Below are 108,645 nucleotides of genomic sequence, written 5' to 3'. Positions count from 1 at the left end.
CTCCTTCATAAATCTAGTTGCTGAAGAAGAAGAAGAAGAAGAAGAAGAAGAAGAAGAAGAAGAAGAAGAAGAGGAGTTTGGATTTGATATCCCGCCTTTCACTCCCCTTCAGGAGTCTCAAAGCGGCTAACATTCTCCTTTCCCTTCCTCCCCCACAACAAACACTCTGTGAGGTGAGTAGGGCTGAGAGACTTCACAGAAGTGTGACTGGCCCAAGGTCACCCAGCAGCTGCATGTGGAGGAGCGGAGACACGAACCCGGTTTCCCAGATTACGTGACTACCGCTCTTAACCACTACACCACACTGGCTCCCAGTGCTTTAAAGAATTCTTGGAATTATATACAGACAACTCTCAACGCTGGGGTTACTAATGCATAAGGCCAAACTTATGTATAGCCAAACATACTAGGATCAATGGTGGGTGGGATTGGTTGGCATCCATCTGTCTTGGGAGACAATGGAAGTATGCGCCTTCAGGAGGAAGTAAAAAAATTGGAGAGTTACAGTGCCTGCTGTGGCTGTAGAGAAAGATATAGGAGAGACATGTTTTCTTGCATCTGGGGCAGATGAAGGCATCCAGTTGTGCTACTGCGGGTGTACCATGGTGTTTCTTCTTACTACTCTCCTTCCAGCGGTCATTCCCAGAGGGCGGGATTACCAAAGTCGTCTTTCCCAGATGTCCACCCCCTTTTCACCACCTTAAAAAAAAATTAATGTTTGTTGCCAAGTGTATAAAGCTGAATGCGCACAAGTTAAATGAGCACAGGTTCTGAGTTACCTGTACACTTATCCGTCTTTCGGAGGCAAAATGTTGTTTTCAAAGGGCATATTTTAAAAATGCAATGCAGAGATACTGTTGTATGTCACTGGTATTCAACAGGGGTTCCAGGAGCTCATTGAAGATGTACTACAGCCATGGCACTTTCTCTTCAAAATAGAGAAGGTAAAATAATAATAATAATAATAATAAATTTTATTTATATCCCGCCCTCCCCAGCCGAAGCCGGGCTCAGGGCGGCTAACAACACTAAAATAGTGCCACATTATAAAAACATCATAAGAATTAATTAAAATCAAAATTGATGGCAACCATAAACTATAGTATTGTAAAGATTGCCAAAGGAGGGAGTCAGGCTGTGCCCTAACCAAAGGCCTGGTGGAACAGCTCTGTCTTGCAGGCCCTGCGGAAGGATGTCAAGTCCTGCAGGGCCCTAGTCTCTTGTGACAGAGCGTTCCACCAGGTTGGAGCCGCAGCCGAAAAAGCCCTGGCTCTAGTTGAGGCCAGCCTAACCTCTCTGTGGCCTGGGACCTTCAAGATGTTTTTATTTGAGGACCGTAAGTTCCTCTGTGGGGCATACCAGGAGAGGCGGTCCCGTAGATACGAGGGTCCTAAGCCGTGTAGGGCTTTGAAGGTTAAAACCAGCACCTTAAACCTGATCCTGTACTCCACCGGGAGCCAGTGCAGCTGGTATAGCACCGGATGAATGTGATCCCGCAGCGAAGACCCCGTAAGGAGTCTCGCTGCGGCATTCTGCACCCGCTGGAGTTTCTGGGTCAGTCTCAAGGGCAGCCCCACGTAGAGCGAGTTACAATAATCCAGTCTGGAGGTGACCGTCGCATGGATCACAGTGGCTAGGTCAGGGCGAGAGAGGTAAGGAGCCAACTGCTTAGCTTGGCGGAGATGAAAAAATGCCGCCTTTGTTATAGCTGCAATCTGCGCCTCCATGGAGAGGGAGGTATCGAAGATTACACCCAAACTCTTAACGGACGGTGCTGGCACTAATTGCACCCCCGCAAGAGATGGGAGTTGCCCCCTCAATCCCATATCGTCCCGTCCCAGCCAGAGGACCTCTGTCTTCGAAGGATTTAACTTCAACCGGCTCCCACGTAACCATCCAGCCACAGCTTCCACGTGTTGAAAAGACTTCAACACGTACAGTAAATTGGGACTCTCTTTTGGGCTTGGTTTGGGGAGGCACATTTAGAAATCTAAAATGGTTGTGGGTACCACAAAATATCCATTGCACGTATGAAGAAGTTGTTGGTGCTCGTGGCCTCCGCAAAAGACAAAGCACCACCCAAATGCACAGAACCAGACAAAACACTCCCTAAAACAACAGCAACAATAAAGTTTAAGCATTTTTTAAAAATAGTGAGTGGACAGGTAACCTCAGCAGATGCAAGGAGGGTAGCCAAAAACCCTTCCTCTTTAGAGGCATTTCATGCTGCGCCATGGATTTAAGGCTGCAGTTGCACTTAGTTGATGGCACCTGTTAAGTCATTTCTCTTCTGCTGCACAGCATCCAATAATAGCAAGATGACTTACATCTGCCTCCCTTTCCCTGATGTCAGTCATGGCTTTTCACTGTACACTGTACGGTTCTTCATACATTACTCCTTGCTCTGTTCATGACACTTTTGTGGAGGAAAATGTACGGAAATTGTAGAATCTTAAAGTTGGAAGGGACCCAAGAAAACTCAGCTAAAGCAGCTAAAAACATCTTCCAAATGAGTAGCTAGAATTTTCACAACATTACCTGTTGCACATCTTGGGGGGGAAATCACTTGATGGTGACATGAACACAGTAGTGCAGATTCCACCTTATTCTACCGCCTGAGGTTTTCCCTACTGTGAACAAGCTATGCCATCCGATTACAGGGTGAGTAGGTTCCTCATGTACAGTTGAATGTATTCACTGGGGTCCTAAAGGACTGGGAGACTTGAGAAACTTTCTACCTTGCCATCTCACTTTCTTTTTCAGTGTTAGCTCTGTGAGTAACCAGAACAAAGTTTGGCCACGGCTAGGACTCATGCTGCCACATAGAGGATGTAGCACAACCTACTTAACCAAAGTGATGGGAGAGAGAGAGTGAGCAAGCCAGTCAATCCAGACCAGCAACGTTGGAACAGGATTTCCAAGGTGGTTTAGGCCTCTACACAGCAACAAGCATTAAAACAAGGGTGGCTCTCCAAATGTTTCTGGGTTACAACTCTTATTATCCCTGGCTATTGGGCATGCTGAGGAGAGTCTGTTCTTTTGCGGGGATATTCTGCCTTTCTGATTCCAAAATATCAAGAAATAGGAAAATCGGATAATCCAGCAGCAATGTATCTTAGTAGGCAGAGGGCCTTCTCGGTAGTAGTGCCCACCCTGTGGAACGCCCTCCCATCAGATGTCAAAGAAATAAACAACAGTCTGACGTTTAGAAGACATCTGAAGGCAGCCCTGTTTAGGGAAGTTTTAATGACTGATGTTTTAATGTATTTTTAATCCTTTGTTGGAAGCTGCCCAGAGTGGCTGGGGAAACCCAACCAGATGGGCGGGGTATAAATAAATACTAATAATAATTATTATTATTATTCATAAGCCAGGGGAAATGAATAGGTCTAACATGATGCCTAAGAACAGACAGTGTGGGGATCAGCTGAATCTTTAAGGACAGGGACTTACAGATCCAATGTGCCACAAAAGAGAAGCCCTGTTGTGCCTTGTTGCACCATGAGTTGCAGGTGTTGATAGAGCTGTGACCAGAGCCTCTCCTGCAGATCTTAAGGTGTGCAGGGTGGCAGGTAATGGGAGAGGGGAACGTTCAGATACTTGAGACCTAGGCCAGGTAGAACTAGGAGAGCCAAAACTAGGAGACCCTGTATTAAGAGCAGGCCATTAAACTCTGCCGCTGCAGCCATTACGCCTCTTCTCGACCTTCACTTTGCCCTTGTGTGCCAGCTGGTGGCACTTGGGTCAGATGTGGCTTCTAAGTTGTCGTTCCATTTTAGACAATGACCTGAAAAGCAGGAGCAGAGCGATTTCTGCATTCCCACTTGCTGAATGCTTCCTGTCAGCCTTCACACTCTCCGTGTAGCTGTTTGAGAGCCTACAAATGGTTGCATGAACGCACAGAGTGGATTATTGTGAAGCACCTCATTTCTCAATGCTTGAAATTGTCAAAAGCCATCTGCAGCAGGGATGCCAGCAGAATGAGCTTTGCCTGGCAAGGACTGGATTGCTGCCACTGATGTATAACTCTTAGTTGTGTGGTTCTTGGATTCAAGGCTGCTGAGGTGCAAGTGGACATTTTCACTTTGAAGCCATTTACAAAGTGCCCCCCGTGAGTGGGCTGTGACTCGGCAGCATTGCCATAATTCAGCAGGCAGGCTCCCAATTCAGGACGGAGGGGCCTCTTCCCTATTATGCTGAATAACAATAGACCCCTGCGTGTGCACAGCTTGTATTTCTAAGTGGCCCAACCAGTGAAACAACTGGAACTCCTTCCTGCTCCCAGCATGCAATGTGGCCTAGCATTTGGTATTCACCTCATGCTTCCTTGCAGATGGACTCAGCTGTTTGACTCAGGAACCTGAACTCTAAATAAATAAAAGAAAACTAAAGCCAGAAAACCCCTTACCATGTAATGCAGAGAGTTTGTTTCCCACACACACACACACATCCCTTCAGGTTCATGAGTTTAAAAGTTGTGACGTGCAGAGACTGCAGCCATATAGTTATCAAAGTGGCTGCGATGTTTGACTCTGGGGTCCTCCCCAACTTACTTTGTAGTGCAGGGTCCCAAGTTTGATTCCCAGGTAGGGCTGGGAATATTCCGTGACTGAAAGCCTGGAGAGAGGCTGCCAGTCAGGGTTGACAACTGTAGGAATGATCGCTGGGTGAAGAGCACACTCCCCCTCGCAGATAAAGCCACAGCTGTCTGAACATCTTGCCCTCTGTCTGACCTTTTGCGGTCTCAGTAGTCTGCGGTGTCCTGTCTGTAACCTTTGTCTCTGAGACCTTTGTCTCCTTCGTCATAGAAGAGTTTGGATTTGATATCCTGTTTTATCACTACCCGAAGGAGTCTCAAAGCGGCTAGCCATCTCCTTTCCCTTCCTCCCCCACAACAAACATTCTGTGAGGTGAGTGGGGCTGAGAGACGTCAGAGAAGTGTGACTCGCCCGAGGTTACCCAGCAGCTGCATGTGGAGGAGCGGAGACGCGTTCATTAGATTACGAGTCTACCGCTCTTAACCACTACACCACGCTGGGTCTCAATACACTGTGCAAGGGGGAAATGACACGGTAGAAACAGGTGCCAAAATAGCTTTGCACCACCCTACAATCTCAGGACTGGAAGATGTGTAAAGGTCACAGCCCAAAATGTATCTGCCTGGGTTTGCATATTGTGTCAATAAAAAGAGCATCCACAGAGCTGGCCAGCAGCTTGCTTGCAGCTCACCTGTGCACAGCTCACCTGCATTATCAACTCCTGCCTCATGTCCTTCACTTCAGACAATACTGAGTTGGATTAGGCATCTTCCTGTGTTCATAAACAAAAGTCATTGAGAACCTGAGACCTCCGCTCTAACCAAGGGGACTGTCCCTGCCCCTTTACAACCCTCTGTTGGCTTGTAAAGACCCTTATTGTCTCTTCTTCCTAATTGCCATCCTAGTCTTCCTTCTGTGTTGCCCCTTTGACCTGATGGTGGGCTTTAGGCAAATTCATGGAGAATAAGGCTCTCAGTGGCTACATACTGATGGCTATGCACACCCACCCACACCCACACCTACACCCACACACACACAGTGTTGGAGGCAGTAGGCCTCTAAATGCTAATTGCTGGGAATCAGAAGTGGGGAACGCTGTCCCACTCCAGTCCTACTTGTGGCATTTGGTTGACCTCTGTGAGATGCTCGATGAGACAGGCGTCTGGTCTGAACCATCAGCCAGTCTCTTCTTATGTCCTTATGGCTACAACAGGGTCATGTACAGTGACACTTCTCCTATCCATTAGAAAGCTAACTGCTGTCTATTAGAAAGCTAACACCTAAGGGAGAAAAGGCCTTGTCCCATCTGCTCACAAGTGATACAGATCCCAACAAAGTCACTTCATGTGGGGTTGTTAACCCTGTGTGTTTTGCTTCACTCTTGACCTGCAGTGGGTATAGGAAAAACACATTGGCTCTTAATATGCAGTAGGCTCCTGATATAATAATAATAATAATAATAATAATTTATTATTTGTACCCCGCCCATCTGGCTGGGTTTCCCCAGCCACTCTGGGCGGCTTCCACAGAAACCAAAAAACACTAAAATATCATACATTAAAAGCTTCCCTGAATAGGGCCGCCTTAAGATGTTTTCTGAATGTCAGGTAGTTGTCCATCACCTTGACATCCGATGGGAGGGCATTCCACAGGGCGGGCGTCACCACCGAAAAGGCCCTCTGCCTGGTTCCCTGTAGCTTCGCTTCTCGCAATGAGGGAACCGCCAGAAGGCCCTCGGCGCTGGACCTCAGTGTCCGGGCAGAACGATGGGGGTGGAGACGCTCCTTCAGGTATACTGGGCCGAAGCCGTTTAGGGCTTTAAAGGTCAACACCAACACTTTGAATTGTGCTCGGAAACGTACTGGGAGCCAATGTAGGTCTTTCAAGACCGGTGTTATGTGGTCTCGGCGGCCGCCCCCAGTCACCAGTCTAGCTGCCGCATTCTGGATTAGTTGTAGTTTCCGAGTCACCTTCAAAGGTAGCCCCACGTAGAGCGCATTGCAGTAGTCCAAGCGGGAGATAACTAGAGCATGCACCACTCTGGCCAGACAGTCAGCGGGCAGGTAGGGTCTCAGCCTGCGTACCAGGTGGAGTTGGTAGACAGCTGCCCTGGATACAGAATTGACCTGCGCCTCCATGGACAGCTGTGAGTCCAAAATGACTCCCAGGCTACGCACCTGGTCCTTCAGGGGCACAGTTACCCCATTCAGGACCAGGGAGTTCTCCACACCAGCCCGCCCCCTGTCCCCCAAAAACAGTACTTCTGTCTTGTCAGGATTCAACTTCAATCCATTAGCCGCCATCCATCCTCCAACCGCCTCCAGGCACTCACACAGGACCTTCACCGCCTTCACTGGTTCTGATTTGAAAGAAAGGTAGAGCTGGGTATCATCTGCATATTGATGGACACCCAGTCCAAACCCCCTGATGATCTCTCCCAGCGGCTTCATATAGATGTTAAAAAGCATGGGGGAGAGGACGGAACCCTGAGGCACCCCACAAGTGAGAGCCCAAGGGTCTGAACACTCATCCCCCACCACCACTTTCTGAACACGGCCCAGCACCGGCCCTACCATTACATGGAGTGAGGCATCTGCTCCAGGCAGGAGATGCTGAGGGGCAGGGAACACTTGGCCTGCCCTGTGCCCAGACTAGCCTTGTACTCTTACGTGCAGTGGAGGAACTGTCCTGTTGAAGTAAGATTCAACTGCCAACCCGGGCATCTTCTGTATATGGAAGGAGTGGAGGAACCACCTTGCCCTTGACACAGCAAAATATCCTGCGCTTGCCTGGGATACAAACTCTCCTGTTCTTCTTGCATTTGTATTGAATCCACAGATTGCTTGAGCAACGGGGAAAATTTCCAATGTGCCAAGTTAAGCCCTGGGATAACATGGTGTGAAATTGTGTGTGCACCTATTCAGCCTAAGTTTTACTCAAGATTAGACCCAGTGAAATTAAAGAACGTGGCTAAGTTACATTGACTCTGCGTGAAACTGAGTTGAATACCACCCATACACACAGAGAGATTACACACACACACACACACACACACACACACACACAATATTGCACGCTCTCCAACACTCCTGCACACCACTTCTTGCTTAAAGAGGTGCTAGATAGATTCTCTCAGCCTGGTGAAGCAGTTGTCATAGCAACAGGAAGAGCGCTGCAAACACTTTTGCTGGCTGACGGAGGAGATGCAGACACATCTTTGCTTTTGCTTCTCGTTTATCACTTGCTGATAAAAATGAAAGAATCTAATCTAAATGTTTACTTTGAAACATTCCCTGCCTCCCTCCCTCCCTCTCCCTGTCCTTCTCCCCCCACCTCCCTTAGTGTCATTCCCATTTTTTACATATAGCTGCTGTTTTATTTTTAAGTGCCAAAAAGGAATATATAATGTTTATGTTTTGAGTGGCTGTTTTCCACAAACCAGAACGGATGTTTCCCGAGCATTGAAACAGCAATATTTAAGCAACCAGCAGGTGGCAGCAACTTGGTTTACTCTCAATGCACCATTTTCAGATGTAAATGTGTTTTTTTGGTGGGGAGGGATTGTTTTCACCCAGTAATCAACAGCACTCGCCTTCCTGTGTTCACACACCACTGGATTCCATATTTTCCTTTTGAGCGGTTCATTTTTCTTTTAACGTCTACTATGATTACGCAATCTGAATGTAGAAAACACTATTACTCAGCCCTTGGTTTTGTCTTGGTCTAATGTGCTAAGATGCACATTATTACAGCAGAGGCTTTTCAACCGTGTTCCAGCGAACACTCCTCTTATTTGGATGATTCACAGCAATCCTAAGAACATCAGGAAGGGTCCTGCTGGATGAGACCCAAGGCCCATCGAGTCTAGCATCTTGTTCTCACAGTGGCCGGCCAGATAGCTGTAGGGAGCCCCTAAGCAGAGCCTGAAGACAGCACTCTCCCAATTTGTAATTCCCTGAAGCTGCAGAAAAGGCCAATAAGAATGGCAGAATAGCTACCTCAAAAGAGAGCTTGCCTACCCCCACTGATCTTAAAGTCCTACAGGACCGCCTCTCCTGGTATGCCCCACGGAGGACCTTAAGGTCCACAAATGACAACACTTTGGAGGTCCCAAGTCGCAAGGTGGTTAGATTGGTCTCAACTAGGGCCAGGGCCTTTTCAGTACTGGCCCCGACATGGTGGAACGCTCTGTCACAAGAGACCATGGCCCTGCGGGACTTGACATCTTTCCACAGGGCCTGCAAGACAGAGCTGTTCCGCCTGGCCTTTGGTTTGGGCTCAGTCTGAACTTTATGTTTCCCTCCCCTTATGCTTTTGATCTATGGGCTACTATTAAAATGAGGCTGCATTTTAAATTGTATTTTTAACCTGTATTTTAAATTGGGTCCCCCCATTATGTTTTTATTGTAATTTTACTGGTGTTAGCAGCCCTGACCCCGGCTCTGGCCGGGGAGAGCAGGGTATAAATAAAAAATTATTATTTTTACTTATTATTATTATTATTATTATTATTATTATTATTATTATTATCATTATCATTATCATCATCATCATCATCATCATCATCATCATACACTGCAATGTGTGGAGAGCTTGCCAGAGAGTGCTGGGTGCGCTCAAAGTCATGTTCTCTCAGTTCAGCCAGCCTGTGTCTTGCATGTCATGAAGATCATAACAATATCTTCCAGAATCATTTGCATGTGCTGGGACCATGGTGCAAGAAGTTAGCACAACAGCTGAGATTTATTTAGCATGGTTGCAAGAAGTTCTTTTTTTTCTGGTATAACAACTTCATGGTGAGTACCAGCACTTTCTCTTATTTATTTTTTTAAAAAGCAGTGCTTGCAAGATTATCCTTTTTTAAATTTTAAGTTGCATTTGTTTGGAAGAACTACATCCTGGCTTCCTGTTTCTAAAGGAACACTTGCAGATACTTTTCAAACTTTGTGTACATGGAGGGACAAGTTCCACACCAGCTCCTCTTCTCGGATGAAAAGGCCCAAGTGTCTCTAGAGATTGCCAGGAAAGCATGCCTTCCTCTCAATTGCTTTATTATGCAGCAAAGGAGCTCAAGTTATTTATAGCTGGATCCTTAAAAAGGTGACATTATTGGGGGGGGGTCAATGCTTTAGCCTTGGAATTCGAGTGCAGCTATATAGAACAAAGTTCATGACTTGGTGGGAGGTGGGAGAGAGGAGAGTCTGCTTGTCTTAAAATACATTTAACTCTCAAAGCCCTAAAAGAAAAATGCCAAGTTTGGACCAAATAGTCTACCTGGGTCGATTTTCAGGCCCAATTTAAAGTATTGGTTAAAACTTTTAAAGCTCTATATATATGACTTAACAACGGTTACCTGAAAGACTCTTCTGATCATATTTGCGTACAGTGGTGCCCCGCAAGACGAATGCCTCACAAGACGGAAAACTCGCTAGACAAAAGAGTTTTCCGTTTTGGAGGTGCTTTGCAAAACGAATTTCCTATGGGCTTGCTTCGCAAGACGACAATGTCTTGCGAGTTCCTGCTGGTTTTTTTTCCTTCCCCCCCTTTTTTCTAAGCCGCTAAGCCGCTTATCAGCTGATCCGATCAGCAGATAAGCCGCTAAAAGCCGCTAATAGCGCTAATCCGCTAATCCGTCAATGGGCTTGCTTTGCAAGACGAAAAAACCGCTAGACGAAGAGAATCACAGAACAGATTCTTTTCATCTTGCGAGGCACCACTGTATTTGGATACAACAAACCAAAGAGTTGCATCAGGAAGGACAAGGAAATACTTCAGTAGAAGATTTTTTTTTAATTGCACTAGCAAAGTTCTTGATTCTTTCTCTGATAAATCAACGAGAACTTGCAGTGGAAAGGATGAGAGGCATAACAAGAAGAAAGGGATCTAACAAAACCCACAATTAATGAATATGAGAAACAGGCAGTGTGTCTCCGTGGGGCTAACTGTCCTCCCATCTCCAGCGACAAGGGGAAGATTCACCCCTGGCTGCTTTCCTGGAGCTCAGTTTCCTTCTCAAGGAGGAGAATTTGTCTCCAAGGACCTTCCGCAGCCCCGCAGTGTCACTGGCAAAAGGCAGGTCCCTCCGGACGCTGGGCAGCTCCCCCGTGAACATTTCCCAGCGGGCCAGGGCGTCCACCGCCTTGTCTACTTGCAAGAGATCCTCCTCGGAGACGTCCTTCTCGAGAGCGGCGATGCACATCTTCAGCCACAGCGTGTACTCCTTAATTATGTCCGAGGGCTTGGGAGCACCGCCCAGTCGCTCCTGGCTGGGAGCATCGGCCAGAGAACAGGACGGCTCGTCGAGGTCAAGATCCTGCAACGTGGAAACCGCCTGGCTGCAAGTATCTGGGGTCAGGGGCTCCGAGAGGGACGTCACCGCTTCGGAATCATTCTCTCCACCCATCCCAGAGTCAGCGCTGTATGGCAAAACATCTTCCGACACGGACAAGTCTGCCGGGTCTTGGCTGGGCCAGGTAGACAAAAGAGTTTGCATCCAGGCATAGAGTTTCTGCACCAGAGAACATAAAACGGGGTGACTGCTTCTGCTGCCGTTTCAGATCAGGGCACTGATAATCAGGAAGCACAGAAACAGAGGGCGCTGCCGTGTTCCAAGTGAGACCCATTGGTCTACCTAGCTCGGGGTTGTCTACATGGACTGCCAGCAGCTCCCCAGGCAGAAGTCCCTACCTGGACTTTCTCTGAACCTTCTCTGACACTCCTGATTTGGGCAGGTTGGAGGATGGATGGCGGCTGAGAGATTGAGGTTGAATCCTGACAAGACAGAAGTACTGTCTTTGGAGGACAGGGGGCGGGCAGATGTGGGGGACTCCCTGGTCCTGAATGGGGTAACTGTGCCCCTGAAGGACCAGGTGCGCAGCCTGGGAGTCATTTTGGACTCACAGCTGTCCATGGAGGCACAGGTCAATTCTGTGTCTGTCTACCAGCTCCATCTGGTACACAGGCTGAGACCCTACCTGCCCACAGACTGTCTCGCCAGAATGGTGCATGCTCTGGTTATCTCCCGCTTGGACTACTGCAATGCGCTCTGCTTGGGGCTACCTTTGAAGGTGACTCAGAAACTGCAATAATCCACAACGCAGCAGCTAGACTGGTGACTGGGAGCGGCCGCTGGGACCATATAACACCAGTCCTGAGAGACCTGCATTGGCTCCCAGTACATTTCCGAGCACAATTCAAGGCGTTGGCGCTGGCTTTTAAAGCCCTAAATGGCCTCAGTCCTGTATACCTGAAGGAGCATCTCCACCCCCATTGTCTAGTGCTGAGGGCCTTCTGGTGGTTCCCTCACTGTGAGAAGTGAGATTACAGGGAACCAGGCAGAGGGCCTTCTCGGTGGTGGCACCCGCCCTGTGGAATGCCCTCCCACCAGATGTCAAAGAAAAAAACAACTACCAGACTTCTAGAAGACATCTGAAGGCAGCCCTGTTTAGGGATACTTTTAATGTTTAATAGACTATTGTATTTTAATATTCTGTTGGAAGCTGCCCAGAGTGGCTGAGGAAACCCATATATTTAATAAATTATTGTTATAGCTCTAATTTGCTATTGAAGCATTTGCTTCAGCTCAGATTAAAGCAGCCTTTGTGAACTAGATCTTTTGGATTACAACTCCTATCGGCCCCAAAAAGCTCAAGCTGAGGCTGATGGGTCCAGCAGTCCAAAGTATATGGAGAGCTGAACTAAAGCATCAAGCATTTCCCTTGAGTGTGGTCACAGATCCTGCAGAGCCCCTGCACAGCATCTGGAACCAGCACCTGCTCCATGGCCAGTCCTCTCTCAGCCTTATCCTGTGCCTTAGGGGTGCATAAGCTGGCCAGAATGAGGACCTGTATAAGGAGAACTACACAGGGACACAGACAGGCTAATCCCTTGCCTTTCCTACATGGCAAATGGCTTGAGACTCTCTTGAGCCGCCTGTAGGTTTCTGCTCTCCAGACAACTTCTCTGCTTCCGTCTCCCTCTGATGGGGATTGTAAGATGAGCAGCCTGGAGCTAGTGACCAGACGAACCCCCGCCTTGCAGAAAGGAGGGGAAAGAGCCACCTTGCTCTCTGATTCTCTTACCTTGTAGCGCTCGATGAGTTTGAAACCCACCACATACTGCAGCTTCCGGAGGCATATTGGGCAGGGCTCCAGCGGCCGCAGCAGAACTTCATCCAAACTCAGAGCCCCCTGCATGATGCACTGGAGCCAACGGCAATTCCCCAAGCCAATCAGGTGGCAGATCTCATGGCATGTGACCTTTCAATGGGGGGGAAAACCAAGAGCAGATTAATAATAATAATAATAATAATAATAATAATAATAATAATAATAATAATAATTTATTATTTATACCCCGCCCATCTGGCTGGGTTTCCCCAGCCACTCTGGGCGGCTTCCAAAAGAATATTAAAATACAATGATACATCAAACATTAAAAGCTTCCCTAAACAGGGCTGCCTTCAGATGTCTTCTAAAAGTCTGGTAGTTGTTGTTCTCTTTGACATCTGGTGGGAGGGCGTTCCACAGGGAGGGCGCCACTACTGAGAAGGCCCTCTGCCTGGTTCCCTGTAACTTGGCTTCTCGCAGGGAGGTAACTGCCAGAAGGCCCTCTGTGCTGGACCTCAGTGTCGGGGCAGAACGAGGGGGGTGGAGACGCTCCTTCAGGTATACTGGACCGAGGCCGTTTAGGGCTTTAAAGGTCAGCACCAACACTTTGAATTGTGCTCGGAAACGTACTGGGAGCCAATGTAGGTCTTTCAAGACCGGTGTTATATGGTCTCGGCGGATTAAGCTGAACTTTCACTGTTGAGCTTGCCTTTCCTGCCTTGAACTGGTTCTCCTTTCCTCCACCATCACCAGGGCCGGATTGAGGTTTGATGCGGCCCTCAGCTACTGAAGGTAATGGGGCCCTTTCTATGTCCAGCTGTCCTTTGTCAACAACAAATTGTCACTGTTTTTTGTGTTGAATATATGCTATATGGTAATTTATGGACCTAATAGGTATCTAAAGCCATTTGCACATAACAGATAGGAGCCTACACAACACAAAACACTGTTGCTGTATGTAGATTTTATTTTATTTTATTTTTATCTTATATTTTGGAAATGTACACCCAGTTTTTCTTTTCCTTTTTTGGGGGGTTCCCAAGAGAGTGGGCCATAAGCTATAGCTTGTTTAGCTTGTTTAGTCAACAACAAATTGTCACTGTTTTTTGTGTTGAATATATGCTCATACCCTTAGTCTACGCTGCCTGATCATCATTCTACAAGCACTCTTTAATATTAGATAACAGGTACAATAGATGGACCTACATTCAACTGTGCTGCACTGCAGTCTGCAGCTGCATGCTACATGTTGCCCTGCAACCAGTCCATGCAGAATGTAGGCACCCTATATATAGAAATGAGCAAATCAGTGATATTTTAGGGAACAGGCTAACAGGCAGGACCCATTACTAGGAACCTACCCAACACAAAACACTGTTGCTGTATGTAACTTTTATTTGTTTTTTATCTTATATTTTGGAAATGTACATCCAGGTGTTTTTTTCCCTTTAATTTTTTGGGGGGCCCCAAGAGAGTGGGGCCCTAAGCTATAGCTTCTTTAGCTTATATGTAAATCCAGGTCCTTTTGTGTGTGTGTTTAATTGCTGGGCACTTAACCTGGGTCCTTCTGCATGCAACGCAGGTGCTCTACTGTTGGGGAAATATTGCACGCCTCACCTTGCAACACTGGAGCATCTCCAGCATGTTGAAGAGCAACGCCTGATGTCTGGCGTGCTCCATAACTTCGTCATGAACCTCTTGTCTCCATGGCGCTGGGTTTAATGTGGTGCAACCCATCTGGGGGAAGTCGCCCGTGAACCTGGCAAAGCTGCAGACCCCCACCTCTGCGGAGGCAGGAAACAAGAGGGGAGAGAGAGGTCAGCCTCATTTCCTCAAACACCAAGGCATCCCACCCAGATAGGAAAACCACCCTTACACATCTGGGTACAGAGATATCTGTTATATAATGAAGTCTGTTGAAATATATAGAGAAGATGGACAGATGTCAGTCTGATCCCAGCATTGTTTTATCGTCTAAAAATTAAGCATTAAGCAAGAGAGAGATAGAGCTGAGGATGACTGCGGCTTAGTTTCATTATGCACACAGCAAACCAGTGTTATGCCTCTATAGAATAGTGAGGGGTTAAGTACCAATTAATAGGAGGTTTTGTTGCTGGAGAGTGTGTGGTAAACGTGTACTTGAGGAGCCTTGCTGCCTCAGAATGCATTAAGCAAATTGTGCAGAACTTTCCATGCAGAATAATGCTCAGTAGTATATCTTATTGACTTCTTTTTTAAAAAAAAAGTTCATTAAATTTATAAAAGACTGACAAGCAGAAAATAAAACTTCATAATTACTCAATTTTTAATACGCTACTGTACGCAACTTTAATATTCAGATAAATCCATTATAGCAGGAGTTGGGCGTCTCTGGCCTCTGGGCCAATCTTGGCCTGCCAGGGGATCCAGTTTTGCCCGCAAGGCCATTTCTCCAAAACCAGGCCCAGCTATCAATCAGCTGACATAAGCTGATGGGTGCGGGAACAGGGTCCAATTCTGCACTGGCTGTGCCCACCAGTTCCCCATAGGGAACTTGCACATTCAGCCAAAGTAGTAGCATTTAACCGATGAACAGAGAATTCAGCCCTGCTAGTGATGTATGGAAGTGAGAGCTGGACCATAAAGAAGGCTGATCGCCAAAGAATAGATGCTTTTGAATTATGCTGTTGGAGGAGACTATTGAGAGTCCCATGGACTGCAAGAAGATCCAACCTCTCCATTCTTAAGGAAATCAGCCTTGAGGGCTCACTGGAAGGACAGATCCTGAAGCTGAGGCTCCAATACTTTGGCCACCTCATGAGAAGAGAAGACTCCCTGATGTTGGGGAAGATTGAGGGTACAAGGAGAAGGGGACGACAGAGGACGAGATGGTTGGACAGTGTTCTTGAGGCTACCAGCATGAGTTTGACCAAACTGCGGGAGGCAGTGGAAGACAGGAGTGCTTGGCGTTCTCTGGTCCATGGGGTCACGAAGAGTCGGACACGACTAAACGACTAAACAACAACAAGATGCTGCTTTGCCACTGTGTTCCCTATGGGGCATAAGAGCCAACTCCAGGGGGCTGTGGGTGCTTGTGGGCACCCACAAAGTCAATGAGAAAAGCCGCCGGTAGGCTATGATGCTGCCTCTGAGAGAGAAACAGTTCAGCTCCGCCCTCCACAGCCAACCAGCGACGCACCCTTTTCGGGGGTAGAGCTTGGACACAGCGCCCCTCCATCGTGGAAAAGGGTGCGTCGCTGGCTGAGGAGGAAGAGGAGCTGCCAGCCACCGCAACTTCCATGTTGCGGCGGCGGGCTTCCACAATCCAGAGGGCGAGATGGAACCCCTGCTATGGGGAACATGCTGGTGGAACAACCCCTCCCTGATCTCCGTGGGTCAACCTTGATGTCATTATAACACCAGATGATTGACAAGTGGATGGACTCACCTACCTGCCCACAGAGGGACCGAAAGATCTGGCCTACTGAGCCGCAGAGTTTGTACAGCACCACCCAGGCCCCTGGGACTTGACTACACAAGTCTAGAAGATGCTCTGCCACAGGTAGCTTTATCTAGTGTACCCTCACAGGCATTTCGTTAGTATTTATTTTATTATTTCAGATCAATTCCCAGGCAGCTTAAAATATAGAATTCCAGATTACTAAACTGCAAGAAAACCCGGTTTTAAAAGCATAAAACAAGCAGTTGGAAAAGCAGCAGGATTGATAACTGTGCTGCAAAAAAAAAGCGCTGGTAGAGCTAAATGAATTAAATTACAATTAATCTGGTAGGATCCTTTGTTTGTTTTATTTTTGAAGAAAACTGCCTAATGTCCATCTGGTTGGTTTACCAGGGTTCCTCTATATCAGAAAGCGGGGTGGAGGCTGTCCAACTAATTAACCACCCAATGAACCTCATTGATATCCCTGCCACATTAAACGCTTGGCAACTATTAATGAAACCGGAACAAGAAGTTATAGAAAACTGCAGAATAGCGGAAGAACTGGCAGGATTTCAGGAGGAGAGGACCACAATCGATCATTGTACCACTCTTAAATTAATCCAGTCAAAAATATACAGGGAGGGGCAAACGCATTAAGAACTTAAGAAGAACCTGCTGCACCAGACCAGTGACTCTGCTGGTCCAGCGTCCTCCTCTCCCAGCTGCCTGTGAGGAACCACCAAGCAGGATCAGAGCACAAGAGCGGTTTCTAGCAACCAGGATTCAGAAGCACAGAAGAGAGCCAGTGTGGTGCAGTGGTTAAGAGCGGTGGACTCGTAATCTGGTGAACCGGGTTCACTTCCCCGCTCCTCCACCTGCAGCTGCTGGGTGACCTTGGGCCAGTCACACTTCTCTGAAGTCTCTCAGCCCCACTCACCTCACAGAGTGTTTGTTGTGGGGGAGGAGGGGAAAGGAGAATGTTAGCCGCTTTGAGACTCCTTGAGGGGAGTGAATTGGCCACCTCATGAGAAGAGAAGACTCCCTGGAAAAGACCCTGATGTTGGGGAAGATGGAGGGCACAAGGAGAAGGGGATGACAGAGGACGAGATGGTGGGACAGTGTTCTTGAAGCTACCAGCATGAGTTTGACCAAACTGCGGGAGGCAGTGGAAGACAGGAGTGCCTGGCGTGCTCTGGTCCATGGGGTCACGAAGAGTCGGACATGACTAAATGACTAAACAACAACAAAAAGGGGAGTGAAAGGCGGGATATCAAGTCCAAACTCTTCTTCTGCTGCTGCTGCCTCCCAACTCTAGAGGCAGAGCAGAGCCATTGTGCCTAGTAGCCACTTATAGCCATGAATTCCCCCACCTGTATGCATCTGGCTTCAGCATCACACCCCACACTCCAAGGAGCTCACAGTCCCAAATGGCAGTGGTCAACCTGTGACTGCAACTCCTGCCATCCCTGGGATAGCAAACGGAGGTGAGAGCCAAGGGCAACAGCTGACAGATGTGAGCAGATGCAGCCAGAGGTGCTCATTCTGGGAATGAAGACTGGAGTGTGGATGTTAAGGAAGTGCTTTGTGGAAAAGGTGGGCTTGGGTGTGGCAAGTTGAAAGAAGAGCACAGGAACATAGGCAACGAAGTCAGACCACTGGTTGGTCCATCTAAATCAGTACTGTCAACGCTGATTGGCAGCTCTGCAGGGTTTTAGACAGGTGTCTCTCTCAGCCCTGTCAGGAGATGTTGGGGGTGGAACCTGGGACCTTTAGCTTGCAAGTCAGATGCTGTGCCCACTGAACTATGGTCCTTTCCTGTAGAGAGGGAGATGATACTACATTTATGCTGTTAGACTGGTGGGTTCCAGAGACAGAGCCTTTTTACTGGTGGCTCCACATCTTTGGAGCTCCCTCCCCAGAGGGCATACGGTAGGGTTACCAGACATCCCCTGTTCCCGGGGACAGTCCCTGGATTTGCAAATCTGTCCCCAGTCAAATTCCGTCCCTGGAATGTCCCCAGATTTGCAAATCTGTCCCCGGGAAACGTGGCGGTGGCAGCCTCAGCAGCCCGGAGCCAGCCTGGTAGCGCAGTTGGCTCTGGCTGGCTTCAGGAGCTGCTCGCTGCTGCCTCCACTGCTGAAGGGGAACCAGGAATGTCCGGTGGTACAGATCTCCTGCCCCCTTCCCCCTTTGTTTTGACAGATCTGGGGAGGCTCAGGAGTCACGGGCGGGCGGGCATTGCCCAGGAGGGGTGCAAGGCAGGTGGTTTCTCTGCTAGGCAAGGTGCAAAGCCCTTCTTTTGCACCCTGTGAAACATAAATGTGCAGAGTTTTTTTAAAAAACTGGGCAACAGCCGCCCGCCTGTGACTCCCAAGCCTGCCCCAATCAGTCAAAACAAAGGAGGAAGGGGACAGGAGATTGGGGAAGGCTCGGGAGTCACGGGCGTGTGGCGTGCTGTTGCCCAGTTTTTTAAAAAACTGTGCATTTATGTTTCACAGGGTGCAAAAGAAGGGCTTTGCACCTTTATACAATATGCATGTGTTCTTTTGCCCCACCATCCCCGCTACTGACTCCCTGTTGCTACTCAGCTTCAAAAAAAAAAAAAAAGTGTCCCCGGATTCATTGAAAAAAATCTGGTGACCATAGCATACGGCCTCGTCACTACTAGTTTTTAAGAGAACTATGGAGGTGTTTTCCTCCCTATCCCTGGACAAACCTTGGCCAGGCAAGAACTTGCTGAAGGTGAAGCTCCATGTTTCACAGGGATAGAGGTCGGCAAGGGTGAGACCCAAGACGCAGAGGGCATCCATGGGCTTGTTGTTCTTCAGAAAGGTCAGGATCCCATCTACAGGGGGGAAGGAAGATGCCAAAACAAAAGACACAGTCCAGTGAAACTTGTCAATCTTTCAATTCCCTTGGTGGAGAATTTAGAAACCTATTCCCTGCCCTTCAGCAGCAAGTACAGCCTACCCTGTTTCAGGCTTTTGCTTGCCTGTTTGTGTACTGTTATTTACAGTGGCGTAGCGTGGGGGGGTGCAGGGGGGGGCCGGCCGCACCGGGCGCAACATCTGGGGGTTAGGGTTAGGGGGCGCAAATCCACGGGTTAGGGGGCGCAAATTACTTGCCTTGCCCCGGGTGCTGACAACCCACGCTACGCCACTGTGTATTTATTTCCTGCCTTTCTCCCAAGATGGGATTCAAGGCAGCTGACAGCATTTAAAAACACTATTGGAAAATACAAAGCAATAAAACTAGCCAATGGAAAAACACAGTTAAAATACATGAGAAACACACTTGGAACCAGCATTAAAGTATACTGCCCTTCACCCGAAGATCTCAGGGAGGTTCACAAGATAAAGTAAAGGGAGCCAGTCTGACCTCTCTAGGGAAGGAATCCCACAGTATGGGAGCGGCCACAGAAAAGGCCCTGTCTCTCCCATGTCATCCCCAACTGTGCCTCTTATATTGATGGGGCCAGGAGAAGATGCTCATTCGAGGACCTGGATGGGTTTGTATAGGGAGATAGGAGCTTTCAGGTAGCTTAGACCAAAGCCATTATATTCTGTAATGACTTGTTATTCCAATGAGATTTTTAGCATTTATTTTCAAGCCTTAGTTTAAATATATTGCAACCTTTCCTGGGTAGCTTGGGTGGAACAGGATGAACAGAACACATCCGCAGGGTATCAGTCTAATCCGGAATCCATTATGAACACACCCAATTTGGGTTAGCACCTTTTTCCATGAAAACAAAGGGATGGAAATATGTTTTTTGTGGTGCAGGGGGGGGGGGGGTGTTCCAAAAGGAAAATGTGGTTCCAGTCCTCCATCTGGTTGGTTACTGTTGCAGCTGCTAGTCATGGAATGATTTTCCATGGAAATATTATTCTCCCACCCCCTGCCTCACACCTTTCCTCCTCTACTGTGCAGGCAAAAGGCAAACATCGCCTAAATCATGGTGGGAAAGCTGTGCAGCCTTCCAGAGGTTGCTGGACTTCAATTCCCATCAGCTCCACCAGCACGGCCAGTGGCCAAGGATGATGGGAACTGGAGTCCAACAACCTCTGGAGGGCCACATTGCTTCTCTATCCCTGGCCTAAGAGGGTTGAGGGGGCCCAAGGACGTATTCAAGGAAGAAGGGAAGAGGGCAAGGATGACCTCAAGTTCCCGGTAACTGTCAAAGGCACTTCCCAGCCAAAAGAATGCACATGGGAGGTAGCTAGCTCTTAACTGTCAAAGATCACACTTAAAGCCACCTCTACAGCTCTGAATACCCACACACAGCAGCCTAGCATCTACTATGCTCTTCCCAGGTCCACCCTCTATGGAGCAGTTGCAGAAACAGGGGACCACTTCCCCTCCACCAGTTTATGTACTCTCTCCCGTTGGGATTTGGGCACGCAGCCGGAGACTGTGCCTACGTGGAAACTTCCTCTGCTCCTCCCTTTTCACTCCCCTTCTGGTTCTGGGAGACAGTGGTGCAGGGGAGGGTGGGGAAGCACCTGGCCCTTCATTTGCCTGCCCTGCCTCCTCCTCCTCCTCCTCTTCCAACCCATTCTGTGTTCCACCCTCCAGCCGTGAAGCATCCCCTGCCTCCAACTCTTGCCTCTGGGCTGGCAATGTTCCCTACTTACCCCCTTCTCCCGAGTCAGACTTGAGCCCCATTTCCTAGTAACACGCCTCGCTGCCCCCAACTTGCTCTCCTGTCGGCTTACCTGTATGAAGCTGCACTCTGTCCGAATCCTGGCTGTGACGGTAACAGCAGTGGATGGAAGAGACTGGGACGGAAGGAAGGCACTTGACTCGGAGACCCCAAAAGAAAGACTCGACGCAGCCACAGAGGGAGTCCAGCAGCGAGATCCCAGCAGGGCCGTCGCTTAGATCTAAGAGCAGAAGCATCAAGTCAATTCCTCTGGGGCTCTTTCTGGGGGGGGGGGACTATGCCCTACCTACAGCAATGCAAGAAAGGAGAAAAATCCCAAGGAAGGAGAAGAATCCCAAGAGCACAAACCTCCAGTGTTATTATTTGTATATTATTTATGTTTTGTAAGAGCCTGGCACTTGCACTTTTTGAGCAGTCATTGCCTTCCTCAGAGAAGAACATCACTAATAAGGGAGAGGGCGCTCTGTATCTGAAGATTTACTGCAAGCGAAAACGATTTGCTTGTCTACCAAGGAAAATCCAGCATCTTCAGAATGTGTTGAAGACACATCCAGGGTCTTCAGTTACATCCAAAGCAACATGTGTGACTGCCTCTAGGGGATTTTGGACAGGGTCCATTGTAAAACTAAAGGTGGGCACTGGCTCTGGTGAAGTCCCTATGGGGACTTGAAGCAGGACTTCAAAGACAAGAGTGGCCTCTCAGTCTGTTTCCTAAGGGATTTCAGGTGAAGATTCGGTCACCACCAAGCCCTGGTCAAAGAAAGGAACTACAGGGAAATCAGTCAGACTATCAAGTACTGTTGTAGTCAGAGCCACTACAGTTGCTGCTGCTGTAATAATAATAATAATAATAATAATAATAATAATAATAATAATAATAATAATAATAATAATAATTTATTTGTACCCTGCCCATCTGGCTGGGTTTCTCCAGCCACTCTGGGCGGCTTCCAACAAAGATTATAAATACTTTAAAATGTCACACATAAAACTCCCCTGAACAGGGTTGCCTTCAGATGTCTTCTAAATGTCAGGTAGTTGTTTATCTCTTTGACATCTGATGGGAGGGCTGGCACCCTTCTAAAGAACATAGGAAGCTGCCTTATACAGAGTTCAGACCATTGGTCCATCTAACTCAGCATCGCTTACACTGACTGGCAGCAGCTGACCAGGGTTTCAGGCAGGGGTCTCCCCCAGCCCTACCGTGAGACCTTCTGCATGCAAAGCAGGTGCCCTGACCCCAAGGAAAGGCACTAAAGCCACAGATCCCTCTTTCCCTGTCTCCCATCACAACCTCAATTCAACACATGGCATCCTTGTCTCCTTTGTTAGTTGGTGCCAAAGACCCAGCAGGTGCATTACCTATAGGCTGCAGGTATATGTGCTTGCGGTAGACTCTCTGCTTCCTCCTCAGCAGGGAGTAGTAGAAGGTTTCAAAGTCCTCAGGGGCATCAGGGTGGCTAAGGAGCCAGTCGAAAGCCGTCCGGATGAACAGGCTGCAGAAAAGTGTCCTGTGCGGGTTGTACGCTTCGGAGAGGAAGAGCTTTTCGGCGCTGGAGAAGGCCTTGGCGTAGAGCTCCTGCAGCGCAGGGTTCGTGGAGATCAGAGCGTCCTTCAGCGCTCGGGGCCCAAAGCTGAACTCTTGGGCATGTCTGCACTGCAACATCGCTGACGGCAGACCCCGCTTCAGTGGTGCCGCCCTCTGCCAGGAGAAGAAACCATGGTCAGCATCTAACTAGACTCTGCTCTCTTTTTTTTTAATATATATATAAATTTTTATTGGTTTTACAAAAAATTTTAAAACAATACAAACATATAAAAAGACATACAAACACGTATAGTTTCATGACCTTTTTTTCATAAACCTTGTTTCTCGGACTCCCCCATACCTCCCCTTTCTGCATCCCAATGTCCAAAATTTTCCAGCAACTTCTAAGTAGTTCTGTCAAGCATATGTCTTCTTAATCTTTCCCTCAGTCTAATCTTATATCGCTGTAACCCTTTCATTCTCCAAACCTCGACATTCTAACATTCATCAAGTTTATAATAGTCCTTAAGATAGATTTTAAATTTCTTCCATTCTTCTTCCGCCGTCTCCTTCCCCTGGTCGCGGATTCTGCCAGTCATCTCAGCCAATGTCATATAGTCCATCACTTTCATCTGCCATTCTTCCAGGGTGGGTAGATCTTGTGTCTTCCAATACTTTGCGATAAGTATTCTTGCTGCTGTCGTGGCGTACATAAAAAAGGTTCTATCTTTATTTGACACCAATTGACCGACAATGCCCAAGAGAAAGGCCTCTGGTTTCTTAGGGAAAGTACATTTAAGTACCTTTTTCATTTCGTTATATATCATTTCCCAGAAAGCCTTAATCTTCGGGCACGTCCACCAAAGGTGATAGAAAGTACCTTCAGTTTCTTTACACTTCCAACACTTATTATCAGGCAAATGATAAATTTTTGCTAGCTTGACTGGGGTCATGTACCACCTATAGATCATTTTCATGATATTTTCCTTTAAGGCATTACATGCCGTAAATTTTATACCAGTGTTCCACAACCATTCCCAGTCAGCAAACATAATGTTATGACCAATGTCCTGTGCCCACTTAATCATAGCCGATTTAGCTGTTTCATCTTGTGTATTCCATTTCAGCAGCAAATTATACATTCTTGACAAATTCTTGGTATTGGGTTCTAACAATTCAGTTTCTAATTTTGATTTCTCCACCTGGAAGCCAATTTTTCTATCTTGTTTGTAAACCTCCATTATTTGATAATAATGGAGCCAATCTCGTACTTTAGGTTTCAATTTCTCATGACTTTGTAATTTCAGTTTATCTCCATCTTGTTCCAAGATTTCCCAATACTTTGGCCATTCGGCCTCCATATTGAGTTTCTTCAATGCCTTAGCCTCCAAGGGTGACAACCATCTAGGGGTTTTGTTTTCCAACAAGTCTTTATACTAACTAGACTCTGCTCTCTCTCAGGGGAGCTTGCCAGGGGAGCCAGCAAGCCCTGAGGATCACCTGAAACATCTCAAGGTGTTGTAGGATGGCGGTTTAGAAGAGATCAAAGCTGTGAGCCCAGAACCCAGGGGGCACCATTTCACATTTGTTTTGTTGCCCGTTAAATAATCAGATCCCAGAAAGATGTAAGTATTTAATCATCACCCCCGCAATCCTTGGCAAAATGGGTCAGTGCATCCGGCTGTTAATCAGAAGGTTGGTGGTTCGAGCCCAACCAGGGACAAGTGTCGGCAGGATTCCTGCATTGCAAAGGGTTGGACTTGCCAGCCATTTCCCCCTGCTCTCCTGCCTACATTTTCTCCATCTTATTTATTTATTTGCTTATTTATTTGGCAGTGATCCACGTAAGTCTGCAATCGCATAAGTGAAATTGGTGTAAGACGCTATCTACCTGCCTGTTTTAAAAAATAGTCATTATTTCTCCATCCCCTGGGAAAACTCAATCCCAATCTGCGGTTGCAGAATGGTTTGGTTTAGCGTTTCCATCCAAAATGATGCTCCATGGAACTTCCTTCCTGTAATACAATGCATTGCTTACTGCTGCCATCATGCCAGGAACCCCTAAATTACACCACGTGCAATTTTCAATGATCTCTTCATAAATGATTCCCTTTGTAAGTCAGCTACTACCAAGCAACTCCCCGACAAGCACCCATGAATTATTCTCTTTGAAGGTTCAGCTCCATCCTTCTCATTCTGAGCTTTGCTCTGCCACCCCCCTCCTCGGATAAGACGTATTCTGGAGCAATGGCAGTCAACAAGAGCAGCATAATAAATAGGGCACAACTGTGTGGCAGAACGAGAGTTTAACCGTGGGACGTCAAAAGGTTTTGCACCCTACTGCTTTAAACCAGAAGTGCCTACAAGGAAGACTGGGGTCTACTGGTGAATTTCCAGGTGATTTGCAAAGCTGTCTGGCGTCCAATGATTTAACAGTAGTACAAGTCCCTGTACAACTCAGGATCAGGTTTCCTGCGAGATCCCCCTTATCTCTTATATACTCAGTAGCCCCGTGTGGTCTGTGGGAAAGTTTATCCTGCAAGTTCCAAAGATCTCAGAAGCCTCCTCCGGAGTAACTCGGAACAGGGCTTTTAATGTGGCTATCCCTGTTCTGTGGAATAGCATCCCTGCAGGAGCCCACATTCTGGAAGCAACTGAAGGCATTTTTGTTCTGACTGCTTCCCAGCGGGATAAATGGCTCTTCACCACAAATGTCTGCTTTGTATGGCTTAAGGTTCATTTTAAAAGTTTTTGCTTTTTTGTCTTTTTAATTATCTCTAGCATATACAGTGGTGCCTCGCAAGACGAAATTAATTTGTTCCGCAAGTTTTGCCGTCTAGCGAATTTTTTGTCTTGCGAAGCACGGTTTAAATGGCTTAACAAAGTCGCAAGACGTTTTCGTCTTGCGAAGCAAGCCCGTAGGGAAATTCGTCTTGCGAGGCAAATCGCGGACGAAAAAACCTTTCGTCTAGCGAGTTTTTTGTCTTGCGAGGCATTCGTCTTGCGAGGTACCACTGTATCAGCTTGAGACGATTGCTTAGAAAGCAATTAAGAAATACAGTGGTACCTCGGGTTAAGTACTTAATTCGTTCGGAGGTCCATACTTAACCTGAAACTGTTCTTAACCTGAAGCACCACTTTAGCTAATGGGGCCTCCAGCTGCTGACGCCGGAGCATGATTTCTGTGCTCATCCTGAAGCAAAGTTCTTAACCCGAGGTAATATTTCTGGGATAGCGGAGTCTGTAACCTGAAGCGCCTGTAACCTGAAGCATATGTAACCCGAGGTACCACTGTAAATGATAATAAAATATCCCGTTTCTTTTATTGTTGTAGTATTGCATTTATATCCTACCTTTCACCCAAAGAGCTCAAGGGCATTCTCCCCTTCCCCTTTTTATCCTCACAGCTAACCTGTGAGGTAGGCTATGCTGAGAGACTCTCACCCAGTGAGCTTCATGGCTGAGGAGGTGGTTTAAATCCAGGTCTCCTAAGCCCCAGTCCAACACTCTGGGCTGCTACACTAGGAGCAGGGGGAGTTGGCAACCTGTTCCATAGGCAAAGGCAGCGGCAAGTGAATGGCTCAAGGGAGTGAGAAAGAGGCTGTGGATTCTGGGACATCTTGCCAGTGTCCCTTCTAGTCCAGCATCCTGTTCTCACAGTGGCTTAATGAATAAGAATAAGAATAAGAATATGTATAGCCCACCCATCTGGCTGGGTTTCCCCAGCCACTCTGGGCATCTCCCAACAGAATATCATAAAAAATCTAACATTAAAAACTTCCCTAAAGAGGGTTGCCTTCAGTTGTCTTCTAAAAGTCAGACAGGGCGGGTGCCACTACCAAGAAGGCCCTCTGCCTGGTTCCCTGTATCACCACTTCTTGCAGGGAGGCAACCACCAGAAGGCCCTCAGAGCTAGACCTCAGTGTCCGGGCAGAACGATGGAGGTGGAGATGCTCCTTCAGGTATACTGGGCCAAGGCCCTTGCCCAGATAGGAAACCCGCAAGCAGGATTTGGGCATATGAGCAGCACTCCCCCCTCCCACAGTTTGCATCAAGTGGGATTCAGAATCATGGCTGCCTCCAACTGTGGAAGGCAGAGTATGGCCCTTGTGGCTAGGACCCGCTGAGAGCCCTCTTCTCCGTCATGAATGCGTCTCATCCTCTTTTCAAGCCATCCTTGTTAGTAGCCATCACTACCTCCTGGGGGAGCAAGTTCCATCATTTGACCCCGTGCTGCGTGAAGAAGGACTTTCTCTTATCTGTCCCAAGTCTTCCAACTTGGTGATTCTATCTGGATCTAAGCTGTGTTATAATATAATAATAATAATAATAATAATTTATTATTTATACCCTGACCACCTGGCTGAGTTTCCCCAGCCACTCTGGGCAGCTCCCAATTGAGTGTTAAAAACAATACAGCATTAAATATTAAAAACTTCCCTAAACAGGGCTGCCTTCAGATGTCTTTTAAAGATAAGATAGCTGCTTATTTCCTTCACATCTGAAGAGCAGGCATTCCACATGGCGGGCACCACCACCATGAAGGCCCTCTGCCTGGTTCCCTGTAACCTCACTTCTCACAGTGAGGGAACCGCCAGAAGGCCCTCGGTGCTGGACCTCAGTGTCCTGACAGAACGATGGGGGTGGAGACGCTTCTTCAGGTATACTGGACCAAGGCCGTTTAGGGCTTTTAAGGTCAGCACCAGCACTTTGAATTGTGCTCGGAAGCATACTGGGAGCCAACGCAGATCTCTCAGGACCGGTGTTATGTGGTCCCGGCGGCCACTCCCAGTCACCAGTCTAGCTGCCGCATTCAGCCGTGTTCTGGCTGAACCCTTTGAAAACGAGGAGCACTAAATGCAGTTTAGCATCGCTTGTCGCTAAAGGCATTGGGCAAAGCCACCCGTTCAGTCCTCATTTTCCATTTGTAAATCAGAGAGTGCAATGAGTGGGACATTATGAACTGAAGTTCATAATGATGCTCTGCTGAAGCAAGCCGTATTTGGCTCACAGGTTCACATGGCTTTTGCAACTCTGCCAAGGGCTCCCTCCCCCCCCCCCCCGCTCTGTCGCTCTGTTTCAAAGCTGCATATTCCACTTGGCCGTTCATTTTAGTGATCTCTCCGTTCTGTTTGCCCCCCCCCCCCAGCCCTGGCAGACATTCAGGAGCCTCCTTCTCCTGCCATTTCCCATGTGCCCAGAACAGAGGACAAGGAAATGCACACAGACCGTCACCATGCAGAGCTTCTCAGAATAAAAACCATGTCATGAAGGCGCCCACGGGCGAACGGCAGCTTTTCCACACTGCTCAGGGGCACCTTGTTCACACTTCTCTGGAGAGACCGGATACTTTGCATAAATGGGCCTTGTTTTTAAGGCAAGACCGGTTTTAAAAAAGCAAAACAGGGGCCACCAGAGGCCCGAGCTCACACGACAGGCAACTAAAAAGAGGTGTAGGAAAATTGGAGCTCTGTGACATAGCTGAACTTGGATCTACCCTAAGGTTTTACTAGATTTTTTCCATGAATCTGGGGACACTTTTCAACTTCAATGGATTTTGTATGGGTAAAGGTGAAGGTAAAGGGACCCCTGACCATTAGGTCCAGTCGTGACCAACTCTGGGGTTGCGGCGCTCATCTCGCTTTATTGGCCGAGGGAGCCGGCGTACTGCTTCCGGGTCATGTGGCCAGCATGACTAAGCCGCTTCTGGTGAACCAGAGCAGTGCACGGAAACGCCGTTTACCTTCCCGCTGGAGCAGTACCTATTTATCTACTTGCACTTTGACATGCTTTCGAACTGCTAGGTTGACAGGAGCTGGGACCGAGTGACGGGAGCTCACCCCGTCATGGGGATTCAAACCGCCGACCTTCTGATCGGCAAGCCCTAGGCTCTGTGGTTTAACCCACAGCGCCACCTGCATTTATATGGGTACTGATTTGTAAATCCGGGGACTGTCCCTGGGAAACGGAGATGACTGGTAACGTTAATCTTCCTCACCGTTGGATGTGTGTGGCTCCTAGGAATTGTGCTGTGATGAGGAGCAGTAAGAGTCTACCTACACAGTTTGCACAGGCTCCTTCCTGTTTCCTGGGGAAGCAACCCAAACTGTCTCTTCTCCCAACGCCAGCATCACAGGAGAAGAGCTGGAGAAGAGTGCCAGCAAGGCAGCTACGGCCACAGCTTGCCTCTCCAAAAGGCTTTGGGGAAAGATGATGCTAAAATCCAATACCAAGACGAAGGTCTACCAGGCTTGCCTGTTGAGCATGCTGCTTTACGGAAGTGAGTCATGGGCAATTACAGCCACCAGGAGTGATGCCTCAACACTTTCCATATGCGCTGCATCAGGAAGATTTGGGGTTTCACATGGCAGGGCAGAGTCTCAAACCAAGATGTGTTCTCAAGCCCACATTCCCAGTCTGTTCACACTCCTATCCTGGCTCGGCCATGTCCACAGAATGGAAAATGGCAGGATCCCCAGGGGCATGCTCTACGGCAGGGGTCAGCAAACGTTTTCAGCAGGGGGCCGGTCCACTGTCCCTCAGACCTTGTGGGGGGCTGGACTATATTTTGAAGAAGAAAAAATATGAACAAATTCCTATGCCCCACAAATAACCCAGAGATGCATTTAAAATAAAAGCACACATTCTACTCATGTAAAAACATGCTGATTCCCAGACTGTCCGCAGGCCAGATTTAGAAGGCGGTTGGGCCGGATCCAGCCCCCGGGCTTTAGTTTGCCTACCCATGCTCTACGGGGAGCTGGCTTCGGGCACCAAGCCCATCGGCAGACCAACTCTGTGTTACAAAGATGTCTGCAAACGTGACATGAAGTCTGGCAACGTTAACACTGCCGTATGGGAATGCTTTGGAGACAATCACAGTGCCTGGATGGTCAGTCTGGCCGTCCATCCATAGCAGTGACCAGAGAAGGAATAACTTCTGGGAGTGTGCTGCAGCAACAAAAAAGTACAAATGCTATTCTAGGCTGCATCAACAGAAGCATCATGCCCCGATCAAGGGAAGTCATAGTATTGCTCTAGTCTGCCTTGGTCAGACCACAGCTGGAGTACTGTGTCCAGTTCTTGGTGTCGCAGTTTAAGAAGGATGTTGACAAGCTGGAACGGGTGCAGAGGAGGGCAACCAAGATGATCAAGGGTCCGGAAACCAAGCCTGATGAGGAACGGTTGAAGGAGTTTGGTAGGTTTAGCCTGGAAAAGAGGAGGATTTGATGGCTTTCCTAAAGGGCTGCCACATGGAAGATGGAGCAAGCTTGTTTTTTCCTGCTCTGGAGAGTAGGACCCAAACTAATGGATTCAAGTTAGAAGAAAGCAGCTTCAGATTAAACATCTGGAAGAGCTAGAACTGTTCGGCCGTAGAACAGACTCCCTCAGAAGATGGCAAACTTCATTTCCTTGGAGGTTTTTAAGCAGACCTCGGATGCTTTAGTTGTGATTTCTGCATTGCAGGAGGCTGGACACTAGATTACCTGTGGGGTCGCTTCCACCGCTACAATCCTGATTCTATATCACTTTTTGGGTGAGACAGTATTTTTGTTTAATGATGCCCTAGGGAAGGGCTGTAGATTACCGCTAAAGAACCTGCTTTGCATGCAACAGGTCCCAGCATTTCCGTCTAGGGCTGGCAATGCCTCCTCTGAACCCCTGGAGTGCCGCTGCCGGCCAGTGCTGGCAGCACTGAACTAGATCGGCAACGCAGCTTCCTATGCTCCTAAACCACGCTGCCTGCTTCAGAAGCGCTCGCTCCATCTATTAAAAAGGCGGGGCGGGATTTACACGAATGTAAAGGTTAACGGAAGGGCCTCCAGAGGTGCAGGGCGGGCGGCGGTATTATTTTGCAGAACACCAGCCACTCTTGGCGCATCCTGCGAGTTTAGAGATAAACCTGGCGCCGATCGCACCCCCTCCCCTTGGGACCCCTTTCCCCTTTCGGCCCGGCACTGTGGACGCGGGTGCCCGCCCGTCACGCTCTCCCGACCCGCGTGCGCGCCGGACCCCGGAACGCGACTCCCGGGCTCATTCTCACGTTCACTCACACCCCGCTGCAGCACCTCCCGATCCGCAACGCCTCTGCCCCCGAGCCTGCCGCAAGTTGCTCGACGCTTGTCCTTCTTCCCGTCCGATGACGGGCGAAGGGCAACGGGAGCCCCAGGCAACTGAATTCTCCCGGTCGAGCGGCGGCAGCGAAGCCGGGAAACGGATCTCCCGCGTCAACGCGGATATGAGCGAAGTCCCTTCCTAAGACGGCACTTGGCGGAGCCTGAGCAACGACGTGGCTCGCCAGCATTTCTTGCAGTTGTGCGCGACGCACCTGCCCTTTTCTCCCCAGGGAGTGGGGAGTCCCCAAACTCCTCCCGCCACCTCCCCGGATCTGGAGAAGCCACTTTGCAAAGGCGCGTTTCCTCCTCCTCCTCGATTTGCAGCGGGGTTCTTCCTCGCTCGCTCGCCTCTCTTGCAAATCTGCAGCGCTTGGCGGCGGCGAAGCGGCCGTCACTTACCTCGCTCTCCCTCCAAACGCAGCTGGGATTGCGCGGGGATCTCCCTTCTTGCAGACGGAGAGGGAGGGAGGGAGGGAGGCCGGCTGGGGCGAGCGGGAGACGGAGCGGGGGCAGCTGGCGAAGCAGTGACGCGCCGGGCGGATGGGGTTTGCGCGCCGCCGGCTGGAGAGGCGGGGTGCGGACTGGGGAGAGAGCAGGCGAGGCAGGAGGAGGGGGGGGCTCCGATGAGGTGGGGGGGCAGTGTTGGGGGAAGTGGGGGCGTGATAGGAAAACAAACCGCAGGAAAAACAAACCACCCCGGTTATCATTTGACTGGCCCTTCCTCAGAACATATTGGCAAGTCTTGCGCGTTCCAGCCTTTGCATCCCTGGCATCCGGAAAATGCTTTTAACAAGCCTTTTCCTCCCAAGAGCGTTCAAGGTTAGGAGCCAAGTATGTTATCCCTGCTGCCGGGAAGGACGTTAGGAGAGCCCTGGGGCCGGATCAGGCCAGCCCCCCCCCCCAGTCCAGCATCCTCACAGTGGCCAAGGAGATGGAGAAAAGCCCGTGAGCAAGACCAGACAGTGGCGTAGCGTGGGGGGTGCAGGGGGTGCCGGCGGCACCGGGCGCAACATCTGGGGGTTAGGGTTAGGGGGCGCAAATCCACGGGTTAGGGGGTGCAAATTACTTGCCTTGCCCCGGGTGCTGACAACCCACGCTACGCCACTGAGACCAGAACACCCTCCCCTCCGGGGTTTCCAGCAACTGGTACCCAAATGCACTGAAAACGTACGAGGATCCTGGCTGCTGGATCAGGCCCACGGCTCATCTAGTCCAGCAGCCTGTTCTCACAGCTGCCAACCAGATACCTGTAGGGCAGTGGTTCTTGTACTCTGGACACTTAAATTTAATTCATTGTTTATCTATTACGATACCGGTAAACCACCCTTCCATCAAAGTTATTGGAGTGAACAATAAATAGAAGCAAACAGGGTCATGCAGCCACGAAGTTCACCCATTAAAAGACAGTGAGGATGGAGTAAGAGAAAGTGACCAGCTGAAAATGCCCAGAGTAGGGTTACCAGACGTCCCTGGTTCCCGGGGACAGTCCCCAGATTTGCACATCTGTCCCGGGACAAATTCCGTCCCTGGAATGTCCCCAGATTTGCAAATCTGTCCCTGGGAAATGTGGCGGCAGCAGCCTCAACAACCTGGAGCCAGCCTGGCAGCACAGTTGGCTCTGGCTGGCTCCCGCTGCCGCCACCACTGCCGAAGATGAACCGGGGACTTCTGGTGGTACAGATTCCCCCTTTGTTTTGACAGATTGGGGCAGGCTCAGGAGTTGCTGGTGGGCGCCCGTTGCCCAGGAGGGGTGCAAGGCACACGGTTTCTCTGCCAGGCAAGGTGCAAAGCCCTTCTTTTGCACCCTGCAAAACATAAATGAACAGAATTTTTTTTTTAAAAAAAAAAACTGGACAACGGCCGGCCACCTGCGACTCCCAAGCCTCCCCCAATCTGTCAAAACAAAGGGAGAAGGGAGCAGGAGATCAGGGAAGGCTTGGGAGTCATGGGCAGGCGGCACGCCATTGTCCAGTTTTTAAAAAACTGCACATTTATGTTTCACAGGGTGTGAAAGAAGGGCTTTGCACCTTTATACAATATGCATGTGTGCCAGGGTCTTTTGCCTCACCATCCCCACTACTGACTCCCTGTTGCTACTCAGCTTAAAAAAAAAAAGTGTCCCCGGATTCATTGAAAAAAATCTGGTAACCATAGCCCAGAGTAAACAGGAATGTTTTGACCTGGGGCCAAAAGCTAGTCTCACCTCTATGCCAAGGAGTCTCCCACAGCCAGGGTGCCAGAACCAGAAAGGTTTGTTCCCTGGTCTTTGGATCTTGGACCCTATACAAATTGCATCTTCCTCTTGTGCTAGAACTTCCATTGTCAGAGGCAGTCTATCTCTGAAAACCAGATGCTCAAGGAAAGCTACAGTGGGGGACAGGGCAGGATTGCGGTCATCATGCTTTGCTTCTGAGCTTCCTAAAGGCACCTACTGTATGTGGGGAGTACAGCTCTAATCTGGCCCATTGGGTCAAAAAGGTTTCCCATCTCTGCTTTAGGTAGAGGTCTGCCTGCAGATTAATTTTGATTTAGCCCCATCGGTGTTGAGAGTCCCACATACTCATAAGCCAGTGGCTCTGAAAGGATGGCACTTGAAGATAGCAAGTATGGCAGAAGTATTCAAGAAACACTTAAACATTTCAGTGTTGTATAATGTAGTCTAGCTTACTGTCAAAATAATATTTTAATTTGCAGAATATGGAAAAATATCAGTCAATGTTAGGTGTTGTTTCTTTTTGCTTTCCAGTGTTTTTCTTATCAATAAAAAAATGGGGTGTGGTGCAAGCAAATTTTTATTCTGAAAGTGTGGTGCAGAGAAAAAGACAGTTGAGGACCACTGTCATAAACTATATTTCTGTACTTTGGGAACTGTGAGGCAGCCAGTGAAAATGAAGCTCTTGTTCCTGCAAGATTAGAAAGAAAATATCCCACTGTCACAGCTAACACAGCGGTTTGACTTCACCCCTGGAGGCGCTTCAGACAGAAGGATGCTAAAAAAATATTGTTGGTTTTAGCTTATATTTTGTATTAATTAATTTGTAACTGACTGCTATTAGAAACAGAATATTGGACTTAGATGGACCTTTGGTCTGGTCAGCAGGACTCTAGTGTTAGGTTTGGGTGTTAGCTGTTGTGGGGGCTTGGCATCTGTCCCTTAAGGAGTGCGCTTCCTCCCTTCCAGCCTTTGAAAGTAGGCAGTTAAGTGGCTATGTCTCTCTGCTTTGAATCATCTCCTCCTGCCCAGTTAATAATCTCTGCCTGAATGAAAGCCTGTGGAGATCCAAGTCTTCCTCTTCTCCTGGTCAGAAAATGATTCATTAATTAATTAAACACTGCTTATTAAGAGTCTGAGGGAAGGGTTGCCTACTGGATGGAGAAGAGAAAGGAGTTTGTTGATCTACGCGTTGCTGCCTCGGAAAAGGAAGCTCAGTTCTGGAAACCAGTCTAGAGTTGCCAGGTCAGGAACATCCCAGACCCTGAGATTTCAGAACCCAAACCTGAGAGCTGGGGGCATACCACTGGCGCTGTCACAGGGCAGGCACTGGAGATGGAGGTTAATTGGGAGGAAGGTAGCTCTAGTGTCTATGCTATAATTTGACCCAGCTCCTGCCAGGCTGACATTTCCAAGCTGCATGCACAGTCTTCTCTCTCTCTCTCTCTCTCTCTCTCTCTCTCTCTCTCTCTCTCTCTCTCTCTCTCACACACACACACACACACACAGAGAGAGAGAGAGAGAGAGAGAGAGAGAGAGAGAGAGAGAGACCACAGGACTCTTACTACCCTCTTAAGAGCAACCTGAAACTGCCTTTACCTGGCGGAATCTCAGAAAACATTGTACACATGTGATCAGTAGGATAACCTGTGATCGGGGTGTGTGGCTTGTTGCTCCCTGTTAGCAAAAGCTAAATAAAGATAGAAGATAAGCAAACATGAACATTTGCTTAGCGGGCTTACTGTACAGACTGCAGAATCCAGCTCTTCTTATTAGATATATACGTAGATAGAATCTGGAAGGGGCATGCAGTTAATTTTTCTCCACAGTACCCATTTTTGAAAACCGAGTATTTTGGAGCCTATTCTTTGACTAAACCCAAGCCTTTCTTTGTAAGAAATGCTTTTGTTGAGATGTGAATTCGATTGATGCCTTCTGCAGTCTTGGATGGCTGCTTTCGTAAGGTCCCATACGATGGCAGGTTTTTTTTTGTTTTTTTTAAATGATATTTATTAAGAATTTTAAAATTACAGAAAAAACAAAAAGACAAAGAAGAAAAAAATCAAGGGAAAAACAAACAGCAATCAAACAATACAAATCGATAAAAATCAAAAGCAAAACCAAAACACATAACACATCAAAATCAAAAAACAAAAGTAAACCACCAAAATTTAAAAACAGATCCAATATTCTCAAATCCTTAACTGTCATTACCTTATTTCATCAACCTCCTCACACCTCCCTTTTTTGTATTCTAGTTATTAATTATCACAGCAAATCCTTCCCATTTTTCATAATATTCTGTCATTAAATTACCTTAATCTATTTTAACCTTATCTTACTATAAAAAACCCTAAGACTTAAAACTTAAATCTTATTTATACCAATTTCTCATAACCATAACATATTCTTGCATAGTTCTTTTTAACATTTCTGCTAAAGCCAAATAATTTCGTTCCAACATTTTTCTAATACTCATTAATTTTACAAAACAATCCTAAATAATTTTTTTTAAACTTTCTTCCAATCTTCATTCAACGTCTCTTCCTCCTGGTCCCGGGTTTTGTCAGTCCTTTCTATCCCATCCATCTAGTTCATTAACCTGGTAATCTTATGTCCGAGGCCCTTAAGTCTCTTCCATGTCCCTTCCGCAGATCTTCTTCATATTTATACCTGTACTTTACTTTGTCTCCTGGTCCTTTCACTCGTGGAAACTCCAACTTGACACGATGGCAGGTTTTGTATTCGTGGTCAGCTACAGGCGGAATACATTGTGCCTTATTTGGTTAATTTGCCCCTTATACAGGGATCCAAGAGATCAATTTCTGGAATCTCTGCTTGTACATGGCAGTAGGTACAATTCAGTGCAAATGGTTCAGTTTCTCTTGAGTGTCACTAATAGCTCAGTGACACATGAAGGCCTTCTGTAGGCACTGCCCACAAAAAAAGATTTGTAACAGAAGGTTGGATAACATTGATGCAAGTTGTTCTGGGGACTTGGAGCTGTGATCTGAAGCTGAGCTAGCTTTGAGCTAGCTGACGGTTTTTCTGACCTCTCTTCTTATCACTGGTGTTTGTTTTATAATATTTGTGTATGTTTTTACTATGGTTGCAGTTTGGTAATTATGAAATTGCCATGGCCTTTGGCTAGCACAATGAACTTATGGATGGTTATGATAGTATATAAATGGACTCAGAGTAGAGAGACCCAATTTCAAGCTCAGCCATGAAGCTCACTGGAAATCCGTGACCAGTCAGTGTCTCCTAACCTACCTCAAAGGGTTGTTGTGAGGGATAAAACAGGGTTGGGGTGGGATAGCCACATATGATAGCCTTGAATGAAGGGTAGGATAGAAATGCTACAAATAAATAGTCATAGCACTATTATTATTATTATTATTATTATTATTATTATTATTATTATCATTATCACTATTCTCCTGCCTCTGCTTCCTGCGGTTTAAGAGATGCAGTCGTTCTCAGTCTCTGGAACTGCTTGTTATTGGCTTAGCTTTTGCCCTTTCAGAATTAAACTGCACGATGCAGCAGGGTTCATCTCTCTGGGTATTAATTCATGCCTCGTGGCTGTTCCCGTGCCTGGGGAATCCTGGCAGCGTGAGCAGACACTGTTATCATTTTGCGCTTCAGGATTTCTTAATGTGATTTTACCTAGAATTTGCATTGGTAACGAGGAGCCAAGCCCAGCTCTTGTTGAAGTGGGCTGCAAAAGCCCCGCAGACTCGAGCGGGGGCAGGATCCGGCCTCTAAGGGCGGTGCGAGCCCAAATCCCCCGCTGGCTTTTTTCTCTGCTGGCGTCTTATTAAATGCACCAGCAAAGTGTGCAGACTGGAGGTTGAGGGGATTCTTTGCCGACAGTTAAAATGCTTGATCTTTTCTGCTCGGCTGCGATTTTGAGGAGGCGCGTTTTCAAAATGTAGGTCTTGTTAGGAAATGATCTAATCCAGCCCACTCCCTTTCCAAAACAACCACCTGCATCACGGAAAGAGGCTGCTTACTGCAAGAGCATCTGTCTTGCATGCAGATGTGCCCATATTCCGTCACCATGAACTCTAGCGAGGGCTGGGAATGTCCAGTCGCAAACCCTGGAGAAGCTTACTCATTTAAAATGGAACACTCAGGATGAAACAGTTAAATCAGCAATGATAAAATGGGCACAAGATATTGGTTATAATATTATATTTGCTGACTGGGAACAGTTATGGACCACTGGTGTGAATTTTACGGCATGTAATGCCTTGAAAGAAAATATTATGAAAATGATATACAGGTGGTACATGACCCCAGTCAAGCTTGCAAAAATATATCATATGCCTGACAATAAGTGTTGGAAATGTAAAGAAACTGAGGGAACATTCTTTCACCTTTGGTGGACGTGCCCCAAGATCAAGGCTTTCTGGGAAATGATCTATAATGAACTGAAAAAGGTATTTAAATATACCTTTCTTAAGAAACCAGAGGCCTTCCACTTTCTTTATGTATGCAGTAACAGCAGCAAGGATATCGCAAAATACTGGAAGACACAAGATTTGCCCACCCTGGAAGAATGGCAGATGCAACTGATAGACTACATGGAACTGGCAGAAATGACTGGCAGAATCCGAGACCTGGGAGAGGAGACAGTGGAAGAGGATTGGAAGAAGTTTAAGGACTATTTGCAAAAGTATTGTAAATTGTATGAATGCTAGAATGATGCAGGATATAAAGATAACATGGCATTAGTAACTTAGCGGAAAGGAACACGAAAATAACTGAACTATAAGAACAAAGGTGAAATTTGAATAATATTATGTCAAATTTAAATATTTAAATATCTGATAACAAAGGGTAAAATTGGAGACATAATAGTTGAAACGTACAACTTAAAACAAGTTTTGAGAGAAGGTGAAGTATTGCTGAACATGATTTTCTAAATGGGAACACAGAAAAGGGAGATGTGAGGGAGTCAGAAAAGAAGGTTATGGACATTTGGTTTATGAGGTTAACTATGTTTTATATTTTTCATATATATTTTTTGTCGGTTGTCCGTTCTTTTTTCTTTGTTTGTATTTTGGTGATGGTGTTTTTTATTGTTTCTTGGGTTGTGTATGTCTATGGTGTTATATTGTTTAAAACCTTTAATAAATATTTTATAAAAAAAAGAAGCAGCAGCTTACTCATTTTGTGAGCGAGTTTATTTGGGTGCCTGACCTAGGCTGTAGTCTAACTGGGGAGGGCTGTAGCCCAGTGAAGAGAGCATCGTTCTTGCAAGCAGAAGGCCCCAGAGTTAATTCCACAGTCAACACTAGAACCTTTAGAAGAGGATTGGACCAATTTGTGGTGGAGAGGGCTATCGTGGTGGCTACTATCCACAATGACTGTGCTGGAAGGCAGCAAAGCTTCTGAATGACAGGTGCTGGAAGCCACAGGAGACTGTTGCTCTAGTGCTCAGGTCATGCTTGCGGGTTTCCAAGCACAATTCAAAGTGTTGGTGCTGACCTTTAAAGCCCTAAACGGCCTCAGTCCAGTATATCTGAAGGAGCGTCTCCACCCCCATCGTTCAGCCCAGACACTGAGATCCAGCACAGAGGGCCTTCTGGCAGTTACCTCCCTGCGAGAAGCCAAGTTACAGGGAACCAGGCAGAGGGCCTTCTCAGTGGTGGCGCCCTCCCTGTGGAACGCCCTCCCACCAGATGTCAAAGAGAACAACAACTACCAGTCTTTTAGAAGTCATCTGAAGGCAGCCCTGTTTAGGGAAGCTTTTAATGTTTGATGCATTACGGTATTTTAATATTTTGTTGGAAGCCACCCAGAGTGGCTGGGGAAGCCCAGCGAGATGGGAAGGTTAAACTAATAAATTATTATTATTATTATCTGGTTGGCCACTGTGAGAACAGGATGCTAGACTAGACGGGCCATTGGCCTGATCCAGCTGCAGGCGCCTCTTATGCTCTTAAAGGATTGAAGAGGGGAAACCCTTTCGGACAGCTGTTGCTGGTTGCAATGCTGGGCTGCATGGATGCTGTAAGGTAACATTCCTCCATCCTAGTGTCCTCTAGATGCTTTGAACTCCCACCACCCCAACATATTTCCCAGGTTGGAGAAGCTGGCATAAGGGATATTCACGTGTTTGCAAGCTAATTGAGATATGACAGACCCGGCTGGAGGCATTTCCCTAGGCGCCCCTCACCGAAATCCAGCGGAGCTTTGGAAAAGCATTGCCACCGTCCCCACGTTTGATTCTGCAAAAGAAACTAGCTGGCGACTCGTGCTCCTTGGAGGATCAAGATGTGGCTTCTGCTCTTCCAGTGCAAGCATAAACAGGTTTACTCAGGAGCAAGCCCCACTGAGTGCAATGGGGCCTGCTCCCTAGCGAGTGTGTTGAAGGTTTCAGGCTTAGCATCATTCAAACCCCCAAAACTCTTGGTAAGCTGGCCTCCAAACCATGGGCATAGGCCAGGAATTTTGGGGGGGTGGGGGGCAGGCTTCATGTTAGGTGGCAAGAACCTGCTAATTTAAGTATTTTTATTGATTTACTTGATTTATGTGGGGCAGCTGCCCCCCTGCCCCCCCCCCCCCGGTTACGCCCATGGTCCAGACTCAAAATGCATCCACATCTTAGCAATTTAAGAAGCTTATAGCAAGGGGGACCATTATCGATCCAGCCCACTGCTGTCTACACTGAATGACAGATGCTATCCGAGGTTGTCAGAAGGGTCTCTCCAAGCCCTACCTGGAAATGCCAAAGATTGACACCTGCAGGCCTTCTGCATTCAAAGCTGGCCCTCCCCAAAAACTCTCCTTGAAAGAACTTACTATCTTAGCCGCAGAAAGCAAGGTTTGGAACACGCACAGACAAGCCATCCAGTCTGAGCTTGACAAAAACTTTTGTTTTTTTTAAAAAACAAACTTTAATTGGTAATAAAACAAATCCTTCCTCGCCAACCTGTTCCCTTGCTCTGCAAAGCCAACAGCCAGCAAGTAACGAGTCTAAAACTCAATTGGACCAACCTGGCTGCGATGCTTTCAAAAGGGAGGACTGAGTTATAAAGGTACAAAGCTGCTCGGCCAAAGAGAACACTTGGAAGCCCGTGTGCAATTGTGCCTTAAGTCTGAAAGGGACACGCAGTGCCTCTAGACTTGAACTTGGAAGTCAAACGCTGCTTACGCACAACTGTGTGCATCGAAAGGAGACGTCAGGAACTCTCACTGCGCACAAGTACAAAATCCAGTCATGTCGTTTGCAGATCCACCCTGAAACTTCTCAGTATCTGCGCTGAACAGTTTGTTCATTAGAAATTGCAAGCTTTCGGCAGTGTGGGCTCCCAAAGACTTTATTAATTGTGTGGTGCTGGTTTTAAATGCGACGCAGTTTCCTTATTTCAAGGCGGATCCACCTTTTTACATAGAGTTTGACTGAGTTTTGCATTTAAAACCAGGGGTGAGGAGTGAGTCCCCCCCAAAAGCTGGACCCCCGACTCCCATAAGATGCATGGGATGATGGAGTTGCAGTCCAGCAACATCTGAAGGGCCACAACTTCCTCACTTGACTTTGGTGATGTTCTACAAATCATCAATGATGCGCTTGTCATAATCTCGTCAGTCACTCCTGGATTGGGCATCTCTTGATTTTCATGTGTGAGTTTTAGCTCCGTTTTGATTCCCGCCCCCCCCTTCTCAGATTTGCATTAGAGCTGTCTTCCTCCAGATGGGTTTCATAGTAATCCCTACATGACGTTGCCCGTTGAGCAGGAAGACGTGTGTTTTTTGCAAAGTGGCCTTTTAAGTTCCTGGGGTCAGGGGAGGGTCGGCAGGGTCTAGCCCTCCCCAAGGATCAATTCCATTTTGGAAAGCTGTCAGTAGCAATCTGCTTCATTATCTTCCGTATTCCCTGCAGCGGAGAGGATATCCTGCAAGAGCGACTGGGGGCTCTTTTCCAGGTGATCGCTGCTCCTGTCTAAAGATCTCTGCAAACCCTCCAGGTCCGTCGTCTCTAAGAAAAGGATCAGGCACTCTGGATCCTGGGAAATCCTTTTAGCCGACTCTCCAACAGGAAGGATCAATTCTTCCCTCTGTTTCTCCTCCCGCTGCTGAGATGTGCTGCCCAGTTCCAAGCTGCTCTCCTCCAGGCGACTGTCTTTGCAAATCTTGGATTTCACGGCTAAAAGGATCTCGCAGGCTTTCAGCGCCACTGGCCTGTCGCAGTCATACAGGGCTCCAAAGAGGAACTCAAAGAGCTTCACTCGGCAAAACGCCTCCAGCAATTTGAGGTGACGGGCAGCCTGGCTGGCAGGTGATGAGTCAGCGACGTATGGGCAGTCGGAGAGCCCAAGCCGGCCAGACATTTGGGCAGCAAAAACCTTGGCCAGTTCCAAGCCGCTGACCTTGACTTCCCAGTCCCAGTCTCCGTCCACGGCTTGGATCGCTCTGGAAACAAACTGCTCAGGGTCAGCCAGGACTTCCGGGTGGCCGTCCCGTAGCCAGTCAATGAAGACACGGATCACAGCTCTGCGGGGGAAGCCTTCGGAGTCAGTGGACAGGATTTCCTGCAAGCGAGCCCCAACGCTGGCCTTGAAGGACAAGGAGAAGAGATAGGGGGGATCTGAACACTGTTTGCAAGCTATGCTAGGTGGGGGGAGAAACCCACATCGTGTTAACTCCTGCGGCACCAGGGAAACATGATGCGCATTCTTCCCCTACCAAAGCAAACCCATTCTCCTTATACAAGTTAGAAGTTAGATTAGCCTCAACCAGAGCCAGGGCCTTTTCAACACTGGCTCATGAGACCAGGGCCCTGCAGGATCAGATTTCTTTCTGCAGGGCCTGTAAGACAGAGTTGTTCCGCCTGGCCTTTGGCTTGGAATCAGTTTGATTTCCTTCCCCTCTTTCTTTTTCCCTTTCTCCTCCTGTGATGGAACTCCTATTTGGGGACTTCCCTGGCTTTTTTCTGGTCCATGTAGGACCAGTCTGGATAGTTAGCCTTGGTGAAGATTTGACGTTTTCATCCCCAAAAAAGTTTTTGATTTGAGTTTCCATTGAAATGAGGCTGCATTTTAATGTTTTAATATTTTATTTTAATCTTGTTTTTTAAGTTGTATTTCAATCAATTTGTTTTTATATCGGTTGTTAGCCGCCCTGAGCCCGGTCTTGGCTGGGGAGGGCGGGGTATAAATAAAAATTATTATTATTATTACAGCCAAATCCATTCTCCTTATACAGCCAAAATCACCACGCCACAAGGTCTGCAGAAATACAAAGAAGTATTTGCAGGGTACGTTGAACCCTAAAGTTGTGGGGTGGGGTCCAAACAGCCCAGTGAGGACTGAGTGTGATGAGTGGCCATTTCATGTTGGCTGATTTGGGGGGGGGGGAAAGGGGGTGAAGAGAAAACCAGAGGGACGAGAGAATGGAGTGTTCTGGCGAAGGCCATGGAACGCTGAACTGGAGTACTGCACCCTGCAAGGTTTCATACACGTGGCAGGGATATTTTAAGTTGACATTCCTGCACTGCAGGGGGGTTGGTCTAGATGACCCTCGGGAGTCCCTTCCAGCTCTAAGATTCTGTGATTCTAAAAGCACTTTGAACTGAGCCCAGAAACTCAAGAACTAACCATTGCAGTTGGTGTAAGATTGGTGCGATGAGCTCTGATCGCTGCACACCTACCGACCTCCTAGCAGCCGCGTTTTGTTTCAATATCCTATCTATTGCTTCATAGTACAGTCATACCTTGGAAGTTGAACAGCCTAGTTCTCCAACGTTTTGGCTCCCGAACGATCAAAACCTGGAAGTGACTGTTCCGGTTTTTGAACCTTCTTTCAGAAGCTGAATGTCCGGCGGGGCTTCCGATTGGCTGCAGGAGCTTCCTGCAGCCAATCGGAAGCTGCACTTTGGTTTTCAAACGTTCTGGAAGTCAGATGGCCTTCCTGGACAGATTCCGTTCGACTTCTAAGATATGACTGTATTTCTAGGCTGCCCTTTCAGGGGAAACCCACCCAAAGCGTAAACAGAGCTGTAGTCTTCCGGTCTGAATGCCGCCCCCCGCCTTGCCGCGTGAAAAGGCAGGGACAAAAACGTGCTCAGCAAAGAGGACTGTACCTCTTTGTTGCTGCCATTGTTCTCTGAGCCGGGCTTCTTCGAGTCAGCGCTAGCAAGCAAGGAAAACTGCCCCAAGGCTTCCACCGCACTGGCTCGCACGTAGCTCTCTGGGTCGGCCAGGAGGCCCTCTGCCAGCGGCAGCACTTCCGAAGAGAGAAGCTCTTGCCAGAACCACTCCTGTCCTGTGCAGAGATGAAAACAAAAAGGGGGGAAATAAACAGTGCCTGATCCCATCAGCCCTCTGTCCCTACCATTAAAGCAAATGCCTGGCCCCGGACAGATCTTGCCAAGAGCACACAGGCTTCCTAGGAAGGCTCACGGTCTCCAGACCGGCCCCTGCAGCACACAGAGGTCATAATTTGCTGCATCAGTTGTACTGCTGCCTGGAATCCTGAACAGGGAAGCACTTCACGCTGCAACATTTTGTCGCAGTTGCTTCTGGCTTGCATTTAAAGTCACCAACCTGAATGGCTTTAAAACAGAGCGGCAAAATCACGGGGGACTAAAGCTGTAGATGGTTTGTACGCCTCTGATTGCCAGATGCTGAGAATCACAAACAGGGAGAGGGTTCTTTTACTCACGCCTACCTTACGAGCTGACCGACTGCGAGAACCCGATACTGGACTCAATGGGCCTTTTGCCTGGTCCAGCAGCCAGACTCCCCTTATGTTGTCATTGCAAAGCTCAAAGGCAGGGGTGGAGGCAGGTATGCAGCTAGGGATTCTTTTTGCTGAGACATTCCTGGCAAGGAAGTGTCAGCTAACCGGGTGCTCATGGGCAGAAAAAGACCCCAACCAGAACCTCATGACGTGCGAGAGCCCACCACTTCCCCACTCTCCCTCCTTCTCCACCCCTAATCAATGCGTGCATTTTATTTACTGACTCCGTTTATAATTCACCCAATCAGTGAAGTTGTCTGGGTGACGTACTGGTTAAAAGAAATTAAAAACACAAGTCCACTAAAACACCCTTTCCGTAGCAACACACACAAAACACATGAAACTGAAAGCCTTATCTTAGCAGATAGCAGCATGGCTCCTGAAATATTTTTTATAATACAGGGAGCCATGAAAACAATCTTCCCAGAGCTTTTAGGGGAGAAAAACACCCCACCGTTCTAAAACTGCAGTGAATGCAAGGATTAATCAAGCCTTCCAGCTGTTTTGAACTACAACTCCCATCATGCCCACCTAGCCTGGCCACCACACATGACACTAAGTGTAGAGCAGATGAGCAGGGCTAGCCCAAAATGTCCCAGCGAGTCACAAGGAAAGGCCTGCCAGACCGGGTTGGGCCAGCAGTCCTCCTCTCCTGTCAGGGCCGTCTTTAGCATATGCGCTGCCAGGGTGCAAGATCTGCCCAGTGCCCCCAAATTTAGTCAATTTTGTGTGCATGGCACCGTTGAGAATGACAAGCGCTGTCGTTGAGTCTGACAAGCGCCACTGCTGGCACGGCGCATATTTGGTAAATGAGCGCACAAAGTTGTAAGTCCTTTAGTGAAACAGTAGGCATACATTTCGGTAATACCTAGGTATATATGTGTTTTGTTTTTTCTAGCTCGATCAAAATTATTTATTATTTCGTAACAGGCAGATAGTTAAGAGCTTAGTGGCTTCAGTGGCAAGCGGTGGGCGCCCACCAGAATTCAGCGCCTGGGTGCCCCGCACCCCTTGCACCCCTGGGTAAAGACGGCCCTGTCTCCTGTTTTAGCTCATCAAGCCCATTGACGGTTGTGGACTCTCCTTCCTTGGAGATTTCTAAAGAGAGACTGGATGGCCGTCACTCATTCTGTGCTTCTAAGGCAGACTGCTCCTTCGTCACCCAGCTGTGCTCCCTGCCTACAGGTTCTGCCTTCCCTACACTTACCTCTCAGGCGCTTCATCACTTGCGTGAGATGCTCCAGGGCCGAGTCGCGCACTTCCCAGCTGGGGCTGTGCATGTGCTTCTGCAAGACGGGCAGCAAGTCTGCTCCAAGGGGGTGGGAGACAGAGACGGCGTCACAGACAGAACTGTTGCTGCTTATAAAACAACATCAAGTCTGCCAAGCTTTACACATTGTGAGTAAAGTCCCATTGAACTTAATGGGGGTCACTTCTTTTCCCCCCTTTTTAGTTTTTAGTTTTATTTTGACAAAGTTATCATCATAAATAAATAAGAATAAAAATATGCTCCCGCCACGAGACCATTCCAATGTAACTACCCAACCTCCCAAAATTTCAACACCTCTTGCGATGGTTTGACCCCCTTTCCGTTTTAACAGTACAAATTCTACAAACACCCTCCGTATCTCCTCAAAATCATTTCTCCTGCATATTCCACATCTTACCTTAATGGCACATGTCAATTTATCATTAATAGCTATACCCCACACCTCTTTATACCGTTCTTCCATTTTATATTCCGCTTGCCCCTTCCACTTCCTAGCTATCATAACTTGTGCAGCTGTCAATAAATTTGTGAGCAACTCCTTCATAGCCTATATACCTTCCACCCCATTGTAAATTGATTATAATGCTGCCTCTGGACTTTCGGTCAGCTTTAACCCAGTGACTTCTGTTACCTGGGGGTCACTTCTGAGTAGGACGGCACTGTAAGTTACAACCCCATCTGCATCTGGGGGCGAAAACAAGTGAAAGTCCCCAGGCCACACTGAACTCTTTGAAGGAAGATCACAAATGAAGGGAAACAGTGTGGCGTTTTTTTACAGCAGGTTCATGCTCTGGATTTGAGATTCCCCACCCCTGCCATAAATAAGAATCTAATAAGAGCCCTGCAGGATCAGGCCCGTGGCCCATCTAGCCTGCATCATGTTCTCTTGGTGGTCAAGCAGACACGTGTGGGAAACCCGCATGTGGGATCTGAGCGCAAAAGCCCTTTCCCCGCCTGCGATTTCCGCCGACTGGGATTCAGAAGCCATGCTGCCTTTGACTGTGGAGGCAGCCCAGAGCCATCTCTCCCTTCAATAATTTGTCTACTCTTCTCGGTCCAGTATATCTGAAAGAGCGTCTCCACCCCCATCATTCTGTCGGATTCTCAAGCCTCAGTCAGAGGAAACTGGCCACTCTCCAGGCACCCGGCTTGAGATCCTTCTTGACCTCCCCGTCTGCGTCTCCTGGCAGGATACAGGCGAGGTCACTATCGGCGATCCCACTCAGCGTGAGAGGGACACACCACTCCTCCCTCCTCCCTACCTCCCTCAGGGAGGGGGAAAGAGACAGACAGAATTCTATTTACATCGCTTTATTTCTGTCTTTGCAGCAGTACAGAGAAACGCGTCTGTACTCTCCAGTCTCCAACAGTAGAGAGAACAAACTCCACCCCTGTACTTCCAGTACAGGTCAGATGACACTCTGAGCTAACATCCGGTGCTCAGAACAGTGAATAGACTGCCCCTTCATTCCCACGGTACAGTCCCAAACATTCACATCCTGTTTTGCTTTGCAGCCACCAGCAGCTCGCTCTCGCATTGCTGCTTTTTCCTGACACATTCTACCTGGACACTGAGGTCCAGCGCCAAGGGCCTTCTGGCGATTCCCTCACTGCGAGATGTGAGGTTACAGGGAACCAGGCAGAGGGCCTTCTCGGTAATGGCACCCGCCCTGTGGAACGCCCTATCATCAGATGTCAAAGAGAACAAAAACTATCTGACTTTTAGAAGACATCTGAAGGCAGCCCTGTTTAGGGAAGCTTTTAATGTCTAACCATTACTGTATTTTAATATTTTGTTGAAAGCCGCCCAGAGTGGCTGGGGAAGCCCAGCCAGATGGGTGGGGTATTAATAATAAATTATTATTATTGTTATTATTATTATTATTATTAAAGCTACCTGGGTTGGTGACCATCGCTGCTTCCTGTGGGGGTGGGGTGAGTACTTTAACTTCGTGCTGGACAAAGAAGTACAGTGGTACCTCGGTTTAAGAACAGCCCTGTTTACGAATGATTCGGTTTACGAACTCCGCAAAACCGGAAGTAATGTCCCAGTTTGCGAACTTTACCTCAGTCTAAGAACAGAATCCGAACGGAGGAAGGGCACCGGCGGTGGGAGGCCTCATTAGGGAAAGCGCACCTCGGTTTATGAACGGTTCTGGTTCAAGAACGGACTTCCGGAACAGATTAAGTTCGCAAACCGAGGTACCACTGTAATTTCTTTTCTGTGTCCTCGATCTTCCAGCACTCAGATTCACCAGATGTCCAGTACACTGCCTGTAATGCTCCTTAGGCCAGAAACAGGCTTGCAAATTTACCTCTGATAAACTGTTTGTGCCGCTGGAAGTCACCGGCAGAGTCAGATGCTTCCGAGGTGCTTGGAAGCCACTTCAGCGTTGCTTGGAATGCCTTCTTCAAAACCTGAAAGAGAGAAAAGGGGGGTGCCGTGAAAGAAACCCCCCAGGATGACCAACGTCCTGGTACTTTTACTCTGGCCATCTCCAAATCACTCCTTTTGCAACCAAGAACCAATGTGGTGTAGCAGTTGGAGGGTCTGGCTGCTACCTGGGAGCCCAGGGCTCAAATCCCCTGCTCAGCCGTCGTGAAGCTGCCTGGTTGGCCTTGGGGGGCCCAGTCGCTGCCTCTCTATCTAGCCTCCCTCACAGGGTTGCCGTGGGGATTAACCAAGGAAGGAGAGAAAAACGTTTCCCACCTTGAGCTCCTGCTTCCGACTCAAGAATCCATACTTACAGCGGGGCTGCTATCTGGACTCTTCAGGTACACAAGGAGGATGTCAAAGATTTGTTCCATGACTTCGTCAGAAACTGAAGCTAAAACACACAGAGAAGGACAGTTGGAAGTTATTTTATTTACTTATTTATTTACTTTGCAATTTATATACTGCCCTTTAACCAAAGATCCCACGGCGGTGTACAGTCATACCTTGGGTTACAGACTCTTCAGGTTTCGTTGTTTCAGGTTACGGACCCACCGGAACGGGTTACTTCCGGGTTTCGCACATGCGCAGAAGCGCTAAATCATGCTTTGCGCATGCGCAGAAGCACCGAATTGCAACCCGTGCGTGTGCAGATGCGCTGCTGTGAGTTGCGAGTGCTGGGGGTTGCGAACATGCATCCCGCATGGATCACGGTCACAACCCGAGTGTCCACTGTACAACACTAAGGAAAAAATATATAATCGAGAACCAAACGGAACTCACTGCGGCAGTTACAAATATGAATATGCGTGTCTATTTTAAAGGGAACGGTGGTTCAAACAGGGAGGGGGTCCTAGAATTGCCCCCACCATAAAAAATGCAACTAATTTTGCAACCTGTTGTGTTTGTGTTACGAGCTTCAAACGTCTCAGGGGCTGCCACATGGAAAGGAGATTCAACTAAATATTAGGAAGAACTTTTCTGACAGTAAAAGCCATTTGACAGTAGAAAAGACTCTCTCTGGAGGTGGTGGGTGTGGGAATGTTCAGGGAGGCAGGAGAGGATATATTGTTTATTAATATCCTTCCTAACTTGTGCTAACAAGTTCTATAACTGAGCAGAGTTTTAACCTTCCCCTTTGAACGCACAGCGGGTAGCTGGTTGCAGGCTTGTGTAAGCTTCTCAATATACATTCCTGGTAAGATCCCTTATTTCCCTCTTAAAAGAATAAACACGCCACAATCTTGTATTAAGTATATAAAAGTAGTTTACTCATATTCTTTTACAGTTGGATCCCAGAAGGCGGACTTAGTTACAAAGATATATACATGTGGATCTACCCCCATATGGGGGGTTAATCCCAGTGACTGCAGACTGGCAGTCACTGAAGTTCAGATGACAAAAGGAAGATGGAGAAGGAGGGAGGAGGGCTGTGTGCTTTTGTTACCTGCACAGGTAAGGTCACGCCCACCTCTCGTCACATGCCAGAGGAAGTATGCTCCAGTCCAGGAAGAAACAGGAAGTTCTGACTGGCTGGACCATACATCCCCCTGCATGTCCACTCTAGGAAAACAAGGAATGTTGTATTTGACTGCTCCTTCCTTCCTTGGAGGTTTTTAAGCAGAGGTTGGATGGCCATCTGTCAGGAAGCCTTTTGTTGAAATTCCTGCACTGCAGGGGGTTGGACTAGATAACCAATGGGGACCTTTCCAATGCTACAATCCTGTGAGAAGCTGGAAAGGACCATCAAAGGAGCCCTCGTTCTTCTCTTGCCTCCCAGGAGGTTTCTCGCAGGGCCGTGGTCACCCTGGAATCGACATGGAACACCGAGATAGCAAGGGAGGGGGAGAAACCAATGACCCCCTGCTGGTGAGGCTTGCTGACCTCCCGGTAAAGCAAAAATTTGATCTTCTCCTGTTAGGCAAAGACCACAAGACGACCCGGATTGTCGCCAGATTCTGCACACAGATTTGTAGGCGCAGACCACCCCCCGATTCAATCTAGTTTGTTAAGAAAATTCCCAAACCTGGATCCACGGGCGACTTTGGGTCATTTCTCTAAGGTAGTCTATTTTAAAGCGTTTTATGTGTTTATATGCCTATCGCACTTTTAAACTTAAAACCCATTGTTGTGTGTTGTTTTAAATGTTTGTTTTGCTATTGGGATTGAAGTTCCATTTGCGTTTCTCAAGCTGGTCTCTGACCGTAATAAATTTCCTGTACTTACTTGCCCAGCGAGACAGAGCTCCCAGGAGGCCCAGGGCTGCCCGCTGAACTCGGAAGCAGCCGACCAGGAAGTTGCCGATCTTAGCTGCCAGAGGGGAGACCGGAATGGCGAGGCCAACGCAGAACTGCAGCACAGTCACCACGGACTGGAGCAAAGGCTTGTGGGGAAACTCTACTGCCAGAGAGGCCTGGTGAAGAAAAGGGATAAATGCAATCTCAGCCAATTTGCTAGAGGAGTCTTATACACAGGCTTCTGAGTATGCTGCAGCCCCACTGCACAAGGGCAAAATTTGGTAAGGGAGCCAGAGTTCAGCATCTCAAGAGTTTCAGCTCAGTATTGCACAAGGATGGTACATTTAAAGCCTGGAGAGCCGATTTTTCCTCCACTCTTTGGCAGGAAAGGCTCCCAGCATGGCTTACAAATATTAATAATAAGAGAGTCCCTGCCCACTCGGCCTATAATGTAAAAGATGCAGCACAAAAGGAAAGAGAGAAGAGGAGGAAAGAGGAAAATAAGTGAGTACAGGCACCAGTTCTTAAAAGTTCTTCTAATGACCTTTTCCCTATAAAAAGCTCAGGGAGAAGGAGGAGCCAAAGGAGGTTGGGTCTTTGCTTATCTAGCTCTTACCACATACTGGACTTCCTCCAGATGAGCCAGAGTCTGGCACAGGAAACTGACACACGAGGCCCTGGAGGACAGAAGAGACTCCAGAGAGGCCGATTCAGGCGGCAAACCTGGAAGTGGAGAAAGGGAAGCCGGAGGACACCAATAGAGCAAAAGGCTTCTCTGAAATGGCTAGTAAAAGCAGCCTTCCCCAACCTGGTGCCCACCAGATATTCTGGACTACAACTCCTAACAGCTCCAGCTAGAGCAGCCTGGCTGGGGCTGATGGGAGTTGTAGTGTAAAGCAGTTGTAGGGTACCAGGACGGCAGAGGTTAATTTTTGTCCAGTGCCCTCCCAAACAGAAGGGGGCAGAATCCACCTGGGACATTCCAGCAAGGCCTGTTGTTCTTTGGATCTGGGCCCGGGCGAAGTATTTCAGGGCCTGTTAACTGTACTTTGCTCCCTTAACCCACCCATCCCGCTTAATTCAATATGTGCACATAAGAAACTAGGAAGAGCCCCCCCCCCTAATTCTGTACCCACAGTGGCCATGCAGATGCCCCCAAAAGCAGGCCCCAAACACAAGAGCCCTCTCCCCTCCTGTGGCGTCCGGCAATTGGTATTCGGAAGCAATTGCTGCCTCCTACCGCGGAGGAAGAGCCGAGCCACTGTGGCTGGTAGCACTGAGCTCTGAGGCCGCATCCTAACTCAGCAACGCACCTGGGAATTCTAAGGATGGAGAAGCGCCTCTCAAGACACAGCCCATTGGCTGCAGCAAAAGGCCCAGACCTTGCACCTGGATTACCTGTGGGCTTTAAGGAGGAGAAGGAGCAGGTTAGGTCTCTCTTGCATCCGCAGCAAGGCAGCATCTCTGTGGTGTTAATGTAGGTTACGATACGGTCATCTTTATTGTCATTGTCCCATACAGAACAACGAAATTGAAAAAATCTACGCCAGACATTCAAAAACCCACAAGCCTGCTATCCCAGCCTGGTTAGCCCCCCCCCCCAAAACTCTGATACCCCATAATTAAATACAACATACTCCCACAGAGACTACTTTACACTGCGTTTAAAACCAAAATCGCATTTGGACAGAAACTATTTCTCAGGTGGCTAGTCCTAGTCTTTCTCACCCTGGACCTTCTTCCAGAAGGCAGAAGCTGAAAGAGATCATTTCCGGGGTGCGCACTATCCTACACTATCTCTGCAGCTTTCTTATGACACCTGGAAGCATAGATTTGATCCAAGGTGGAAGGAGTGCGCCCAATTATTCTCTCTGCAGTCTTTACAACCCTGGACAGAATTGCTTTTCCCCCGACCGTGAAGCTCCCAAACCACACACACAGACCATAAGTTAATACACTCTCAAAAGTACAATGGTAAAATGCCATCAACAGGTCCTTTGAGAGATTATTTTTCCGGATGATTCTAAGAAAATATAACCTCTCCTGTGTAATCTTCATCAGGTCTTTGCTGTTTTCTCCCCAGGTTAGGTCATCTCTCAACTCCATTCCCAGAAACTGAAACACCGAGATCTGTTCCACGCACTTCCCCTCAAAGCTTTATTCCATAAATTAATGCAAATGCATGCACAAACGCAATAGTCCCGCCTTCCCCAGCCAGGTGTTTTGGGTATCAGCCCCGCTTGCAGCTGCAATTTGTGAGGGGGGAGAGGGTGGGAGAGCAGGAGAGGCAAGAACAGCAAGGAACGTGCAGCTCTCCCCTGTGTTGGGGCACAGTCCTATGCCATTTTAGTCAGAAGTAAGTTCCATTGCTTTCAATGGGTCTTACTCCTCAGTGAAAGGTACACAGGGCTGCAGCCTTAGACTTTGTTGCAGCTGCAGGTGAAAGCTAGGAGGTTAAGCATGGCTTCATAGAAAAGGCTGGCTTGAGGAGGGATTCTGGGGACTGGGAGTGGCCGCTGAGACCATCATTTTTAATTTGTATGCCATCTTTCTATCTTACAATACTCAAGGCGGTTTACAAGCTGAAGAAACAAAAAAATGTACCAGTACATCTTATAACAATCTAATGCAATACAAAAAACGTGATAATAAAACATAACACCAGTCCTGAAAGACCTACACTGGCTCCCAGTACGTTTCCAAGCACAATTCAAAGTGCTGGTGCTGACCTTGAAAGCCCTAAATGGCCTCGGCCCAGAAGACCTGAAGGAGCGTCTCCACCCCATCATTCAGCCGGGACACTGAGGTCCAGCTCCGAGGGCCTTCTGGCGGTTCCGTCACTGTGAGAAGTGAGGTTACAGGGAACCAGGCAGAGGGCCTTCTCGGTGGTGGCGTCCGCCCTGTGGAACACCCTCTTGTCAGATGTCAAGGAAATAAACAACTATCTTTTTGAAGACATCTGAAGGCAGCCCTGTTTAGGGAAGTTTTTAATGATTGATGTTTTATCATGTTTTTAATCTTCTGTTGGGAGCCGCCCAGAGTGGCTGGGGAAATCCAGCCAGATGGGCAGGGTTTAAATAATAAATTATTATTATTATTATTATTTTATCTGTTAAAGGAAAACAAGGTCGAACAAAATACTTAATGGTTTGGGCTTTAACATTGAAGGGAACAAATCCCTACCAGGCTTCCAGTTTCAGGAGTCCCAAGGCCAGAGGGCCCGACTGAGTGAGGCTCAAGGTCTTCAGAGCAAGTGCCACCAGCTTCCAGAGGCTGCATTCGGGGCAGCCGAACGCAGGAGACCTACAGGAGGGAGGAAGATGCATTAATGCGCGTGCATAACCTTCAGATATGTATTTGTTGTTGCCAGCAGTCTGTCTCAAGAGACCATGGCGTGTGCCTCTGGGGGTGAAATCAAACCGCTGGAGAATCACAGCGCCTGCTGTGGCTGCAGAAACCTGGAACTCATAACTTTTGCCTCCCGTGCTGTTTTTGCTGTGTTAGCAGCAATGAAGTGACCTCTCTAGGCACAATCTTGGGCAGTGTGTCTGGAGATCCTGGGCTGCCCAGGCGACAAGACCCGTCCCCCTGGCCAAGCCTCACTGATGTGGTCCAAGGGAAAGCAGAGCAAGATGTTTGGCACCAGCTTGGCTGCAGGAGTTGCAGGAAGGAGTACAAGGCGCCATCCAACAGTCTTAGAGACTCCGCTCCTGATTTGTGTAGGGTTTATCCTCAGCCTTTTCTTCTGCTAAATATATCCCACAAGGTAGTGGAGATTTAAAATCTGAGTTTTCTTTCTCCTAGATGAGTGACCTTCCGGGGGGCGGGGGGGGGGCAGGTGGAGTTGTGGCAAATGGGTGGGGGGAGTTTGGGAATCCAAAGGGTATATAAATATAGTTTGTTTTATTTTTATTTTGTTTTGCTACTGGCATGGAAATGGGGAAAGACGTGGAAGGGAAACTCTTGGTCGATCTTAGGAAAATGGTCGGTAAAACTTAATAAGCTGAAATTGTCTTATTTTTAAAATGGTCAAAATTAAATGAAAATAAAGTGAGTAAATATAAATTGAGGAAATGGAGGAAAGAAGAAAAGTTAAACAACAAAATGATAGAATAAATCAAATTAAGTTAAAATGGAGAAGTAGATTAAGGATTTGCTGAACCAATATTTCAAACTGGAATACAAGAAGGGGAGGTGTGAGGAGGTCTGAGAAATAGGGTAAAAGAGAATAAGTATATGAACAATCAGGTGTTTTTAATTGTCTTTTTTTCTTTATGTTTTTGATTTTTGTATTTTTCTTGTTTTTCCTGTTTATTTTTTGTGCTTGTTGTTATATGTTTTGTTCTTTATGAAAACGCTAATAAATATTCATTTTTTTAAAAAAAAGAGTTGTGGCAAATGAAGGCCTCTCCCCAAGCCACCCTACTTCATAACTTCCTCTCTCCACAGCACTTTTGCCTGGCTGGGTGGGATGTGTCCCTGACCTCTGATGATGCATCTTGCTTGCTTGGATGCAGGATAGAGAGCCGTGTGTGAGTGTGTCCAGAAACTGGCCTACTCTATAAAGGCAAAATTGACACCTGCTGCCCCGCCCACTTTTGCTCTGGCCCCGCCCACCACTAGCTTGTTGGTCCCAGAAGGTTGTCCCAAAGGGATGGGAAAGGTTCTCTGAAGGAATGACCGTCTGGTGTGGAGCACACTTCCACCCGCAGACAAGCCACAGCTGTCTGAATCTCATACCCCCTATCTAACCTTTGCTCTCTTAGTGGTCTGCTGTGCCCTGTCTGTGACCTTTGTCTCCTTCGTTATACATTGTCCAAGGGGGAAATGACACGGTGGAAACAGGTGCCAAAATAACTTTGTGCCCCCCCCCCCCACGATCGCGTGATTGGAAGACGTGTAAAGGGCACCGTCCAAAATGTATCTGACTGGTTTTGCATATTGTGCTAATAAAAAGAGCCTCGGCAGAGCTAGCTGGCAGCTTGCTTATGCACAGCTCACCTGCATTACCAACTCCTGCCTCATGCCTTCACTTCAGTTCTCCACTATAGGTTCCCACCAATTAGCAGCATCTCCCCGGGGTTTCTGGTCAGTGGTCTGGAAATGTCGGAGTCTGAACTCGGGAGCTTCTTTTGGCAATGCAGCTGCTGGACCACAGGTCTTCCTCTTCCCCAATGGCTCCCAATTCTATTCCAAGCATAGCTCAAACTATTGGTTTTAACCTTGGAAGACCTCTTTGATATAGATCAAGGTTGGGGAACTGGTGGCTCTCCAGCCATGGCTGGATTACAACTCCTATCTTCCCTGACCACTGGCCATTCTGGCTGGGGGCTGATGGAAGCTGGAGTCCATCAATCTCTGGAGAACCACAGAGTTCTCCATCCTTCGCCTCCCCTCACATTAATGAAAGCCACTGTGCAGGCGCCTACCTTGCCATGCTGAGGAACAGATCCACCAGCTGGTGACCAACTTGGAGCGGCTCCTCTGTCAGGAGGGACTCCACCGTTCCCGCGATCCGCGACCAGAGCAGTTCAGTCCAGGCGTCCTGGTTGTGCTCAAACAACGTCGTCAGCAGCTGCAAGGAATGCTTGGCCCGGGAGGCCGAGTGGGATTTGAGGGACTCTTCGACGCGAGCAACTATCATTCGAGTGCAAGCCGGCCAATCGCAGTCCATCGAGCTGAGGAGGCGAGACGGTTCGGACTGAACGGAGAAGATGAGCACGCGAGCGAGAAGGCGGTTGGCTCCTGACGCAACAAACAGGCTCGGGTCTCCTTGGAGCGCGAAAATCACATCTAGGGAACCTGGTGTTGAGGGAGACAGAGAGGGAAGGGTGCAGAATAATTTTGTAATAAGGTGCCCCCTGTCCATGATGAGAAGTGGCTTGAGCACTGGGCTAGGACCAGAGGGGAGGGTTCAAATCCCACGCGCAGCCATGAAACTCACTGGGTGACTTTGGGTGAGTCACTCTCAGCCCAGTCTACCTCACAGGGTTGTTGTAAGGATGAAACAGGGAAGAAGATAACCATCTACACCACCTTGAGCTCCTTGAGGGAAAAGGTGGGATATCAATGTGATAAACAAAACAAAAAAAAGAGAAGAAGGAGAATATTGTAAGAGTTTGGATTTGATATCCCGCTTTATCACTACCCAAAGGAGTCTCAAAGCGGCTAACTATCTCCTTTCCCTTCCTCCCTTCCCTTCCCAAACACTCTGTGAGGTGAGTGGGGCTGAGAGACTTCAAAGAAGTGTGACTGGCCCAAGGTCACCCAGCAGCTGCATGTGGAGGAACGGGGAAGCGAACCCGGTTCACCAGATTACGAGTCCACTGCTCTTAACCACTACACCATGCTGGCTCCCATCCAGCATTTTCATCTGGGTGATGCTTCCCTTGTGCATGTGGGTGGTGCTGTTTTGGCTACGTAAGCAACAGGACTCACAGCACAAACATCGGAAAGGGAGAAAGCGAAAAAGGGCAGCTTCCATCTGTTCAGCAGCGCTTCTCCAATCGCTAGTGAGCTCCACAACCCAACAAATGACCCTACTAGCCATAAGGGGCAGCAGACATTACAAAAGCAGGCCGACCCAGAAAACAAGTGGCCCAGGGAAGGCTGGGGAGATCAGAGTGCTGCAGCACGAGGCCCAAGACAAAGGTCCATCTCTTTCTCATTGTTACAAGCCAGACATCTGCTCTGGAATTATGAGGGTGATGATTTACATGTCAGAGCCATCAGGGCACATGATGCTTCACAAAAGACAAGGCCTTGCCCCTAGGAGCTTACAAACCAACAGAGGAGAAACAACAGAGGAAGGGGAGCCCAGGCAGCAAGGGGAGACGGAGTGGGAGAAAGCCTGTGGCCCTCCAGATGTGGTTGGACTACAACTCCCAGCAGCCCCTGTGAGTGTGAGCAACTGTCGCGGATGATGGGAGATGTAGTCCTACAACATCTGGCTCCCCAACCCTGCACGTTTGGGAGCTAAGATGTTCTCAACAGGATTCAAAGGACAGGTGAGCCATAGGTTTTCAGTTTTAGGAGGTCCCACTGCCTTCCTTCAGGGGGGCGGCCACGATTCAGCAGCAGATCACCTCTCCAGTAAGACAGAGAGAGCCTTCTTCCAAAACCCTGGACAGATGCTATTAGGCAGTGTAGAGAATACTAAGTCGGATGGAGCAATGGCCAGACACAGATGCCTCTCGCGCCTCAGAGGCAGGCCCAGGTATGCTGTATAAATTTTGGCACTTACCAGAGTTGCACAAGAACTGGAAGGCGCTGTAGTGCTGCAGCATGCTGTAAACACCCTGCACCCAGCCGCTCCGGATGGACATGTCTTCCCACAATGCACTGCTCAGAGGCCCCGCTTCTCCAAAGGCACCAAAGACGACTTCTCCCTGCTGAAGCAAGAACAGGAGAAAGCGGGAGATTCTCACGGTCACTGACCTATGACTAACGCCCATTTCTGCGTGGGGGGAAATCCTGAAACACATGCAACCTAGCGCTGCTCCTTTGTGCTTTGTAGGTGGTTATAGTTTAAGGGGTGGACCGATGAGTCCGAAACTCTCAGCGAGTTAGGGGCTTCCCCTGCATGCAAAGACAGGCTCTGGTGGATGGAGCCGGCAAGACCAAGAGCGGGTCCAACGGTCAAGAAGGCAGTGGTGAATACAGCACAAGATATTATGGGCTGTCCCGTGAATCCGCTGGATGAAATAGAAGAAGAACGTTGAGGAAAATTATCAGGGATGATTCACACCCTGGCCGGCACTTTCTTGATCTCCTGCCTTCAGGCAGAAGATATAGAAGCAGGATTAGTCGCACCAACAGGGTGAAGAACAGCTTCTATCCTGGGCTGTTAGGCTGCTGAATGAAAAGATAACAATAGGGCAACTGACTTTCGGGTTTGGTGGGTGTGCGTCAGTAAATGTGGGGAATTAAGACTAAGAGAGCTGAGTGGGGGGTGCTCGTGTAATCTCACTGTATACAAGTTGTACAAGTGACAATAAACTACAAAGGAATTTCAGAAATAGACTGGAAAGAGAAGCTGCTGAATTGCAACTCATTACCAAACTTAAAACCATGGAGAGACCTGGTCTGAACAAAGACATTGGATTCTTATCTCATTATACATGACTAAGCCATTTTTCACCTTCTCACCCCTTGCCTTTTCCTGTAAGACCTATTACAGTCGTTAAGAGTCGTCAAGAGGCTCTCTCAGCTATCTGCCAATCTCCCATTCCCACCACCCTTCTGAGTAATACCCCTCCCCACCTTCTCACTATATAGAAGGGTCTGGCAACTTCTGTTGCAGTGTATCTGAAGAAGTGTGCATGCACACGAAAGCTCATACCAAGAACTAACTTAGTTGGTCTTTAAGGTGCTACTGGAAGGAATTTTTTTATTTTGACTATGGCAGACCAACACAGCTACCTATCTGTAAGTGACAATAAAGTATTTCAATTTCAATTTCTGCAGGTACTGTAGAAGGAAGTGAGGGGAAGATGGGGCTCGTCCACCTGGGAAGGGAGCCCATCCAGGGGAAGGAAAACTCAGGTCCAAACCTCCCACTGCCTTGTGGGGTATCTTCAGGGGAAGAAAAGGAGTAAGCCCTACATAAATCTGGACTTCCTAAGATGGCTGGGTGGCACCTTGTACGCCTCCTTCCAGCAACTCCTGCAGCCAAGCTGGTGCTAAAGACTTCACTGACCTGCAGGTGTTGGAAACTACTTTCAGAGGCAGCAAATATCCCAGTGAGCCTCAGGACGAAGGAAAGGATGGTGGGATTTGGCTCCTCTTGTCTGAGCACAGCCAGGACCAGCTCTTTCAAACACGGGTTTTCCTCTAACAGCAGCAGGCTGGATCCTGGGAGGGGGGAAAGAGGAGCCAGAAGGGAATGACCAGATGTTTAGTCAGAAGACAAAACTTATGTGGTGCAAAGTCTCTGCGGTCTACTCAGAATTAAGGCCGAGTGATGCAATAGGAAGCTGCCTTGCTTAGTCTTCTCTGCACCGCCTCTCCGTATTTTAAGGCTGGGGATTTCCTCAGCCCTACCTGGAATCACAGTCTCAACCTATTAAGAAATTTTGCATGCCCCCAGCCTTCCACACCGTATACCCTCAGTGCTTCCTAACATTTAAAGCAAAATCTCCTTTCTTGCTATTTGAACCAGCTGCTTTGAGTTCTCTGGAGCTGCAAATTTGCTCCATCAACTACAACAGGCTTCCCCAAACTGGCTCCCTCACTACATTTTATACAATAACCCCTATCATCCCTGACAGTTGACCATGCTGGTTGGAAACTGATGGGAGTTGGAGTCCAACAACATCGTGGGCGGGTGGGCAGATTGCACCAGGCAGGGGAACACTGGTTTCACTTTCTGTCTTGCCAGAGTGGTGCATGCTCTGGTTATCTCCCGCTTGGACTACTGCAATGCGCTCTACGTGGGACTACCTTTGAAGGTGACTCAGAAACTGCAATTAATCCAGAATGCAGCAGCTAGACTGGTGACTTGAGAGTGGCCGCCAGAACCACATAACACTGGTCCTGAGAGATCTGCATTGGCTTCCAGTACATTTCCCAGCACAATTCAAAGTGTTGGTGCTGACCTTAAAAACGGCCTCAGTGCTGTATACCTGAAGGAGTGTCTCCACCCTCATCGTTCTGCCCGGACACTGAGGTCCAGCGCCGAGGGCCTTCTGGCGGTTCCCTCCCTGCGAGAAGCCAAGTTACAGGGAACCAGGCAGAGGGCCTTCTCGGTAGTGGCGCCTGCCCTGTGGAATGCCCTCCTATCAGATATCAAGGCAATAAACAACTATTTTACTTTTAAAAGACATGTGAAGGCGGCCCTGTTTAGGGAAGTTTTTAATGTCTGACGCTGTATTGTTTTTTATATTCTGTTGGAAGCAGCCCAGAGTGGCTGGGGAAACCCAGCCAGATGGGCGGGGTATAAATAAATTATTATTATTAATTATTATTATTATTATTATTATTATTATTATTATTATTATTATTAATTTCGGCTATCACCTCTTTATGATCTCTTTTCTAGGTTAGATATTTGTTAGTGTTGAATTAGGACCTGCGAGATCAGAGTTCAAACCCCCACTCAGCCATGAATTTCACCAGATGACCTGCCTCTCGGCCTAACCTTCCTCACAGGGTTGTTGTGGGGCTTAAATGAAGGGGGGAGGGGAGAGAAAACCACATATGCCACCTCGAGCTCCTTAGAGAGAAAGGTAGGATATAAATGCAATAAATAAACAAACAAACTATTTCTATACCACTTAACGCCAAAATCACAAGCTCCAGATAGAGATCCTGTGGCCGTCCAGATGTTCTTGGCCTTCAGCCTCCAGATAATGAATAGTAGATGGTCACCCATCCTCTGTTAAAATACTTCTAAGGCAGGACAGTCCACCACCTTCCAAGCTGATGGGATATGGAGGGCCACATGGTCTCAAGGCCCCTTGTTTAGTTTTTTTCAAGAGGTGGGTTCCTCTCCACACGTGTGTGACGCTTTAGAGAAGCCTTACAAAACAAACATCTAACCACGGAACTTACCAGTGTTGATCAGCATCTTAAACCAATCCAGCAACTTTTCCAAACAAGTGTCATCCGAAAGGGGGTGCCTTGGATCTGCCAGAATCGTACATACTGAAGGCAGAAGTTGAGAGCACTTTCTATCCATGGCGAGTCTCGGTTTTTCCGTTCTGTTTTTTTCCTCATGAAAGAGTGTAAGAACAAGGCAGAACCTACAACGCAGGAAAAACATGTTGTTTTTGAAGAGGAAACTAAACCGGAACATGGGATCTTGCATTTAAATCTAATGTCCCAACTGTACTCAAGTTTCACCCACTCTCACTTAGGATCGGACCCAAAGCTACTGTTTTGAGGGCTACGGAGGTGAACTTGACTAAAACTGGGGAGCATCAGGGGTGGGACTCACGGGTTCCATTAAGCCCCTTCTTTCCTGCTCCGTGATCAAAGCATTGCAGCTCAGTGCTGTACCTGCTTACTCAGAAGTAAGGCAGCAGAAGCAACGAGTTCAGCTTGAGTTTATTATCAAGTACAGTAAGTGCACCTCTCGGGGTCCCCCAGGAATGCAGCTCTCCGCACGCACAGCTCGGCCGGCGCGATCAGTGATTACTCAGAAGTAAGTGCCACCGACTTCCACAGAACTAGCCTCCCCAACAGTTTGTGCGCCTAGCACTTCTGCTTAAATTGGGAATAAGCCACAGGAATCTCTGGAGAGTTCACCAAGCAAGCATGCAAACGCCGCGATCCTGGAGAGGAACCCCGCTGAACCAAACGGAACTTGCTCTCCGAGCAAACGTGGCTTGGATCGGGTTGCAATGAAATCCCCGCGCGCTGCTATCGCAAACACCTTACCTGCCCCCGTTTCCCTTCCAAACGCTACTGGGCATGCGCAGTTCATCTCCGGCAGTGAGCATGCTCAGTAGCGCAATCGAAGCCTCCCGCATTCCTGCCTTGCCAGTACTTGGCATGAGTTTCTGCAGCCTCGCTAGCCAAAGCATCTGTGGAGAGCAAGGAGAGCCTTTTTCCGAAGCGGGACTGCAGGGCATGGGTTGCACCAGAGGGATCTGCCGGAATCGGGTCAGAGAGGTTTATAAAGAGAGAATTACTCCAACCTCCAGACGTTTTGGACTACGTCTCCCATCAGCCCCTGCGACTATGCCCATAAGGCCTGTGGTAGCTTGCTGGGGCTGATGGGAGTCGTAGTCCAAAACATCTGAAGGGAACCAAGTTATGGTAGACAGATGTCTGTGAGTGTTACATTTACGTATAACAGTGATGGCCAAACTTGGCTCTCCAGCTGTTTTGGGACTACAACTCCCACCATCCCTAACTAACAGGACCAGTAGTTAGGGATGATGGGAACTGTAGTCCCAAAACAGCTGGAGGGCCAATTTGGCCATCACTGACATATAAGCTAAACAAGCTATAGCTTAGAGCCCCACTCTCTTGGGGGCCCCAAAAAAATTAAAGGGAAAAAACCTGGGTGTACATTTCCAAAATATAAGATAAAAAACAAATAAAATAAAACCTACCAGCAAAAGTGTTATGTGTTGTGTAGGCTATTTGTTATGTGTAAATGGTTTTAGATACCTATTAGGTCCATAAATTACCGTATAGCATATATGCGACACAAAAAACAGCGACAATTTGTTGTTGACAAAGGACAGCTGGACATATAAAGGGCCCCATTACCTTCAGTAGCTTAGGGCCACATCAAACCTAAATCCGACCCTGGTTACATGCACATGATTCCAGCTACAAAAGCTGAGGCTGTCAAACATATTCTCAGGCTGGAGTATTGTTTGGGGGTGGGGTTGAGAGAGCGCTTGCTGTTATTGATATTATTGTTGTATCTTTAGTTTTAGATCTTATGATTTAAGTGGAAATTGTTTCCATTTGGTTGTGTCTTTTTTGATGTGTTTGGTTTATTGTTTATGGCTTCTGTTACGTTTGTAATTCTGCAGATCTTGTCATGTTGTAAGCCGCCCTGAGCATAGTTTCAACTATGGAAAGGCGGCATACAAATAAAAAGATGATGATGATTTATTTATTTTTGTGAGCTGCCTCGGGGACGGGGCTTCTTTGGCCGAAAGGCGGCACGCATACAAATAAAATGATAGCACATTAAGGGGGGGGGGGGAGCTTTCAACACTTAGGATCGGGACAGCGGGAAACCGCGCAGCCAGATCCTGTGCACATTCTCTCTTCCCGTCTCCCCATTGCCCTGCACGCTCAAGCCCAGAGCAGCAGCAGCAGCAGGGAGCCAGGCTGCGCTCGCTTCTGCGCCTGCGCGCCTCTCAACCAGCAGCAAGCGCGTCACTTCGGGCAAGCTCTCGTTCGGCCCGCGCCTTTGATTGTCAACTCCGGCGGCGGAGCCTCTCGGCCCGGGCTCGCCCCGCCCTCCATCCGGGTCTTGGTTGCCGCGGCAGGTTGCCATGGAGCCCGAAACCCGGAAGCGGCGAGGAAAGGCCGCCGGAGTCGGAGAAAGGGCCGCTGCCGCCTGGGGTGAAATGGTGGTTTCGCTTCCCCGCTATGTCTCAGAGCCCCGACGAGGCCGCCGCGGAGCGGGAGCTGGTGAGGGGCGAGGAAGGGGGGAAGCTCTCCCGGCAGGCAGGCAGGCAGGCAGGCAGGCCTTGGGGGGAAAGGGAGCCTCTCCTGCGCCTCTCCTCTCTCTCTCTCCCGGCTGAGGGGAGGGGAGGCCTGGTGGGGCTGGAGGCCGGGGGTCGAGGAAGGGGGCAGCTGCGGCCCAGCCAAGCCTTGTGGCCAGGGAGGGGAGGCAACATCTCCCTCTCCACCCCCCACCCCCCGCGAGGCCCCCACTATCCGCCCCTCCATTGAACTCAGGGGGGCTTCCTCTGGAGCAGCAGGCGGGTCAAGGGTTGCCCCATCCCTGCGTGGGATCCCTCAGCTGCCCCAGTGCCGGATTTACGTATAAGCTAAACAAGCTATAGTTTAGGGCCCCACTCTCTCGGGAGCCCCCCAAAAATTAAAGGGACAAAAAAACTGGATGTACATTTCCAAAATTGTATTTCAGTTCAACAATTACTTTGATAAAATAGATATTTTGTTATGTGCAAATGGCTTTAGATACCTATCTAAAGGTATCACTATATAGCATCTATTCAACACAAAAAACAGCGACCATTTGTTGTTGACAAAGGACAGCTGGACATAGAAAGGGACCCATTACCTTCAGTAGCTGAGGGCCTCATCAAACCTAAATCCGGCCCTGAGCTGCCCCCTTTGCTCTGGCAAAAGACAGGACAGGGTGGTGGGTAGACGTTTTTTTTTGGGGGGGGGTCACAAAGTGACTTCAAAGCAACCTGTTGCAATCTATTGCAGCCTCACAGAATGGCTCCTCTGGAATTTATCACACACAAACGCATGGATTTGTAAATCCGCCTGTGCTTTGCGACCCAGAGCTTAAATAACACGTAGCCCTTCATGCCCTCTTTCCAACACGTGCATTTGGAGAAGGTCCCTAATATGGCAGAGAGAGAGAGAGAAGACCTGAAATGCAGGGCAAAACTGTATCAATACAGGACATAGCATTTTACATTGAAATAAATGGGACAGTACTGTATTATACAGGACAGGTGGCATCCGTAGCCTGCTGCTGCTGCTTCCTCCTCCTCCTCATCTCTGTCTCCCACCCACCTACGCTGGCAAACCTAAGAAATAAATGAATCCAGCCTTCAAAACTGATATGCACCGTTCATAAAGGCTAAGGCCACATTCACACTGGACATGTAAAGCCCGCGATGCAGCTTTAAACAGTTGTGGCTTCCTCACCGAGAATTTTGGGAGCTGTAGTTTGTTAGGGAGGCAAAGAGTGAGTAGGAGGCCCCCTGCTCCCCTCCTACAACTACAGTTCCCAGAGTGGTTTAACAGTCTCTCTCCTTCACAGGGAACTCTGAATATTGTAACTGTAGAAAGGAAAACGGGCATATCCCAAAAACTCTGCACCCTTAACAGACTACAGCCCCCAGGATTTTGTGGGGGAAGCTTCACAAGAACTTACAAGTAAACATTGACCTGCATGAAACTGGAGCTTTTTAGCTGGAAAAAAAATATGGAGTGAGGGGGGGCAATGTGTTTATGTAGGACATGGGCAAAGACAAATCTTTCTGCTTCCCTTTTAATAACCCATCGCAGTCACCCAGTACAATAGGTGATGCAATATTGATTTGTGGGACTTACTACTACAAGGTGTGTGGTGGCTTAAAGGCTTATGCAAATTTGGACAAGCTTCTCTACAACTAGATGGAACTTTTGTGTTCAGAATTGCTTCCAACGGCAACCAGTCACAAGCTGGACTTGAAAGTCGTGCCCGTATTCTGTTGTTTGTCCTCAGTATCTGGTACATAAAGCAGGTTTTTCCCCACTGCAATGGTCTATAGCTATTGGCAGACCTATTTTCTATGACAAATACCTTCTTGTGCATGCCAGTGATCCCAAGATCACACAAAGGCACCAATTCTCTGCCCCTTCTATCCTCCTGATGTCTTGAATTTAGTCTTTTCCACAGTGCTCATTGAGTTTATTTCTATTTATTGCCCTTATATCCCACATTTTTCTCCAAGGAGCTCAAGGTGGTGTGCATGGTTCTGCCCCTCCTCATTTAATCCCCACAATGACCCTGTGAGTTAAGTTAGACTGAGAGGTAGTGACTAGCCCAGAGATCACCCAGTGAGCTTCATGACCAAGTGGGGATTTGAACCCTGGTTTCCAAGGGCCTAGCTTGACACTCTAACCAGGCATAGGCAAACCTGGCCCTCCAGATGTTGGGACTCCAACATCCCTGACCACTGGTCCTGTTAGCTAGGGATGATGGGAGTTGTAGTCCCAAAACATCTGGAGGGCCGAGTTTGCCTATGGCTGCTCTAACCATTATTCTACACAGCTGGGAATATGGTCCTTGCAGTTCTATCATGTGATAAGAGGACTAGCTTTAAATTGCAGTGCCTTTTACCAGAGCCCCGTGCAAGAATTAGAATGAGCTTATTTTAGGAATATCCCATAACTTTGTCATAACATCTCATATGTTATCTTTATAACATTGTGTGCAAGCCTTACCCTCAAATGTCCTATGAGCAGATTAGAGGGAAAGCTCAGCCCTATGCATGTTCACTCAGAAGTAATTTCCACTGTGTTCAGTGGGGCTTAGTTCCAGGTAAGCATGCATAGGAGTGCAGCCTTAGGTGGTTTATTTATCATTTATGTCTAGATTTGGAATTAAAGTGAAGCCTCACAATTTATTTACTGGATTTTTTCTTCTCCTTTTCAGACAAATGTGGCTCACATCAAAAAGAACAAAACCAGTCTTTATTGTTATTGTAATGTTTATTAGAAGTAAAGTGTCCCCCTAGGCATAATTTATAACTCCATGGATTAAAATTTCCTGACCACTATAAAATAGAGGCATCGCCTAAAGTTTCAGTTGATTAATCTGCTGCTTAAACCAGTCAAACACCCTCTTAGTTCTTCTGTCTAAGCTATCTGTGACGTGCAGATTGCTGTGTTTTCTGTTCTTAGCATTAGCACAATGGAAATCTTCTTCTGAAAGTTGTTCCATCACTGTCTCTTGAGATTTATATCTCTTTCATTTAATTCCTCCCAGGTAACGGGAGAGACCAGCTCTTAGAAATTTCTGCCTATGCTCCACTCTCCTGGAGGTGGTTATCCATCTGCCTTCAAGCTCTGCGGTCCTTGCCTCTTTCACAGTCTGATCACTCACTAACATTGCAGGGCAAATTGGATAGGGAGATATAGCCTGAGATCAGATGCCTGAAGGATAGCAAAAAAATAATCTGCCAGTATGCCTTGAAGAATGTGACTTCAGGAAATTAAAAACTCTGTGATGAGCTGTGTGGCCCGTGTCTGCCTGCAGTGAGCCACCAGGAAGCCAGTTTATCTCTTCATCCCGCTATCCAGGCTGTAAATACCAGCCTACCCACCCCCAATTCTGCCTTTCACACAAAGCGAAATCTAGATCTAGCCTAAGGACCAGACTGGTGGGGCATATAAGGATTGGTGAAAGCAGCAGCAGCAAAAATGAATTGCAAGGTACTTCCATAGAGAGTGACCTATTTGCAAAAAATGGGTGGGGGAACAACACTATTTTTAAAGGAAGTTAAAAAAATATTGGGAAATGAGACTAAATCCAAACCCACCCTCCTTACTAATACCTTGTGTCATGTATTTCCACAGCTCTCTTGGTAATTCATGCAAGCAGATTTGAGTTGAAATCTGGTGCCTCTGAATGATGCCAGGACATTATGAAGAAGTACAGGGACAGGGAACGCAGGGCCCATCAGACATTGCTGGACTACAGCTCCCATAATCCCTGAGCATGGAGATGCTGGCTGGGCCTGGTGGGGGTTGGAGTCCAACAGTATCTAAAAGGCCGCATGTGCACATGCAAAAAAAGTCCTATACGTATGCATTTTTATTCTGCAGGCAGAGGACAGTCTTTCTGCAATGACGTTTGAATCTGACACAGAAACGGTGAGTTTTACAAGGATGTTCTCTTTCATAGAATCATAGAATCATAGAATCATAGAGTTGGAAGAGACCACAAGGGCCATCGAGTCCAACCCCCTGCCAAGCAGGAAACACCATCAGAGCACTCCTGACATATGGTTGTCAAGCCTCTGCTTAAAGACCTCCAAAGTAGGAGACTCCACCACACTCCTTGGCAGCAAATTCCACTGTCGAACAGCTCTTACTGTCAGGAAGTTCTTCCTAATGTTTAGGTGGAATCTTCTTTCTTGTAGTTTGGATCCATTGCTCCGTGTCCGCTTCTCTGGAGCAGCAGAAAACAACCTTTCTCCCTCCTCTATGTGACATCCTTTTATATATTTGAACATGGCTATCATATCACCCCTTAACCTCCTCTTCTCCAGGCTAAACATGCCCAGCTCCCTTAGCCGTTCCTCATAAGGCATCGTTTCCAGGCCTTTGACCATTTTGGTTGCCCTCCTCTGGACACGTTCCAGTTTGTCAGTGTCCTTCTTGAATTGTGGTGCCCAGAACTGGACACAGTACTCCAGGTGTGGTCTGACCAGAGCAGAATACAGTGGCACTATTACTTCCCTTGATCTAGATGCTATACTCCTATTGATGCAGCCCAGAATTGCATTGGCTTTTTTAGCTGCCGCGTCACACTGTTGGCTCATGTCAAGTTTGTGGTCAACCAAGACTCCTAGATCCTTTTCACATGTACTGCTCTCAAGCCAGGTGTCACCCATCTTGTATTTGTGCCTCTCATTTTTTTTGCCCAAGTGCAATACTTTACATTTCTCCCTGTTAAAATTCATTTTGTTTGTTTTTGCCCAGTTCTCTAATCTGTCAAGGTCGTTTTGAAGTGTGATCCTGTCCTCTGGGGTGTTAGCCACCCCTCCCAGTTTGGTGTCATCTGCAAATTTGATCAGGATGCCCTTCAGTCCATCATCCAAGTCGTTGATAAAGATGTTAAATAAGACCGGGCCCAAGACAGAACCCTGTGGCACCCCACTAGTCACTCTTCTCCAGGATGAAAAGGAACCATTGATGAGCACCCTTTGGGTTCGGTCAGTCAGCCAGTTACAAATCCACTGAGTGGTAGCAGAGTCAAGACCGCATTTTACCAGCTTCTTTACAAGAATATCATGGGGCACCTTGTCAAATGCCTTGCTGAAATCAAGGTAGGCTATATCCACTGAGTTCCCTTCATCTACCAGGCTTGTAATTCTGTCAAAAAATGAGATCAGGTTAGTCTGACATGACTTATTTTTCAGAAATCCATGCTGACTATTGGTGATCACAGCATTCCTTTCTAGGTGCTCACAGACTGTTTGCTTAATGATCTGCTCCAGAATCTTCCCTGGTATTGATGTCAGACTGACTGGGCGGTAATTATTTGGGTCCTCTCTTTTCCCCTTTTTGAAAATAGGGACAACATTTGCCCTCCTCCAGTCTGCCGGGACTTCGCCTGTTCTCCAGGATTTCTCGAAGATGACTGCCAGTGGTTCTGAGATCACATCTGCCAGTTCTTTTAATACTCTTGGATGCAGTTCATCTGGCCCTGGAGACTTGAATACATCTAAACTAGCCAAATATTCTTGTACTGTCTCCTTAGTTATTCTGGGCTGTGTTTCCTTTGCTGAATCATTTGCTCCAAATTCTTCAGGTCGGGCATTGTTTTCTTTATCGGAGAAGACTGAGGCAAAGAAGGCATTGAGGAGTTCAGCCCTTTCTGTGTCCCCTGTTTGCATTTCACCATCTTCTCCTCTGAGTGACCCCACTGTTTCTTTGTTCTTCCTTTTGCTACGGACATACCCATAAAAGCCTTTTTTGTTGCTTTTAACCTCTCTAGCAAGCCTGAGTTCATTCTGTGCTTTAGCTTTTCTGACTTTGTGTCTACACGTGCTGGCTATTTGTTTGAATTCCTCTTTGGTGGTTTCCCCCCTTTTCCATTTTTTGTACACATCCTTTTTTAATCTTAATTCAGTTAAAAGTTCTTTAGATAGCCACCCTGGCTTCTTTAGGCACCTTCCATGTTTCCGTCTCATTGGTATTGCCTGACGTTGTGCTTTTACTATCTCCCTCTTAACAAACTCCCAGCCATCATGAACTCCCTTTCCTTTTAGTATTGCTGTCCATGGGATCTCACCCAGCACTTCCCTAAGTTTTATGAAGTCAGCTTTCTTAAAGTCTAGAAATTGAGTCCTAGTATGCTTGGCTGCTCCTTTCCGCTGTATAGTAAACTTCAGAAGAGCATGATCACTCGCGCCTAATGATCCTTCCACTTCTACCCCACTAACCAGGTCATCAACATTGGTTAGGACCAGATCTAAAATGGCTGTTCCTCTTGTTGCTTCTCCCACTTTCTGGACAATGAAGTTGTCTGCAAGGCCAGTGAGGAATCTGTTTGACCTTATGCTCTTGGCTGAGTTTGACGTCCAACAAATATCCGGGTAATTGAAGTCCCCCATTACTACTATCTCCCTTCCTTTTGCATGCTTGGCCATCTGTTCCAGGAAGGCATCATCTATGTCCTCCGTTTGGCTTGGGGATCTATAGTAAACTCCCACAATGAGGTCTCTGTTATTCTTCTCTCCCTTAATTTTGACCCAAATGCTCTCACATTGGCTTTGAGGTTCTAAATCTTGGATCTCTTCACAGGTATACACATCCCTGACATATAACGCCACTCCTCCTCCTTTCTTGTCTGGTCTGTTTCTCTGAAATAGATTGTATCCCCCCATTATTACATTCCAATCGTGGGACTTATCCCACCAGGTTTCAGTGATGCCTATTATGTCATATTTAGTTTGCTGTACCAAGAGCTCAAGCTCATCTTGTTTATTTCCCATGCTTTGCGCATTAGTGTACAGACATTGAAGTCCATTAATCATTCCCCCGTGTCTCTTATTTAAGGATTTTTTCTTCCCACCACTAGGTCCGCGTGCTGTTTGCTCCATTTGGTCTATGACATTTGGATGATCATCTTCATTAATTGATAGACTCCTACCTTCAGGAGTACTGTCTCCCTCCCCCACATTAGTCAGTTTAAAGCCCTCCTGATGAGGTTTCTGAGATTTTTAGCAAAAACATTCCTCCCAACCGTTGTGAGGTGCAGCCCATCACTTGCCAGAAGTCCATCTTCAAGAAACTGCAGTCCGTGATCTAAGAATCCAAACTGTTCCTGTTTACACCATTTGCGAAGCCAGCTGTTCACTTCCACTATTTTCCCCTCTCTCCCTGGGCCACGTCGTTCAACTGGGAGGACAGACGAGATGACAATTTGTGCATTTAGTTGCTTCAATTTCCTGCCGAGAGCCTCGTAGTCTCTTTTGATCTTCTGGAGGCTATTGCTTGCAGTGTCATTGGTTCCCACATGAACCAAGAGGAAGGGGTATTTGTCAGTGGGTTTTATGATTCCTTGCAGTCGTTCAGTTACATCTTGGATCTTAGCCCCGGGGAGACAGCACACTTCCCGAGACATCTTGTCAGGCCCACAGATCACTGCTTCTGTTCCCCTCAGTAGGGAATCCCCTATCACCACTACACGCCTCCTCTTGGGTTTGGTCGGGGTTCTTCCGTGAGCTGTCCGTTCCAAGGTCGCCTGCACATTCCCTGAGGACTGACTTTGCTGCTCGTCTTCATATACCTGATCGACTGTAATGAGGGAGAGATCCTCAAATGGAGTCTGCTCTTCGTCTTCCATGCTAGGGGAGAGGACCTCAAAGCGATTGTGTATTTCTAAACAATCAGAGTGAACCCTGGGCCTCCTACTTCTTTGAGTCACGTTTCTCCATATATCTGGCTCCTGTGTTGATGAACTAGCCTCCTTCTCAGGGGAGTCCCCTGTCTCCTCCTTGGTGGGGACGGTGTGCTCTGTTGCTTCCAAGAAGAGCTCCAGCTCTCTAATTCTTTGGAGCGTAGCTACACGTTCCTCCAGTTGCTGGACTTTGTCTTTTAAAAGGGCAATCAACATGCAATTGCTGCAGGTGAAGCTGCCTGCAACCTTTGGCAAGATGGCAAACATTGCGCAGGAATCGCAGGCGACTGCAGCTGTTCCCTCCCCTTCCATCTTGAGATCGTGTTGTTGGGGGTGGCTACAGAGGTCCTCCATCATAAAAAGCTTGAAGACAGGACAAATAACTTCGCCCACAAAAAAAAAAAAACCTAGGTCTCCCCCAACAAACGTTTGAGACTAGCTCCCCTAAATCTAAAAGATGGATATAACTGCGCGCGCCGCGAGGCGCGCGCTGCTGCCCTACAAACTCTGATAAGCTCCTCCCACAGCTAATCCCCTGCCTCAACAGAAACCCTGCTCCCTCTGACCTTTACACAGGGAAAAGAGCTAATCAGCCACAAGAAACACACACACACAAGAAAACCCTTTTTGCTCCTTCTTCAACTGCTGCCCTACAAACTCTGTACACTTTACATACCCTTTCAGTGACTGCGCTTTCATACAATGGTAAACCAGTCTCAAGTGTGTGGATGAGCCCAGAGCAAGCCAAATTGTCAGGCTGGCACTTGCCTTCCTCCCTGTGACCTAGAGCTAAACATGTGACAGAGTTTCATTTCAATTTTAAGGAATCCTAACTTAGCCTCATGGTCATATCATGGGATCCTGGTTTTAAACAAACTACGGTTAGTTTCATAACAGTATTCATAATATTCCATTTGGACTGATTTGTGCGCAGCATGGTGATATTGATGCAGGTGATCTTGAGTTTTTAAAACACCTTGGGAGGAATTTTCTCCTGTTATATAATGTGGTAGTTCCCCCCCCCCCCAGCAGCATACTTAATATCAGGCATGTAGGTGTGAATTTGTTTCTTCTATTGTGACTGTTTGTTTCCAGGCAACAATTCTGGACTCATCTGGGTATTTCTCTGGACCACTCCACTAATCCCAAATCTGCAGCATTCATTGTTCTAGTAGTAGTTGCTAATATATAAGAAGCTGTTAGTAGTAAGCCTTTTTTACAAAAATAAGTGGACTGTACTTTATCCCTGGTGTGTGTGTGTGTGTGTGTGTGTGTGTGTGTGTGTTTGTGTGTGTGTATAGTAATGCTACTGTAATATGGAAGTGAGAAACCTGGACAAGGAACAGAATTAGATGTTTTACTTTTACAGCATTGTAAGATATTGTCTTGTTTATTGCACAGAGAGGGAGCATGTGGTTCTTCAGCTGTTGTTGGACAACAGCAACTCCTGAGTCCAGCATCATCTGAAGGGCCGCAAGTTCCCTATTCCTATTTTATTGACTTATTTTGATGAAAATTTTAGCTTTCAGGTTAGCGATTTGTTGATAAAGTTTTGAAACTTTAGTAAACCTGACTGGCTAATTAGAACCCCACTTTCTCCATACGTATAATGGCAGTGGTGCTGTTGTTCCCTGCTCAGAAAATAAATATACTGTTTGTAGCCATCATGTGAATCCAAACCAATGAAATTGGTGAATTTCAGTGCCAAATAAATATTTCTTTCAGAAACTGAAGAAGAAAACATCTTGCAAGCCTCCAAAATCACCAAGTAAGCATGACTAGACCTTTCCCTTTCCCTGAAATCACCTAATGACAATGCGACATCTGATTCTCTGTTGTTCTCTAGCATGAAATATGCTTCCGTGCAATGGGGAGGGGAGTCTGAGCATGCTGGGATAGGGAATTGAATAGTCTCTCCAAAAAAGCTTTAAGATAGGAAGATAAGCTTTAAGATAAATATTACTGGCTGCTTTTACCTGGCTAAGGAATTCAGCCTTTTATTATCTTGTGGTTTACATACTTCTCATTATATGTACATTACTCTGAACAATAGCCTCCTATATCCAAGTAGCAATTCTAAGGCAAGTAGTTCATACATCCTTTGCAGCTTTACTCAGATGGAATGTTAGAAGCTTATTGCTGCTGCAGTTTTAATCCATAGCACTGACAGGTGTGTGTTTTTTTTCTTGCCTCAGAGTCTCCATACACCTCTAGCACATGTTTCCATTCTAAAAAGGCTGGATTTCTGAGAACCTTGAAGGGCACAGACAGTAAGCACTTTGAAATCCCCTTGGTTAAAGCATCAAGGCAGCTGTGGCACGGATCGTTCAAGCAAGGTATCCACATGCAAAATCAGTTCCTTCTACAAGCTTCTTACTGCATAATCTTTGAGGTGTGGGAACAAGAGCAATATATCTCTTTCCCATGCCGTTAATGTAAAAAAAAGTGTATCCAAAGTGGGAGGAGCTCCTGCCAGCCCTGCCCCACTTTCTGGGAGGAGCTAGCAATGGGCTCCTCCCAAGTGACCTAGGGGTTCTTCTGTTACCATTGAACATCAGTTGCTTCGCCATAGGATGACGCATCACCTCTGCCAGCTCTGTTCTTGCCACATGTAGATTACAGATTGCTTTGTCCAGTTACTGTGACTTGCCACTCTTTCAGCACTGCTAACATGGCAGCCACTTCACAACCTTCACACCTCCTGGGCTGTGCTGCTTTTATCTTTCTATAGCAATTCAGATATGTGCGCCGTCAACTCTGCTGCGTTCTCCCCTTGCCCTTTCACTAGGTGCTTGGATGAACCAGACGAAGTGGGACCCTGACGTAGGTCCTGCGCTGACCGCTCTTCCTGGCAGCACACCAGAGTATCTGAAGGAAGCTTTGGGCATGAAGAAGCCAAAACACGCTCGCTCTGCCGGCAGTGGTGAGTCACAAAAAGGGAACAGCAGCTTTAGGATGATCCGTAATGGCGAACAGGTTGCATTTCAGGGTAGCTTAACCTTGAGAAAACCTTCATGTGCTTTCAAGGCCTTCTGAAGCAAGGAAAATCTGTTTTGGTCCTGCGGTGCCCGTCAATAAACTTGTGACATAGATAAATTCTTAGAATCAAAGGATTGTAGAGTTGGAAGGGACCCCAAGGGTCATCTAGTCCAACCCCCTGCAATGCAGGAATCTCAACTAAAACATTCTTCGTAAACTTGCAAGGACAATAAGTCTAGGTGCAATAGGAAATATAAGTGGTATATGATTTTAATTAAAGGTAAATGCTCCAGTGAGTTTGCAACAGGTGCATCTTTTTAAACTTGCAAAAATTGTAAAAATCAACTGTCTCGGTTGTTTTCTGGGGGTTTTATAATGGACAGGAAGTCATTGCAGTCTTGGAATATTGCTACCATTCCTTTTGGCTCCCATTTATTTATTTGGGGATGATCTTTTCCAGGCTACATCCCTGGAACCCCAGACTACAAAGAAAAAGAAGATATGTATGATGAGATAATTGAATTAAAGAAGGTATGGATCACAAACTCTACATATTTATTTTTTTCTATTGCACCTTTCAACCCAAAGGTGTCCAGGGTGGTACACAATATTTTATAAAATGCATGCTCTAGTACAGAGATAAGAAAACCGACAATATACATGAAGTAGGTTGTTTTTTAAAGCAAAGTCAAAAGGAAATCCAACAGCACCTTAGGTCTTCCTTCTGCCATTTTCATAGGCCTGAAGAAACAAGCATGTCTTGATTTGATGCCTCCGTCTCTGCACCATGCAAAATGCAGTTTCTGAAGACTCTCAGTGGTGGGGGGTGGAGCTTGGTCTTAATGCATGCAAAGAAATCTCTGCAACTCTGTTGGAAGTATCTGCTCAGGATCTGAACAGCTGCTGGCAGGATTTCCAGGAGGGAATAGTAATTGGGCTCCAATAATAATAATAATAATAATAATAATAATAATAATAATAAATTTATTTATACTCCGCCTGTCTGGCTGGGTTTCTCACCCAGGGCCCCTGTTTGGGCTGAACCACTTTCCCTTCCTGTTTGCCTTCTACTTCCATATTCCTTGACCTCATATTCTGACTTCCACTGCCCTGTCATTTAGCACATCATCTCCAGTTTCCCATTCCCTGGTTGCATGGAAGGCCTTCTGGCACAGTGGAGAAAGCGAGATGGAGCTGTGGGAATGGGGGGAAGGATGCTGCGCAGGGCAGGGAGCCTGGGTGAAGAATTGTGGGGGTTTTTTATTGCTTCATCTACTCTCTCCATTAGTTCTGTTCTGATTTTTGAGATCTGGGGGCCGGCAGTTCTGTTTTGCATTTGTAAAAAAACAACAACAAGCAAATGCAAAAGGAAGAATGTCACCGATGTTTATTTACCGTGGAGCTGCAAGGAGAAATTTGTCGGAATGGATGTTCTGGCTCCACTGTCAGAGGCAGTGTGGCTGTGAATGCCAGCGGCTCAAAACTGCAGGAGGGGGGATTGCTGTGAGAACAGGATGCTGGACTAGATTAAGGGTACCAGGCGTCCCCGTTTCCCGGGGACAGTCCCCGGATTTACAAACCAGTCCCCTGACAAAATCCACTGAATTCAACTGAAGTTGAAAAGTGTCCCGGGATTCATTGAAAAAAACCTGGTAACCTTACACTAGATGGGCCATGGGCCTGATCCATCTGTGCTCCTCTTAAGTCAGCACAAGTAGTGCACACAAACCCTCTTTGTTACAGACAATACAAGCCCAGAAAAGTGAAGCAGATCGGATGAAAACCAAGCTTCGGCGACTTGAAGAGGAAAGTAACCGAAAAGACAAACAGATTGAACAGCTGCTGGACCCCTCCAGGGTGAGTTGTGCGCTCCTGGCTAAAAAATGCAGTTAAGGGAGAATGTTTGAATCTATTCACTTCGCTCTTGGTTTTCTAAACAGGACAAGGGAAATACTCCCTAACTGGGGCAAGAAAGGCACAATATTTTCTGTCTGTAGTATTTGTTTGTTTTATTTGTACTGTTGTAGGATAGAGAGAAACGGCTGCTTTACTGTTGTAAATCCCCTTGATGTAATGGGTGCTCACTGTTTTAGATACATTATATAATGAAATAATAATAATAAACTTTACACCCCAAAAAGGTATAATGGGTGCTCTGTAAAAAATAATAATACAAAATTAAAGATTCCAGTTGCACAACTCTGGGTACATTTTTGTCCTTTAAAAATTTATATCACTTCCTACCTTCCTTTCACCATCGGACTCAAGGCAGCAGACACCTAGTGTCTCATCCAGGCAGTGACCAGACCCTCAGACCATACCTTGGTCTATTTATAGCCAGAAAATCTGGAGGATGGCAGCTTGAGGAGCGTAATGAAAGTTTGTTAGTGAGAGCTAGGAGCATGGTGGCTAAATTTTGACCCAGGAAGGTGCCTAATTCAAATTTTTCCTCTACTGTGATCTCACTAGATGATCTTAGGCAAGCCAATTTCTATTTTTAGCCTCAGTCACCCCACTCCCCTCAAATCTGCAAGCTGGGGATATTATTTTTTTGTGAGGATCACAATAAAAGGACATGAACTGCTATGAAAAAGGTCCATCTTCATTTTTTATCTTGGGCAAAGCACTTGGGTTCATGAAACACTTTGTGAATAGTGAATAATATTAATGATCTTGTTTTTACAGTGGTCTGAATTTGGGTGGATGCGGACAGAGCAGAAAAATGATACCAGCTCGGTATTGTGCCTTCTCTTTCCCCTATCTTCCTTTCTAGCTTAAGAATTGTTGGTGGATCAGAACATACTGGGTTTGTAGAGTGACCAAGTGGCTAAACTGTGTATTACAGTACACAAGGTGAAAGTGCTCATGAAATGCCAGAAGGTTTTCTTTTGTTTTTAATGTGTATGTGCTTGCATCTGGATTCGGAACTCGGTTTATTAAATTGCCCTGAATTGCAAAGCACACTACAAAAATGAACACAGAACCTTCCTCTAGGCTTGCAGCCAAAGAATAAAGACAAGAAGCGTTAAAGAGGAAAATCAAGTAAGTAGGCAGGAGAGGCCAGAATATGCCAGGATGAATGGATGTTCTAAGGCGGAAGAGAGGTGGGTGTCAGGTGAAAGGCTAATTCGAGTCCTGGGGAGATGCAGAGAGAAACAGGCAGGGAATAGAGAAGGCAATGGGGAGCAAAACTAGAAGAGTAGCAGAGCAAAGGGTCCAATGAAAAGCATCTAGAGAAAGACGGTGGGGCAGGACCATTAAGATGCTCAGTAGTAAATGCAAGAGGCTTATACAATAAGGGGGGGGGGGGGAGCCAGCAAGGAGAATGGCACAAAATAATAGGATTGAAAAAGAAAATACCAAACTAGCAGCAGCATGTTATGGTAAAGTGAAGTGGCCTAAGAGTTGACTCAGGAAGACCAACAAGAGAAGAATTGCAATAATCAGAGCAGAAAATAATAAGAGGGTGGATTAAAGTGTTGGTAATGTCTGTAAAAAGGGAAGAGAAAATGCCAAATGTATTAAGTGGCTGAAAAGACAAGACCTGGCAAGAGACTGGACATCAGCAAAAAGAGGAAGAGAATGGCTTTTTTAAAAAAATGAAAAAGGGAGGAGGAGAACAGAGAACCAGATTATCAATGTGAGGTTAAAAAGGGCTGATAAGCAAGAAGAAAACAGCTCCATTTTAGTACAGCTAAGCATGAGGGAAATGGGCACCCGTCCAATGAGAGGTGGTGAAGAAAGCAGCAGAGATTGAGGCAAGAGAGGACTGGAAAGGTTGAGTGAAGAACAGCAGAGCTAAAGGTCACCCGCATAAAGGTTGTATCGAAGGTCAGGAAAATAGATAATGAGACTGAGACACAGCACCTAGAGAAGAGGATGCTGGGGAACTTTGGTAGAAAGAGGGAAAGGTGGTTTCCTGTTTTCCTTTCCTTTATTTTGTTGTCTTCCCAGTTGATCCCTTTGTCTCAGGAGGTTCATCTTGACCTGCCTTTGGCTGAGACTGCCCTGCCTCTCATGGGTTTGTAGGCAGCGCAGACAAATGGTGACTTGTGTACGCACAATGTCTTAGGCAACGTGTGCTTCAGGAGAGGCCCTGTGTGCTTTCTCTTTGATAGATGCTCAACGGATTGAAGCAGAAGATCCTCAAACTGGAGCAGCAGTGCAAGGAGAAAGACAACACTATTAAGTATGCCAAATTCCATCTGTTTGTTCATTTAATAGTTTTTTACCCTGCTTTTCCATCCTTGCAGAAGTTCAAGGTTGCTAGCAATAAATCGGTTACAAAAGCATATCGAAAACATAGGTGTCATAAAATGACAGAATACCAGTGAGCAAAATTGAGCTAAACCAGGAGCAAAGCCCATGAGAGGACGGAGCAGATCAGGGGTGCCAACTCCTAGGGGCTGAGCTATTTTGCCTTGCCCCATAATTTGGGGGGGAAGCCATCCCCTCTCAGCTGGAGGAGGCTGAGCAGCAGAGAGGAGGAGCCACCAGCCATTGAAGCCATGCTGGCGCCATGTTTGGCTCCTCCCGGTTTTGAGACACCACATGCGTGCAACACCAGCTCCCCCTCCCCAAATCTGAAACAGATAGTTACCATACAGACCCAAAGCATCCTGAAAAAACAGCATCTCGTCCTGGGGGGGGGGGACCAATTAGGCATTCACAGCACACGCCACCATTGGGAAGGCCTTGCTTGCACACCTGCTATGGCAAAACCACTTGTGGGTTGTAGAACAGGGCCTCTGTTGAAGTTCTAAGCATTCATAGGGGAGGAGGCAGTCCTTACGATGCTAAGGTTCCCAAGCGTGGCGCTTGCGTTGAAGATTGTATTGTGCTGGGCATAGGGAGATGGCAAAACCATTATGTGTCGGAGGCAGATGCTATGGCCACAGCAATCCTGTTCAGGAGCAAGTGGACTTTCTCTGATGCTGCTGAAATATAGATTGCCCCACGAATGATTTCTCCATTTCTGACAGCCATGAGTTATATGAAAATGCAGTTGCTAGGAGAATAATGGGAACATCCTCTTACGAAGTGTGATGTGCTTTGGTTCCTCGGGCAGCCTGAGTGGCCTGGTGGCCTCGCACATTGTCTACGAGAATCTAGTGCAAGTCAGTAGACTAGACCAGGGAGATGAGAGGCCAGTTGGTGGTGGCATCTGCCCCCCAGAGAAATTTTCCAAAAGCCTTCTTAAAGCAATCAGAAACATTGGTTATGATCAGTACTGTTGGTGATAATTTTCTTTTACAGTAAGGGGCGAAAAAGGAATTCCTGCTGGCTTCACTGTTAACAAATGTTCATGGCTAATTTATGTCTCTTCTTCTGTTCTGCCAGTTTCTACATCTTTTATTTTTCTAATATGTGTTTTCTATCGCTAAAAAGCAAACTCCAGACAGATGTGAAAAGCACTAATGTGGAAGAAATGAAAATTGCCCTGCAGACCTATTACGAGGAGGTACATTTTTCTTTTGCTCGTCCTGAAGGCAGAGAACATAATTAGAAAATTTCAATAAAAAGATGGAACCTACTTAGGTTTGGATTCTGTGTCCCAAATGGGCTCTCCATGTTTCCCTCTCAATGAATGATGGGTAAATTTGTTCATTGTTCCTGCTGCTGGATCTCATGCATTTCTTACAACAGAATTTCAGCGTGGAGAAAATGCTTCTCCGTTACGTGGGCAACCCAAGTAGTTTCTTAGGGCTGTGATGCATAGGGGTGCCGAAAAAGCATTGCTGAGAGGTATGCACACCCAGATACTGCGATGCAAACTTAGATGGCCACAGACGATGCCAGAGCTGTGTTCTGGGAACCCTCTGCAGAATTGCAAGGCATCCTAGTTGATTTCACGGTGCAACTTCTTAGATACCAGAGTGTCACCATCCTATCTTCCTGCTCTCCTTCGCTCCTTTTCGCCCACCTGATTCAGCCTTGTAGCAAATGCTTCCTTTGCACCTTGGTCCTTGCTTGCTCTGTCTCCCTGGTAACGCAAGCCATCCTTTTGCAGATCCAGCGACTCCAAACCCTACTGGCAAAATCGAAGACCGTGCAACGAAAGTACGTTTATTTCTTCGGGGCTGTATGCATGTGTATAAGTTTTTGCTCGCTAATTTTTATACTTCACTAATAGCGGTGAAGTGAGAAGATGTTAAGAGCTTTAAAAAAAAAAATCTCATCACTTAGACGTTGTTTTGGGTTTCTTTCCCCAACGATGGATCTTTCATGTCCTACCTATGTTTCATTATTTCCAACTAAAGAGAAAAGGAAGTTTGTTGAAGGTATTTCCTACTAAGGTATGTCACCAGGTAAAGCAGGGGTGGGGAACCATATTTCTGACGATCTCTCTGGTAATCTGCCAAGGGCTGTATGCTAATAGGGGTGGAGCAGAAGCCAGAAGTGGGTGGGGCCAGAGTCAATAGGGGGTGGGGCTGCCCCTTCTCTTTCTTTTTGACATTCCCTTTGCTGTCTCTCACTCTTTCTTCCCACTTAATGGGCTGCTGGGGGGAGGAACAAGTTACTCTTGTCAGAGGTGTGAACTTTCAGAGGGCTTTTGAAATTAATTCAAGAGTCATGTGAAACTAGGCAGAGAACTGTAGGTTGCTGATCTTTGCATTGCAGTTTTAGGTTCACGCCCTCGTATTATGAAAACTGGACTCTTAAGTCAAGACAATGGCCTCTTAAAGGCTAAAACCTAGTTGGTTGGTTGGCATTCCATCTCATGAAACAATTGAATTTAAGGTAATTAAGGCTTCAGCCATGATACCTTCTTAGGTAGAAATGGGTACACTGAAATAAATAGGATTTACTTTTAAGATTGAGGCTCAAGTCACACTGAAGTCAGTACCCTCCCTGATCCTATAAGCCCTATTGATTTTACTGCAACTTATTTTCCAAGCTCCAGTGAAAGCACTTCAGACTATAGCTAAACCATTTTGAAATTATCTACTTCCTTTCCACTGGATTATTATCAAGTTAAATTTTAAGAACATGTTCCTATGGAACAGGAAAATATATTTCATAGCAGGATCAAGTTGTAAACAATTTGAAAACAATCAAAAGCCGTGAAGCAGAATTCTGAGACAGCCTTTAATTTAAGCAAATAATCCCTCATCCTGACCCCAAAGAAGGCTGCCTTTAGAAATCGATAGGATTCTGTGTAGTCATCTAGTCATTTAAGCGTTCTCAGGTGAATGTGTCATGGAAATTATATACCTTCCAACAAAAATTAATCCCACAGTCAGGGCTCTCTATGTATTCTGCAGGCTTAATTATAAGTATCGATGTGGAAACTTGGGGTTCTCATTTTTCATTGGTTAAAAATAAATAGATGTTTCCAGTCCACATGCTTACGAAACGAGAAAAGATTGGAAACATACAGGAAATTTTGATCTCCCCATGTCTTGGAAACAATTGAAGCTCTAGGACCAGCATGGGGAACCTGTGGCTCCCAGTTCCCATCAGCCCCAGGCAGCATGGCCAATCGCAAGGGATGATGGGAATTGTAGTCCAACAACATCTGGAGGGCCTCTGATTCACTGCCCCTTCTCTAGGATATGGGCAGCACCTCCAGTATTTGGGGCAGAGTCTCAAGTCCTGTACAATTATTCCTCTACCCTACATGCCATGCTTGCAACAAGCCTCTAAGCAAGTAGGTACCAGTTGAATCTGCGCCAAGAAGTTTGGGAATATCCCAGGTTAGTTGATCTGGGGGATCGTGGGGGTGCACATCCTGCACCCAGATCCAAAGCACATTGCAAAAGAGGGTAGATTAAGGGAACGCTTCTGTATAAATGTGGTGGAAATAGCATTTATCCTTTTTTCCACTGAATGAAGCTTCCCAAATCCATGTTATGCGATTCTTCCTCAAATGCCACATTTCTACCACTCCTTTGGTTCAGTCTGGCGGGTTGCAGTTTCCCCCACCTAAATCCACTTACCAGTTTTTCATAATCTCCCCGCTACACATACATGCATCACTTCTCTGCGCTTCCCTCTCATCTCACCTTGAGCACTTGCAAATGCACATACTGACATATACATACAAACTCCCAACTTGTACGTATACTGACACATACATACAAACGCCGAGTCCTGCCTCAATCCCAGCTTCCCTGAAGGAGGCAAATCAATGGCTTAAGGTTCTGGGCTGTCACTTCAATCAAACTGAAGTATCTAGAGGTAATTTTTAGTCTGCATTCACCATGCAGAACTTTAGGTTAACCCAGAAGGGACCACAACCTAGTGATAAGACTACAAGTTTGCATGCAAAATGTCTCCTGGATCCAGTCCCTAGCTTCTCCACGTACAAGGGCTCAGGCAGCCGGTGCTGGAGAAGGAAACCCTTCCAAGCTGATGCCCATCAGAGTCGACACTACTAGGTTCAGTCCTTATATGGGGCAGCTGCATATTCCTGCATTGAAGGGGGTTGGACAAGATGATCCTCAGGGTCCCTTCCAATGCCATATACCGTATTTTTCGCTCTATAGGACGCACTTTTCCCCCTCCAAAAATGAAGGGGGAAAGTGTGTGTGTTCTATGGAGCAAATGCAGGCTTTTGCTGAAGCCTGGAGAGTGAGAGGGGTCGGTGCGCACCAACCCCTCTCGCTCTCCAGGCTTCAGGAACTATCCACAAGCCTGCGGAGCCCTCTGTCTCACTGTTCTAGCTTCGGGATGGCTGCACAAAGCCTCCGCAGGGCGGGGGGGGGGGAGACACCCCGCCGCCCTGCGGAGGCTTGAAAGGCTGTCCCTGAAGCTGCGCTCCAAAGGCTTCAGGGATCTTTGAGGTTGGCAGTGGGGGAAAGTGCTGCTTTCCCCCACCGCCAACCCCACAAGCTCGGGGGGCAACGGCAAGGCTGCGCACAGCCTTAGCGCTGTTCCCTGACCTGCTCTTGAATGCACCTTGTTTTTGAGGGGGGGGGGGACAAGGGAAAAATTTTTTTTCCTGTTCTCCCCCTCCTATGGTCCAGTCGTCCTGTGGTCCAGTGCATCCTATAGAGCGAAAAATACTGTAATTCTCAGATTTTATGATTGCCCACGGTGCATAGTTAAGCAGTGGAATTTGCTGCCATGTAGTGATGGCTGTCAACCTGAATAGCTTTGAAAGAGGATTAGACAAATAGCTACAAGTCATAAGGCTGTGTCGTCTTCAGTACTGGAGGCAATGCATCTCCAGTTCTGAATTCCAGTTGCTGAAGGATATGAGCAGGAAAATGCTATCCTGCTCATCTGGTTCCCCTGTGGGAACAAGATGCAGGACTAGACCGCCTTTCCGTCTGATCCAGGTGTTGTGTTGTGTTCTTACTGGATAGCCCAGGGATCAGCAACCTTTTTCAGCCGTGGGCTGGTCCACCATTCCTCAGACCATGTGGTGGGCAAGATTATATTTTGGGTGGGGGGGAATGAACCAATTCCTATGCCCCAGAAATAACCCAGAGATGCATCTTAAATAAAAGGACACATTCTACTCATGTGAAAACACGCTGATTCCCGGACTGTCCACGGGCCGGATTGAGAAGGGGATTGAACCGCATCCGGCTTACGGGCCTTAGGTTAATAATAATAATAATAATAATAATAATAATAATAATAATTTATTTGTACCCCCACCCATCTGTCTGGGTTTCTCCAGCCACTCTGGGCGGCTTCTAACAAAGATTAAAAACACATTAAAATGTCGAACATTAAAAACTTCCCAGAACAGGGCTGCCTTCAGATGTCTTCTAAATGTCAGGTAGTTGTTTATCTCTTTGACATCTGATGGGAGGGTGTTCCACAGGGCGGGCGCCACTACCGAGAAGGCCCTCTGCCTGGTTCCCTGTAGCTTTGCTTCTCGCAATGAGGGAGAACAGTAATGCAGAACAAAGCAACCCAGTTTTGAGAAGAGCACTTAACACCCACATGCAGAAACAGAGAAAGAAAGAGAAATGGAGATAGTTTTGAAAGTAGAATAAGCACTTATTTTGTTGTTGTTCCTTTTTCAAACCCTGAGCCCTTGGTAAATAGGAGTGTTTCTGTAACTTGAGTGTTTGGGGAGCCCAATTGGAGGTGAATGCTAGCAGGACTTCCTGTTCCTAGAAAAAAAAGACTCTTAACTCTAAAAGTTGCCCAGATACTATAGACATCAGGTGAAAGATCCAGAGGAGGAAGAAAATGTTGGAAGTTTTGAAGGAAGAGGCAAGAGAGAGAGAGAGGTCTGTGCAATCGGAGGAAGACTGGAGGATTGTGGAGCTCAAGGTAGCGTGGGAAAGACGTTGAGTAAGATTAACGTTATTCTGTGTCTTGAATGCCACTAACTTGACTGAAATCACAGTAAGACCATTGAAAAGATTCAAGGGTGGGGATTCCAGACTGAATCTCTGAAAGGGAGAGGCTTTTAGGACCAGCATCCTTATCTCGGGTGTAAATAATAGATTCATCAACTGCACCCACCTATGCTCCCACGCTTTGTTGGAACAAGGGGGCATTAAGAACTGCGTAATAATAATATGACATTTATATCCACTTTTTCTCCTAGGAGCTGCACATAGCTCTCCCCCTCCCCATGTTATCCTCATAACAACCCTGTGAAGTATGTTGGGCAGAGAGATATCGTGATTAGCCCAAGATCACCCTGTTTGCTTCATAGCTGAACCCTGGGCTCCTAGGCCCTAGTCCAGCACTCTAACCACTGTACTATACTGCCCCTTGTTACCAGCAATGTGTCCTGCACTTTGCACAGTACAAGAGGACAGGCTCCTGCCCCAATGAATTTACCCCCTACAATTTGACTTGGGAGGGAAATGGAGGCTGGAGTAAAGAGGGGAAGGACATTAAGCTATTTCAGCAGAGTCTTGGAGCATACGCTTTCGTGGACTTCCATCTAGCATCCCCTGAAATGAATGGAAGCTTTTCATGGCGTAATAGATGCTTTAGTCTTTAAGGTGCCACAAGACTTTTGGTTGTTCCTGCTGAAAGGGGCTAACATGATTATTCCCCCAACCCATTGACATCTCTTATTATTACAGTTACAGTACGTATATTAATGCCTAGTATGAGGACCAGAGTTGTTTATTTCCAAAGGAATTGGGGGGAAAGGGACAGTTTGAAGGAAGAAGGAGGTACAGTATTCTGGGAGGCTGTTCCAAGCATGAGGAGCAGGAAGGGAGAAATGGCCTTGAAGAGAGCAGGAGAGCTCTGGGTGCTGCAAGAATTAAAATCACAAGCAGAGGTATATCCAGCTATGAGGTGGCATCCGCAAAAGGATTTTGACTTTAAGTTGTCCGAAAGAGATTCAGGATTCATCAGAGCTCAGCAGCACATTTGTTGATACAGCTGTTGCTTGGGCTTAGTTTTAAGTTGAAGCCATTACACTTTTTCATTTCTTTGGCTTGTGTTGCATATCACTTTTGAGGTGAGCAGTTCCTGATGATTTCATCAAGGGCAACCTCCAGGGAAAGGACTTTCCCTTCTCAGCCTTCAGTATCCTGGCTTTCCCCTCCCCCCATCCGATTCTGATACACATATTTAAAATGAAATTTACGGTGTGCTTGCGAGCTGGAAGCCCCAATCTGGAAACAGTATAATTTTATCATTAAACAATATTCTGCACATACAAAGTGTTATAAAGTCTATTCTCAATATGAGACATGGCAGCAGGAGACAAGTAACTCTTATCTGCAAGCAGAAAGCTACTTACCGGTAACTGAGAGGCCACTTTTCCATGCAAGGGACAAAAGTTTCGGATGAACCACCTCCCAACCTCAGCTGTTGTGATGCATCCTGTTGGTTCCCCATTATTAAATAAGCTGAGCAGCCTTCGCCAACCTGGTGCCCTCCAGATGTTGTTGGATTACAAGCTGCAGCAGCCCCATCTGGCACAGCCATCTAGTCCAAAACATCTTGAGGGCACCAGGTTGGTCAAAAGCAAGAATTTATTCTTCCCTTTGATCTGGATACTTCTGCATGCCATAAAGCAGGTATAGGGGCACCAGGCCATTTACAGGGCTGACTTTGGGATGTACGATTTAAGGTGCAAGATAGAAGCATGTCCCTGAATACTGCCTTGTCCAGTGTTCTACTGATTTTCCTGAATCTAAACAGCTTCCTGATAGCACGAGCTCCTGCCTGAGTCGCTGGTTGTTATTGTTGTTGTTAATGTCCTATCAGTGACAACTCCCCAACAATAAAATAAATGCATAAGTAGACTGTCTTTTCCTCTAAGGAACACAAGGCATAGCACTTGGAGCTATTCCTTTGTGGGGGGAAAGGGATGGAAATTTAATAAATCAATAAATAAAATGAGTAAAAATATTGTAATGACCTGATAGAGCATAACTGGCCCAATGCCACCCTGAAAATTGGATGGCTTGGTGTGGATTTGATTCTGTACATTGTATACTGAATCCAGTATTCTGTATGCTTCCCTGCACTGGTGCTCAAGTCTCCTTGGTGTGAAAATAATCAGGGGGGCATGTTTGCCATTGGTCACTGTGCTGCTGCACTGTTGCTTGTGCATCCATCCCGTCCAAGAATCAAGTCAGCTTGTTGATCCCAAGTCTAGTTAGATGCCGCCCCCCCCCCTGCATTTTCAGTCTTGCTACAGCTGTTCCCTTCCCCCCATTTCCACACACAGGTCCCCTCCGGAGAGCAAACAGCAGAAGGTGCTCAACGCTGCCATCCTGCAGTTATCTAGGAGCATCAAAGAGCTGCAGGATGAGAACCGGAAGCTGAAAGCAGACCTAGAGCACGCGATGAGCAGCTCCCCTGCCTCCGGCAGAGCAAAGAGTAAGTTTCTCAAGAATACCAACTGTTTTGATTCTGTTGTGTAAAAGAAGAGTGGGTTGCAGTGCTGTGGCCCTCATGCGGTGCCTGCCCCCCCCCAGGTCCCTGCAAGTGGAAGCGTCTGGGCATGCGAAATCTCCAACCCCCAGGGAGAATCTGTCATGAGCTGCTATGGCTAAAACTGGGAGCTGCTCAGCTCTTTGGCATGGCTGCCTTGTGTGATGAGTCACCAGGATTGTAGTCTGGAGGGTTAGGTCAAGTGTTGTCTGTCCAGACTGGCTATTATGACATATATTATTATTTTTATTATCATCATCATCATCACCACCACCACCACCACCACCACCACTATCCCGCCTTTTCCCTTATGGGACTCAAGGCAGCTTACAAGAACCCCTAACAACATAGAGAAAAGAAATCATTCAAAAACAATGAAACATTGATAGAATTCAAACTACATAAATATATTAAAAGAGCTGTTGAAAACATACAGATCATTACAATAATAACAGCACCATCCCTTTCATTAAAAGCAGTCAGTTGCCAAAAAGCCTCTTGGAACAAGAAATATCTTCACCTGCTGGCGGAAGGACAGCAGGGAGGGAGCCAGTCTAGCTTCTCTAGGGAAGGAGTTCGAGAATCTGGGAGCAGCTAGCAAGAAGGCCAAATCCTGCATCCCCACCAAACATGCCTGTGAGGGTGGTGGGAAGGTCTCAGAGCCTGGGCAGGTTTGTACAAGGGAATACGGTCTTTCAAGTAGACTTTTAGGGAGAAAGAACAAAAAAAGGCTCTGTTTGAACTCAGACTTTGCCTGGGCACTTCCAGTTTTCCTGGCTCTGGTGCGTTTTCCTTATTTGACTCCTGGTTATGTCCTTAAGGGACATAAGGGTGGTGCTGTGGTCTAAACCACTGAGCCTTGGACTTGCTGATCAAAAGGTTGGCGGTTCAAATCCCCGTGACGGGGTGAGCTCCCCTTGCTCGGTCCCAGCTCCTGCCAACCTAGCAGTTTGAAAGCATACCAGTGCAAGTAGATAAACAGGTACTGCTCCAGCGGGAAGGTAAACGGCGTTTCTGTGCACTGCTCTGGTATCAGTGTTCCATTGCGCCAGAAGCAGCTTAGTCCTGCTGGCCACATGGCCCAGAAAAACTGTCTGCGGAGCAGACAAACGCTGGCTCCCTCGGCCTGTAAAGCGAGATGAGTGCCGCAACCCCAGAGTCGTTTGCGACTGGACTTAACTGTCCGGGGCCCCTTTACCTTTACCTATGTCCTTAAGAGCTTGGCTGCTTGGACAGGGCAAAGGACCATCTAGTCTAGTGGCCAACCAGATGGCAACCGCCACACTCTCCCCATCTGCCAATCCCAGTAACAGGCATTCAGTGGCATCCTGCCTGTGCCAGTGGAGGTAAAACCTCGCCATCGTGGCTGGTAGCCATTGATAGCCTTATCCCCAAGGAACTTGTCTAATCCTCTTTTAAAGCCATCCAAGTTGGCAGCCATCACTACCTCTTGGGGGAGCAAATTCCTTGGTTAATAATAATAATAATAATAATAATAATAATAATAATAATAATAATAATAATAATAATAATTATTATTATTATTTATTATTTGTACCCCGCCCATCTGGCTGGGCCTCCCCAGCCACTCTGGGCGGCCTCCACAGAAACCAAAAAACACTAAAATATCATACATTAAAAGCTTCCCTGAATAGGGCCGCCTTAAGATGTCTTCTGAATGTCAGGTAGTTGTCCATCACCTTGACATCCGATGGGAGGGCATTCCACAGGGAGGGCGCCACCACCGAAAAGGCCCTCTGCCTGGTTCCCTGTAGCTTCGCTTCTCGCAATGAGGGAACCGCCAGAAGGCCCTCGGCGCTGGACCTCAGTGTCCGGGCAGAACGATGGGGGTGGAGACACTCCTTCAGGTATACTGGGCCGAAGCCGTTTAGGGCTTTAAAGGTCAACACCAGCACTTTGAATTGTGCTCGGAAACGTACTGGGAGCCAATGTAGGTCTTTCAAGACCGGTGTTATGTGGTCTCGGCGGCCGCCCCCAGTCACCAGTCTAGCTGCCGCATTCTGGATTAGCTGTAGTTTCCGAGTCACCTTCAAAGGTAGCCCCACGTAGAGCGCATTGCAGTAGTCCAAGCGGGAGATAACTAGAGCATGCACCACTCTGGCCAGACAGTCTGCGGGCAGGTAGGGTCTCAGTCTGCGTACCAGGTGGAGTTGGTAGACAGCTGCCCTGGATACAGAATTGACCTGCACCTCCATGGACAGCTGTGAGTCCAAAATGACTCCCAGGCTACGCACCTGGTCCTTCAGGGGCACAGTTACCCTATTCAGGACCAGGGAGTCCTCCACACCAGCCCGCCCTCTGTCCCCCAAAAACAGTACTTCTGTCTTGTCAGGATTCAACTTCAATCCATTAGCCGCCATCCATCCTCCAACCGCCTCCAGGCACTCACACAGGACCTTCACCGCCTTCACTGTGTGAAGAAGCACTTTCCTTTCACCAGTCCTGAATCTTCCAGCATTCCCTTTTATGGGATGGCCTCGGGTTACAGCATTAATAATAATGATAATAATAATAATTTTTATTTATACCCCACCCTCACCAGCCAAGGCCGGGCTCAGGGCGGCTAACAAGCGATAATAATAATAATAATAATAATAATAATAATAATAATAATAATAATAATAATAATAATAATAATAATAATATCTTTATTGTCATTGCCCCCTCTCGGGGACAACGAAATTACTTGGCTGCTCCATCCACCCAGGTAGGGCACTCCACACAAAATCAAATCAACTATAAAAACACTAATTAAAACAATACAGTATAAAACAGCAAGGAAGATTAGATGACTTTCAAAGTCCAGGCTTCCCATTCAGGGCGGAGATCGCTCTGGGGAAGAAGCTGTTCTTAAGACGGCTTGTTCTTGTCTTCATCGTCCTGTATCTCCGTCCCGACGGCATACAACTTAAAAACAAGATTAAAATACAACATTAAAATATTGAAACATTTAAATATTAAAATGCAGCCTCATCACAGGAGGAGAGAGGGGGGAAAAAAGAAAAATGAAAGAGGGGGAGGCAATCAAATTGGCTCCAAGCCAAAGGCCAGGCGGAACAACTCTGTCTTACAGGCCCTGCGGAAAGAGATCAGATCCTGCAGGGCCCTGGTCTCATGAGGCAGAGCGTTCCACCAGGCCGGGGCCAGTGCTGAAAAGGCCCTGGCTCTGGTTGAAGCTAATCTGACTTCCTTAGGGCCCGGGACCTCTAGGGTGTTGCTATTTATGGACCTTGAGGCTCTCTGTGGGGCATTACGAGGGAGAAAAACTTCTCAGGGCCCACTCTTTCTCTGCCAGGCAGTATCTCATAGCCCTGTAACACACATCCCCACCCACTTTACACTGAAGAAGTCATGTCCTTCAGCATCGACTTCTGACTCTCTGTTCTTGGCTCTGTCCTGATGGCTGCTTACAGCTCTGAGCAAATTGGAGCATAATTGACCAGACTGTTCTTACGTAGGGTGGATGGGAGTGCAAACAGGAACATAGGAAAACAAGCTTTTGTGGAGCCAGAAATAATCAGGGCAACCAGGGAGCAGACAAAAGCAGTTTAATGGGCTGCCACCTCTAGCACTAGCCAAAGGAAGTGAGCAGGAGACCCACACGCTCCTTTGGCTCCTACCCAATCCTCAGTGCAGGCTGATGCCTTGCTTTTCTTCTCCCATCTCAAAAACCTGCTTAACTATTTCCTGCCAAAGCGGATGCACTACCAAAGACAGCTGCCTTAATAACTGCCAATACACTATCTGGTATTTTGTCCATTTTTGCACCCGGGGCATGTCGCTCCCTTGCCCCACCTGAGCTTCAGCAAACAAGAGGCAGCTTGATTGGATGTCAAAACATCTCAAGATTAATCTGCTGCTCCGGCTTTTATAAATAGCGTCTCTCGGATGCCCTGCAGCTCTGTGGGCCTCTCCTTTCGGGGATTTGTGTCTCTCGCAATCTGACTTCCACTTTGAAAACCTTGTTAACTTTCCTCCAGATTACACTGAGTGGAGCAGACAGAGGCTGGTTCGGCGGATTTCAAGGCTGGAGAAAGTGAGTGATGGGAGCCCGATCGCTATCTTAGCGCTGCTGGGAAAGAAACAGTTGCAGTTGCTGAACCCCTTGGCCCATTTGCTTCAGTCTATTGCAAAGAGACTAGACCCAAGGAACTTGCTTATATAGGTGTTTGTGTGTGAGAAAGAAATGCCGATTGGCGTATTTTTAGGATGTGAGCATTACCATTACCGAGCAGTTGTTCGGGGGTCACTGGGCATCTTCGTTGAATAGACTACGTAGGACAAGGCTGAGAAACTCAAGGGACGCATCCCCTTTTGCACAACCTCCTGGGAGCCGCATGCCAGCAGTGAACCTGGCCAGGTGCAGAGGCGGCCACAGCAAGAGATGCATCTCTTACCTACACTTAAGCCACGTAAAAGCAAGAGAGAAGCATTTTCCATCCAGGGAACCAAGAGGCATCATCAAATATCCCCAGGCAGGCAAACGAGGGCACCCAAGGAGGGCATAGTATAGGGCTGGTGTGGGAGGTGGCCTGAGAAGATGGGGCACGATTTGGGAAGAGTCTCCAGGGCTGGGTGGAAAGGCCTAGACATTTCCTGTCCCCCTGGTGCAGAGTAAGCACTTGGATTAGTTCCAAAATCACAAAAGTTCTTTGTAAAAAGTGCTTATGGTGATGATGATTTGAGAGGAGAGTCTAGCTTATAAGCAGCTTCAGCTGTCAACCCTCTCTTAGCCACAGAAACTGCTTGGATCTCTAGAGCAGCCTTTCTCAACCTTCCTTGGGTCCCCAGATGTTGCTGGACTACAACTCCCATCATTCCTAGCCAAGCATGGCCAGTGGGAGTTGTAGTCCAACAATACCTGGGGAACCTAACGTTGAGAATGGCTGTTCTGGAGCGTTGAGCTGGTGGTTGCCACTGGTTGAATGTTCTACGACCACAGATGATTTCTGCACACCAGGACAGGGTTTTGTGTGCCCCTAGATCAGTAGACTGCTATAATGCTATAATGTGCCTCACTCTTTTCCCTTTCCATATTTCCAGAAAATGGATGAGATGCAGAATGGTAGGCTTTCAGAAACTAGCACTTCATCGTTGCTCACCCAGTTGGGTCAATCAGCTGCTGAGGAAGGTGACCCTCCAGGAGAACGTGAGCGTCTTCGTAGACTAGTGAACAAACTGAAAGGCCAAAAGGACGTCCTTCAGAACCAACTGGCTGCTAAAGAGTTAAGTCTCTAGATATCGCCAGAAACAGCGCAGCTGCCTTTGGTTGCAATCTTGGGTGGTACAGTCATATGTATGTGAATATCCTTTGGTGCTCTATGCAAGAATCTTTCTGCATTTTTAATTTGGCCATTTCTCCCAGTTAAAATTAAAAAGTGCTTTAAAAAAATCCAGGCCCTAAGAATGCTGCAAATTTGCACAACAAATATGTGCAAAAGCCAGATTTGACAGCAAATACCTGAAGTTGTAAGTGTGTTTGTTTATTTAAAAATATTTGTAGCCTGCCCTATACAGTATATCATATTGATCTCAGGAGCAGGGTACACAAATGCAGGATATAAACAACAATTTCATTGTTATGCAGAGAGGATAACGCTAAAAACTGCACAACGGCAAAGTGGTTTCTTATTACCGTTTTCATCTGCACAATCAATGAATCATAAACGCCTGCAAGAATGACCACGTCTTGATCTGGTGCCAGAAGTAAAACAAAAGTGGCGCCAGACGTGCCTTCCTTACTCACAGGATGATTGTCGTTCCTCCTCCACAACCTTGACAAGTTGGTGGAGCCTGTGACCCTGCAGAGTCAGACCCACTAGGAGTTGCAAAAGAGACTTGGCAGGAGTTGCGCAAGAGCATGACTTCACAGCAAATGTGACTCTGGCCCAGAAGCGCTGTCAGCAGAGCTGGCAAAATGTTCCCATTTCGGCACAGTCAAGGCTGTTGACCTGTTAGCACCGTGTCCTTTCATTGTCAATTTTTTGGCAAATCCCTGAGGTTGTTGAGCTCTTACCCCCATCTTCTTTCTTGCAAGACTCTGCTGGCGAGTTAGAGGTTTGTGGCTAGGTGGTGGCTGTGCACCCTCACTTTGAACATGGGACTGAATGTAGCAGGATTTGTTCCCTCCCTCTGCTTTGAGGATCAGAGCAGTTGCCCTGCCTGGTTTTGTTTCAGGGGTCCTTCTGCAAGTTACTCCAACCTTCCCCTATCTCCTGCTGTGTTGGAAAATTCACAAGATCCAAGTGGTGTGCCTCAGGATCCATTCATGAGGTTGCACGTGCTACTTCCTTGGTGCGCCCCTCCAAAAGTAGACACCCCAAACAACTACTTGCATTGTGTGCTTTGTAGAGGCGCTTGCAGGTTTCAGAGTTCTGTGGAACTGGAAACTCTGTGCAAATGATTTGTTTTGTACTTCTGCAGGGAAGAAATCCAGAAGCTGACAGAGAAGGTGGGAGAACTGGAGGGAAACCAAGATTCAAACTGTAGGCTGGCTGGAATTGATGCCACAGAACCTCCCAACCAGGTAAAAAAACCACAGTTCGATATGTTTGGTACAGCAGGTCACCTAATATTAATTGACTTCTGTTGAAACTTCTGTGCAGGCTGCTTGGCATGGATTTCAGAGATTGCATCCCTTCTAAACCCTTCCTCCAGCCAAGTATTGGATTTTATTTTTATGGGTATGAAAGAAAGGCGGGGGGAGCCTTTTATATTCTTACTCTAGGTGGCTAAAGGAGAATGATGTATGACCTCCTAATAGCTAAGGCTGACTTGGAGGAAATGTGTAGCTTAGGGATGTGAGTGGAGACAGAACACTTAATTGCTGGTAACTTGGCTGGGAAATCTCTGTCCCCGCTTGTTCCTTCACTGATTTGTTAATAGCAGGAAAGTCCTCTGTACTGAAAGGCAACGCCATCTTTTTGCCTTGGCTCTCACAGTGCTTGGAATTGGCAGTTATTCTCTCTTTCTCTCCATCTACTCCTTCCTCTTCTCCCCACTAACTCTCTCATTGTCCCAATCCTTCCTTTCTTTCTCTTCTCCTCTTACAATATTGTGCTCCTTCAGTTCTTTGCCACATTCTTCCTCCATGTTTGCATGACTTCTTTCCCCCCTCATTCATTTGTTGATCCTTCCAATTTCTTGCTTCTTGCATATGTCTCTCCCCCCTACCCCCTTCATTCTTACAAACTAACTGCTGTTCCTGGTTTAGACGTAATGAGAAGCTGCAACAAATTTAAGCCAGGAAGCAGGTGCTTTCATATCTTCTCATGCCTGCATCAGAGGAGGAGGGTGGAAGGAGCGAGCATGCAAGCCCAAGACTCAAGCAAGCTCATTTATGAAACACTACACCTGTTGTTCGGTCCCTGCTCCTGCCCACCTAGCAGTTTGAAAGCACGAAGTGCAAGTAGATCAATAGGTACCACTCCAGCGGGAAGGTAAACGGCGTTTCCGTGCCCTCCTCTGGTTCGCCAGAAGCGGCTTAGTCATGCTGGCCACATGACCCGGAAGCTGTATGCCAGCTCCCTCAGCCAATAAAGCGAGATGAGCGCCGCAACCCCAGAGTCAGTCACGACTGGACCTAACAGTCAGGGGTCCCTTTACCTTTACCTTTACACCAGGGATGCCGAACCTCCACTTATAGGCCTAATTGGGGCTGTAAGGCTATTTCAGCCAAGCCATGCCCACCTGCCAGGTAAAGGCTTGACCTGGATCCTGCCCACCTGTCAGTTGACCAGCAGATGTGTGAGAGGAATGATCTGGCCCAACAGCTGGAACCATTTCCCACCCCTCCATCAAACTATGGCTTAGTGTTGCATCTGAACAGAAAGAGCCATGTGTGTCCAAACAGATACATACTAATTCTTAGTCACTGCGGAAGAGCACAGCTGAGGGAGAGTCCTCCTTCGGCACTGCTCCATATTTTTTGTGGACCCCCAACTCCTGAACCATGAAGAATAGAGAGTAGGCTCCAAAGAAGGCGTCTCCCTCAGTGCATGACTCAGAACTACCATTCAACTAGGAACAAACAGTTCTTTCTATATAATTCAAACATTTCCTGAATAGTAGTCAAGTGAACTGGTCAGCATGCCAACCTTTTATCTTCACTTCTCTGAGAGGTTTATGGGGCTTTTTAAGGTTTTGTGTGGACGCGGCTAGCGCTGTGGTCTAAACCACTGAGCCTCTTGGGCTTGCCGATTGGAAGGTTGGCGGTTCGAATCCCCGCGACGGGGTGAGCTCCTGTTGCTCAGTCCCTGCTCCTGCCAACCTACCAGTTCGAAAGCACATCAAAGTGCAAGTAGATAAATAGGTACCGCTCCGGTGGGAAGGTAAACGGCGTTTCTGTGTGCTGCTCTGGTTTCGCCAGAAGCGGCTTAGTCATGCTGGCCACACGGCCCGGAAAAACTGTCTGTGGACAGTAAAGCGAGATGAGCGCCACAACCCCAGAGTCGTTCGCAACTGGACTTAACTGTCAGGGGTCCTTTACCTTTTTAAGGTTTTGTGTGCGTGTGTGTATTACAACAAAAACATTTGTTTTTTGCAGCGCTGGCACAAGCAGTTGCTCATTGGTGGTAGCATTCCATTCTTCCAAGCTGTCCCTTTGACAGCAGCAATCACCATTCCTCTGGATTTCTGCTTCTCCATTCATACTTTCTCCAATGTTATTTTAAGGGCCTGCAGAAATGTCAGCCCAGCTGGCGACCGTTGAATCCAGCATACATGCTAAAGTTCAGAGGTTCAGATTTGGAGTGCTCACCTCCTTGCTCTCCTGAGCATCACAGAAAGGAACAAGCTGCTCGGGTCATCCAGAGACAATGGAAGGCCTACCACACCAAGGTGATGCTCTTTCAGCTGCAAAGGGAGGGGGAGGTATATTTTTGGAGCAGAAGAGTACAGAAATCGGAGGACGGGAGGAACCGGGATGATAGTGACACCCTTTGGCATGTGAGACTCTGCACCTCCTCACCACTCAAATGCCAACATCCTTTCAAATCTATCCTTTTCTCTTTAAAAACAAAAACCATCCGCTCCTGATTTCTGTACTTGTACAGGGCAGTTGTTAAGGATGCTGGATATAGCAAATGGGCTTTAAATCATTATCAGAGCCTCACATTTTTCATGCAGAAGGTCCCACTCTCCATCTCTCGCCCTGACCTAGCCACTGATCCACGCATAGGCGCCGACTCCATGGGGCTTGAGGGGGCCCGAGCCCCCTCAAAAATTCGTTTGGGGGGGCTCCGCCCCCCCAATAATCTCCGGCGCCCCTCCAGCAGAGCGCCATCGCCGCCCCTCCCCCAGCCCAAAATGCACAGGGTCGGGCTGCATGCCTCCTGCCCTCCCTCCCGAGCAAAAGCTCCACCCACTTTATTTGCATATTCATGAGCTTATTTATTATTCATGAGCTTTCCCGGGCCTCCCCAATATTTTTTATAAGTCCGCGTCCCTGGATCCAGGCGACGGTCACCTCCAGACTGGATTATTGTAACTCGCTCTACGTGGGGCTGCCCTTGAGACTGACCCAGAAACTCCAGCGGGTGCAAAATGCCGCAGCGAGACTCCTTACGGGGTCCTCGCTGCAAGATCACATTCACCCGGTGCTATACCAGCTGCACTGGCTCCCGGTGGAGTACAGGATCAGGTTTAAGGTGCTGGTTTTAACCTTTAAAGCCCTATACGGCCTAGGACCCTCGTACCTACAGGGCCGCCTCTTCTGGTATGTCCCACAGAGGAATTTACGGTCTTCAAACAAAAACATGTTGAAGGTCCCAGGCCACAGAGAGGTTAGGCTGGCCTTAACTAGAGCCAGGGCTTTTTCGGCTGCAGCTCCAACCTGGTGGAACGCTCTGTCACAAGAGACAAGGGCCCTGCGGGACTTGACATCTTTCCGCAGGGCCTGCAAGACAGAGCTGTTCCACCAGGCCTTTGGTTAGGGCACAGCCTGACTCCCTCCTTTGGCAATCTTCACAGAACTCTAGCCCAATGGTTGCCATCAATTTGATTTGAATTAATTTTATAATGAAATGATTTTAGAATGTTGTATTATTTTATTGTTGTTAGCCACCCTGAGCCCGGCTTCAGCTGGGGAGGGCAGGATATAAATAATTTTTTAAAAAATTATTATTATTATTATTATTATTATTATTATTATTATTATCTACAAAGATGTCCTGGAGGAGAGGCAGACATTATACCCTTGTCTGAGACCGTGGAGAGCCACTGCCAGTCAGAGCTGGCCAGACATGGCTAGGTGGACCAGTGGCTAGGCTCCACATAAGTCCTATGGTCATACATAACTGCTCAGATAATACCAAGGAATATGAATTACCCCGGGTGGGAATACAACTTGGACTTAATCTAAGATCAATATACGTTTAATCTCTTTTATTGTTGTATTTGTGCATTTCCTCACAAGCTGCTTTGGAACACATTGTTCGCAAAACCAAGGTATAAATAATTGTAGTGATATAAAACACAAAATGTTTGATGAACCTCTGAGCACCAGGGGCATACACCAAATCCAGAAGTAGAATGAACAAGTTTAGCTGAAAAGAATTTAAAAGGCTCCATTTCAGTCCAATGTTTATCCATTTCAGATTGACAGGGCTGCACTGGATGAGGTGAGTAATGTAAACTCTTCTTAGTTGAATTGATTTTTTAAAAGTTAATCTAATGGTTGCAGGCCTACAACTAATAGTTTCAATTGCTTCTGTTCTCAGTCATTCAGGTCTTGTGCAGTTTTTCTGCAATTTGCATCACCTGGAAACATGAATCTGATGTTCATATCAGTGGCAAAGTCTAATGGGTAGTTGGAGACCCAAGACATTAATTGTAGCCTTGCCAATGAAATGTTAGCTGCTGAGGTGTGATTTCATTCAGCAGATTTGACTGTATGTGAATTTCCAAATTAACTTGTGCATAAGTAGGTTTCTTTTATCTTTCATTGGCCAGGACCAACTTTTGAATTGGAGATCAGTAGTTCAGCTTGCCTTGTGATTGGCAGGAATACCTTTATAGAGCCAAGAAAATAGTCCTTTATAGAACACAATTTCTTCCTGGGGCTGTGCATGGAATGTGTAGCTGCCATCTTTCAAGGGACTTAACATCCATTCATTTTATTCTCTCCCCCCTGCGCTCTCTCTCAGGCGGTTGTTGTGCTCCAGGCAGCTTTCAGGGGACACTTGGCTCGGCAGAAACTATTATCAATTAACGCACAAGGTCGAAACTCTCCCAGCGTGCCTCGAACAGGACACAAGGCAACTATCAGGGCAAGTAGAGATGCAGCCGCAGCATGTTTTCCCCTGATACGCAGATGCTCTGCAGGGCAAAGGAACAGGATCCCAAGCTCTTTTGTTGTTGTTTAGTCATTTAGTTGTGTCCGACTCCTCGTGACCCCATGGACCAGAGCACGCCAGTCACTCCTGTCTTCCGCTGCCTCCCCCAGTTTGGTCAAACTCATGTTAGTAGCTTCAAGAACATTGTCCCAAGCTCTAGTCCTGCTATAATACTGGAACTTCGACTGTTGGCTTTGTTTGCTTCTTGTCTTTATATACCTTTTAATAATAAAATCAAAACCACATGGATTTAGTTTAAAACAAATAGGAACAAATTTATCCCGTGTCTCTATCAAGCCAGTTTACTATTTTATTGTTGACATTTCCCCCCTTCCCCAGGAGGGCAAACTGGCCTTTTAACAGGAGAAGAGCCAAAGGTCTGGATCCGTCCAAAGGTCCATTTAGTCCAGCCCCTGGCCAACCAGATGCTTCTAGGCAGCCCACAAACAGGACATAAAAGCCTTTTTTCCTCTCCCCCCCCCCCGCCCTCGGACACCTCAGTTGCCCGGCAGCAGCCTGTATTCAGAGGGTAGATGGCCTCTGAATTAGGCTGCGCCCAAATTGCTGTAGTTGCCCAGGACTTTAGAAACTACCAACCATTAGAAGCTGTCAGAGACCATTTGAATTAGGGGCTTCTAGCCATCAGTGCCCAATAAACTCCTTTTAAGTATAAACTGTTTCTAGACTTTTGTATAAGCATTGTGCATCCCTTCGCTTGACATAAGATGACAGCATTTCTGTTCCTTGGAAGTCGCTGTTTTATCCCATCCTTCTAAGGGCTGTTCTCCTTATGCCCATGTTTAACTTTTCCATTCTTTCCTTAACCAAAATCTATGGGTAAAAGCATTTTTCCAGCATTATACAACAGGTGGCTTTTCCTCTGCTAAAAAGTTAAAGCTAAACTCATTCTGATGTTTACTGTCAAGTGACCAACCAAATTTGTTGTTGAGATCTTGTTGTGAAACAAGCTTGAATAACGTCTGAATCTTCCTGCCAGCATTTCCTAATTTTGCTCTTGCATTATGCAGGAGGAGGACCAAATTAAGAAAATAATGTTTTCTTTATAAGTAGTTTGAACAAATAAAAATTAAAAAAGAAAATAAGGTCCTTTTTATGAACTTGATTTGGCTGTTGCTTTTGGTTGATTGGCATTTTTGGCAGTGATCGATAACCATGGACAGAACTAGAATACAGTATGTGGTTGGGGGACCTAATATATTAATTTCTCTGCCCGCAAACATTATTTTTTTTAAAATGAATGTTCAGTGTTGGGAAATTGCTGAATCCCTTCCATATTCAGCCAGCCTAGTGAAAGCTGCTGCTTCTCAACCCAGAGGTGTCTCATCTAAAGGCCAGAATATTTGATAGCCTGCATCCTTGCTCCTTTGTTCTCCCATATTTATATATCAACGATGCCAAATTTCTCTTTGAGCAAGCGGTAAGAAGGCTGGAGCAACTTTGCATTGGCAGCCCCAGAAATCTACTGGCATTCCCAAACTACTACAGCTGAAAAGCAGGCCAGTTCTTTTTTCTTTCTGTTGATGGATAAGGAATGCTTTGAGGTCAGAAACAGCAGAATCTGTTCACTTGCCAATTGACATATTGAATGCCAACACCTTGTTCCTATTTGTGCTCCTAGAATTCACTTTCGTCTCGTGGGTCCAGCTCTTCACAAACAGCTGCTGATTACAAAGCAGAAGAAGATGCTGTGAGGCTTGTGCAGTCCGTTTTCAGGGCTCACACGGCACGCACCCACCTTGAGGAAAGGTAAGCCAGGAGTGGCTTGTTCTAATGAGATTTGAGTTTCACAGATCTTGCTGTCAATGGCTTGAAGATCGTGAGCTGGAGCCCAGGTTGGGCCAAACAGTATAACAATATTTGCACCAGCAAAATGGAGCTGCAGACGATGAGGCTACTGTTGACTTCTCCCATGCTGTTCAACTCTTCTGCTGTCTTCACCCTCTCCCCCTCCTTTGTATTTCCATTTAGTCTTCCACAGTCTAGCCCAGATGCCAGGCAACGTTGTTCCAGAACATCAAGCAGCTTGTCTGAAAAGGAAAACAAGAGCACATTAGCTTTTTTTTTCTGAAGTGATTTAAAAGATTCAGAAGGTCCTTCATTTGCCCCACTAAGTTTTGGGTCAGAAATGGTTCCAAACAACTTTGGATCAGAAATGGTTTGTTTACCTGCACAAGGAATTCCAGGCTGTTTCCATCTTTTTTTATGATTCCATGTGATCCTGCTGACAGCGTAGATCAGCCCTAACTGGCCTAGGTCCCAATCCCACATGTGCCCCACAATGATTTGTTGTGCTCCTTAGAGTAGGCAAGCCGGCCTCTTCTAATGGGAAATAATAGTGGCATGTGTGTTAAAGGTTGAGCAATACCTTAAAGATTTCAAGTGCTGTGTATATCCTGAATTTGTCAAATAAGATACCTCATGGGGATGATCAAGCGAAAATCACTTATCTTTGTTTGAGTCTGAGAAATTCATGACAGAGTTACAGGATTTGCTGTAGCTGCCCAAAAGCTGTGGTTTTTTTAGGATAATATGGTGATTTGATTGGATGATTTTACTATAATGCCATGTTACACCTGCATCAACACAACCAGAGGCTTTCATCTGCCCCAGCTGCAACAAAACATGTCTCCTGCATCAGTCTCTACAGCCACAGCAGGCACTGCAACCTTCCAGTGGTTTGACTTCACCCCCCAAAGGTGCACTCTTCCAATATCTCCCAAGACAGACAGATGCCAACAACAATTAATCCCTTTAACCTTTTGTATTTTAATATACATTTTAACCTTTTGTATATTATTATTTTAATATAAAGATATATGTCGGTAGATGTTGTGTTTAAATATTGATGTTGTCGCTGGCATTCGCCTGTCTTGTTAGCATCACATTCTCCTGTACCCTTTTGGAGAGGTGAGCCATCGTCGTAGCTGCCTGGCCAGTATAATGTGTCAAGGCCGTGTCATCTGCAAACAACATTGCATATAATTTTTTTCTGCGGTTGATATGACCACTATGGCTGACACTTTTTTGTGCTGTGTAAAAGAGTGAAGTGGCAGGACCTTTGATGTGATCCATGCAGCTCTTCTGCAGCACAGCAGCATGTGTCAGCACAGCCTCTTTGCTCTAAGACTATGACAACCAATGCTGCATCCCATTCCATCACTGGTGCTTGGCAGAGGGAGGTCAGAGTTCCTGCCTTTGCCTCGCCCTCCTCAGTGGTATTAAAGAAAGGCCCTGGAGATCTTTTTTACTCCACTCGGCTTTCGGGTGGTATGTGATGCTGTACCTGCTGCTGCTATTTAAAGTTGTTTTCTCTACTGCTAGTATTCTTATCTAATTTAATTATTTGCTGCCGCTGCCTTAACTTTTTAATGCTGTTGCTTTTGTTATCTTAAGCATATTATGTTGTTTTTCCGACTACCATAAACTACCTCGGGAGGATTGCTTGTGTATTATATTCAGTGCTTTTCTTCTGGGGGGACGCATACCCCTAAACATTTTGTGAATCTTTGTACTTTTGCCCACTTACTGTATTTATTTTTCCTGATTTGAACTATAAAATGGTGATTTTCTTGAGTCAAAATGAGAGTACCCCTAAACATTTTTTTTAGAAAAAAGCACTGATTGTTTGTGCCCTTTACTTTTGTGTAAAGGTGATTTTTATCTTGAAAGGCAATCTAAAACCCAGGCAATAAATAAATAAATGTAGCAGTATAATGCTTGAGTCTTAAGCAGGTGGCCCATCCTGAGTTCCCAAGGTGTGTGTTACATTTAGGTGCCATTTAACAGACTATGCCAGAAAAACCTTCCCACTCAAGGTGTTACAAAATTGTCTTCTGTCTTTGAGGAGTGTCTTTCTCAAATAGCAGGAACGCAGAGATCTGGGTTCTTCAGGCCTGCTCTGTTTCTCTATGCCTGTTCCACAATGTACCGCCCAACATAGTGTAAGTCACGTTAGATGTTTTCCACATGGAGATTAAACAAAATGATGAATGTAACAGAATGGCTGCCTGCCTGCCTGCCTACCAGTGAACCTCTGCATCTGAGTTAAAGCCTCAGGCCTGTGCTAGTTATTATCATAGGTCTCCTCCTTTATGGCTGGATCTCTCTGACTCTGGGCCCAATTTCTGCTGGGAGCTATTTTTACAACTCTTGCCAATTCTCCACATATTTTGCAGGCCTCTGATCCCTGGTCCTGGAGATGAGAGAGCAAGCCATGCAGCTCCTGACAGTGGAGAGAAGAAGCCAGTCTGGTCTCCATTCAAATATTCGCCTCTAGCGTTCACCTCAGCTGTTCATGGTAATCTCATTTACTTCCCCAGTCTGGGCTTATAGTCAATCGTACGTTTTTGCAGTGGTCTCCCTTGAACTTTGGTTCTAATTAATCTTGTCCAAAAAGGGGACTGCTGTGTACAGTAGGCTCAGCAAGGTTCCCGGTACTTCCACTTTGTCAATCAGTTCCTCCCTGTTGGTGAGGTCCGGGTCCAGGATAGATGACCCCCTTGTTGCTACTTCCACCTTCTGGGAAATGAAATTGTCAGTGAGGCAATGGAGGAATTTGTTGGACCTTACATTCTTGGCAGAATTTAAGTTCCAGCAGATATTGGGGTGGTTGAAGCCTCCCCATGACTACTAGATCTCTCCTTTTTGAATGTTTGGCAATCTGTTCTAGGAAGGCATCATCCAAGTCTTCAGTCTCAACGGAGTTCAAAACAAACCTGAGGCTAAATAGGGGCTCAGTATTCAATCTTGCAGCAGAGTGACGGCTTCATTGATTTTCAGTTGTTATAACTTTTATTTGTCGACAGCCACTCCATCACATTGATTTTTGTTTTTTGCACAGGCCTCTGAGTTAGGTATCAATTACTGTTTACTTCACAGGGTTGTTGTGAAGGTTAATAACTATCATTATTTAATTGCTTAACTGTTCCAGAAGAAAACAGCAGCCCAAGATGTAATTCAAACATATAAAGGGGGCCATCACACTGGGGGGAAATAGATTGTCTATTGTGCTACTGCTATTTATTACTTGAATTGGAGTTGAATTGCTAATGTCCAAATGGATGACTTTTCTAATTAGTATTCATTGGTGGTTTCCTTCTGTTTCTGCTTAGAGACTGCTTTTATCTTGTCCCAGAAGAACCTGTGGGTGCATTGGGGGCAATCTTCCAAACCATGGCTTGGAGGGTCATGCAGGAGACTTTCTGTGCTTGCATGCTCTCTTCCTCCTCCCTTCCTGTGTTGCAGGGCTTAATGCATTGCGTCATGGTTTGATCAAGTCATAGGTTACTGTATTTTGATGCAGTGGAAAGCAATATATTTCAAAATGAGGAAGTAGTGCAGTGCCATAGGAGAGAAGGTGGAGCATTCTCTCATTTACATGTAAATCCTGATGATTGGTTTAATGCCTGCCTTACTTTTGTGCATGAGAGGTTGTGTCAGCGTGGAAACAGAAAAGGGCAATCAAAATTATTCATAACCCATTCTGAAACCTTATTATTCTTAACAGAAAGACTTTGGCCATTTTTATCCACTCTCCGGTTTCGTTCGTTGTTCTTTCAGCCACATCCTCCCGTGATCAGCTGCAGCCCTCTCCCTCGCCACCTGCAGATGAAGTTCAGTCGGATGACTCGGATGACATCATCACAGTGTCTCCATCACCAGTGAAGAAAGCGTCATCTCATGATTTCACCAGCCATTTGTCACATTCTCTGCTGCACTCCTAGCGTGACAATGAAGGACATTTTAGTCTTGCTTGGTGAGGTGAAGTTGTCCAGGCTATGCTACTCGGCTTAGTTTTTCACAAAGGAGAAAGAAAGAGAGAGAAAGAGCTAAAGATGGTTAAGACCACATTTGCGAGGTGGTTCCTAAGGGGCAGGGGAGAGCATCTTTTGCAGATCCATTTCCCTATAATTCACAGGTACTGGCAAATTCTGCCCCTGCTGGTCCGCATGGTAGGAATTCAAACTTGTTTTGGTACCCCAAGCCATCTCCGGCTGTTGTTTCTAAGTTATCTTTTATTCTTGCTTCCCACAGTTCATGTTTTGTACCCAACTTTTGGCCATGCCAATTCACCTTGCAATTGGACGCCCCAGTACAAGGTCCTTAAAAGGTGAGGGCGCCTTCCTTGTAATAGGTAGTGATGCCCTTAAACAAACAGTTCTGTGGGACCAGTGCTTTGGCACAAAACACAGGAACCCTGTGAATTTCTGAGCTTTGCCTGGTTCTTGAACCAAAATCAGTTGGAGCCGACTTGTTCAAAGACTCCAGAACAAAAGGATATGTTCAGGAAGGGGAGATACAACTCACTGAAATTGTAGAAGATGAAGGGGCTAGGAGTCAAGTCTGGCTTTAAGCTTTTTGCTAAGTACAGTGGTACCTCAGGTTAAGTACTTAATTCGTTCCGGAGGTCCGTACTTAACCTGAAACGGTTCTTAACCTGAAGCACCACTTTAGCTAATGGGGCCTCCCGCTGCTGCCGTGCCGCCGGAGCCAGATTTCTGTTCTCATCCTGAAGTGAAGTTCTTAACCTGAAGCACTATTTCTGAGTTAGCGGAGTCTGTAACCTGAAGCGTATGTAACCTGAGGTACCACTGTAATATAAAATCAACAGGCTCCAGACTTCATTATCTTCTGGCTCTCCCGCAAGACTCCCTGCTCCTTCACTGGAGATGAGCCTTTATCTCCAAACCTGTGGTAGATTAACAACCATACTTAACTAACATAGATAATCTCTCCCTCTCTCTCTCTTTCTCAGAAGTGTTCATTTTGCCCCAAACCAAGAATTGCCTTGCGCTTGCATTTCAGTCGGTAGCTTTGTGTAATCACCTTTGTATGAAAGAACTTCCTAGGTTCTTCAGTCAGATGATTGGTCTCTAAAGCCCAGGAGAGGGTACCCTGACTGGCAGCAGCTCTCCAAGATCCTGATGCAGAGAAAGTCTTTGCCATTGCCTGCTCCTTATTCCTTTTCAACTGGAGAGGCCTGAGATTGAACCCGGGACATTCTGCCTGCCCAGCTCTGCCCCTGAGCTATAGTCCATCTGAACACTGCTGCTGCTACTGCAGATAAAGTTGGGAATCTAAATTACAGTTCCTGCTTGGAGGAGGATGCTTCAGTCTCCTGTCTTGTCATTATTTGTGACTTGATGAATTATTCAGATTTATTCAGGAGCCATGGCAATCACTCATCTTCTTTGCTCGCCTTCTGGAGTGTAAGATGGAAGGGCTGCTGTTGCCCATTGATCATCCTGCTGATTGTACATGTGCCACTTATCAGACCCCCCCCACATTTGCAATGGAGGAGGAAGAAGCCCCAGCTCCAAACCTAACTCTGCCCTGTGCCGCCCAAAAGGCAAGTCCCAGATACTCTGGTGCTCATCCCTATTTTAAGCGACAGGTTTGCATGAGTAAGACCACTTCCTAAGTGGCAGGCAAGCATGAATTGCTGCAAGATCTTGGAAATGCCTTTCCATTTCATACCAGAGGAAAGGATGAATGTCACCATCAGCATAGTGGCGTTAGCTTTGCTGCCTGTGCCCTTAAGAGACATTTTTTATTGCAAAGTACCATGAAATACCTTGCTCTCCTTACCTGTAGCACTCAGAGGCTCCCTGTTACGTCTTGCGGGGGTATGTCGGGTAGAGAAGCTGTTGTGGGGAGCTATTTTTCAAATCTTGCCGCAAAACTTACATGTTCTACAAAAATCTCTTCATAGAACTCTTCCTGGATTGTACAATTTCATCCTGCAAATGTGGGGTTGCTCCTGCACACACACTTGCAAGCAGAAAGCTAATGCCGCACACCTCTGGCATAACTCTCTGATGTTCAAGTTTCCAACATATGGGAAATCTTGGGTTTTTGTTTGTTTTGAGGTATCATTCAAAAAAGCACACATAACCCTTTGTTTGCATTTTAAAGTGGCACAGCCCAAGAAGTTCTCTGCCACGTGATTTTGCTGAATGTGTAAATAGGGGATGAATGGATGCTTCCTGACAGATTTCCTCATATATTTTGAAATAGCCCTTTACTGTTCCAGAATGAGCATGAAACAGCAACACAACACCATAGCAAACACTTTTGGGACTTACTGTCCATACAGGTGAAACAGAGGAAAAAACATGGCACCCATTTCTGGAGTTCAGTAGGGATAGTGGAGCACAGATTTGCCGCACAAGCCAAGGGCTGCCTCCTCTGCTGTACATCATTCCTTGGAACAAATCAACATGGTTTCTTTGGGGGATTCGGTGTGTGGGGTGGCAGCATATATGATCCACTTGCGTGACAACAAAAATCTGTCTTATTGTAGGGATCAGAGAAAGCTACCTACCCCCTGCCAGCAATGTTTACAAATCAAAACGTATATCAAAATATTGCAGTGCTTTTCATGGTTTGTGTCATGCACTGTAGTGTGTGGATCTGGCTGGCAAGCCATTAGCTGAGTGGTTAAATTCTTGCCAGATGGGGGGAAATGATGCCATAGGATATGTAACTATTGTTGTTGTTGAGTCATTTAGTTGTGTCCACCTCTTCATGACCCCATGGACCAGAGCACACCAGGCATTCCTGTCTTCCACTGCCTCCCAGAGTTTCATCAAATTCATGTTGGTAGCTTCGAGAACACTGTCCAACCATCCCGTCCTCTGTTGTCCCCTTCTACTTGTGCCCTCAAACTTTCCCACCATCAGGGTCTTTTCCAGGGATGTAACTATTATATTGGCACAATGGATATCTGCAAACACTCAAGTGGATCTTGGGAAGGTGAAGCCCAGTAAACCGACAGCACAATCCTATGCATGTGAAGCAGGCCCCATTGAATCAAGTTGGGCTTGCTCCTAGTGTATGTATTTAGGGTTGCAGTCAGAGTTCGATTTGTTTTGAGCAAAACCAGTAACCATTTGTACAATACATTCAGTGGAGTTTCGGTGTGTGAGAGTGAGTTAATGCACAGAATCTCCCTAATATTTTTTTTGTTCTTCAAATTGGAAGCAAAGATGCCTGCTTGCTCACACAGCGAAAGCAGGATGGAGCCTGCTGTGTATAAACCTGTCCCCAGCCCTTCAGGACCGGCTTGGAGGAAATTCTTCCTTCTTTTGTGGGCTGTAGGGACGCGGGTGGCACTGTGGTCTAAAGTACAGAGCCTAGGGCTTGCCAATCAGAAGGTCGGCGGTTCGAATCCCCGTGACGGGGTGAGCTCCTGTTGCTCGGTCCCTGCTCCTACCAGCCTAGCAGTTCGAAAGCACATCAAAGTGCAAGTAGATAAATAGGTACTGCTGTGGCAGGAAGTTAAACGGCGTTTCCGTGCGCTGCTCTGGTTTCGCCTGAAGCAGCTTAGTCATGTTGCCCAAATGACCCGGAAGCTGTCTGTGGACAAATGCTGGCTCCCTTGGCCAGTAAAGTGAGATGAGCACTGCAACCCCTGAGTCGTCCACGACTGGACCTAACGGTCAGGGGTCCCTTTACCTTTGTGGGGTGCTTCTGATAGTCTGTGCCAAAACTTCGGCCTATGCTGCCACTTGCACTATCATGAAACTAAGTGCCGTCTCCTCCATAAAAAGAGCCCTACGGGGTCAGGCTGAAGGCCCCTTAGGCCAGCACTCCGCTCCCCCCAATGGCCAGTCCAATACATTTGGGAAGCCCAACTAACAGGATTGGAATGCAATAGCCCCTCTTGAGGGTTGCTTCTCGGCAGCTGGCATTCACTGGCCTGCAGCATCTTAAGAAGGAGATTCCAAACCACCATTATGACTGACATTCCTGGAACATTGCCCTCTGGCTGCAGTCTTTCCCCTTTGGGGTTTTGCTGCATTTACCGGCCTGCTTATTAGCAATCAAGATGGGAACGTTGCATCTTGGCTGGGGCTCCTCAACCTTTCTGAGATTTCCGTTGTTTTTCAAAGACAAAAGAGGAAAACTTTCTGGGCTGTCATTACGACAACTTTAATGCATCGCAGGCCGGGAGGGGGAAAGGTAGCCTTTCTTTAGTGGCAAGTGGTTACCGTTAATGCGTCCATGAAGTCCAGAGCTCTGTCCTTTGGAAGATATTGCTTGTTCTTCTTCCAGTGCGTCTCTCTGCCCCCACCCCCCAACGCCCCTCTACATAAGAGAGAGAAATTGGCTCCCTCGCTTATGCTGAATGCTTGTTAAGTCGGGGACAGAAATCTGTTCTCTATCTGATACTTGCTATCATTCATGCCAGGACCGGCAGCCAAAAAGGATGGCTACGGTACAGAGCAGATGATTTTTGCTTAATCCCATCAGTGGAAACGCTGTTTGTAGGGCTTCCAGAGGCAGCTGCTGGGAGCTGTCCAGAGCCCAGGCAATCGGGAGAGAGGTTTACACCATCAGGTAAATTAATTCCATCCGCTGCTCCAGTCACATTGTCAGGGGCGCAGAAGGTAGCTCTGGTGCGCAGGCTGGATATGATTCCTGAACAGCTCTGTATATACGGCTAAGCACTGTCAATGACGTAAGCGGGAGGGGGGGAATACTTGCATCTATAGGCTGAATACATCTGATGCGCAGGGAGAGGAGGCTGGAAGCCTGTAATTGCAGCTCAGAGGCACCTCCGCAGTCCATGGCAAAACCCCAGGCTTTCATACAAAACTCGGAGTGTGTACAAAGGCCAAGACAGGAGCAAAATGTTTCCCAGACTCCAGTCCCTGGGGAGCTACTAGTGTGAGTAATTTGATGGAACCAGATCCTCCTTCCCACAATAGCAAGCCGTAAGAGAGAGCCATGAACAAAGCATGTGTGAGCGAGAGGTGAGGGGGAGAGGTTTGCATTTCCGCAGGACAGCTGAGTCGCTTTCAGATTGGTGCTTGTTAATCTTTTCGGGTTTATGAGGGAGTTGACATTATAAAGGTGTAGGTAGAATGGCCAGCCGGTAAACTGGCTTGCTGCTGGGACAGAAAGTGGATTTTATTCCTGGTAGTGATGGTGGGGTTTTTTTTTTTGGGGGGGGTGAAGGCCAACTCAGAACATTGTGCTTACTGAGGCAGAGCAGCAAATGGTGCCACACGCTTGGAGAACGGGAAGATGGCGTATTCCAAGTCAGAACATTGGCCCATCTAGCTCAGTCTTATCTACACAGAATGGCATCATCTTCAGGGTTTCAGACAGGAGTCTCTTCCTGTCTTATCTGTAGATGCCAGGGTTTGAACCCGTGACCACTGACTTCCAGCTCTACAATTCTATGATTTTGTGACTTTCAAGGAACTTTCAGATCAGTAGCTAGACCCACATAATCTACACCACTAGGCTGCCTGCCTCCCTTTCTCATAGGGCAAAGATACAGACGCCCAAAATCAGGCAGGGCCAGAGTGGAATATATGCACAGTACAATCACGTCTTACACAAAGTTATGGTTCCAAGCGGCATGTACCCCAAATCTTGGAACTGCCCCGCA

The 108,645-nt window shown here is 47.1% G+C and overlaps 3 protein-coding genes across 9 annotated transcripts; 1 reads left to right on the top strand and 2 right to left on the bottom strand.

Moving 5' to 3' along the window:
• Positions 1–10,308: 10,308 nt before the first annotated feature.
• On the bottom strand, positions 10,309–30,892 carry AMZ1 (archaelysin family metallopeptidase 1). Of its 4 annotated transcripts, none has more exons than XM_081169586.1 (7): positions 30,775–30,892; positions 22,093–22,432; positions 20,783–20,950; positions 18,784–18,912; positions 14,264–14,430; positions 12,620–12,796; positions 10,309–11,046 (listed from the first exon to the last, which is right to left on the bottom strand). In XM_081169586.1, the coding sequence occupies exons 2-7, from the start codon at positions 22,394–22,396 to the stop codon at positions 10,477–10,479; spliced, it is 1,515 nt and encodes a 504-aa protein (XP_081025712.1). In that variant the 5' UTR covers positions 22,397–22,432; positions 30,775–30,892; the 3' UTR covers positions 10,309–10,476. The 4 variants fall into 4 exon arrangements, with proteins under 4 accessions (XP_081025712.1, XP_081025714.1, XP_081025713.1 ...); XM_081169588.1 differs by lacking the exon at positions 30,775–30,892 and adding an exon at positions 30,588–30,708; XM_081169587.1 differs by lacking the exon at positions 30,775–30,892 and adding an exon at positions 30,313–30,554.
• Positions 30,893–39,459: 8,567 nt separating this feature from the next.
• BRAT1 (BRCA1 associated ATM activator 1) lies at positions 39,460–60,781 on the bottom strand. 3 transcript variants are annotated; one of them, XM_081169458.1, is made up of 14 exons: positions 60,660–60,781; positions 59,832–60,022; positions 57,979–58,133; positions 56,524–56,671; positions 54,710–55,082; positions 52,464–52,583; positions 50,594–50,685; positions 49,897–50,003; positions 49,270–49,456; positions 47,358–47,437; positions 46,925–47,027; positions 44,547–44,645; positions 42,681–42,862; positions 39,460–41,154 (listed from the first exon to the last, which is right to left on the bottom strand). In XM_081169458.1, the coding sequence occupies exons 1-14, from the start codon at positions 60,773–60,775 to the stop codon at positions 40,441–40,443; spliced, it is 2,667 nt and encodes an 888-aa protein (XP_081025584.1). In that variant the 5' UTR covers positions 60,776–60,781; the 3' UTR covers positions 39,460–40,440. The 3 variants fall into 3 exon arrangements, with proteins under 3 accessions (XP_081025584.1, XP_081025586.1, XP_081025585.1); XM_081169460.1 differs by lacking the exon at positions 60,660–60,781 and adding an exon at positions 60,279–60,653; XM_081169459.1 differs by lacking the exon at positions 60,660–60,781 and adding an exon at positions 60,352–60,653.
• A 1,385-nt stretch (positions 60,782–62,166) lies between these two features.
• On the top strand, positions 62,167–104,349 carry IQCE (IQ motif containing E). Of its 2 annotated transcripts, XM_081169521.1 has the most exons (21): positions 62,167–62,381; positions 66,267–66,314; positions 71,797–71,839; positions 72,267–72,407; positions 72,860–72,994; positions 73,511–73,581; positions 74,794–74,907; positions 75,736–75,786; positions 77,169–77,239; positions 78,439–78,511; positions 79,061–79,110; positions 85,664–85,815; positions 89,871–89,926; positions 90,934–91,115; positions 92,314–92,416; positions 94,564–94,728; positions 96,486–96,509; positions 97,035–97,157; positions 98,863–98,990; positions 101,420–101,541; positions 102,804–104,349. In XM_081169521.1, exons 1-21 carry the CDS (start codon positions 62,340–62,342, stop codon positions 102,965–102,967), a joined length of 2,058 nt encoding a protein of 685 aa, XP_081025647.1. In that variant the 5' UTR covers positions 62,167–62,339; the 3' UTR covers positions 102,968–104,349. The 2 variants fall into 2 exon arrangements, with proteins under 2 accessions (XP_081025647.1, XP_081025648.1); XM_081169522.1 differs by lacking the exons at positions 62,167–62,381; positions 66,267–66,314 and adding an exon at positions 71,219–71,320.
• The last annotated feature ends 4,296 nt before the right edge of the window (positions 104,350–108,645 follow it).

Source organism: Podarcis bocagei, assembly GCF_964188305.1.
Source record: "Podarcis bocagei genome assembly, chromosome: 14".
In the NCBI taxonomy this organism is placed as follows: Eukaryota; Metazoa; Chordata; class Lepidosauria; order Squamata; family Lacertidae; genus Podarcis; species Podarcis bocagei.
This window is presented reverse-complemented; position numbering and strand designations above follow the sequence as displayed.

Excerpts from the sequence above, each read along its gene's own strand:
- AMZ1 (XM_081169586.1), bottom strand. The coding sequence starts at position 22,396 with ATGTTGCAGTGCAGACATGCCCAAGAGTTCAGCTTTGGGCCCCGAGCG. Across the intron at positions 20,951-22,092 it reads CATATACCTGCAGCCTATAG|ATCTAAGCGACGGCCCTGCT; the intron begins GTAATGCACCTG and ends TTCTGCTCTTAG. Across the intron at positions 18,913-20,782 it reads CAGAGTGCAGCTTCATACAG|ATGGGATCCTGACCTTTCTG; the intron begins GTAAGCCGACAG and ends TCCCCCCTGTAG.
- BRAT1 (XM_081169458.1), bottom strand. The coding sequence starts at position 60,775 with ATGCCAAGTACTGGCAAGGCAGGAATGCGGGAGGCTTCGATTGCGCTA. Across the intron at positions 56,672-57,978 it reads GTAGTTTCCAACACCTGCAG|CAGGGAGAAGTCGTCTTTGG; the intron begins GTCAGTGAAGTC and ends TTCTTGCTTCAG. Across the intron at positions 47,438-49,269 it reads AGCTCTGTCTCGCTGGGCAA|CTTCAGTTTCTGACGAAGTC; the intron begins GTAAGTACAGGA and ends TGTGTGTTTTAG.
- IQCE (XM_081169521.1), top strand. The coding sequence starts at position 62,340 with ATGTCTCAGAGCCCCGACGAGGCCGCCGCGGAGCGGGAGCTG. Across the intron at positions 78,512-79,060 it reads TGCAGACCTATTACGAGGAG|ATCCAGCGACTCCAAACCCT; the intron begins GTACATTTTTCT and ends ATCCTTTTGCAG. Across the intron at positions 85,816-89,870 it reads TGCCTCCGGCAGAGCAAAGA|ATTACACTGAGTGGAGCAGA; the intron begins GTAAGTTTCTCA and ends ACTTTCCTCCAG.